This window comes from Nomascus leucogenys, chromosome 10, assembly GCF_006542625.1.
Source record: "Nomascus leucogenys isolate Asia chromosome 10, Asia_NLE_v1, whole genome shotgun sequence".
NCBI lineage: Eukaryota > Metazoa > Chordata > Mammalia > Primates > Hylobatidae > Nomascus > Nomascus leucogenys.
In genome coordinates, this window is record NC_044390.1 from 53,262,770 (window position 1) to 53,378,967 (window position 116,198).

The 116,198-nt window shown below is 52.9% G+C and overlaps 4 protein-coding genes and 1 non-coding gene across 12 annotated transcripts; 1 reads left to right on the forward strand and 4 right to left on the reverse strand.

Annotated features, from left to right (window-relative positions):
- Positions 1-5,106: 5,106 nt before the first annotated feature.
- SLC5A5 (solute carrier family 5 member 5) lies at positions 5,107-28,721 on the reverse strand. The gene is made up of 15 exons (XM_030820446.1): positions 28,018-28,721; positions 26,494-26,559; positions 26,154-26,205; positions 25,969-26,036; positions 24,305-24,459; positions 22,361-22,501; positions 22,131-22,260; positions 18,963-19,051; positions 17,831-17,943; positions 17,684-17,754; positions 16,159-16,245; positions 15,878-16,074; positions 11,143-11,267; positions 8,211-8,326; positions 5,107-5,505 (listed from the first exon to the last, which is right to left on the reverse strand). Exons 1-15 carry the CDS (start codon positions 28,372-28,374, stop codon positions 5,341-5,343), a joined length of 1,932 nt encoding a protein of 643 aa, XP_030676306.1. The 5' UTR covers positions 28,375-28,721; the 3' UTR covers positions 5,107-5,340.
- Positions 28,722-41,762: 13,041 nt separating this feature from the next.
- Positions 41,763-45,216, reverse strand: RPL18A (ribosomal protein L18a). The gene is made up of 5 exons (XM_030820447.1): positions 45,120-45,216; positions 43,601-43,780; positions 42,858-42,987; positions 42,052-42,161; positions 41,763-41,908 (listed from the first exon to the last, which is right to left on the reverse strand). Exons 1-5 carry the CDS (start codon positions 45,135-45,137, stop codon positions 41,816-41,818), a joined length of 531 nt encoding a protein of 176 aa, XP_030676307.1. The 5' UTR covers positions 45,138-45,216; the 3' UTR covers positions 41,763-41,815.
- On the reverse strand, positions 42,361-42,493 carry LOC115837129. Its single transcript, XR_004032161.1, has one exon. It is a non-coding gene; the product is annotated as a small nucleolar RNA SNORA68 (small nucleolar RNA).
- Positions 45,217-56,402: 11,186 nt separating the features above from the next.
- LOC100603367 (tyrosine-protein kinase JAK3) lies at positions 56,403-88,915 on the forward strand. Of its 6 annotated transcripts, XM_030820441.1 has the most exons (25): positions 56,403-56,528; positions 59,620-59,816; positions 60,150-60,273; positions 60,560-60,671; positions 60,879-61,024; positions 61,441-61,735; positions 62,280-62,402; positions 62,496-62,653; positions 63,803-63,914; positions 64,763-64,949; positions 66,017-66,144; positions 66,344-66,475; positions 67,206-67,290; positions 68,385-68,512; positions 69,220-69,352; positions 69,432-69,583; positions 69,714-69,864; positions 71,536-71,675; positions 71,757-71,946; positions 72,671-72,795; positions 73,071-73,243; positions 73,848-73,965; positions 74,226-74,336; positions 82,846-83,104; positions 88,368-88,915. In XM_030820441.1, exons 1-25 carry the CDS (start codon positions 56,413-56,415, stop codon positions 88,571-88,573), a joined length of 3,801 nt encoding a protein of 1,266 aa, XP_030676301.1. In that variant the 5' UTR covers positions 56,403-56,412; the 3' UTR covers positions 88,574-88,915. The 6 variants fall into 6 exon arrangements, with proteins under 6 accessions (XP_030676301.1, XP_030676300.1, XP_030676304.1 ...); XM_030820440.1 differs by having other exon boundaries at positions 71,536-71,946; XM_030820444.1 differs by lacking the exons at positions 82,846-83,104; positions 88,368-88,915 and adding an exon at positions 77,327-79,450.
- Positions 88,916-92,309: 3,394 nt separating this feature from the next.
- On the reverse strand, positions 92,310-110,513 carry B3GNT3 (UDP-GlcNAc:betaGal beta-1,3-N-acetylglucosaminyltransferase 3). 3 transcript variants are annotated; one of them, XM_030820448.1, is made up of 3 exons: positions 110,450-110,513; positions 96,996-97,612; positions 92,310-93,807 (listed from the first exon to the last, which is right to left on the reverse strand). In XM_030820448.1, the coding sequence occupies exons 2-3, from the start codon at positions 97,560-97,562 to the stop codon at positions 93,256-93,258; spliced, it is 1,119 nt and encodes a 372-aa protein (XP_030676308.1). In that variant the 5' UTR covers positions 97,563-97,612; positions 110,450-110,513; the 3' UTR covers positions 92,310-93,255. The 3 variants fall into 3 exon arrangements, with proteins under 3 accessions (XP_030676308.1, XP_030676309.1, XP_030676310.1); XM_030820449.1 differs by having other exon boundaries at positions 93,145-93,807; positions 96,996-97,631; positions 110,450-110,499; XM_030820450.1 differs by having other exon boundaries at positions 93,245-93,807; positions 96,996-97,609.
- Between the last annotated feature and the right edge of the window lie 5,685 nt (positions 110,514-116,198).

Below are 116,198 nucleotides of genomic sequence, written 5' to 3' on the forward strand. Positions count from 1 at the left end.
TCCTGACCTCAAGTGATCCTCCCTCCTCTGCCTCCCAAAGCACTGGGATTTCAGGTGTGAGCCACCACTGCTGGCCTGGGGTGGAAACTTTAGCACGGTAAAAATTAGAGTTCACCAGTTCATCTATAAGTTGCTGAGATCTGTCATAAACTTGTTCCAGCCAACCAGGTGACCGCATTCTACATGGGGTTTGGAAAAAAACAAGCTATGGGGCAGGGGGCTATAAAACAGGCTCATATGCTCAAGCTGGTTAAATTTCTGTAGTCCAGGCTGAGTGCGGTGGCTCATGCCTGTAACCCCAGCACTTTGTGAGGCCGAGGCTGGTGGATCACTTGAGGTCGACAGTTTGAGACCAGCCTAGCCAACATGGCAAAACCCTGTCTCTACTAAAAATGCAAAAACTAGCTGGGTGTGGTGGTGCATGCCTGTAATCCCAGCTACTAGGGAGGCTGAGGCAGGAAAATCACTTGAGTCTGGGAGGCGGAGGCTGCAGTGAGCTGAGATCATGCCACTGCACTCCAGCCTGGGTGACAGAGCAAGACTCCTGCCTCAAAAAAGAAAGAAAGAAAAAAAAACATTAAAAAAAGAATTCCTGTGGCCGGACGCGGTGGCTCACGCCTGTAATCCCAGCACTTTGGGAGGCCGAGGCGGGTGGATCACCTGAGGTCGGGAGTTCGAGGCCAGCCTGACCAATATGGAGAAACCCTGTCTCTACTACAAATACAAAAAATTAGCCGGGCATGGTGATGCATGCCTGTAATCCCAGCTACTCGGGAGGCTGAGGCAGGAGAAGTGCTTGAACCCGGGAGGCAGAGGTTGCGGTGAGCTGAGATCACGCCATTGCACTCCAGCCTGGGCAACAAGAGTGAACTCCGTCTCAAAAAAAGAATTCCTGAATCCCTGGCCAGACGCAGTGGCTCACTGTAATCCCAGCACTTTGGGAGGCCAAGGTGGGCAGATGAGTGGAGGTTAGGAGTTTGAGACCAGCCTGGTCAACATGGTGAAACGCTGTCTCTACTAAAAATACAAAATTAGCTGGGCGCGGTGGCACAATTTATTACAAAATAGGTGCAATTTATTACAAAATAGGCTTTGTGTGAGATAATATTGCCCAACTGTAGGCTAAGGCAAGTGTGGTTTTTTCTTTTGTTTTTTGAGATGGGGTCTCACTGTCACCTAGGCTGGAGTGCAGTGGCGAGGTCTCGGCTCACTGCAACCTCTGCCCTCGTAGGCCCAAGCAATCCTCCCACCTCAGCCTCCCAAGTAGCTGGGACAACTGACGCATACCTCCACGCCTGGCTATATATTTTTTGTATTTTTGTATTTTTTGTAGAGCCAGTGTCTCACCATGTTGCCAAGGCTGGTGTCAAACTCCTGGGCTCAAGCAATCTGTGAGCCTCAGCCTCCCAAAGTGCTGGGATACAGGTGTGAGCCACTGCACTGGGCCAAAGGTAAGTGTTCCTGGCACGTTTAAGGTAGGTTAGGCTGAGCTATCATGTTCTGTAGGTTAGGTGTGTTAAATACTTTTCTGGTGTGAGATATTTTCACCTCATGATGGGTTTACTTGGACATAACCACCTCGAGGAGCATCTGTATATATCCCCACAAATACTTTAAAAAAATAGTGACAGGATCTTGCTGTCACCCAGGCTGGAGTGCAGTGGTGCGATCACAGCTTCGACCTCTTGGGCTCAAGCAATCCTCCTACCTCAGCCTAGCAAGTAGCTGGGACTACAGGCATGCGCCACCTCACCTGGCTAATTTTGAAATTTTTCAGCCAGGCGCGGTGGCTCACGCCTGTAATCCCAGTACTTTGGGAGGCCGAGGCGGGCAGACTACGAGGTCAGGAGATCGAGACCATCCTGGCTAACACGGTGACACCCCATCTCTACTAAAAATACAAAAAATTAGCCAGGTGTGGTGGCAGGTGCCTGTAGTCCCAGCTACTCGGGAGGCTGAGGCAGGAGAATGGCGTGAACCCGGGAGGTGGAGCTTGCAGTGAGCCGAGATCGCACCGCTGCACTCCAGCCTGGTGGACAGAGTGAGACTCCGTCTCAAAAAAAAAAAAAAGGAAATTTTTCTATAGAGATGGGGTCTCGCTATATTGCCCAGGCTGTTCTCAAACTCCTGGTCTTGAGCAATCCTCCTACCTTGGTCTCCCAAAATGTTGGGATTACAGGCGTGAGACACTGTGCCCAGCCTCCATACAAAGACTCGTATATGAATGTTCATAGCAACTTGATTTCTCATAGCCAAAAGCTGCAAACAACCCATACATCAACTGGTGTATAGATAACAAACTATGGTCCTTTTGCACAATGGAATACTACTCCGCAGTACACGGAATGAATAACGCCGTGGATGGATCTCTACACTGCAGCCAGATCAGCTTCTTCTGCTCACTTGGGGGAACATTAGCCATCCCTACCCCAGGTGCCTCCTCCCATCTCAGATTTGGGCTCTGTTTTGAGTTAGGACTACATAGAGGTGGAAAATCTGCCTACCACGTTGCTCAGTCATTGATTTGATTTTATATATATATATATATATTTTTTTTTTTTTAGACAAGAGTCTTGCTCTGTTGCTCAGGCTGGAATGCAGTGGCGTGATCTCACTGCAACCTCTGCCTCCCAGGTTCAAGGGATTCTCCTGCCTCAGCCTCCCGAGTACCTGGGACTACAGGCGCCGGCCACCACACCCGGCTAATTTTTGTATTTTTAGTAGAGATGGGGTTTCACCATATTGGCCAGTCTGGTTTTGAACTCTTGACCTCGAGTGATCTGCCCGCCTCAGCCTCCCGAAGTGCTGGGATTACGGGCATGAGACACCACACCCGTCCAGTCATTGATTTTAAAGTTGTAATGGCCAGTTTTAAGTCCAAATCTAAAGGTGTCCAATCCCAACAGCAGGCACAGAGGACCAGGTCTCCAAGGGGTGGAGAGAAGTGGGATCAGAAGGTGTGTATGAGGCCGGGCACGGTTGCTTACGCCTGTAATCCCAGCACTTTGGGAGGCTGAGGCAGGCAGATCACTTGAGGTCAAGAGTTTGAGATCAGCCTGCCAACATGGTGAAACCCCGTCTCTACTAAAAATACAAAAGTCAGCCGGGAATGGTGGCACATGCCTGTAATCCCAGCTCCTCGGGAGGCTGAGGAAGGAGAACCTGGGAGGCAGAGGTTTCAGTGAGCCGAGATCGCGCCACTGCACTCCAGTCTGGGTGACAGAGTGAGACTCTGTCTTAAAAAAAAAAAAAAAAAAAAGTGTGTATGAGCTCCTGTGGCTGCTGTCACAAACCACTATAGGCCCGGTGGCATCAAACAACAGAAATTTATTCTCTGACAGTTCTGGCAGCCAGAAGTCTGACATCAAGGTGTCAGTAGGGCCATGTTCCCTCTAAAGGCTCTAAGAAACAATGCATCTCATGCCCCCTCTCCTGATTTCTGGTTGTTGCTGGCAATCCTTGGGTCCTCTGACTCGTAGACTCATTGATCCAACCTCTGCCTCTGTCTCCACATGGCATCTTCCCCATGTGTTTCTCTGCATCTCTTCTCTACTTCATATGAGGAACCAGTCACTGGATTCATCCATCCTCCTCTAGTAATACCTCTTTTAATTTAACCAGTTACACCTGCAAAGACCCTATTTCCAAGTAAGCTCATGTTCTGAGGCTCTGGGTGGACATAAGTTTTGGAGGGACACAACCCAATTCAAGAGCCTCTGTTGTCAGGTGAGGAGGGGACGCTAGCAGGCTCAAGGTGATGGGAGACATGGCAGGTGTGTGGGCCAAGGTTGGAGGCCATGTGGGGTCTGAATCACCCCCTCCCCAATGCCAGGAAGAAAATAAAGAAGAAAGAGGCAGGGCGCGGTGGCTCACCCCTGTAATCCCAGCCCTTTGGGAGGCCAAGGCAGGAGGATCACCTGAGATCAGGAGTTCAAGACCAGCCTGGCCAACATGGCAAAACCCCATCTCTACAAAAATACAAAATTACAAAAATTACCCAGGCGTGGTGGCACTCACTGTAATCCCAGGTACTCAGGTTGCTGAGGCAGGAGAATCACTTGAACCCACGAGGCGGAGGTTGCAGTGAGCTGAGATTGTGCCACTGCACCCAGCCTGGGTGACAGAGTGAGACTCTGTCTCAAAAACAGAAAAGAAAAGAAAGAACAAAGAAAGAAGAAAGAGTTGGTGTTCAACTCTTGGTAAATGCCTGGATTGCTATTGTGTCCTTGGCCAAGCCATTGCCCTCCTCTCTGGGCCTCAGTTTCTCTGCCTGTGAAATGAGGCACAGGAAGTTGGGCCTGAAGACCTCCAAAACGCTTGCTAAGGTTAAACACAGGCCAGGCACAGTGGCTCTGGCTGGGCATGGTGGCTCACACCTGTACTCCCAGCACTTTGGGAGGCCAAAGCGGGTGGATCACCTGAGGTCAGGAGTTCGAGACCAGCCTGACTCATATGATGAAACCCCGTCTCTACTAAAAATATAAAAATTAGGTGGGTGTGGTGGCGGGTGCCTACAATCCCAACTACTTGGGAGGCTGAGGCAAGAGAATTGCTTAAATCCGGGAGGCAGAGGTTGCAGTGAGTCAAGATCACACCATTTTACTCCAGCCTGGGCGACAAGAGCTAAACTCTGTCTCAAAAATGATAAGGTTAAACACGTTTCAGGTAAGAGCTGGGGTCTTTCTCAGATCCTGATGTTAGATCTGGGAGTTTCCTATGTTGTCCAGAAGGGATTCCAACATCTTTCTATTATAGATTGAGAAAAACGGCAGGCTGGGCATGGTGTCTCACGCCTGTAATCCCAGCACTTTGGGAGGCCGAGGTGGGTGGATCACTTGAGGTCAGGAGTTCGAGACCAGCCTGACCAACATGGCAAAACCCTGTCTCTACTAAAAATACAAAAAGTTAGCTGGGCATGGTGGTGGGCACCTATAATCCCAGCTACTCAAGAGGCTGAGGCAGGAGAATGGCTTGAGCCTGGGAGGCAGAGGTTGCAGTGAGCCGAGATCATACCACTGCACTCCAGCCTGGGCGACAGAGCACGACTCTGTCTCAACAAAAAAAAAAAAAAAAAAAGAGGGAGAAAAACCCAGCCTTATTTTGGGGGAGCCGTTGGAGCTGCAGTATCTAATACTAGGGACAGTTGAAGCAAGGGGCTGGATTTAAAAAATGACCTCCCGGAGGCAGGGCCTCCCCATAGGGTAGGGTCTTGTAGTCCTGAACTCATTTGCATACAAGGCAATCCAGCCAATCGGAGCCCAAGGCCATGGGCCCGTTGCCTGGGTTTGGCCCATTTTGAGGTTCCATCCCAGGGTGTCAGTCCCGCAGCTGGCCCTGTCCTCAGAGGTTTGTCTCCCGCTGGTCTCGACCACCATCATGTCCACCACAGGGGGTCCAGGAGCCAGCCCCCTCCAGCTCCTTCTGCCCCAAGAAAAACAGACGGTCCTCATTGGTGGGCAGGAAGCCAGGGGGCTTCTTGCTTCCAGCGGGGAGTTCTTCAGGACCCTGGAGAAAAGTGGGAAAAAGAGACCCCATCAGAGACCCTGTCCCCACCCTGTTCTGTGTCAGCTCATCTCCCAGATGGGCCACTGATGACCTGGCGGGACGAGGCGTGCACAGAATTGCACACTATCCCCTTGCTCAGTGCACGGGCCGTCCTGCCCCCTCTACCTCCAAAATTTCCATGTGCTTCTCTTCCCCACTCACATGTCACCTACAGCCCAGGCCATCAACACTTTCTTAGATGCCTGCTATAGTTCCTCCCTCCTCTCTCTGCTTCTCTGCCCGTTCACCTTCAAGAAAATAAATATTTCTGGCTAGGCACGGTGGCTCACCCCTGTAATCCTAGCACTTTGGGGGGCCGAGGTGGGCAGATCACTTGAGTCCAGGAGTTTAAGACCAGCCTGGCCCACAGGGTGAAACCCCATCTCTACCAAAAATAAAAAATTAACCAGACTTGGTGGTGCATGTCTATAATCCCAGCTACTCAGGAGGTTGAAAGATGGGAGAATTTCTCGGGCCATGGAGGTTGGTGCTGCAGTGAGCCATGGTCATGCCACTACACTCCAGCCTGGGCAATAGAGTGAGACCCTATCTCAAAAAAATAAAAAGAAAAAAAAAACACAAATAAAACAAAGACAACAAAAAAAGAAAAATAAAATAATAAAGAACAAAAAAAAAAAAGAAAAAGAGAGAGAAAGAAAAAAAGAAAAGAAGAGGAAGGAAACGTAAAGAGGAAAGAAAGAAAAGATAAATACTTCTCTAGGGCAGCTGGAGGGAGCTTTAAACACCTTCAGGCAAACCCCTCCCCTCCCAATCCCCTTCTCAGTCAAAGCTGTTCCTGTCTGTGGCTGGTTCCTCTTCTGCTAACTCAGGGTCAATCAATGTCACCTCTCCCAAGAGGCCACCCCTGACTTCCCTGGCTAAAGTTGCTCCCCATCACAGCATCCGGTTTTATTATCCTTTGAATGTTTATCATGCTGAGACCCTACATGTTTTTCTTTTTAGCTTGCTTGCTTGCTCTCTCGCTCTCTCACTCTCTCTCTCTCTCTCTGTCTTTTCTTTCTTTCTGACAGTGTCTCGCTCTTGTTGCCCAGGCTGGAGTGCAATGGCACAATCTCTGCTCACTGCAACCTCCGCCTCCCAGGTTCAATTGATTCTCCTGCCTCAGCCTTCCAAATAGCTGGAATTATAGGCACGCACCACCACACCCGGGTAATTTTTTGTATTTTTAGTAGAGATGGGGTTTCACCATGTTGGCCAGGGTGGTCTCGAACTCCTGACCTCAGGTGATCCACCTGCCTCGGTCTCCCAAACTGCTGGGATTACAGGGGTGCGCCACCACGCCCGGCTCTTTCCTTCCTTTCCTTCCTTCTTTTCCCTCCCTCCCTCCCTTCCTGCTTTCCTTCCTTTTTGACGAAGTCTTGCTCTGTCACCCAGGCTGGAATGCAGTGGCACGATCTCAGCTCACTACAACCTCTACCTCCCGGGTTCAGGTGTTCAATTCTCCTGCCTCATTCTCCCGAGTAGCTGGGATTACAGGCACATGCCACCATGCCCGGCTAATTTTTGTATTTTTAGTAGAGACGGGGTTTCGCCATATTCGACAGGCTGGTCTTGAACTCCTGGCCTCAAGCGATCTGCCCGCCTCAACCTCCCAAAGTGCTGGGATTACAGGCATGAGCTACCGTGCCCGGCCTGACAGCATCTGGTTGTATTATCTTTTGAATGCCTATCATATACTGAGACAGACCCTACATATTTCTCTTTTTAGTTTTCACCTGCCCCTGCCAGATGAGGGTGGGGTGGGGGTCTCAGACCATAGCCCAGAGCAGGACTGGGTACACAGCAGGTGCTCAATAAATGAGAGAATGGAACAGGGATTCCAAAACAGGGGTAGGCATTGGATCAGGTCCCCCAGGGACAGCATTTTCCAAACTCTGGGAATTCACAAAGCAACCACGCGGTTTTAGCCAAAATCGGTTTACCATCTGTTGTGTTTCTTATGTAAGATTTTTTCCCCAAGTTGACTCACTTTTGAATTAAGTAATTTTATTTTAAGAAGAGACTTTACATCAATACCCTAACGGCACACCAGTTTCACCTGCCAAAGATTGGAAGTCACTGTGAAAACAGATAACGACAAAAAGGAATAGTATTCAACTTTGTTCAGTTCTTATGAAGGGAGATAATAAAAACTTGAAGATGAGGCCGGGTTCGGTGGCTCATGCCTGTCATCCCAGCACTTTGGGGTTCTGAGGTGGGTGGATCATCTGAGGTCAGGAGTTCGAGACCAGCCGGAGCAACATGGTGAAACCCCATCTCTACTAAAAACACAAAAATTAGCTGGGTGCGGTGGCATGCACCTGTAGTAGCAACTACTCAGGAGGCTGAGGCAGGAGAATCACTTGAACTCGGGATGTGGAGGTTGCAGCGAGCCGAGGTTGCACCACTGCACTCCAGCCTGGGCAACAGAGAGAGACTCTGTCTCAAAAAACAAACAAACAAAAAGGAAGAGTATTAAACTCTGTTCAGTCCTTGTGAAGGGAGATAAAAACTGTTGAGGATGAATCAGCTCCCAATAGTCTTTTGACTGGAGATAATGAGAGATGGAGAAAGGTGCTGATGTACCATGTCCCTCCCCTGAGCTATGGTCATGCCCCAAAGCCACTTGGCTGCCTCTAGCTCTGGGAATCCAGCCTAAGACTGACCTTGACCAAGTTGTCATCCAGGATGGCCACTTCTTCCTTGGGGGCCACTGATGCTGTCTGCCGTGCAAGGTCCCACCACAACAATCCCGGGGCCAGGGTGCTGCGCTTGGTGGGGCCTGAAAGGCGGGGAGAAATGGAGAAATCCAGGCATTTAGTGGAGGGGTCATGGGGGTTGGAGACCAGGCCCTGGGAAGGAGAAAGGAGATCCCTGGTCTATGAAGTCTAACAGGCTCCAGTCCCACTGAGGGACCTGGCAAGCCTCTGAGCCTCAGTTTCCTCATCTACACAGTGAAGTTGTAATAAAACATCAGTGAGGCCAGGCATGGTGGCTCATAATCGCACTTTGGGAGTCTAAGGCAATAGGATTGCTTAGAGTTGCCCAGTAGTTGGAGACCAGCCCAGGCAACACAGCGAGACCCCATCTCTACAAAATATTAAAACATTAGCCAGGCATGGTGGTGCGTGCCTCTAGTCTCAGCTACTTGGGAGGCTGAGGCAGGGGGATTGCTTGAGCCCAAGAGGTCGAGGCTGCAGTGAGCCGTCATTGTGCCACTGCACTCCAGCTTGGTGACAGAGTGAGACCCTGTTTCTAAAACAAAACAAAACAAAACAAAACAAAAACATCAATGGAGGTTGGGCACGGTGGCTCACGCCTGTAATCCCAGCACTTTGGAAGACCGAGGGAGGGGATCACTTGATGTCAGGAGGTCGAGACTAGCCTGGCCAACATGGCAAAACCCCATTTCTACTAAAAATACAAAAATTAGCCAGGCATGGGGGTAAGCGCCTGTAATCCCAGCTACTCGGGAGGCTGAGGTAAGAGAATTGCTTGAACCCAGAAGTCAGAGGTTGCAGTGGGCCAATATCACACCATTGCACTCCAGCCTGGGAGACCAGAGTGAAACTCCATCTCAAAAAAACAAAACAAAACAAAACAAAAGACATTAATGGATGGCTGGGAGGGTCCAGCACACGGTTCCATTCACTGCTGCATCCCCAGTGCCTAAAATAGCGCCCAGCACAGAGGAGGACTCGATAAAGGCCTGATGAATGTGAAGTATGAGACTCAAGAAGTGTAAGCAGGTACTGTTATCACTACTGATTTTCCCCTCTTCGTCTGCTTCTACTTTTCCGTGGAATTTAGAATTCCCTAACAAGTGCGGAGTCACCGGCAGCTTTAGAAGATATTTCAGCACCAGGGATAGCGCCACCCGCCCCATCCCATATCCTCTACTGAGGACTTAATCTTGTGGGGGAGAGGAGTTGCAGGCGATGCCTCCGTTTCTGCCTCTGCAAAATAGGGCAAGCTCTGAGAGGTGCAGGGTTGTCAAGAAAACGACATAGCTTTAAAGGGTGTAAATGTGAGCCGGGCACATTGTCACGCGCCTGTAGTCTCAGCTACTCGGGAGGATGAGGTGGGAGGATTGCTTTCAGCTCAGGAGTTCAAGGTTGCAGTAAGCCATGATCGTGCCACTGCACTCCAGTCTGGGTAACAGTGAGACTCGTCTCTTTTCTTTCTTTCTCTCTTTCTCTCTCTTTCTTTCTCTTTCCTTCCTTCCTTCCCTTCCTTCCTTCCTTCCTTCCTTCCTTCCCTTCCTTCCCTTCCATTCCTCCCTCCCTCCCTCCCTCCCTCCCTCCCTTCCTTCCTTCCTTCCTTCCTTCCTTCCTTCCTTCCTTCTTTTAGATGGAGTCTCACTCTTTCGCCCAGGCTGGAGTGCAGTGACACGATCTTGGCTCACTGCAACCTCCATCTCCCAGGATCAAGAGATTCCCTTACCTCAGCCTCCCAAGTAGCTGGGATTACAGGCCCCTGCCACTATGCCCAGCTAGTTTTTTTGTATTTTTAGTAGAGACGGGGTTTCACCATGTTGGCTGGGCTGGTCTCAAACTCCTGACCTCAGGTGATCCACCCGCCTCAGCCTCCCAAGGTGCTGGGATTACAGGCGTGAGCCACCGCACCCAGTCGACCCCGTCCCTTTAAAAGAAACTATAGCCGGGTGCGGTGGCTCACACCTGTAATCCCAGCACTTTGGGAGGCTAAGGCGGGTGGATCATGAGGTCAGGAGATCGAGACCATCCTGGCTAACACGGTGAAACCCTGACTCTACTAAAAATACCAAAAAAAATTAGCTGGGCATGGTGGCGGGTGCCTGTAGTCTCAGCTACTTGGGAGGCTGAGGCAGGAGAATGGCGTGAACCTGGGAGTCAGGGCTTGCCGTGAGCTGAGATCACGCCACTGCACTCCAGCCTGGACAGAGCGAGACTCCGTCTCAAAAAAAAAAAAGAAAGAAACTATATGTATATATACACACACACACACACACACATATATGTATATATATACACTTTCTTTTATATATATTCATAATTTTTAATATCTATTCATAATTTCTTTTATGTATATATATACATAAAAGTGTGTATGTATGTATATATATACACACACACTTCTTTTTTCCTCACAAACTTTTTTTTCCTTTTAAAAAAATAGGTACAGCCCAGGTGCAGTGGTTCACACCTAAAATCCCAGAACTTTGGGAGGCCGAGGTGGGTGGATCACTTGAGTCCAGGAGTTCGAGACACATGGCGAAACTCTGTCTCTATTAAAAATGCAAAATTAGCCAGGCATGGTGGCACACACTTCTAATCCCAGCTACTCGGGAGGCTGTGACATGAGAATCGCTTGAATCTGGGAGGTGGAGGTTGCAGTGAACTGAGATCACACCACTGCACTCCAGCCTGGGTGACAGAGTGAGACTCTATCTCAAAAATGATGATGATGATGATAATAATAATAATAAGGTGTAAGTAAACAGCACACAGTGGCAGTTCGGCCAATGGGAGCGTCCTTTCTCTCCTCCCTGCTGGGTGGAGCCTTAAGGCAGAGAGATGAATGGGGTGACCTCTGAGGCCACATGCTCTGTTTACCTACCTGTCAGGCAGCTGATGAGGGCTCCGCACAGCACAGTGGTCAGCGTGCCCAGGGCACCGTAATAGAGATAGGAGATGGCATAGAAGCTGTCAGCTAAGGCGGGTCGGCTGGCGTCCATTCCTGAGCTGCAGGTTGGGAGAGACAGACTTGAACCTCCCCTTTTATCCCCTGCCTGCACTCAAAAGCTGTTCCCACCTCACTCCCTGCTTCCTTCCCCCAGCTGCCATGGCCTAGCACAGACCTCCATTACTGTCTGTCCAGATCTGTGCAGTAGCCAATGTTCCTTCCCTCCAGGTATCCCATCCCCACCCTAGATGTCCTCCACACACAGCCAGAGGGCACATTACTAAAATGTAACTCAGATCACCTGCTGCTGCCCATCACCCTCTGTGGCTGCCTGTCACCCTCAAAATCAAACCAAATTAAACTCTCAGAAGAAAACATAGGTGGGAATCTTCATGACTGCAATTGTTTCTTAGATATGACACCAAAAGCAAAAGCCACCAAAGAAAAAAATAAATCAATTGGACTTCATCAAAAATTAAAAACTGGCTGGGCGTGGTGGCTCATGCCTCTAATCCCAGCACTTTGGGAGGCCGAGGCAGGTGGATCACCAGGTCAGGAGATTGAGACCATCCTGGCTAACACAGTGAAACCCTGTCTCTACTAAAAATAAAAAAATAAAAAAAAATTAGCCAGGCCTGATGGCAGGTGCCTGTAGTCCCAGCTACTCGGGAGGCTGAGGCAGGAGAATGGCATGAACCCGGGAGGCGGAGCTTGCAGTGAGCTGAGATCACACCATTGCACTCCAGCCTGGGCAATGGAGTGAGACTCCGTCTCAAAAATAAAAAATAAATAAATAAATAAAAACTTCTGGCTAGGCATGGTGGCTCATGCCTGTAATCCTAGCACTTTGGGAGGCTGAGGCAGGCTGAGGTCAGGAGTTTGAAACCAGGCTGGCTAACATTGTGAAACCCCATCTCTACTAAAAATACAAAAATTAGCCTGGCATGGTGGTATGCATCTGTAGTCACAGCTACTCAGAAGGCTGAGGTGGGAGAATCCCTTGAACCTGGGAGGTGCAGGTTGCAGTGAGCTGAAATCGCACCACTGCACTCCAGCCTGGGTGACAGAGTGAGACTCCATCCCCCCACCAAAAAAGAGAATTAAAAACTTCTGTGCATCAAAGGATTCTATCGAGAGAATGAAGACAACCTACAGAATGGGAGAAAATATCACATGCAAATTATACATCTGATCAGGGGCTTGTACCCAGAATATATAAAGATATAGAAATATGTAAATTATAACTCTCAACAATAAAAAGACAAATCACCCAATTTAAAAATGGGCGAAGCGTGTTTTGTTTTGTTTTGTTTTTTTAATTTGAGACAGGGTCTTGCTCTGTTGCCCAGGATGGATTGCAGTGGTGGGATCATGCCTCACTGCAGCCTTGGCTCCCCAGGCTCAAGCGATCCTCTTTGCCTCAGCCTCCCAAGGAGCTGGGACTACAAGTGTGCACCACCATGCCCAGCTAATTTTTTCATTTTTATTTTTATAGAGATGGGGTCTTTCTATGTTACTCAGGCTGGATGGGCAAAGGGTTTGAATAGACATTTCTCCAAAGAAGATGCACAAATGGCCAATGAAAAGATGCTCAACACATGAAAAGATGCTCAACATCATTATTCATCAGGGAAATGCAAATCAAAACCACAGTGAGGTATCACTTCACACCCACTAGGATGGAGAATAATGAGTATTGGCGAGGACGTGGAGAAGTTAGAATCCTCATATGTTGCTGGTGGGAATGTAAAATGATGTGGCCGCTGTGGAAAAAGTCTGGTAGTTCCTCAAAAAATTAAACATAGGCCAGGCGTGGTGGCTCAGGCCTGTAATCCTAACACTCTGGGAGGCCGAGGCAGGCGGGTCATCTGGGGTCAGGGGTTTGAGACCACCCTGACCAACATGGTGAAACCGCTTCTTTACTAAAAATATAAAAATTAGCCAGGCGTGGTTGCATGCGCCTGTAGTCCCAGCTACTAGGGACGCTGAAGCAGGAGAATCGCTTGAACTCAGGAGGCGGAGGTTGCAGTGAGCGGAGATCACACCACTGCACTCCAGACTGGGCGACAGAGCAAGACTCCATTAAAAAAAAAAAAAAGTTAAAGAATTACCATATGATCCAGCAATTCCACTCATAGGTACATACCGAGAGAAATTAAAACATATGTCCATACCAAAACTTGTTCACAAATGTTTTTGGTTTTGTTTGTTTGTTTTTGGTGGAGTCTCACTCTGTTACCCAGACTGGAGTGCAGTGGCTCCACTGTACTCTGCTGTAATCCCAATACTTTGAAAGGCCAAGGTGTGTGGATCTCCTGAGGTCAGGAGTTCAAGACCAGCCTGATCAATATGGTGAAACCCCATCACTACTAAAAATACAAAAATTACCCAAGCGTGGTGGCATATGCCTGTGACCCTAGCTACTCAGGAGGCTGAGACAGGAGAATTGCTTGAACCTGGGAGGCAGAGGTTGCAGTGAGCTGAGATCACGCCACTGCACTCCAGCCTGGGCGACGAAGTGAAACCCCGTCTCAAAAACTATATATGTATTATGCTAAGACACAAAAGATCACATATTTTATGATTCCATTTACATGAAATGCCCAGAACAGGCAAATTCATTGAAACAGAAAGTGGATTCGTGCTTGCTAGGAGCTGGGGAGAAGGGGGAAGTGGGAAGTGACTGCTGATGGGGACAGGGCTTCTTTCTGGGGTGATAAAAATGTTCTTATGGCCAGGAACAGTGCCTCGCACCTGTAACCCCAGCACTTTGGGAGGCAGAGGCAGGCAGATCACTTGAGCCCAGTACTTCGAGACCAGCCTGGGCAACATGGCAAAAACTCATCTCTATAAAAAATACAAAAAATTTAGCCCAGCATGGTGGTGCACGCCTATAGTCCCAGCTACTTGGGAGGCTGAGGCAGGAGGATCATCGGAGTCTGGAGGTCAAGGTGCAGTGAGCTGCGATTGTGCCATTGCACTCCAGCCTGGGTGTTAGAGTGAGACCCTGTCTCCGAAAAACCAGAAAAACAAAAAGCAAAAAAACCCACCCAAAAACCAAAAAAAAAAAAAACAGAAAATATTCTTGGTTGGCTGGGTGCTCACACCTGTAATCCCAGCACTTTGCAAGGCTGAGGAGGGCAGATTGCTTGAGCTCAGGAATTCCAGACCAGCGGCAACATAGCCAGACCCTGTCTCTATAAAAAATAAAAATAAAAACTAGCAGGACATGACGGTGTGAGCCTGTGGTCCCAGCAACTAGGGGGGCTGAGGTAGGAAGATTCGTCGAGCCCAGGAGGTTGAGGCAGCAGTGAGCTATGATCGTGCCACTGGACTCCGGCCTGGGCAACAGAGCAAGACCCTGTCTCAAAAAAAAAAAAAAAAAGAAAAGAAAAGAAAATGTTTTTGGGGCCAGGCACGGTGGCTCACACCTGTAATCCCAGCATTTTGGGAGGCTGAGGTGAGCAGATCACCTGAGGTCAGGAGTTCGAGACCAGCCTGGCCAACATGGTGAAACCCCGTCTCTACTAAAAATACAAAATTAGAAAAAAAAAAAAAGGAAACGTTCTTTTTTTTTTTTTTTTTTTTTTGAGACGGAGTCTCGCTCTGTCACCCAGGCTGGAGTGCAGTGGCACAATCTCGGCTCACTGCAAGCTCCGCCTCCCAGGTTCACGCCATTCTCCTGCCTCAGCCTCTCCGTGTAGCTGGGACTACAGGCGCCCGCCACCACGCCCGGCTAATTTTTTGTATTTTTAGTAGAGACGGGGTTTCACCGTGGTCTCGATCTCCTGACCTCGTGATCCGCCCGCCTCGGCCTCCCAAAGTGCTGGGATTACAAGCGTGAGCCACCGCGCCCGGCCAGGAAACGTTCTTGAGTTAGATAGTGGTGATGGTTGCACAAATATACTAAATGCCACTTTTATTTATTTATTTATTTGGGATGGAGTTTCATTTTTGTTGCCCAGGCTGGAATACAGTGGTGCAATCTCAGCTCACTGCAACCTCCACCTCCTGGGTTCAAGCGATTCTCCTGCCTCAGCCTCCCAAGTAGCTGGGATTACAGGCGCCTGCCACCACGCTTGGCTAAGTATTGTATTTTTAGTAGAGACAGGGGTTTCCCCATGTTGATCAAGCTGTTCTTGAACTCCTGACCTCAGGTGATCCACCTGCCTCAGCCTCCCAAAGTGCTGGGATTACAGGTGTGAGCCACTGTGTCTGCCTGGCCTAAATGCCACTTTTAAATGGCTAGTTTATCTCAATAAAAAATAGAACCAAACCAAATTCTGGGCCTCCCTCAAACTGGGAGGATCACTTGAGCCTGAGAGGTTGAAGCTGCAGTAAGCTGAGACTGCACCACTGCACTCCAGCCTGGACAACAGAGCGAGGCTCTGTCTCAGAAAAACAAAACAAAAAAAGTACTACCTTCCTCTGGCTGCACCATATCTCCCACCCATCTCTCCTCCCATTAAATGCACCCTAACCTCAGTGCAGTTGGACTGGGACTAACCTGATTGTGGCCTCAGGGCCTTTGCACCTACTGTTCCCTCCACCAGGAACGCATTTTACTAGTCAGGCTTACTTATACCGAGTGCAGGGCAAGTAAGTTTCCCTTCAAGATCACACCATCCCGGGCTCGGGTCCTCCCCCCACCACCCTCAAGTCGGCTCACCTGGGGGCCCTGCTGGAGTCGTTAGCAGGGAGGAGAGCCGGGTCCAGGAGGCCAGAGGCGTTGACTGAGAGAGCCACGCAGCCGGCAGCTGACGACGGCAGGACCCTCATGGTCTGCTCGCTGGGTGGGTACAGCGTGGCGCCCAAGGCCACCCACAGCGACAGCGCCAAGCCCGCGCCCAGTCCCGAAAGGACGCCCTGGGGGCAGAGCCGGCTTCAGGGAAGAGGAGGGGCCTGTCCGGCCCCGCTCCCGCCCCGCCCCTCGCCCCCGCCCCCACTCACCGGGGTGTTGCAGGCCGGCAGGAACATTCCCAAGATGAAGGCTCCCAGCAGGGGGCCGCTGATGACTCCCATGACGGTGAAGGAGCCCTGGGACAGTAGGTGGAAGTGGGGCTGAGGGCGGAGCCCTCCCACCCCTCTGAGCCTCAGTTTACCCGCTGGGAAAGCGAGACCTCAGAAACTCCACTGTGGGTCTCAAGGACTCCTCTGTGTCTCAGTTTCCCTAAAGGGGAGAGGACCCCCTCACTCGTTCCTGCCTATCTCCCTTGGGTTGGAGGCAAAGATACTGATTCTCTCTTGGGGGTGGCAGTCCCACCCTCAAGCCAGGGAGGCCCTTTCTTCTTCTTCTTTTTTTAATTTGCTGCCCAGGTTGGAGTGCAGTGGCGCGATCTCGGCTCATTGCAACCTCCGTAGGGAGGCCCTTTCTGTCGCCACCCCCCACTTCCCAGTTCCCCCGCCCCAAGCCAGCCAGCTGCAAAAAAGTCCCCTGATGGCCTCTGGCATCAAATAGAACCTAGTTCTTAATCTCAGCGATTTGGGAATGCTGAGGCGGATGGTTGCTTGAGGTCAGGAGTTCAAGACAAGCCTAGGTATGAAGCGAGACCCTGTCTCTAAAAAAAGTTTTAAAATTAGCCAGGCCAGGTGTGGTGGCTCACACCTGTAATCCCAACATTTTGGGAGGCAGAGGCGGGTGGATCACTTGAGGTCAGGAGTTCGAGACCAGACTGGCCAACATGGTGAAATCGCATCTCTAATAAAAATACAAAAATATAAGCCAGATTTGGTGGCTCACGCCTGTAATCCCAGCACTTTGGGAGGCCAAGGCAGGTGGATCACGAGGTCAGGAGATTGAGACCATCCTGGCTAACACGGTGAAACCCTGTCTCTACTAAAAATACAAAAAATTAGTCAGGCATGGTGGCAGGCGCCTGTAGTCCCAGCTACTCGGGAGTCTGAGGCAGGAGAATGGCGTGAACCCAGGAGGCAGAGCTTACAGTGAGCCGAGATCACACCACTGCACCCCAGCCTGGGCAACAGAGCAAGACTCCATCTCAAGAAAAAAAAGAATACAAAAATATTAGACAGGCATGGTGGTGTGCACCTGTAATCCCAGCTACTCCGGAGGCTGAGGCAGAATTGCTTGAACCCAGAGGGTGGAGGTTGCAGTGAGCTGAGATCATGCCACTGCACTCCAGCCTGGGCAACACAGCGATACTCCATCTCAAAAAAAAAATAAAAAAGAAAAAAAAAATTAGCCAGGCATGGTGGCACACACCTGTAACTCCAGCTACTTGGGAGGTTGAGGTGGAAGGATGGCTTGAACCCAGGAGTTGGAGGTTGCAGTGAGCTATGATCGGGCCTCTGCACTCCAACCTGGGACAATACAGTGAGACCCCATCTCAAAAAAAAAAAAAAAAAGTAGTAAGTTCTGCCACTGACACATGTGACCTCTCTGAGCCTCAATTTAATGGCAAAGATGCCCCCACCTCTCAGGGAGACCAGGGCAGGGGGCAGGTGGGGGTCTCACCTGGAGGACACCTCCTCCGAGCAGTGAGGACAGAGCTGCCACAGTGAGACAGGCCGATCCGTAGATGAGTGCTGTAGTGGATGGGGGTGGCACGGTCAATGGGGAGGGACTGCCCTGGCCTCCCACCCAGGTCTCCCTGAAACTCACAGAGCCCCTTGGAGATAATCACGAGTTTCCTGGGTGCCAGGCTCTGCAGCCGAGGTTTGATGAGGTCTTCTACAGTGACTGCAGCCATGGCATTGATGCTGGTGGATGCTGTGCTGTGTGAGGAAGACAGTGGGGGGTCCTCAGGCCATATGGAGAGACCGTCCACACCATCTGGCCTGCCAGACCTCACCCAGCCTGAGGGCAGAGGTGGGGGTAATCCAGTCCTGCAAAGGTGAAGGAGATATCCACCCCTCCCCTCCCCAAAGACCTGAGACATCCCCACAGGAACAAGGACACCTGTGACCAAGGGCAGGCGGGACAGACAGGCAGGTTCTGGTTCCAGAGGGACTGCAGTCACATGTGGGAGATTTGCAAAAGGGACAGTGAGGGCATGTGACCAGAAGTCCCGGAAGAGTGGAAACCACCTGAGTGTGTGGCCTTGGAGGGCAGAAGCAGGGGACTGCTTGGTCGTGGCTGTGCCCCAGGGTTTAGAACAACAGTACTTGGGCTGGGCATGCTGGCTTACGCCTGCAATCTCAGCACTTTGCGAGGCTGAAGCATGCAGATCACCTGAGGTCAGGAGTTCAAGACCAGCCTGGCCAACATGGCGAAACCCCGTCTCTACTAAAAATACAAAAATTAGCCGGCCGTGGTGGCGTGCACCTGTAATCCCAGCTACTTGGGAGGCTGAGGCAGGAGAATCGCTTGAACCCAGGAGGCGGAGGTTGCAGTGAGCTGAGATGGCACCATGGCACTACTGCACTCCAGCCTGGGTGACAGAGCAAGACTCCGTCTGGAAAAAAAAAAAAAAAAAAAAGAACAACAGTACCTGCCACATGGTAGATGTTCAATAAATATTTGTCTGGGGAGGAAGGAAGGAAAGAAGGAAGAAGAGAGGAGAGTCAGGTGTGGCCCTGACAGGGGATAAGAAGGTAAACCCCTGCAGTTGGGGTCCCTGTGCCCAGGGCATGCTCTCTGCCAGCGCCTATCTGGGCTGTCTTCTAGGGATCAAGCAGGAACTGGGACTGATGGACAGGTCCAGAACATTCCATGCCCCAGGGGGATGGCAGGCCGGGATGAGGAGGCTCCCAGGGGCTGAAATAATGCTCCATGAACAAGCACGGGTGCTCACCTGAGGGTGCCACTGTAAGCACAGGCCAGGAAAAGACCGGGGACTCCAGGCAGATCTTCGAAGATGTCCAGCACCAGCAGAGGCATGTACTGGGGAGAACTGGGGGTCAGCCTCCCAGAAAGCGGCACCCCAAGGGCAGGTGCATCTATCTGTCCTGACCCTGCACGTCCCCAGCACCCAGGACAGACAGGACTTAGAGTCGGCATTTAATATGCATTTAGTTTTTGTTTGTGGTTTTTGTTTTGTTTTGTTTTGAGAGAAGATCCTGCTCTGTTGCCCAGGCTGGAGTGCAGTGCCACGATTGTGGCTCCCTGCAGCCTAAAACTCCTGGGCTCAAGCGATCTTCTTGCCTCAGCCCCCCAGTAGCTGAGACCACAGGGGTGCGCCACCATGCCTGGCTAATTTTTTAAAATTTTTGTGTAAAGATAGGGGTCTGGCCAGGCATGGTGATTCATGCCTGTAATCCCAACACTTTGGGAGGCTGAGGCGGGTGGATCACTTGAGCTCAGGAGTTCAAGACCAGCCTGGCCAACATGGTGAAACCTCATTTCTACCCAAAATACAGAAATTAGCTGGTTGTGGTGGTTGGCACCTGTAGTCCCAGCTACTTGGGAGGCTGAGGCAGAGGAATCGCCTGAATCTGAGAGGCAGAGGTTGCAGTGAGAGGAGATCGCGCCACTGCACTCCAGCCTGAACAACAGAGCCAAACTCTGTCTCAAAAAAAAAAAAAAAAAAGAAAAGAAAAGAAAGAAAGGCCGGGCGCGGTGGCTCACGCTTGTAATCCCAGCACTTTGGGAGGCCGAGGCGGGCGGATCACGAGGTCAGGAGATCGAGACCACGGTGAAACCCTGTCTCTACTAAAAATACAAAAAAAAATTAGCCGGGCGTGGTGGCGGGCGCCTGTAGTCCCAGCTACTTGGAGAGGCTGAGGCAGGAGAATGGCGTGAACCCGGGAGGCGGAGCTTGCAGTGAGCTGAGATCGCGCCACTGCACTCCAGCCTGGGCGACAGAGCGAGACTCCGTCTCAAAAAAAAAAAAAAAAAAAGAAAGAAAGGCCGGGCACAGTGGCTCACGCCTGTAATCCCAGCACTTTCAGAGGCTGAGGCAGGTGGATCACCTGAGGTCACGAGTTTGAGACCAGCCTGACCAACATGGCAAAACCCCACCTCTACAAAAAATACAAAAAAATTAGCTGGGCATGGTGGCGCATGCCTGTAATCCCAGCTACTCGGGGGCTGAGGCAAGAAAATGGCTTGATCCTGGGAGGCACAGGTTGCAGTGAGCTGAGGTTGCACACTGCACTCCAGCCTGGGCAACAGAGTGAGACTCTGTCTCAAAAAAATAATAACAATAACAATAATTGTGTAAAGATGGGGTCTCCCTATGTTCCTCAGGCTGTAATGTTCATTTGTTGATCAACTGCATGAATCTGAGAACTGTCACTGAGCCCCATTGTGTGCTGAGCCCTGGTATCCCTGTGAAGCAGGGACCTGTGTCATCCCCACTTTACTGATGAAGACTGTGAGGCAGAGAGGTACAGTCTCTCCCTAAAGTTACACAGTCCAGCAGTCCCGGATCTGACCTCCAGGGAGGACTGCAGATGGGGTGGTCCTGCGTACCCTCTGCTAACTCTGAACCCCATGGTCAGAACTCTACTTGGGGTGTGACCTAGGCATGGGTCCTGGCACCGCCCCCCCCCCGACTTGCCCATTGACCTCAGGTAGTTACTTCCCCCCGAGCCTCAGTTTCCTCATCTGTAAAGTGGGAGCTGTGATCGCCCTGCCTTTCTCAGAAGAAAGATTAGATGGGGAACTAACTGCTGGTGAAGGGAACAGCATGAGGCACAGAGTAGACACTTGGGACATGGGAGACCGGAGCTGGTCATTATTATCACCAACATGATTAGTTCCTGCTGGATTACAGTTTTTGTTTTTGTTTTTGTGGGCTTGTTTTGTTTTGTTTTTATTTTTGTTTGAGACGGAGTTTCTCTCTCGTCGCCCAGGCTGAAGTGCAATGGCACCATCTCGGCTCACCGCAACCTCCGCCTCCTGGGTTCAAGCGATTCTCCTGCCTCAGCCTCCCGAGTAGCTGGGATTACAGGCATGCGCCACCACATGTGGCTAATTTTGTATTTTTCAGTAGGGATGGGGTTTTTCCATGTTGGTCAGGATGGTCTCCAACTCCCGACCTCAGGTGATCCCTCCACCTCAGGCTCCCAAAGTGCTGAGATTACAGGCGTGAGCCACCGCGCCTGGCCCTGTTTTTGATTTTTGTTTTGTTTTGTTTTGTTTTGAGATGGTCTCTGTCACCCAGGCTGGAGTGCAATGGTGCGATCTCTGCTCACTGCAACCTCCACCTCCCGGGTTCAAGCTATTCTCCTGCCTCAGCCTCCCGGGTAGCTGGGATTATAGGCATGCATCACCAGGCCTTGCTAATTTTTGTATTTTTAGTGGAAAGGAGGTTTCATCATGTTGGCCAGGTTGGTTTTGAACTTCTAACTTCAAGTGATCTGCCTGTCTCGGCCTCCAAAAGTGCTGGGATTATAGGCCTGAGCCAGCATGCCCGGCCTGGGTCATGGTTTCATCTCCTCTTGAGCATCTCCCAGGGAATCTTTGGAACTCTCTGGAACTCTAGAACTGAAAATGGCCCTTGTCTGCTCACAACTACTGAGGGCAGTCCATTGCCTCCCAGACTCACCTTCCCCATTCCTTGCAGATCCTCCTCTGAGCTCTTTTTTTTTTTTTTTTTTTTTTTTGAGACAGAGTCTCACTCTGTCATCCAAGCTGGAGTGTAGTGGCACGATCTCCCCTCATCGCAACCTCCGCCTCCCAGGTTCAAGCAATTCTCCTGCCTCAGCCTCCCGATTAGCTGGGACTATAGGTGCGTGCCACCACGCCTGGCTAATTTTTATATTTTTAGTAGAGACGGGGTTTCACCATGTTAGCCAGACTGGTCTCAAACTCCTGACCTCAGGTGATCCACCTACCTCAGCCTCCTAAAGTGCTGGGATTATGGGCATGAGCTGCCGCACCTGGCCTCCTCTCAGTTCTTTTCCTGCTTCTTGGCCTTTGTACAGGCCATTCCCTCTGCTAGGAATGTTCTTCGACCTCAATCCCACCAAGGTAGTGAGGGAGTGCAGAACCAACCAAGAGCCTGGGTGGGACTCACCTGGTCTGGGGCAGAGATGCGCCCCAGGAGGAGAGGGTCGCAGTCAGTGTAGAACACAAACATGACGATGCCACAGCAGGCAGCGCTGGACACGATCAGGAACAGGCCCACCTGGTTGATGAGCAGGGCCCTGGGGGAAGAGGCGGCCTCAGGCTCAGGGGACAGCCTCAGGCTGGTGGAGGGGGGCAGCATGTCCCAGAAACCCCCACCTTGCTCCCCCAAACACTCACAGCTTGGCCTGCTTCTCTGTGCGGCAAGCCACGTAGCGCTGCACCTGCGCCTGGTTCACGCCATACATGGAGAGCCACACCAGTGTGCCACCCACCACAAAAGTCCAGAATGTATAGCGGCTCCTCGGGTCAGGGTTAAAGCTGGGTGGGGACAGGGCAAGTTAGCCACTTGGAGATGGCACGTTGACTTCACCCTCCCAAGGGCCCCAGACAGCGTTTCTGGACCTTATAGGGGATATTTGGAGTGGGTTTTGTTGGCCGGGCGCAGTGGCTCATGCCTGTAATCCCAGCACTTTGGGGCCCAAGGCAGATGGATCACCTGAGGTCACAGTTCAAGGCCAGCCTGGCCAACATGGTGAAACCCCGTCTCTATAAAAATACAAAAATTAGCTGGGAATAATGGCAGGTGCCTGTAATCCCAGCTACTTGGGAGGCTGAGGCAGGAGAATCACTTCAACCCAGGAGGCGGAGGTTGCAGTGAGCTGAGATCGTGCCATTGCACTCCAGCCTGGGTGACAGAGCGAGACTCCATCTCAAAAAAAAAAAAAAAAAAAAATGAATTAAATTAAAAAATAAAAAATAAATGGAGTGGGTTTGACGTATGCATAGGCATTTGCCAGATTGAAAATTCACATTTGTTTACTGAGTCATCTATCCATGCATTTAAAAACCATTCTTTCTTTGCCCAGCTGAGAGTTCAGAGTGGCTTTAGCCCCCAGTCTGGTCTGAAGGGAGGAGCAGAGAGCAGCGAGGGCCTCCTGGAGCAGGAGGCATTGGCTGATTTCTACCATCCCAGGGCACAAAGGCAGCCCAGCCCCATCCTCTTTTTTTTTTAAAGACGGAGTTTCGCTCTTGTTGCCCAGGCTGGAGTGCAATGGTGTGATCTCGGCTCACTGCAACCTCCGCCTCCTGGGTTCAAGTGATTCTCCTGCCTCAGCCTCCCCGAGTAGCTGGAATTACAGGCATGCGCCACCACGCCCTGCTAATTCTTATTTTTTTTGAGGGGGGAGGGGAGGACGGAGTCTGTCTCTAGGCTGGAGTGCAGTGGCGCCATCTCGGCTCACTGCAACCTCTGCCTCCTGGGTTCAAGCAATTCTCCTGCCTCAGCCCCCTGAGTAGCTGGGATTACAGGCGCCCGCCAGCACACCTGGCTAATTTTTGTATTTTTAGTAAAGACAGACTTTCACCAAGTTGGCCAGGATGGTCTCGATCTCTTGACCTCGTGATCCGCCCGCCTTGGCCTCCCAAAGTGCTGGGATTACAGGCGTGAGCCACCGCACCCGGCCTAATTCTTATTCTTTAGTAGAGACGGGGTTTCTCGATGTCAGTCATGCTGGTCGCAAACTCCCGACCTCAGGTGATCCCCCCGCCTTGGCCTCCCAAAGTGCTGGAATTACAGGCATGAGCCACCGTGCCCAGCCTTTTTTTTTTTTTTTTTTTTTTTTTTTTGAGACAGGGTCTAGCTCTGTCATCCAGGCTGGAGTGCAGTAGTGTGATCTCAGCTTGCTGCAGCCTCCACCTACCGGGCTCAAGCAATCCTCCAGCCTCAGCCTCTCGACTACCTGGGACCACAGGTGCACACCACCACGCCCAGCTAATTTTTTTTTTTTTTTTTTTTTTTTTTTTTTTTTTTGAGACAGAGTCTCACTCTGTCGCCCAGGCTGGAGTGCAGTGGCGCGATCTCGGCTCACTGCAAGCTCCGCCTCCCGGGTTCACGCCATTCTCCTGCCTCAGCCTCTCCGAGTAGCTGGGACTACAGGCGCCCGCCACCACGCCCGGCTAGTTTTTTGTATTTTTAGTAGAGACGGGGTTTCACCGTGGTCTCGATCTCCTGACCTCGTGATCCGCCCGCCTCGGCCTCCCAAAGTGCTGGGATTACACGCGTGAGCCACCGCACCGGTCCCAGCCCCATCCTGCTGGAGTATCCTCTGCATTTTCACTCACTCCATCAGGTTGATCCGGGAGTGGTTCTGGGCCAGCGTGAGCACCTGGCGGGGCCCGCCCACAAGCATGACACTGCGTGCCAGGACAACCCAGAAGCCACTTAGCATCACCACGACCTGGAACACATCAGTCCAGACCACAGCCTTCATGCCACCCTGCAGCATGGGACAGAGAGAGGGAGAGGGGCGGTTAGATGGGGGACCTGGTCTTCAGTGGTGCCTGGGACTGATGCCCTTCTATGCCTCAGTTTCCTCCTCTCTAAAGTGGGATTAATAATAATACCTTCTTACTGTGTTGTTGTAAGAATTAAGTTAGTTATTTTATTTTTAAAGAAAAGGTTTCGGTCTGTTGCCCAGGCTGGAGTGCAGTGGTGTGATCACAGCTCACTGCAGCCTGGAACTCTTAGGCTCAAGTGATCCTCATGCCTCAGCCTCTGGAGTAGATGGAACTACAGCAGGTGCCACCATGCCCGACTAATTAAAAAATTTTTTTTTGTAGAGATGCGGGGGCGGGGGTCTCGCTATGTTGCCTAGGCTGGCCTCGAACCCCTGGCCTCAAGTGATCCTCCCACCTTGGCCTCTCAAAGTGCTGGGATTACAGGTATGAGCCACTCTGCCCAGTAGAATTAAACAAGTTAATAAGTGAAAAAGGGCCGGGCGCGGTGGCTCACGCTTGTAATCCCAGCACTTTGGGAGGCCGAGGCGGGCGGATCACGAGGTCAGGAGATCGAGACCACGGTGAAACCCCGTCTCTACTGAAAAATACAAAAAACTAGCCGGGCGTGGTGGCGGGCGCCTGTAGTCCCAGCTACACGGAGAGGCTGAGGCAGGAGAATGGCGTGAACCCGGGAGGCGGAGCTTGCAGTGAGCCGAGATTGCGCCACTGCACTCCAGCCTGGGCGACAGAGTGAGACTCCGTCTCAAAAAAAAAAAAAAAAAAAAAAAGTGAAAAAGATTTGGAACATGACTTGACATATACGAGTGTCAGTGAGTGATTGCTGCCATTACTATTATTATTACATTTTTTTGAGATGGAGTCTTGCTCTGTCGCCCAGGCTGGAGTGCAATGGTGCAATCTCCACGCACTGCAACCTCCACCGTCCGGGTTCAAGCGATTCTCTTGCCTCAGCCTCCCGAGAGGCTAGGATTACAGGCGCGTGCCACTGTGCCCAGATAATTTTTGTATTCTTAGTAGAGACGGGGTTTCACCATGTTGGCCAGGCTGGTCTCGAACTCCTGACCTCAGGTGATCCGCCTGCCTCTGCCTCCCAAAGTGCTGGGATTACAGACGTGAGCCACCGCGCCCGGCCGCCATTACTATTATTATCACTATGATGATAATATCGCATCAAGGTCAGACCTCAGCCAGCCAAAGGTAGCCTTCCCTGGGACCTCAGCCAGCCCCAGGATGAAGCAGGAGCTCACTTCCTGCTGGACAGGAAGCCAGAAGAGGTGGAAACCTGGATCCAGCCATGCCTGAAGCTACCATACCTCTAGATTCTCAGCAATAAGCTTTTCAGATCACTTTTCACTATAAAGATGAGGACTCTGGGTCCCAGCTGGGACAGAGCCTTCCTCGGGAGAAAGGGGCAAGCCCAGAGTCTCCCCACAAGAGACACAGTGGGCCCGATCCCCAGTATGGAGTGGGTTCCCAGGGCCACTTACCACAGCCGTGTAGAAGGTGCAGATAATTCCGGTGGACAGGAGCGACGCCCAGATGTCCAGCCCGGTCACTATGCAAAAAGAGGTCCCCCTGTTAGGCCCCGGGCGTGGCGCAAACTTAGTCTGGGGTTCTCCTCTCCCTCCCTTTCTCTTCCCAGACACGCTTCCCTAATCTCCCAGAGTCACACCTTGGTTCAGGATGAGGGCCGGTGCGTAGATTACGATGCCGGTGTACAGCATCTGTAGACAGAGTGTGGGGCGGGTGAGCAGGGAGGGCGTCTGGGCGAGTTGGGGATGGGGAGAGGAGGGAGAAGGGTGGTCCCAGCATATGGGCGGGGCAGATAGGCCGGGTCTTGCAGAGTGCAGGCGGGGTCAGGCCGGCTGTGGTGTGGGAGGGGACTGGTGGGGGCGGGGTCAGAACGGGAGCATGGGGCGGGGTCTGGTCGGGGTCTCGCCTGGTGGGGGCGGGGCCAGTGAAGGCTGATGCTCGCGGGGCCCTGAGCTGAGGGCGGGGCCGAGGCCACTCACCGTGGCTACAATGTACTGCAAAGTCCCGCAGAGCCGCACTGCGCGGCTGAAGCGCATCTCCAGGTACTGCAAGGAGGGACTCGAGGTCACCTGGACAGTCCTTACCCGGGAGCCGAGGCCTCTGGGGTCCCTCGCCTGCTCTCTAGGTGGTCCCCTCCCTCCGGAAGCCAACCGGGCTCGCCAGATTCTTGCACGTGGAAGCCCCGCCGCACGCACACGTCCGTGCACAGGTGCCATCCCGTGCCTGTGCGTACCCCGTGGACCTGGAGGACTGGTCCATGCGTGTGCACGCGCCCTCCCACTTGCGCCTGATGGGCGCGGGCTCCTGGTCAGCCACCGCTCAACTGACACCGACGTGGCCCGCAAGCGCACAGTGTAGACAGTGCCCGGAGCCAATGGTGTTGGCTGCCTAGGATATACCTGTCACGATTTTTTTTTGGTGGGGGGAACGGAGTCTCGCTCTGTCGCCCAGGCTGGGGTGCAGTGGCACGACCTTGGCTCACTGCAACCTCCGCCTCCCAGGTTCAAGCAATTCTCCGGCCTCAGCCTCCTGAGTAGCTGGGATTACAGGCGCGCGAGACCATGCCCGGCTAATTTTTGTATTTTTAGTAGAGACGGGGTTTCACCATGTTAGCCAGGCTGGTCTTGAACTCCTGACATCGTGATCCACCCACCTCGGCCTCCCAAAGTACTGGGATTACAGGCGTGAGCAACCGCGCCCTGCCACAATATTTTTTTTTCCTTTGAGACAGGAGTCTCGCTCTGTCGCCCAGGCTGGAGTGCAGTGACGCGATATCGGCTCACTGCAACCTCCCGGGTTCAAGCAATTCTCCTGTCTCAGCCTCCCAAGTAGCTGGGATTACAGGTGCCCACTACCACATCCGGCTAATTTTTGCATTTTTAGTAGAGACGGGGTTTCACCATGTTGGCCAGGCTAGTCTCTAACTCCTGACCTCAAATGGTCCGCGCGCCTCGGCCTCCCAAAGTGCTGGGATTACAGGAATGAGCCACCGCGCCCGGCCCCGGTCACGATTTTAATCGCTTTACCCTCTCCCCTGGAGGGAGGTCCTGTAATTCGTCCATTGGACAGCTGGGAAACCCAAACAGAGAGGCACGCCCCTTGCCCAAGATAGAAGAAAGCAGTGAAGCCGGGTTTCGAACCCCGGAGCCGTCAGCAGTCCCCTCTAGCGCGCACACGTGGGTCTGCATGCCCGGGCAGGTGGGGGGCAGGTGTGTGTCCACCCGTGAGTACACACCTGTTCGAGCCGGGCCCCGCCCCGCAAGCGCTTCCACCTAAGAAGCAGGACGCCAGGCTCTCTCTTCCTCCTTCCTGCCCCTCTCCGGGCGCCTGGGGCCTCTTCCTAGAACCCTCCCCACGTGTCTGCCTAGGGGCCCCCTCCGTTAAAGCACCGAGGTGCCGTCCGCGTCCTCCTGTGCAGCGGCTCAAAGCCCCAGGGCCTCCCCCACACGGGGTCCCAGCACTGCCAGTGGGGCGGGTCCTACCCCCAGGCCTCTGTCCGGTACCTCGTAGGTGCTGGTGAGGCCCAGGCGGTAGAAGACGGGCATGAAGAGCAGGGCGGTGAGGACCGAGTTCAGAAGCTGGCCCAGGCACATCCAGAGGAACTTGAGGCCATAGCGATAGGCCTCCGACGGCACGCCCAGCACCTGCACGGCCGACATGAAGCTGGCAGACAGCGACAGGCCCACCGGCAGGGCCGCCAGGCGCCGGCCCCCGGTGAAGAAGTCCTCAGCGCTGCGCTGCCCGCCCCGAGCCAGCCCGACCCACAACCCGATGCCAGTGGACACCAGGAGCATGAGGGCAAAGACCCCGTAGTCCCAGGCTCCGAAGGTGGGCCGTTCCGCGGTCTCCACGGCCTCCATGAGGGCGGGTGCGGAGGCCCAGCGCGTCCTCGGACGCCCTGCGTGCTCAAGCGGGGGAAGCTGGCAGGGGCCGAGGAGGCAGGACGGGGCGGGCGGGTGGGAGGATGCTCGGCAGCCTGTCCCCGCTCCGTCTGGGATGGGAAGCGGCGAGAGGGGCCGGGGCTCCCTGGGTTAGGAATCTATGGGTTGTCGATGTCCGTGTCGGCCTCCCTGTCCCCGCTCTCTGTCTCTGCGTCTGCCCCTGCTGTCTGTCTGTCCTGCCACCTCGCCTCTCACTCTGGGTTCCGCTGTCCCATGTAGTCGGCTGTCTGTCCCTCTCCCTGGGTGCTGTGCTCAGCGCTGACAGCTGGAGGTCGCCTTGGGGCTTACGGGAGCAGCTCGTGATTGTGGGTTGCAGATTTATTGGGCTCCCAGGTCACCGCGACTCCGCCTCCAGACCTGGGGCGGGCAGGACCCGCACCCTTTCAGCCCTGGACTGGGACAGACAGGCCCGGACAGGCTACCTGGGTGGCTGCAGGGGGTGGTATCGGGGAGGCCTCCCAAATGCCCCTCCATCCCCATGCACCCACCCATCCCCATGCACTGTGATCCGCTGGTCACAACTGTCACTGTCTGCTGTTGACAGGTGGGGAAATTGAGGCTCAGAGAGGGCATGTCACTTATCCAAGGCCGCACAGCCTGCTTCAGCACTCAAAGCCGCATTGTGCTTGAATACCTTGAGCTATGGGGAGCTCACTTTCATGCAGAACTGGGGTTCACTTTCATGGTTTCAGGGGACCCATAAAGAAAACTTACCTGGCTTTACCACCCCCAAACTGGCATGTGGGCCTACCCCCTTTCTCTAGAGCCTTAGGGAGTGGGCATCACTGAACCCTGCTCTTGGGCTAAGCTGGGTGGGAGACATTCAGAGCTCAAGTCCTGAGTGGTACATACTTGGGGAAGACTTTGCTCTTCTCTGGGCCTTAGTTTCCCCATCTGTAACAAGGATAAAATAGACCCTGCCTCAGAGGAATAAATGGGACGTGGTAACAAAAGCCTGGTACATGATAAGTGCCCCATTCATTTATTCCTTTATTCATTTCTCCATTCATTCATTCATTGGTTCCTTTGCAGATATGCCCTGAGAGTTGGCCCTGTGCCAGGCATAAATGGACCACTGAGGTGGTGCAGGGGGCTTTTAAGGTTATGAACCCGAATAAGTGGAGACCATGACCACCAGGGAGGTAGGGTCTGGCTTGTCCCTATCATATAGATGAGGAAACCAAGGTTGGGCGTGGGAGAAAGTCTACTGCGGGGGGTCACGCTATCATGAGAACCAAGGAGCTGTCATCTCAGGGCCCTTCTCTGGGGGACCCAGAAGGACTTTGACCTCTGGAGGTTCTGGTCTCTGGGTTCAAGTCTCAGCTCAGCCTCCAACTTTCTGGGTGACCACGCATCTCAAACTTGCTTCCCTTCTCCATAAGCTGGTGGAATCTGAAATCCTGGGGGTTGAATGAAACAGCGTCAGAGGCCAGGCGTGATGGCTTATGCCTGTAATCCCAGCACTTTGGGAGGCTGAAGTGGGAGGATCATTTGAGTCCCAGAATTTGAGACTACCCTGAGCAACATAGTGAGACCCTGTCTGTACGAAAAATACAAAAATTAGTGAGGCGTGGTGGCACATGCCTGTAATCCCAGCTACTCAGGAGGCTGAAGTGGGAGGATCGCTTGAGCGTGGAAGGTCGAGGCTGCAACGAGCTGTGGTCGAGAACTGCAGGGCACTCCAGCCTGGGCTGGGCAGCACAGTAAGACCCCGTCTCCAAAAAAAAAAAAAAAAAAAAAAAAAGGTGCTTTCGAGTGCTTCTCGCCAGCCTCTGCTGCCCCCTGGTGGCCCCATCTGGCCTACCCTGCACTGGCCGCTCCTGCTGGGTCCAGCGTTTCTCCACCCGTCCCCATGTAACCCCCGGACAGTCCTCTCGCTCCCTCTCCGCTGTGCAGGCTGGGCCTGTCCCTCCCCATGGGGCTGTGATACTGCGGCGGCTACACAGGCACCTGTTGCCTGCTGGCGCGTACCTCCTGCCCTCGCCAGGAGAGTGGGTTGGGCACCAAGTTCTTTCTCCTTCCACCCTGGTCAGGCATCCTCCTGGAAACCCGGTTGGAAAAGGGGAGATCCGGGGGGGGGCGCGGTGTCTCACGCCTGTAATCCCAGCACTTTGGGGGGCCGAGGTGGATGGGTCTCTTGAGATCCATTCAAGACCAGTCTGGCCAACATGGTGAAACCCCATCTCTACTAAAAATACAAAAATTAGCTGGGTGTAGTGGCGGGCGCCTGTAATCCCAGCTACTTGGGAGGCTGAGGGGGAAAATCGCTTGAGCCCGGGAGGAGAAGGTTGCAGTGAGCCGAGATCGCGCCACTTCACTCCAGCCTGGGCGACAGAGAGAGATTCCGTCTCAAAAAACAGATAAATAAACAAATAAATAAATAAAAATCAAGGCCGGGCGCGGTGGCTCAAGCCTGTAATCCTAGCACTTTGCGGGGCCGAGGCGGGCAGATCATGAGGTCAGGAAATCGAGACCATCCAGGCCAACATGGTGAAACCCTGAAAGCCAAGCCATCGCATCCCCTGTGACTTGCACATATATGCCCAGGTGGCCTGAAGTAACCAAAGCATCACAAAAGAATTGAAAATGCCCTGCCCTGCCTTAACTGATGACATTCCACCACAAAAGAAGTGAAAATAGCCTTAACTGTTGACATTCCACCATTGTGATTTGTTTCTGCCCCACCCTCACTGATCAATGTACTTTGTGATCTCCTCCACCCTTAAGAAGGTTCTTTATAATTTTCCCCACCCTTAAGAAGGTTCTTTGTTGGCCAGGCGCGGTGGCTCACGCTTGTAATCCCAGCACTTTGGGAGGCCGAGGCGGGCGGATCACGAGGTCAGGAGATCGAGACCACGGTGAAACCCCGTCTCTACTAAAAATACAAAAAAATTAGCCGGGCGTGGTGGCGGGCGCCTGTAGTCCCAGCTACTCGGAGAGGCTGAGGCAGGAGAATGGCGTGAACCCGGGAGGCGGAGCTTGCAGTGAGCCGAGATTGCGCCACTGCACTCCAGCCTGGGTGACACAGCGAGACTCCGTCTCAAAAAAAAAAAAAAAAAAAAAAAAAAAAAGAAGGTTCTTTGTAACTCTCCCCACCCTTGAGAATGTACTTTGTGAGATCCACCCGCTGCCCACAAAACATTGCTCCTAACTCCACCACCTATCCTCAAACCTATAAGAACTAATGATAATCCCACCACCCTTTGCTGACTCTCTTTTCGGACTCAGCCTGCCTGCCCCAGGTGAAATAAACAGCCTTGTTGCTCGCACAAAGCCTGTTTGGTGGTCTCTTCACACGGTCGCGCATGAAATTTGGTGCCATGACTTGGATCGGGGGACCTCCCTTGGGAGATCCCCTGTCCTCCTGTTCTTTGCTCCGTGAGAAAGATCCACCTACAACCTCAGGTCCTCAGACGGACCAGCCCAAGAAACTCTCACCAATTTCAAATCCGGTAAGCGGCCTCTTTTTACTCTCTTCTCCAACCTCCCTCACTATCCCTCAACCTCTTTCTCCTTTCAATCTTGGTGCCACACTTCAATCTCTCCCTTCTCTTAATTTCAATTCCTTTCATTTTCTGGTAGAGACAAAGGAGACACGTTTTATCCGTGGACCCAAAACTCCAGCGCCAGTCACAGACTGGGAAAGCAGCCTTCCCTTGGTGTTTAATCATTGCAGGGATGCCTCTCTGATTATTCAACCACATTTCAGAGGTGTCAGACCACACATGGACGCCTGCCTTGGTCCTTCACCCTTAGTGGCAAGTCCCGCTTTTCTGGGGGAGAGGCAAGTACCCCAACCCCTTCTCTCCATGTCTCTACCCCTTCTCCACCTTTCTGGGGGGCAAGAAACCCCCAACCCCTTCTCCTTCACCCTTAGTGGCAAGTCCCGCTTTTCTAGGGAAGGGGCAAGTACCCTGACCTCTTATCTCTGCACCCCAATCCCTTATTTCCATGCCCTGACCTCATCTCTGCACCCCAATCCCTTATTGCCACACCCCAACCTCTTATCTCTGCACCCCAACCCCTTATTTCCATGCTCCGACCCCTTTCCTGCTTTTCCGGAGGGTAAGAACCCCCGAACCCTTTCCCTCCGTGTCTCTACTCTCTCTTTTTTCTGGGCTTGCCTCCTTCACTATGGGCAACCTTCCACCCTCCATTCCTCCTTCTCCCTTAGCCTATGTTCTCAAGAACTTAAAACCTCTTCAACTCACACCTGACCTAAAACCTAAATGCCTTATTTTCTTCTGCAACACCGCTTGGCCCCAATACAAACTTGACAATGGCTCTAAATGGCCAGAAAATGGCACTTTCGATTTCTCCATCCTACAGGACTTAAATCATTTTTGTCGAAAAATGGGCAAATGGTCTGAGGTGCCTTACGTCCAGGCATTTTTCACACTTCGTTCCCTCCCTAGTCTCTGTTCTCAATGCGATTCCTCCCAAATCCTCCTTCTTTCCCTCCTGCCTGTCCCCTCAGTCCCAATCCCAAGCATCGCTGAGTCTTTCCAGTCTTCCTTTTCTACAGACCCATCTGACCTTTCCCCTCCTCCTCAGGCTGCTCGTCGCCAGGCCGAGCTAAGTCCCAATTCCTCTTCAGCCTCCATTCCTCCACCCTATAATCCTTCTACCACCTCCCCTCCTCACACCTGGTCCGGCTTACAGTTTAGTTCTGTGACTAGCTCTTCCCCACCTGCCCAACAATTTCCTCTTAGAGAGGTGGCTGGAGCTGAAGGCATAGTCAGGGTACATGTACCTTTTTCTTTATCAGACCTCTCTCAGATCAGTCAGCATTTAGGCTCTTTCTCATCAGACCCCACTAAATATATACAGGAATTCCAATATCTAACTCTGTCCTACAATTTAACCTGGAGTGACTTAAATGTCATCCTGACTTCTACCCTCTCCCCAGATGAACAGGAAAGAGTTTTTTCTCTAGCCCAATCTCACGCTGATAACCACTGGCTTCATGAGCCAGACCTCCAGGAAGGCATTAGAGCAGTTCCCCAAGAGGATCCCCAATGGAACTACCAGGCAAATTCCCCAGGTATACCTAGTTGAGATTACATGATTTCCTGCCTAGTTGAAGGGCTTAAAAAGGCAGCTTACAAAGCTGTTAATTATGACAAGCTTAAAGAAACTACCCAAGGTAAAGATGAAAACCCAGTCCAGTTCATGGCTCGCTTAGCGGCAACCCTTAGACGCTATTCCGCCCTAGACCCAGAAGGGCCAGAAGGCTGCCTTATTCTTAATATGCATTTTATCACCCAATCCACTCCTGACATTAGGAAAAACTTCAAAAATTAGAATGTGGCCCTCAAACCCCACAACAGGAATTAATCAACCTCACCTTCAAGGTACACAATAATAGAGAGGAAGCAGCCAGACGGCAACGCCTTTCTGAGTTACAATTACTTGCCTCTGCTGTGAGACAAAACCCAGCCACACCTCCAGCATACAAGAACTTCAAAATGCCTAAGCCGCACATGCCTAAGCCACAGCAGTCAAGCATTCCTACAAGACTTCCTACATCAGGATCTTGCTTCAAGTGCCAGAAATCTGGCCACTGGGCCAAGGAATGCCCGCAGCCTGGGATTACCCCCAAGTCATGTCCCATCTTTGCAGGGACCCACTGGAAGGTAGACTGCCCAGCTCGCCCAGCAGCCACTCCTAGAGCCCCTAAAGCTCTGGCCCAAGGCTCTCTGACTGACTCCTTCTCAGATCTGCTTGGCTTAGCGACTGAAGATGGACGCTGCCCGATCGCCTCGGAAGCCCCTGGACCATCACGGACGCCGAGCTTCGGGTAACTCTCACAGTGGAGGGTAAGTCCATCCCCTGTTTAATCGATACGGGGGGCTACCCACTCCACGTTGCCTTCTTTTCAAGGGCCTGTTTCCCTCGCCCCAATAACTGTTGTGGGTTTTGACGGCCAAGCTTCAAAGACCCTGAAAACTCCCCCACTCTGGTGCCAACTTGGACAACACTCTTTTATGAACTCTTTTTCAGTTATCCCCACCTGCCCAGTTCCCTTATTAGGCCGAAATATTTTAACCAAATTATCTGCTTCCCTGACTATTCCTGGACTACAGCCGCATCTCATTGCCGCCCTTCTCCCTAACCCAAAGCCTCCTTCACGTCTTCCTCTCGTATTCCCCCACCTTAACCCACAAGTGTGGGACATCTCTACTCAATTCATACAAAACCATATCCAGGCCATCACCAATAATTCTAAATGACAAATGTTTCTTCTAACAGTCCCACAACATCACCCCTTACCACAAAATCTTCCTTCAGCTTAATCTCTCCCACTCTAGGTTCCCACACCGCCCCAATCCCACTCACAGCAGCCCTGAGAAACATCGCCCATTAATCTCTCCATACCATCCCCCAAAATTTTCACCGCCCCAACACTTCAACACTATTTTGTTTTATTTTTCTTATTAATATAAGAAGGCAGGAATGTCAGGCCTCTGAGCCCAAGCCAAGCCATCGCATCCCCTGTGACTTGCACATATATGCCCAGGTGGCCTGAAGCAACTGAAGCATCACAAAAGAAGTGAAAATGCCCTGCCCTGCCTTAACTGATGACATTCCACCACAAAAGAAGTGAAAATAGCCTTAACTGATGACATTCTACCATTGTGATTTTTTTCTGCCCCACCCTCACTGATCAATGTACTTTGTAATCTCCGCCACCCTTAAACAGGTTGTTTATAATTTCCCCCACTCTTAAGAAGGTTCTTTGTAATTCTCCCCATCCTTGAGAATGTACTTTGTGAGATCCACCCCCTGCCCACAAAACATTGCTCCTAACTCCACCACCTATCCTCAAACCTATAAGAACTAATGATAATCCCACCACCCTTTGCTGACTCTCTTTTTGGACTCGGCCCACCTGCACCCAGGTGAAAATAAGCAGCCATGTTGCTCACAGAAAGCCTGTTTGGTGGTCTCTTCACACGGACTCGCATGAAACCCGTCTCTACTAAAAATGCAAAAATTAGCCGGGTGTGATGGCAGGCGCCTGTAGTCCCAGCTACTCGGGAGGCTGAGGCAGGAGAATCGCTTGAACCCGGGAGGCGGAGGTTGCAGTGAGCAGAGATCGTGTCACTGCACTCCAGCCTGGTGACAGAGCGAGACTGTACTTGCAAAGCCCTGCAGACCAATGTAAACATATGCAAATTGTGCAAATACATGTAAATGGACCCCTTCTCCCCAGGGAAGTTCTGGGAAGGCATAGCTTCTCTTCTTCCCACCGTGGGGGTCCAGGCTGCAGCCAGAGGCCTGGGCTGAGGCCGGTTCATTGAGTGCATACTGTGTGCAGGGCCCTCCACCAGGTGCTGGGGACACAGCATGATCCAGGTGGACCCACCCCAGGGTGGTGATGGCCCTGACCTCACCAGCAAATAAACACGCATTTCAGCTGGGCGCTGTGGCTCACACCTGTAATCCCAATACTTTGGGAGGCTGAGGTGGGAGGATCGCCAGAGCCCGGAAGGTCGAGGCTGCAGTAAGCAGTGATCACACCACTGAATTCCAGCCTGGATATGGGGCGAGCGGAGACAGACAATCACGGGGTATCTTCTGGGCCTCCGGAAGGGGTGTGGATTTTGTTCTGAGGGTGCTGGGGAACTCTAGGAGAGTTTGGAGCAGGTGAGGAGTCTGATGAGATTTCTAGATTCTGAAAAATTGGTCATATCCAAGTGGCGGGAGTGGGGTGGCTGCCGAGTAGGGAGAGGAGGGTGGATTTGGAATGCACTTTGGAATTCCTAAGGAGGCCTGGAGTGAAGGCCCCTGTAGAGTGGGCAGAACCATCTCCTGCCCTAGGGGAGGGAATTGTGAGCCTGGAGAGGAAAAGCAGCAGAGTGGGGAGAATTAGGTCACACCTTCCTTGACTGATTCCAATCATAGGAGCGGGAAGCATGACCCCAAGATGTGAGTTAGGAAGGGCCCAAGGCCGCGGCAGACAATGTGAGCAGAATGTGTAGGAATGGGAGAGTGGCAGCAGTGTCGGGGCACTGTCCCCTGCCCCTTGGTTCCCTGGGAGATGCAGCAGGGGTTGGGGTGAGAAGTTGTGAGCTGCTGTGACTGCAGCATGACCTGCTGGGTGGCCCTGGACATCAATTCCCCTTCTGTGAGCTAGGAGCAACAGTGGGATTTGAACCCACGCCGTGGGAAGCCAGAATCTGTCCTTGAACTTCAACTCTGCACTCAATAAGTGCAAAAAGGCCAGTTTAGGTGGCTCATGCCTATAATCTCAGCACTTTGGGAGGCCAAGCCAGGAAGATGGCTGGAGGCTAGGAGTTGGTGACCAGCCTGAACAATATAGTGAGACCCCAACTCTACAATTTTGTTTGTTTGTTTTTTGTATTTTTAGTAGAGAAGGGGTTTCACCATGTTGGCCAGGCTGGTCTCGAACTCCTGACCTCACGTGATCCACCTACCTCTGCTTCCCAAAGTGCTGGGATTACAGGTGTGAGCCACCGTGCCCAGCCAAAAGTTTTTAAAAATTAGCCGAGTTTGGTGGTGTGCACCTGTGGTCCCAGCTACTTAGGAGGCTGAAGCAGAAGGATTGCTTGAGCTGGGGAGGTTGAGGCTGCAGTGAACAGTGATTGCGCCACTGTACTTCAGCCTGGGCGACAGAAGGAGACCCTGTCTCTAAAAAAATAAATAAATGCAAACTATTCTTCCTTGTTGCTGCTGCTGTCTGTAAGATTCCATAATTCGACCGGGCACAGTGGCTCACGCTTGTAATCCCAACACTTTTGGAGGCCCAGGCAGGTGGATCATCTGAGATCAGGAGTTCAAGCCCACCCTGGCCAACATGATGAAACCCCGTGTCTACCAAAAATACAAAAAACTAGCCAGGCATGGTGGCGGGCACATGTAATCCCAGCTACTGCGGATGCCGAAGTAGGAGAATCGCTTGAACCTGAGAGACAGAGGTTGCAGTAAGCCGAGATCGTGCCATTGCACTCCAACCTGGGCAGCAAGAGTGAAACTCCATCTCAAAAAAAAAAAAAAAAAAAAAAAAGATTCCATAATTCTAAGTCCTGAGACTCAACTGTGAGTCTCAGATTCTGTGATTCTCATACAGTCTCTCTTGGTTGCAGGAACTAGGGCTGGGGTCTCTTGGGGTCCCTACTCGTCTGTCCTGCGTTGGCACTGCCCTTGTCCCCATTGGTTCTGACTCAGGAGCAGAGGTGCAGGGTGGGTCAGGGAGGGGAGGCTTTGAAAGTCGCTTCCCCAGGGATCACAGCCCTACCGAGGTGACACCTGGCACTTGACAAGCCCAGGAACGAGACCCAGGAGCGCCTCGGCACCTGAGGAGGTGGGAGGAGTTCCTGGATTCCTGCCCTTGTTTATCCTTGGGTTAACTGGGTGAGCCCGGATAGGACCTGTCCCGCTCCAGACCCCAGCAGACATCCAGGCTCTCCCTGGCCAGCCTCTGCCGCATCAGCCCCACTCACAGCCACGTGAAAGGACCTATTTCTGCCCAGCCCCAGGGCTCCGCTCTGGTTGGTCTTGTACCTCCTCTCCTCAACAGCCAGGGGTGGTTCTTTTTTGTTTGCTTATTTTTTGTATTTGTTTTTCTGAGACAGGGGCTCGCTCTGTTGCCCAGGCTGGAGTGCAGTGGAGAGGTTACGGCTCACTGCAACCTCAACCTTCTGGGCTCAAGTGATCCTCCTGCCTCAGACTCCCAAGTAGCTGGGACTACGGGCACACCCCCACCACGCCCAGCCTCTGCATGGGGTTGTGACTGTTCCTCTCCCTCCTGAGAAAGAACCAGGGTCTGTCTATTCCTTCAAGCACCCACACCGGAATTAACACAGGCCCCTGCACAAAGTAGGGGCTCAAGGACGATTAAGTCTGCAACAAAGGGATGGCGTGTGGGGTGGGGGCAGGTGTGTGGAGTTTAGGTAGAGGATTGGATATGACAGATGGGTGGATGGGCAAATAGATGGATGTTTGGGTGTATAGATGGATGAATGGATGGATAAATGGATGTATGTATGGACTGGTGGGTGATTGGATGGGTGAATGGATGGACGGATGGATGGATGGATGGGTGGGTGGGTTGATGGACGGGTGGGTGGGTGGATGGATGGATGGGTGGATGGGTTGATGGGTGGGTGGGTGGATGGATGGAATGGGTAGGTGGATGAGTTGATGGATGGGTGGATGAATGGATGGGGTGGGTGGATTGAGTGGACGAATGGATGGACAGGTAGCCAGTTGGATGGTGGAGGAACCTGTGACTGAATGGAAGGATGGGGATTGGCAGGGGGTGGGGGAATTCGGTGGTAGAGGGGCTTCTGGGCACATTTATGAGAGGCTGAGTAGATGGCAAGGTGGGTGAATAGGTGCAGGCTAGTGATTTGGGAGCACATTCATCCTCTGTCAATGGCCCCTCAATAATGGGATTGGCCTCTATGTCTCAGCTGGTTGGGGCAGAGCTCCCTCAACTGGTTCCCAGGCTGCTGCCACGTGGGTGAAGCCCTGGAGGGGCTCCAAGGCACAGGGAGGTGACTGAGGTGGAGACGAGGGTATGCAGTGGGCTTTGGTGGGACCCTGAGCCTTCTGTGCCTTCCACTCTCCTGATATCTCATCCTCCAACTCACCTAGTATCACCTCGCCTGCCCCACAGCCTGGAGGGATCACCACCCTCACTTTATACAGGAAGAAATGGCTCAGAGTGGGCAGGGACTTCCAGGCAGTTATCATGGCCTGAGTCCACAGTGCCACGCCTTGCTTCAGGCCCAGCTCAAGGTAAGGTCACATCTAGCAGAGCAGCTCCATTACAGCCTAAGCAGGACTCATGTCTCCTCCCCATGTTCTAATCAAGAAGGTAGAAGGGTCAAGCCTCAGGGAGGGGGGCAGCACTGCACAGGGTCAAGTACCAGAGATCCTTCTCCCTTGCTGCTCCTGTGTGTTGCTTCTTCATGGTCCAAAATGACTGCTGGAGCACTGGCCATCATGCCCACATACCAGCCAGATGCGTTCTTTCTTGGAAATGGCACATCACTAGCATATTTTTGTTTTGTTTGGTCTCGCCCTGTTGCCAGGCTGGAGTACAGTGGCACGATCGTGGTTCACTGCAGCCCCAACCTCCAGGCTCAAGTGATTCTCACACTTCAGGCCCCCAAGTAGCTGGGACTACAGGTGTGCACAACACCCAGCTAATGTTACTTGGTAAAGACAGGGTCTCACTATGTCTACCAGTCTGGTCTCAAACTCCTGGCCTCAAGTGATCCTCCTACCTCAGCCTCCCAAAGTGCTGAGATGACAGCCATGAGCCACACCTGGCCATCACTACGGAGGTTAGGAAATGTATTTTCTTTTCTGGGTGGCACTTAAGTATGAAGATTCCCTTATGGAGAAAGGAGAGTTTGTACCAGAAACCACAAAAGATGAATGAAATTCAGGCAAAATTTTAAAATTTCCAGCTAGCACCACCCCCCTCCAACATACTCTAAGGAACATCAAAAGATATCCCAGGCCAGGCGGGGTGGCTCACACCTGTAACCCCAGCACTTCGGGAGGCCAAGGCAGGTGGCATGAGGTCAGGAGTTTGAGACTAGCCCAGCCCACATGGTGAAACCCCATCTGTACTAAAAATACAAAAAATTAGCCAGGCATGGTGGCGGGCACCTGTAATTCTAGCTACTCTGGTGGCTGAGGCAGAAGAATCCCTTGAACCTGGGAGGCGGAGGTTGCAGTGAGCTGGGACTGTGCCACTGCACTCCAACGTGGGCAACAGAGCGAGACTCCGTCTCAAAAAAAAAAAAAAAAGGTATCCTGGAAAAATGTATGACTTTTCCCAAGCTTTTGCCCCACATATGCAAAGAGCTTTCACAAAACAAAAAGGATACCATGGGAAAGTTGAGCCCCTCCTGGATATACTGGGTGACACACATGGCCCCTGCCCTCTCAGAACTAGTGGGGGATAGAAATCAAACATAGCTCCGGGAACCTATGTGCAGTTTGTAACTCGAGTGAGGCCAGCCTGGGGAAATCCGTGGTATTCCAGGCAAGTGTGAAGGCCCTAGGGTGGGAAGGAGCCAGCTGTTGGGGACCCGTGGGGTTCTGTGGTCTACAGGCCTGTCCCCAGGCCTGGGTCTTACCCAGAATGCGTGTTTGTGTGCTGACCCTGCCCAGGCTCTGGGCACCTCTCCAAGTTCCTGGGTGTCGCAACACCCGCCAGGTGAGGCTGGAAGGGGCCTGGTTTCCTGGAAGCCACACAGCTCCTCCACAGGTGGAGGAAAGGCTGTGTCCTTGCCCTGAGTGTGGTGGTGCCCCTGTAGTCCCAGCTACTTGGGAGGCTGAGGCAGGAGGACCACTTGAGCCCAGGAGGTCGAGGTTACAGTGAGCCATGATCTCTCCACTGCACTCCAGCCAGGGAGACAGAGCAAGACCCTCTTTCAAAAAGTTGTAACTACTACCTAGTCCTGGCTTCCTCCTGATCCTGGGTTCTCTGGGACAAAAGAGGGCCCCATAGGCTGCCCCCAGCACCTGCACGGCGTCACTTCCCACATCAATGTGGAACCCCATGTTGAGATCAAGACAGCAAGCCCCAGAAGGGCCGCTGGCCCAGAACAGAGCTGCCCAAGGTCATGCAACAAAGGATGGGAGGCTCCCAGAGCCTGAGCTCTTGGCTGTGTCTCAAGCTTCTTCAATGCCAGCTTAGCCTCCACCTGACAGAAGGACTCAGCCAGGGTGGGATTAGTGTCATGCCTGGAATTTTCCAGGCCTGAAGCAGTTTCCTGGAGACAAGTACCTACGGTGAGTCCTTGACCTCCTTGGGCAAGATGAGGGCGTCATCTAAGAGGCCCCCAACCAGTGAAAGGGAAACAGCCCTCAAGCAGCAGAGTGCCCCTCAGGTGCCCTCTTGTGTCTACTCTGAGAACTTTGGGAACCAGAGACTTAGGGGAATCCCCAGGGAGTGAACCCCCAACCCCACTATCTAGGGAGATTCTCCCTGGTCCAGACCCAGCAGGGGAGCCTGGGAGGCCTGTGTCTCACAAGGCAGTTGGGACAGATTTAGGGGCCCAGGACACAGTACCCCTGCAGCTCATAGCCCAGGGCTGCCAGCAGGGCTGAGAACTGACCAAGCAAGAGGGAGCTCGGGGTGGGGGCTCCTGGAGGGCCCACTCCAGGACAGGAGGATGTGAGGGTTGGTTTGTTTGCACTGAAGACCCCTCCTCCAGGACAGAGAAATGGCAGCTCAGCTGCACCCCAGGAGGTGACTGGGCTGGCCTCTCATAGCACCCCTTTGAGCTCTGCAGTGTGCAAAGAAAACACGCGGTGAGCACCGGGGCGTTCCTGAGTTTATTTGGGGCACACCCGGGTGAGGGCCCTGCACCTAGAAGAAGGTGTTGGGCCTCTTGGTGGTGAAGCGTGGCTTGTGCTGACGGCGCAGGACCCGGTGGGGCAACGGGAACTTGATCTTGGAGTCCTGTGAGGAGGGGAGGTATGTTGAGGGGGTTGGAAGCCTCTTAACACCCCATCCTGTGGGGCCACCGAGGTGTAGCCGCCCCCCACTGGGCTCCTGCGTCAGAGCAGGCGTTTCTCTCCAGGGAAGTCCCCCAGGGCACTCACGTGGAACTGCTTGACAGCCGGCCGGCGGCACTTGCTGGCTGCGATCTCTTCCACCTTCATGATTTGAATGGAGTGGGCCCGGGCGCGGTGCCGGGCACCCATGTCTCGGTCTGTGGAAAGGAGTGGGGCCAGGGTGACGGTGTTGCCTGGGCTCTGGGCATTCAGCGAACCTCCTGAGTGCCTGCCCAATGACCTGACACATCCTGTTGGTCACAGCAACTGCCTGAGGGCTCGGGGCTCACGGGAAGGTGGTGGTGGGGGGAAGCGAGACAGCCCAAGGCCTGGGTCCCAGCAGGCACTGGCCACTAGAGTTGTGGAACCTCCAAATTCACTTTGAGGGGCACGGCCACAGCCCCCCAAAGGCGACGAGATCCACTTGCTGTTTGCACCTCTGTTTAAACCACTGCTATAAGAAACAGTGATTCTTGGGTTTAGGTGCAATCAGGGAGGTGTGGGGGTCGCACAGACCCTGGCAGGTGAGCCAGGGAAAAGGTGCCAGCTCCCAACACCGGGCAGGGGTTCAATTCGGTTCTAAGTGGGTCCCAGAAAACAGTGGTGATGTGGATCCCAGTCTAAACAAGGTGCAGACCCAAAAAGGGAGTTTCCAGATGCGATGTGATTTACAACCGAGCCTGGCAGGGCTCTCAGAAAAGTGCCATCTGGGGCCTGGGGCATCCTCTCATCTTCCTGTGCCCCACCACCAGCTCTGAGACTCTCCTGTGCTGGGAACCTCTGGCATTTGCCCTGCCTCAGTGTGAGGGAGTCAAGGAGGGTCTAAAAAGCTGGAGGCAGGACAGGCAGCTTACAGCACTGGGTGACAGCGCCTGCGGTGGTCAGGTCCCGGTATTCCCGGTACATGTTGTGGGTGCCGCTCCGGGAGTCATAGCGCAGCCAGATCCCAAAGTTCTTCACCCGCAGGGGGGACTTCTCAAACACCTGCCAAGGAGAGGCCACAGGGAGATGTGAGAGCAGCAAGCCGGATCTGCCCTAGCCCCATCTTCACTGAACCCTCGGCCTCTAAAGCACACCCCAGGCTCCAGGCCTCTCTACGGCCAGACTCTTGTGCCTCAGTTTCCCAGCCCCACCTACCTTCAGGCACCCTCTGGGAGCCTGAGGTAAGGGAACTTCCCATGGCAACAGCCTGAAGTCCAGGCTTCTGCCACGACACCAACCCAGCCCCAGATGCAGTTCCTGAACTCAAGTCTCCGGGGACCTGTCTGGGCCAACCTAGCTACCACCCACTGACCAGACAGCCATCGCCTCTCCTCACTTGACAGACAGGGTCCAGGGAAGACAGCACCAACCAAGGTGTCCCACCATGCCACCCACCCGCTCCCTGGCTTTCTAATCAGGGAAATGGCACATAAGCTCTGCTCCAGTCCCGTGACCCAGGCAGAAACACAACCTGAGGCTCTGATTTCCGATGTGCTGGGATTACAGGCGTGAGCTACCGCGCCCGGTCGATGTCTGATTAATTCTTGAGACGCGCGATGTCCCCCATGAGGCGCAAATCCACTCCAGACCCCACGTAGCCCCGGCCTCTCCATACCTGACCACAGTAGACAATCTCCCCTGAAGACTTCTTCATTTTCTTTAACTGAGATACGAAGTACCAGAAGCGGGACTTGGCGACGACATGATTAGGTGCAAAGATTCGCATGCGGTAGAGGGGCGGTGTGTGGCATTTGGGGGTGGGCAGGCAGCGACCCACTACCTTGTACTCTCGTAGCTGAAAGAAAACGGGTGAGGTTAAGGCCAGCACCCAGAGGCAACTGTGGAGATCCACCTCACTCCCTTTCCTGCACCTAGTGACCACAGATTCGGGAAGCAGGAGACAGGGCCACCCCAGGTACTCCATGTGGATTCCTGGTGACTGTGAGTCACACTCCCGACCACAACTTTATCCACAAAATGAACCGAGGAGAGGGAGGTCTCCAGGGAGGATTAATTGAGTTGCCTGTCTCTCCTCTGCTAAGGGTTTCAGACCAGGAAAGCTGAGGCTTAGACCCACAGCCTCCTTTCTTCATGCTGCAGTCCCGAATTGCTTTGCAGTCCCCGTGAAAGCCACTCTGCACCTCAAAACATCCAGCCAACATCTTTTTTCACCCTGAGGCCTACAGACAGTGACCAGCATGGGATCTCACAGCCCATTCCAGACAGAACTAGGAGAAGACCTCAGGTCTCTCCCCAGCCCTGGGATCCCTGCACTGTCGCCACGCGAGCTGCGGCTGCCTCCGTTTTCCCAACTGCAATCCAAACATTTGGCCCAGGGAAGGCTCCCGGTTTACAGATGCAGGGGTGAGAATCTTTGGTCAAGTCCAGGCTCTGTAATATGACACAAAGAAACCACCTCTGAAACTGACTCGCCAGCTTTTCGCTAGTATCAATGAAAAACAGTCACAAATTATCGCAGTTCCTACTTTTACTGTGACTCAGTTCCTACTTTTACTGTGAACCTGACCCATTGGCCTCGGCACCACACGTTCAGAAAAGGGAACGACGGGGCCCGCCCCTTTGACAGCAAGGAAACTGAGGCTGGAGATCTGGACATAATACACCCACTCCATGGGAGTCCAGATTCTCCTATCTCTGCGCCATAGCGCCGTTTGATTCTATCCAGTATGTGTCACAGCGTTAACCCTCGCGCTCCCCATTTCGGCTCATTGTTAGCAATTTCCATCTGCTTCTCACAGCCATTCCGGGAGAAAGAAAATACTATTGCTCCACCATCACGTGACACATTGCAAACACGAAAACAGAAACTTGGCGGCTCGGCGAGGTGCTGGGGTTAGGGCCTCCAAGCTGCGCGACTTATTCCTTCCCCTGGGAAGAAGACCCGGAGTCCTTGGGCCCCCGCGATCCCTGAGCTGGCCCAGGCCACGCATTGCTCTCTCCACGCGGCGCCCACGATGGCCGCCATGTTGGGTGCAACAAGAGAAGGCGGCGCGCGGCCAAGGAGGACCCAAACAAGAGCGCGCGGCACCAACCCGACCCACGCCACCTCTGCAGGCCCCCGATGGGGCCTGGGCCCCATTCCTTGGCCCCCTGCCGCGCCGCGCCCGCCTTACTGTGCCCGAGGCCTTCATAGCGTCCTCTCCACGCTCGCCGCCACCCGCAAAAGGAAGTATCCTCTTTCGCGCAGTCGTTCACCAGGCCTTCACTACCGGAAGACCCGCCCTCTCAATGCCGCACGCCCATTGGCTTCTCTGCTCCGCACTCAAAGCGACCCGCGTCTTCATTGGCTACCGATCCACCTGCTACTCAAAGCTCGGCCTCTCTTCAGCGAGACTTCGTTTCCCAGAAGGCAACGAGGCAAGCTCCACCTGTTCCACTACGACCGTAACGGAGCGTCGGCGCGCGCGGCACGTCGGGAGTTGTAGGCACTCCGACAGTCCCGGCTGCAACTGGGGGCGGCGGCGCGCGCCGCCTGCAGGATACCTAAGCATTGAACGGGACTTCGGGTGGCTGCGGTGTTTACGATGAGATCCCGATGCTTCACCCCGGGGCCTCATCCTCCGGGGAGGTGTGTTACGGAGATCTCCACCAGATACCTGAGGGTATCTGTAAAATGAGAATACAAATTATATATTTTTCTCCTAGCGATGTTGCAGCACGAATATTGAGTAAGCACTGGAATGCCGTTTTTGTTATTTGGGGTCCGATTTGTGTTTCGTAGTAGCTGGGATTCAAACTCTGTCTGCCCGCCTCCAGTTCATAAGAACCTGGGGGAGCGGGGGTTGGGGGAGAGCGCGCGGAGAGCCCGAGAATGGATCAAGATCATCCAGCCGCCCACTTTGAGGGGCTTGGACTTTGCAGTTTGCTCGGGCAGAAAGAAGCCCTCCTGGGGATGAGGACGGAGACCAGATATGAAAAAAGAAACAGCCGCAAACAACTCCCTGATGACAAAGCTATGAAGTAAAATTCAGAGGAAAGAGGCAGGAGGCTGAGGCATGAGAATCGTTTGAATCCAGGAGCCAGAGGTTGCAGTGAGCCGAGATCGCGCCACTGCACTCCAGCCTGGGCAACAGAGTGACTGTCTCAAAAAAAAAAAAAAAAAAAAAAAAAGCCAGGCACGGTGGCTCACACCTGTAATCTCAGCACTTTGGGAGGCCGAGGTGGGTGGATCACGAGGTCAGGAGTTCAAGACCAGCCTGGCCAACATGGCGAAACCCCGTCTCTAGTAAAAATACAAAAATTAGCGGGCGTGGTGGCAGGCGCCTGTAATCCCAGCTACTCGGGAGGCTGAGGCAGGAGACTCGCTGGAACCTGGGAGACGGAGGTTGCAGTGAGCCGAGATCATGCCATTGCACTCCAGCCTGGGAGACAGGGTGAGACTCCAACTCGAAAAAAAAAAAAAAAAAGAAAGAAAATAAAGGGCAGCAAGTATGCAATTTTTTATTTTCATTTTCTTATTTTGCATTTCTGGTTCTCTTAATCTGGTTTTGTGGATTCAAGTCACTACTGGGTGTGATTTTCTTTTCTTTCTTTTCTTTTTTTTTTTTCTTTGAGACGGAGTCTTACTCTGTTCCCCAGGCTGGAGTGCAGTGGCGCTATCTCGGCTCACTGCAACCTCTGCCTCCTGGGTTCAAGCAATTCTCCCGTCTCAGCCTCCAGAGTAGCTGGGATTACAGGCGCCTGCCACCATGCCCAGGTAATTTTTGTATTTTTAGTAAAGACGGGGTTTTACCATGTTGCTTAGGCTGGTCTCGATCTCCTGACCTCGTGATCCGCCCGCCTCGGCCTTCCAAAGTGCTGGGATTACAGGCGTGAGCCATTGTGCCCGGCCTTATTTTTTTGATACAGGATCTCACTCTGTTGTCCAGGCTGGAGTGCAGTGGCAAGATCTCCGTTCACTGCAGCCTCGAACTCCCAGGCTCAAGAGATTCTCCCACCTCAGACTTCCCGAGTAGTTAGGACGCATGCCATGAAACCCAGCTAAGTTTTGTATTTTTTTTTCTTAAACTCCTGACCTCGTGATCCACCCACCTCAGCCTCCCAAAATGCTGGGATTACAGGCGTGAGCCACCGTGCCCGGCCAAGTTTTGTATTTTTTGTAGAGACAAGGTCTCTCTATGTTGCCCAGGCTGGTCTTGAACTCCTGGGCTCAATTGATCCACCCACCTCAGCCTCCTGAAGTGTTGGGATTACAGGCGTGAGCCAAAGCACCCGGCCTTATGCAGTCTTTTAAAATTACATACATTACCTTTATATGTGTTCTTCAGATATTCACTTGGATTGGAATACATGTCTGGGGTCCCTTGTTTTCAGCCTGAAGAATTTCTTTTGGGTGGGTGCGGTGGCTCTCGCCTGTAATCCCAGCACTTTGCGAGGCCCAGGTGGGTGGATCACCTGAGGTCAGGAGCTCGAGACCAGCCTGGCCAACATCGTGAAACCCTGCTTCTATTAAAAAATACAAGAATTAGCTGGGTATTGTGGCGGGTGCCTGTAGACCCAGCTTCTTGAGAGGCTGAGGCATGAGAATCGCTTGAGCCTGGGAGTCGGAGGTTGCAGTGAGCCGAGATCGTGCCACTGTACTCCAGCCTGGACAACAGAGTGAGACTCTGTCTCGAAAATATATATATATATTTTTAGTATTTCTTGTGAGGTGGGCAAATTAACTTTTGCACCAAAATCTTTAGCCCAACTGTAGCACAGGTGGTTAGTTACCCAGTCCCTTCCTGGTGGACCCTTAGACTGTGAAAATTCGGAAAATTGATGGGTGTGATGGGGGACAGGGAGGCCAGGGGAGCAGGTCAGCCCTCCTGGGGCTGGGGTTTTCTGGGCAGGACGTCAGGTGAGAGGCGACTCTATCCCAACAGCGCTGCCGCAAGCGTCCACCAGGTGGCAGCAGAACCCCGTCCCATCTGCGGTGGCCCAGCTGAGGCCAAGCACGAGACCGTGGAATGATACACAACCAGGTTCAAATCTTTTTTTTTTTTTGGAGACGGAGTTTCACTCTTGTTGCCCAGGCTGGAGTGCAATGGCGCGATCTCGGCTCACCGCAACCTCCGCCTCCCAGGTTCAAGCAATTCTCCTACCTCAGCCTCCCGAGTAGCTGGGATTACAGGCATACACCACCACGCCCGGCTAATTTTGTATTTTTAGTAGAGACAGGGTTTCTCCATGTTGAGGCTGGTCTCAAACTCCTGACCTCAGGTGATCCGCCCACCTCGGCCTCCCAAAGTGCTGGGATTACAGGCGTGAGCCACCGCGCCTGGCCAGGTTCAAATCTTACCGATGGTTCGCTGGCCGCGTCGCTGCTCTGGGCCTCAGTTTCCCCTTCCACAAAATGAGGCCAGTAATAGTCGCCAGCTCTTAGGGTTGTTGTGAGACTTAAATGGTGTCTCATTGTTTGGACTGGGGAGGTTGAGGCCCTGTCCCTCTCTCTGTGCTGGAACTCACCGCTCTGGCCTCAGTTTCCCCAAAGTGCTGAGAGGCTACAAGCAGGTGGAAAGAGATCCTGGAAAGGGCAGAGCGCAGCCTGGAGCACAAATTGGATCCTGGGACAGCAGGAGAGGGGCAGGAAAAGGAATTTAGGGAGGACAGCGGAGGAGGAAGAAGAGGAGAGGGAGATCCCTGAGACCCAGCCCTGGCCTTGGGACCTCGTGCTTCTGCCTTCAAGGCCTGGGTTGGAGCGGAGGGAGGGGCATGCCCGGGTGGGGAAGGGCACGGGTTGTGATGTTTGTTTCAAAGCTTTATTATTTTTCTTTAGTTTTTTTGTTTTGTTTTGTTTTTTGAGATGGAGTCTCACTCTGTTCCCCAGGCTGGAATGCAATGGCGTGATCTCAGCTCACCATAGCCTCTGCCTCCCAGGTTCAAGCGATTCTCCTGCCTCACCCTGCAGAGTAGCTGGGATTACAGGCACCCATCATGATGCCTGGCTAATTTTTGTAGAGACAGGGTTTCTTTTTCTTTTTTCTTTTTTTTTTTTTTTGAGACGGAGTCTCACTCCATTGCCAAGGCTAGAATGCAGTGGCACAATCTCAGCTCACTGCAGCCTCCGCCTCCCAGGTTCAAGCCATTCTCTCCTGCCTCAGCCTCCTGAGTAGCTGGGATTACAGGCATCTGCCTCCACGCCTGGCTAATTTTTGTATATTTAGCAGAGACAGGGTTTTACCATGTTGGCCAGGCTGGTCTTGAACTCCTGACCTCAGGTGATCCACCCACCTCGGCCTCCTGAAGTGCTAAGATTACAGGCATGAGCCACTGCGCTCGGACTGTTTTTTTTTTGTTTGTTTGTTTTTTGTTTTTTTTTAGACAGAGTTTTGCTCTTGTTGCCCAGGCTGGAGTGCAATGGTGCAATCTCGGCTTACCGCAGCATCCACCTCCTGGGTTCAAGCGATTCTCCTGCCTTAGCCTCCCGAGTAGCTGGGATTACAGGCACACACCACCACATCCGGCTAATTTTGTTTTTTCAGTAGAGATGGGATTTCTCCATGTTGGTCAGGCTGGCCTCAAACTCCCGACCTCAGGTAATCCGCCCACCTGGGCCTCCCAAAGTGCTGGGATTACAGGAGTGAGCCACAGTGCCTGGCCTTTTTTTTTTTTTTTTTTTTAATATAGAGTCTCACTGTCACCCAGGCTGGAGTGCAGTGGCACGATCTTGGCTCACTGCAACCTCTGCCTCCCCGGTTCCAGTAATTTTCGTGTCTCAGCCTCCCGAGTCGTTGGGATTACAGACACCCATCACCACACCAGGCTAGTTTTTGTATTTTTAGTAGAGATTGGGTTTCCCTACGTTGGCCAGTCTGGTCTGGAACCCCTGACCTCAAGTGATCCACCTGCCTCAACCTCCCAAAGTGCTGGAATTACAGGAATGAGCCACTGTGCCCGGCCCAGGCCCTGGCCTTCCACCCCGTCCTCTTCTGCCTCCAATTGTCCCTGATCCCTGCTCCCATCTCTCCCAAGAGTCCTTCTCTGAATTCATTTCATTCATTCATACATTCATTCATGGAGTACCTACTGTGTGGACACATGACACAGGGGACACAGTTGTGACTGGGACAAACAAAAACCCCAGACCTGGGAGAGTTGAAAGGGAAAAGGATGGGGGAAATGGAAAAAACAAGATACATAAGAAAAATCAGCCAGGCGTGGTGGCTCTCACTTGTCATCCCAGTGACTTGGAAGGCTGAAACGGGAAGATCATTTCAGGCCAGGAGTTCAAGACTAGCCTGGGCGACATAGTGAGATCCCTTCTCTAAAAAAAAAAAAAGTTTCGGCCAGGTCTGGCGAGATGGGTGGATCACCCGAGGTCAGGAGTTCAAGACTGGCCTGACCAACAAGGTGAAACCCCATCTCTACTAAAAATACAAAAAATTAGGCCGGGCGCGGTGGCTCAAGCCTGTAATCCCAGCACTTTGGGAGGCCGAGGCGGGCGGATCACGAGGTCAGGAGATCAAGACCATCCTGGCTAACACAGTGAAACCCCGTCTCTACTAAAAATACAAAAAATTAGCCGGGTGTGTTGGCGGGCGCCTGTAGTCCCAGCTACTGGGGAGGCTGAGGCAGGAGAATGGCGTGAACCCGGGAGGCGGAGCTTGCAGTGAGCTGAGATCGCGCCACTGCACTCCAGCCTGGGGCACAGAGCAAGACTCCGTCTCAAAAAATAAAATAAAATAAAATAAAATAAAATAAAAATACAAAAAATTAGCCAGGTGTGGTGGTGGGCGCCTGTAGTCCCAGCTACTCAGGAGTCTGAGACAGGAGAATTGCTGGAACCTGGGAGGTGGAGGTTGCAGTGAGCTGAGATTGAGCCACTGCACTTCAGCCTGGGCAACGGAGTGAGACTCTGTCTCAAAAAAAAAAAAAAAAAAAAAAAAAAAAAAAAAAAAAACAGAAAAGAAAAAAGAAATTTACAAACAACAGAAATTTATTTCTCACAGTTCTGGAGTCTGGGAAGTCCAAGATCAAAGCACATTCAGTGTCTGCTAAGGGCCCACATTCCGGTTCATAGATGGTGGCTTCTCACTGTGCCCTCACATGGTAGAAGGGTCGAGGCATCTCTTTGGGGCCTCTTTCTTTCTTTCTTTCTTTCTTTCTTTCTTTCTTTCTTTCTTTCTTTCTTTCTTTCTTTTCTTTCTTTCTTTCCTTTCTTTCTTTCTTTCTTCTTTCTTTCTTTCTTTCTTTCTTTCTTTCTTTCTTTCTTTCTTTCTTTCCTTTTTTGAGATGGTCTCACTCTGTTGCCTGTGCTGAAGTGCAGGGGCATGATTTTGGTTCACTGCAGCCTCGACCTCCTGGGCTCAGGTGATCCTCCTGCCTCAGCCTTCCAAGTGCCTGGGACTACAGGTGTGCACCACCATGTCCAGCTAATTTTTGTGTGTTTTTTTTTGGTAGAGGTGGTGTTTCGCCATGTTGCCCAGGCTGGTCTCAAACAAAAGTTCTTTGTCAGAGACCAGCCTGCAATTCTCCCAGGGTGCTGGGATTACAGGCGTGAGCTACCATGCCCAGCCTAGGGGCCTCTTTTATAAGGGCATTAATTCCATTCATGAGAGCTCAACCCTCATGATCTAATCACCTCTTAAAAGGTTCCGCTTCTGAATACCATAGCCTTCGAGGTTAGGATTTCAATGTATTAATTTTGGGGAGACGCTAGCCGGGCGCGGTGGCTCACGCTTGTGATCCCAGCACTTTGGGAGGCTGAGGCGGGTGGATCACGAGTTCAGGAGATCGAGACCACGGTGAAACCCCGTACTAAAAATACAAAAAAATTAGCCGGGCGTGGTGGTGGGCGCCTGTAGTCCCAGCTACTCGGAGAGGCTGAGGCAGGAGAATGGGGTGAACCCGGGAGGCGGAGCTTGCAGTGAGCCGAGATTGCGCCACTGCACTCCAGCCTGGGCGACAGAGCGAGACTCCGTCTCAAAAAAAAAAAAAAAAAATAATAATAATAATTTTGGGGAGACGCAAACTCTCAGACCATCACAGTATTTTATCTTTCTCAGTGCTGCTGCAAAGGAAATTTTTCAGAATTTTTTTATGTTCCAGTTGTTTGCTGCTAGTGTATAAAAATTCAATTGACTTTTGTATTGAATTCAATGGACTTTTTAAACCTGGTAACTTGCTGAATTTATGTATTTCAGTAGTTGTCTTATAGATTCCCTTGGGTTTTTGACATAAACAATCATATCATCAGCAAATAGCAACAATTTTCTTTACTTTTTTATTACTTATTTTTTCTGTTTTGCTTGATACAGAATCTTGCTATGTTGCCTTTAAATTCCTGGGCTCCCATTTCAGCTTCTCCAGTAGCTGAGGCTACAAGCATGTATCACCATACCCAGCCACACCTGACTTGTTTATTTTTCTCTTTTTTTTTTTTTTTCCTCTGAGACGGAGTCTCGCTCTGTCGCCCAGACTGGAGTGCAGTGGCGCGACCTCGGCTCACTGCAAGCTCCGCCTCCCTGGTTCACACCATTCTCCTGCCTCAGCCTGCTTTTTCTTTTCTTGTTACAGTGGCTAACATCACCAGAACAATGTTGAATAGAGGTGGTGAGAATGGACATCCTTGTCTTGTTCCCAATCTCAGGAGGAAGTTATTCAGTCTTTTACCATTTTTGTTTTTGTTTTTGAGATGGAGTCTCGCTCTGTCGCCCAGGCTGGAGTACAGTGGCACAATCTTGGCTCCCTGCAACCTCTGCCTCCTGGACTCAAGCCATCCTCCCACTTCAGTCTTCCAAGTAGCTGAGACTACAGGTGCACACCACCATGCCTGGCTAATTTTTGTATGTTTTGTAGAGACGGATCTCACCATGTCGCCCAGGGTAATCTCCAACTCGAGCTCAAATGATCCTCCCACGTTGACTTCCCAAAGTGCTCAGATTACAGGCATGAGCCACCGCGCCCGGCCCTGCCTCACTGTACTCTTAATTTTCATTTGGCAAGTGAAGCTGAGGAACTTTTTCTGGGTTTAAGAGCTATTTGTCCTTCATTTTCTGTGACTTCTGGATTCATATCCGCCTAAGTGGTTGGCATTTTCTTACTGCTTTCTAGATGTTCCTTATATAACGAGGATATTTTATCCATGAATTCAATTTTGTTTCCAGTTACACTTTGATTGTATTCTTTGATTGTATTTATGGACTTCTTGTCAGCAGAAAAATGTGGGTGTTTGCATCACTGACATGCCCCATTTTTCTTGGGCAAGTTCTGGGTTCTATCCCCAGAACTTCCTTTTTTAAAAAAATTATTTATTTATTTATTTTTTTTTGAGATGGAGTCTCGCTCTGTTGCCCAGGCTGGAGTGCAGTGGCGCGATCTCAGCTCACTGCAACCTCCGCCTCTCAGGTTCAAGTGATTCTGCCGCCTCAGCCTCCTGAGTAGCTGGGACTACAGGCGCCCGCCACCACACCCGGCTGAGTTTTGTATTTTTAGTAGAGATGCGGTTTCACCAGGTTAGCAAGGCTGGTCTCGAACTCCTAACATCAGGTGATCCGCCCACCTCGGCCTCCCAAAGTGCTGGGATTACAGGCGTGAGCCACTGCGCCCGGCCAGAACTTCCTTTTAGAGCTTTCACATGCCCTTCTCTGGGGCTGAAGTTACCGCTTTGGTCTTCACCCCAATCTCCTCTTACGTATTCTCAAAATATTGCAGAAACCATCACACTGGAGGTAGCAGAGACCCAGAAACTCACTGTACTTCCAGAAAGCAGAGGCTTCAGTCTCAGGCCAAGGATGAGAACATAAGGTTGCATTCCTGTCTGCTGAAGCCACCCAGGAAGTGAAAGAAAACACTACAGCTAAGCTTCTGCTTGGCACTTCCTGCCACAGGTCAGCTGTGGCTCCACTAAGCTCCACTAAGCTGAGGACATAATCTATATCTCTATAGATATAGATATATCTATATCTCTTTCCCTTGACCCATGCGGCCCTACCCACGCCATCAAATGAGTCTCAGCCCCCCGTGTCCCTGACATCCTGCTCTTCCCAGGAACACTGTGAATTCGTGAAGCCTCCCGGCCTTTGCCTGGGCTGTTCTGCCTGCCAGAACTGCCCACACTCCCACACTCTCAGGTCACTCTCTGGCTAGTCCCACTTGTTGTTGGATTTCAGTATCAAAGCCACCTCCTCCAGGAAGCCCTCCCAGATCCAGTCATTTCTCTTAGCAGCCTGGACCCAGGGGCAGCTGACATAATTATTGGGCAATAGCTTGTTTATTGCCATCTCCCCTGCTGGACTGTCAGCTCCACTGGACAGGGATTGGGTCTGCATTTTCCCTGATTCCCTGCACACAGGCTGGGCCCAATAAACATCTCTGGCTGATTGAACAGTGAAGATCAACAAAATACTTACCAAACCATTTTGTGTTAAGACTTGTGATGGTGATACAGAGATGAGAAGTCTTTTTTTTTTTTCTGTTTTTGAGACAGGGTCTCACTCCCATTGCCTAGGCTGAAGTGCAGTGGCATGACCACAGCTAACTGCAGCCTCAACTTCCTGGGCTCAGGTGATCCTCGCACCTCAGCCTCCCTAGTCTAGTAGCTGGGTCTACAGGCACATGCCACCACACCCAGGTTATTATTTTTTGTTGTTGTATTTTTCGTAAGACAGGGTTTCACCATGTTGCCCAGGCTGGTCTCGAAGCCATCCTCCTGCCTCAGCCTCCCAAAGTGCTGGGATTACAGGTGTGAGCCACTGCTCTCGGCCACAACTTCTTAATTCCCTTTTTTTTTTTTTTTTTTTTTGAGACAGTTTCGCTCTGTCGCCCAGGCTAGAGTGCAGTGGCATGATCTCAGCTCACTACAACCTCCACCCGCCTCCTGGGTTCCAGTGATTCTTCTGCCTCAGCCTCCCAAGTAGCTGGGATTACAGGCGCATGCCACCGGGCCCAGCTAATTTTTATATTTTTAGTAGAGATGGGGTTTCACCATGTTGGCCAGGCTGGTCTCGAACTCCTGGGCTCAAGCAATCTTCCCACCTGGGCCTTCCAAAGTGCTGGAATTACAGATGTGAGTCACTGCACCCGGTCACCACTTCGTCAGTCTATTCCTGAAGCTCTACTTCCAGGGCTGTGATCCTATTATCCTAAGAACACTGGCCCAAGTCTCTTTGCATTTGGATGCTGCCCCGGCCTTCTGCCTCTTCCATTTATAACAGCCCCTACTTCCAACACTCCTATGGCTCCAGATTATGCTCTGGGCAAAACCCACCCTTCTCCCAAAGACCCTGATCCCCTGTCCCCCCACGATCTTGCCCCTGTTGACCGCCCTGCAGTCCCCTTCCCCCTCATCTCACCCCTGCCCCTGGCCTCCTGACTGCTCTTCAAGCTGCTAAGATCATTGCCCTCTCAAGGTCTTTGCCCATCCTGTGCCCTCCTCCTGGAGCGCCCTTTCCCTGGCCAGCTCCCTGTCCTGCCTCGGGTCCAAGTTCCAGTCTGTGCCTGTCCTGACACCCTGGCTTTCTTTGTTGTCTGCAATGATTTGGCTCCTTCATTTCCTCATTGTCTCGGTGCCAGATCACAAGTTCCAAGAGGCCAGGCCGGATCCACCTGGTTTTTTAGGGCTGGGGCCAGGGCACCCCAGGCAGAAGTGGGTCATTATCTCTCCCTGAGTCTTTTCTTTTTTTCTGAAACAAAGTCCCGCTCTGTTGCCAGGCTGGAGTGCAGTGGTGCCATCTCGTCTCACTGCAACCTCCGCCTCCTAGATTCAAGCAATCCTCCCACCTCAGCCTCCCGAGTAGCTGGGATTACAGGCATCACCAGGCCTGGCTAATTTTCCTATTTTTAGTAGAGACAGGGTTTCATCACGTTGGCCAGGCTGGTCTCAAACTCCTGACTTCAAGTGATCCGCCCGCCTCAGCCTCCCAAAGTGCTGCGATTACGGGCCACCACGCCTGGCTAATTTTTGTATTTTTAGTAGAGACGGAGTCGGAGTTTCGCCATGTTGGCTAGGCTGGTCTCAAACTCCTGACCTCAAGTGATCGCCTGCCTCAGCCCCCCAAAGTGCTGGGATGACAGGCGTTAGCCACTGCGCCCAGCGTCTCCCTGAGTCTTAACGGAGAAATACCTCAAAGAAGAACTTGACCTTCCTCTGGGGCAACTTCCCTGCATCCCTCCTGGGCAAATTCAGCCAGGCTTCCTTCCCTGGGTGCAAAATTAATTCTACTGGGTGCCCAACTCACACGTTACAGATGGGTAAACTGAGGCAACAAGGGCCGGGCCAGAGCCCCACTTAACAAGTGGGTCTAGAGTCAGCTGAGCCCCTGGTGTGACCCAGACCCTTCTCTGTGCTATCATCAGTTCCTTTGGCTTAGGGATCTCCAGCAGCCTGTCTGAGCGGGGCGGCTGATGCAGAGGCTTCCGGAACTTTCTGCCCCTCCTTGCCCGCCTCTCCGCCCCCGTCTCCCACAGGGCCCTGACTTTCGGTAAATGACAGTGGCTCAGGAAACCAAGGGGCCCACACAGGAAGGAGCCGAGTGGGACTTTCCTCTCGCTGCCTCCCGGCTCTGCCCTCCCTTCGAAGGCCCAGGGTCCCTGCCCGTTAGGTAAGAGCTGGCGATGCCGCAGGGCTCTGCCCAGACACTGGGGGAGGACGGTGGTGGCTGGGGATGGCTGGGCTGGGGCAGGGTGCTGCCAGGGCAAAGGCGAGCTCGCCTTCCAGGCCTCGGAGGAAAGCTGCGACAGAGACGTGAGCCCAGACACGCATCCTCCGATAGCCCGCTTCTCTGGGCTTCGGCTTTGACTAAGGGCCGGAGTTGCCTACCTTGCGGACCTGGAGGAGTCACTGCGCATGCGCGATGGGGGCTGCGGGGTTGCGGGGTGGGGAGGTGGGATTGGGGGCGGGGAGGAGGGATTGGGGGGCGGAGTTCCCAGCCGCGACCCTCCAAGCCTTCCCGGTCCAGACACAGGGTGCCCGACCATGCCAGGATGCAGAACGTTGGGGATTATAAACAGGGGATGCCGAGGCGGGAGGAGAGCTTGAGGCCAGGAGTTCAAGACCAGCCTGGGCAACATAGCCAGACCTCCATTTTCTACAAACATTTTTAAAAAACCAAAAAAAACCATGGCGTTTTCGGGGACCAAACATCACCTCTGACTTTTCTTTTTTTTGTTCAATATTACAAAATAATAATATTTTGTTAAGTTTTTTTGTTGTTTTGGTGATGGGGGTCTTGCTATGTTGTTCGGGCAGGTCTCTAACCCCTGGCCTCAAGCTATCCTGCTGCCTCAGTCCCCTGAGTAGCTGGGATTGCAGTGGAGTGCCACTGCCACCGAAGCTTTATTTTAAACTCGATTGGGGCTGAGCACAATGGCTCATGCCTTTAATCCCAACACTTGGGGAGGCTAAGGCCAGCGGATCACTGGAGGTCAGGAGTTCGAGATCAGCCTGGTCAACATGGTGAAACCCTATCTCTACTAAAAACACAAAAATTAGCCAGGCTTGGTGGCGGGTGCCTGTAATTCCAGCTACTCGGGAGGCTGAGGCAGGAGAATCGCTTGAACCTGGGAGGTGAAGTTGGCAGTGAGCCGAGATCATGCCACTGCACTCCAGCCTGGGAGACAGAACGAGAATCTGTCCTCCCCCACCCCCCCGGAAAAAAAAAAAAAAAAAAAAGGCTGAGCAATGTGGCTCACGTGTGTAATCCCAGCACTTTGGGAGGCCAAGGCGGGCGAATCACCTGAGGCCAGGAGTTTGAGACCAGCCTGGCTAACATGGTGAAACTCCGTCTCTACTAAAAATACAAAAATTAGCTGGGCGCTGTGGCGTGCGCCTGTAATCCCAGCCACTCGGGAAGCTGAGGCATGAGAATCGCTTGAACCCAGGAGGCAGAGGCTACAGTGAGCCAAGATCGTGCGACTGCACTCCAGCCTGGGTGACAGTGCGAGACTCCGTCTCAAAAAAAAAACAAAAACAAACTTGATTGGCTGATGTTGAGAGGACGAGAGATAGGACATGCTGTGTGATTTTATTTCTATAAAGGGCGAAGCTAGGCATCATCTCTCTGTAGGAGAGGTGGGGCTCCTCCAAGGTTCCTGGGACTAGGAATGTGCTCATTCTTGGTCTGGGCATCAGTGACATCAAAGTGTCCCTTTGGTAAGGTTCTTTCCCCCACAAGACTTCCCTTCCCACAGTAACCACCACGCCGCTGTGCCAATTGCCCTTCCTGTTTGGTTTAACAGGCGTTTGTTGATCACTTACCGGCACATCATCAAGAAATATACAAATTAATGCAGATTAATTGAGTTGACACTAGGCCTGGATTGGGCTCAGCAAACCACCTCAATGAGGATGCTGAGGAGTCAGCCCATTTCACAGCTGCAAAAGCTGAGTCCTAGGGGTCCTAGTCCTCTGATTGTCTTAAATCTCATTAGGCCGGGCGCAGTTTCTCACGCCGGTAATCCCAGCACTTTGGGAGTCCAAGGCGGGAGGATCACTCGAGGTCAGGGGTTCCAGACCAGCCTCGCCAACATGGTGAAACCCCGTCTCTACCCAAAATACAAAAATTAGCCGGGCATGGTGGCGTGCCCCTGTAATCCCAGCTACTCGGGAGGCTGAGGCAGGAGAGTTACTTGAACCCAGGATGCAGAGTAAGCCGAGATTGTGCCACTGCACTCCAGCCTGGGCGACAGAGCTAGACTCTGTCTCAAAAAAAACAAAAACAAAAACAAAAAAACCCTCATTAATGCGGCCCCACCCCAGCCCCGGGGCATTATTTTGGATCATAGTTTTGTATTGTGTTTTTTTTCTAGAGATAAGGTCTTGCTCTGTCGCCCAGGCTGGAGTGCAGTGGTGTGAGCATAGCTCAATGCAGCCTCAACCTGCAGAGCTGAAGACATCCTCCCGCCTCAGCCTCCCAAGTAGCTGGGACTATGGGGGTGTGCCACCATGCCCTGCTAATTTTTTAGAGATGAAGTCTCAAAATCCTAGCCTCAAGTGATTCACCCGCCTCGGCCTGTCAAAGTGCTGGGATTACAACGCTTTTTTTTCTTTTTGAGAGGAGGTCCCATTATATTGTCCAGTCTGGTTTCAAACTCCTGGTCTCGGCCAGGTGCGGTGGCTCACACATGTAATCCAGCATTTTGGGAGGCTGAGGCAGGCAGATCACTTGAGGCCAGGAGTTTGAGGCCAGCCTGGACAACACAGTGAAACCCCATCTCTACTAAAAATACAAAAAAATTAGCTGGGCGTGGTAGTGCCCACCTGTAATCCCAGCTACTGGGGTGGCTGAGGCACGAGAATCTCTTGAACTTGGGAGGCGGAGGTTGCAGTGAGCTGAGATTGTGCCACTGCACTCCAGCCTGGGTGACAGCGTGAGACTCTGTCTCAAAAAAGCAAAAAACATAAAACAAACTCCGGGTCTCAAGTTATCCTCCCTCCTTGGCCTCCGGAAGTGATGGGATTACAGGCACTCTAAAAAGTTTTGCACTTTTTAGAGGCAGGGTTTCGCCATATTGGCCAGGCTGGTCTCAAACTCCTGACCTCAAGTGATCCCCCCACCTCGGCCTCTCAAAATGCTGTGATTACAGGCATGAGCCACTGCGCCTGGCCTCCAGCACTCCTTTCCATGCCCTCCCTGCTCAGAAGTCCAATCCCCTCTGACCAGGACTGAGGGGCTTTTTCTCTCTGTGCCCCAGGCAAGTTGCACTCATGGCACCTCCAAGTGAAGAGACGCCCCTGATCCCTCAGCGTTCATGCAGCCTCTTGTCCACGGAGGCTGGTGCCCTGCATGTGCTGCTGCCCGCTCGGGGCCCCGGGCCCCCCCAGCGCCTATCTTTCTCCTTTGGGGACCACTTGGCTGAGGACCTGTGCGTGCAGGCTGCCAAGGCCAGCGGTGAGTGCATCCCTAGTGGATCGGGCCAGAGGGAAGGATAGGGTTGTGTGGGGCCAAGATTAGAAGCTGGAATAGTTGCCTGCAGAAGTCAGCATTGGAGCTGGGGCTTTGGGGGATGAGTAGAAGTTTGGTAATGGAGAAGGGTGTGCAGGGTGGGCTTCTGAGGCAGAGGGAGTGGCCTATGCAGACTGAGAAGTATGATGGCACATGAAGGGAACAGCTGGTCATCCCTTGAGGTATGGAAGAATCTGGACGGTTGGGTATGATGCTGGCACTCCTGAAGGGCACAGATGGGGTGACTCAGGAGGGAGCTGATGGGACTGTCCCCTGTAGGCATCCTGCCTGTGTACCACTCCCTCTTTGCTCTGGCCACGGAGGACCTGTCCTGCTGGTTCCCCCCAAGCCACATCTTCTCCGTGGACGATGCCAGCACCCAAGTCCTGCTCTACAGGATTCGGTAGGAAGTGCCCCCCCATCCCCCAGGGATTGTACAATTTTATCATCTCCTTGCATTTCGAGGTGCCCACACCCCTACCCCAGGGAGATATGATCACTACCCATTTCTCAGATGAGGAAACAGACCAGAGAGGGTGGGTCACTTGCCCAAGGTCACACAGCAAGTTAAAGGTACAAGCTGGGCTCTGTGAGGCCTCTGCGGAATCTGTCCCTCGCCCCCACCATACTGTCACTCCTACTGAGGCTGGGTTGCACTTTCATCCCAGGGTTCTCTCCTCTCTTCACAGCTTTTACTTCCCCAATTGGTTTGGGCTGGAGAAGTGCCACCGCTTCGGGCTACGCAAGGATTTGGCCAGCGCTATCCTTGACCTGCCAGTCCTGGAGCACCTCTTTGCCCAGGTGGGGTTCTGCCTGGGGTTTGACCCAGGGGGTTGGGGGCCCGAGGGGCAACACCAGGGCTGGCTTGCAATCAGGTGGGGCCTCGTCTGACCCTCCCTGTGGCAGTCCAGGGCTGGGGGTCAGCCCAGGATTGGGGAGGTCTGCAGGTTAACATCAGGGCTTGAAGTTGGGTGGCCTCAGCTGATGCTCCCTGTGGCGGCCCCCCAGCACCGCAGTGACCTGGTGAGTGGGCGCCTTCCCGTGGGCCTGAGTCTCAAGGAGCAGGGTGAATGTCTCAGCCTGGCCGTGCTGGACCTGGCCCGGATGGCGCGAGAGCAGGCCCAGCGGCCGGGAGAGCTGCTGAAGACTGTCAGGTGAGAGCCACCAGGCTGTGGGGATGGCCTCTGCTTGGGAGTGAGCAACGTGGGCTCCATCGGGGCTTTGCCGGGCTCCCACCATGGCGTTCTCCTGCAAGCTTTCAGGGTGTTCCTATGACCCAGGGCCTCCCACGAACCCAGCCCTCTCCACCCCCAGGCTCCAGCTGGACAGACACCTGACCTCCCCCAGCTAAAAGGCCTGTGGGGTCCCTGTCCGACCTGTGGGCGCCAATGGCCCTCCCCTACTCTGAGGTCCGGTCCTCATACCTGACCCTGAATGAGAGTCTGTGTGTGCCTCGTGCCCCAACTGGGGCCGCACCCCAGCCCCTGGGCTAAAGCCTGGGTTTGTGTGTGTCCCCGCGGGGACCCGTCCAGACGCTGAGGGCCGGCTCCCTCCCCTCCAACCCCTGCAGCTACAAGGCCTGCCTACCCCCAAGCCTGCGCGACCTGATCCAGGGCCTGAGCTTCGTGACGCGGAGGCGTATTCGGAGGACGGTGCGCAGGGCCCTGCGCCGCGTGGCCGCCTGCCAGGCAGACCGGCACTCGCTCATGGCCAAGTACATCATGGACCTGGAGCGGCTGGATCCAGCCGGGGCCGCCGAGACCTTCCACGTGGGCCTCCCTGGGGCCCTTGGTGGCCAAGACGGGCTGGGGCTGCTCCGCGTGGCTGGTGACGGCGGCATCGCCTGGACCCAGGGAGAACAGGAGGTGAGGGCGGCCCCCCGCTGGGCGGGGCCGATGTGGGGGCGGGGCTCGGGGAGGGGCCGGAGAGTGGTAGGGGATGTGGGGCGGAGCCAAAGCGAAAGAGTTGGGGAAGTGGGCGAGGCTTAATGAGGAGCGGGCCTTAGGAAGGGAGGAGACTACGGGAGTGGGAGGGGCAAGAGGGTTGGGCTGAGCGACCCGGGAATGAAGATGGGAGGGGCTGAGGAGTGGGTGGGTGGGCGCTGGAACGAGGCAAGACTAAAAGACAGAGTGAGGCTCTGAGAGCTGGGAGGCTGCGAAGCGGGGCAGGGATCAAGGGGCGGGGTCCGGCCGAGAGAGGGAGACGGGGATTGGCAGAGGGGGTGGGAGATGTTTGGGGATGGGTAGGGGAGGTGTTGAGAGGGTTGGGGTTGATAGGAGGGGGCGCGGCTTGGAAGGGTTGAGTGGGAAAGGGGTAGGGAGTGGATGGTGTGGCTTGGGGGTGGGTTCATGGGCGTGGTTTGGCGGGGTCCAGCAGGGCCCCTACTTCGGTACTCCCCCTCTTTCCCAGGTCCTCCAGCCCTTCTGCGACTTTCCAGAAATCGTAGACATTAGCATCAAGCAGGCCCCGCGCGTTGGCCCGGCCGGGGAGCATCGCCTGGTCACTGTTACCAGGACAGACAACCAGATTTTGGTGGGTGCAGGATTCCCCTCCCCTCCAGCCTTACCCCGAGGGCAGGGCCGGCACCCTCGGGTTTCACTGGGCCCTGACGCTTGTCCCTCGCAGGAGGCCGAGTTCCCAGGGCTGCCCGAGGCTCTGTCTTTCGTGGCGCTCGTGGACGGCTACTTCCGGCTGACCACGGACTCCCAGCACTTCTTCTGCAAGGAGGTGGCACCGCCGAGGCTGCTGGAGGAAGTGGCCGAGCAGTGCCATGGCCCCATCACGTAAGGACCTGCCCCTCCCCTTCTCTATGCCTCAGTGTCCTCACCTTCCAGGAGCCCTGGACAGGGGTCTAGTTTTCAAACCACACCTGCCGCACAGTCAGCGCTCAGTGAAGCTGAAGTATTCCTTCTGCTGCACAGGGCGACCGCTACTCTCTCTCTCTCTGACCCCAGGGCCATTTCCTGGAGATGGACAAGTCGCCCACCTTCACCTACAGCCTCTTGTTTAATCTCCCAGGAAGGGCCAGGCATAGTGGTGCACACCTGCAATCCCAGCGCTTTGAGGGGCCAAGGCAGGAGGATTGTTTGAACTCAGGAGTTGGAGACCAGTCTAGGCAACAAGAGAGGCCCCATCTCTACAAAAAAAGAAAAAAAAAATAGCTGGGTTTGGTGGTTGACCTGTAGTCCCAGCGACTCCGGAGGCTGAGGCGGGAGGATCACTTGAGCCCAGGAGTTGGAGGCTGCAGTGAGCTGAGACTGCACTCCAGCCTGGGCAACCAAGCAAGACCCTGTCTCTATTAAAACAAACAAACAAACAAACAATCTCCCAGGAACAGGCCAAGACTTATGGCTGATTTTTTTTTTTTTTTTTTTTGAGACGGAGTCTTGCTGTAGCCCAGGCTGGAGTGCAGTGGCGCGATCTTGGCTCACTGCAGGCTCTGCCCCGCGGGGTTCATGCCATTCTCCTGCCTCAGCCTTCCGAGTAGCTGGGACTACAGGCGCCCGCCACCTCACCCGGCTAATTTTTTTTGTATTTTTAGTAGAGACGGGGTTTCACCATGTTAGCCAGGATGGTCTCGATCTCCTGACCTCATGATCCGCCCGCCTCGGCCTCCCAAACTGCTGGGATTACAGGCGTGAGCCACCGCGCCTGGCCTGATTTTTTGGATTTTCAGTAGAGACGGGGTTTCACCATGTTAGTCAGGATGGTGTTGATCTCCTGACCTCGTGATCCACCTGCCTCGGCCTCCCAAAGTGCTGGGATTACAGGCGTGAGCCACCGCACCCGGCCCATGGCTGATTTTATAAATGGGGGGAGGGTGTCACCTGGCAAGGATCCCAGGGCTACAGAGGTACCTGAATTTGAGCCCAGGTCTCTCTGTCTTCTTCTGTCTCTGACTCCTCCCCATTCCCTCTCACCTTCCCCCACAGTCTGGACTTTGCCATCAACAAGCTTAAGACTGGGGGCTCACGTCCTGGCTCCTATGTTCTCCGCCGCAGCCCCCAGGATTTTGACAGCTTCCTCCTCACTGTGTGTGTCCAGGTCGGTCTACTGCTAGGGTGGGTAGTGGAGGGCTTCCTGGAGGAGGTGACATTTGAGTTGAGATTTAAAAGATCAGTCAGCATTTGGTTCCTGAAGAATAGGAGGGAAAAGACACCCCCAGTGAACAGAACAGCATATTCAAAGATCTAGAGACTGGAATGAGTTCATGGTGCTTTAGGAGGAAGGACTGAGGCTGGGCACGGTGGCTCATGCCTGTAATCCCAGCCTTCGGGAGGCCAAGGCGGGCAGATCACTTGAGGTCAGGAGTTCGAGACCAGCCTGGCCAACATAGTGAAACCCCGTCTCTACTAAAAATACAAATATTAGCTGGGTGTAGTGGCGCAAGCCTGTAATCCCAGCTACTTGGGAGGCTGAGGCAGGAGAATCCCTCGAACCTGGGAGATAGAGATTACAATGAACAGAGATCGCGCCATTGCACTCCAGCCTGGGGCAACAGAGCGAGACTCTGTCTCAAAAAAAAAAAAAAAGGCCGGGTGCGGTGGCTCACGCCTGTAATCCCAGCACTTTGGGAGGCCGAGGTGGGCAGATCATGAGATCAAGAGATCGAAGCCATCCTGGCCAAAATGGTGAAACCCTGTCTCTACTAAAAATATAAAACTTAGCTGGGCATGGTGGTGGGCACCTGTATCCCAGATACTTGGGAGGCTGAGGCAGGAGAATCGCTTGAACCCGGGAGGCGGAGGTTGCAGTGAGCCAAGATCATGCCATTGCACTCCAGCCTGGGTGACACAGCCAGACTCCGTCTCCAAAAAAAGAGAAAAAAAAGGAAGAAGGACTGAGAGGGAGAGTGTCACTCACTCCCACTCAGGGGCCACTCTTCTTTGCAGACCCCCCTTGGTCCTGATTATAAGGGCTGCCTCATCCGGCGCAGCCCCACAGGAACCTTCCTTCTGGTTGGCCTCAGCCGACCCCACAGCAGTCTTCGAGAGCTCCTGGCAACCTGCTGGGATGGGGGGCTGCACGTAGATGGGGTGGCAGCGACCCTCACCTCCTGCTGTATCCCCAGACCCAAAGGTGAGCCCCTTCCTCCCCTGAAATGAGTGGCTGATCTGGGACCCTGGCTTTCTATGTCTGTGACAGCTCCTGTGTGGGTGGCAAGTGGCAGAAACTGCAGGTCAAGGTGGGTTAGGGAAGAAAAGGTGATTTGTTGGCTCAGGAAGTTAGAGATATATAACCTTTAGGTCTGGCTTGATCTAGGCACAGCTAGATGTGAGCCATGTCATCTGCACCTAGTCTCTCTCCAGCTCTTCCTCTGGGTGAATTTCACTCCTGGACAAACCCCTCTGATGGGACAATTCTGAGATGTGAGTTCTTCTGAGTCTCCCAGAATCCCTAGTAGAACCGATCCCTGGTTGTCCACAGCGCCACTTGGCTCATTAAAGCCGCCTGCAGAGCTCCTTCCTTCCTTGTTGCTCATCCCAAATCCCTATGGGGGCTTTCTGGATCTCCTTTCAAATAAACCATGTGCCAGCCAGGCACAGTGGCTCACGTCTGTAATACCAGCACTTTGGGAGGCTGAGGCAGATGGATCACTTGAGGTCAGGAGTTCGAGACCAGCGTGGCCAACATGGTGAAACTCCATCTCTACTAAAAATACAAAAATTAGCCAGGTATGCTGGCACACTCCTGTAGTCCCAGCTACTCAGGAGGCTGAGGCAGGAGAATCACTTGAATCCGGGAGGCAGAGGTTGCAGTGAGCCGAGATCGCACCACTGCACTCCAGCCTGGGTGACAGAGCGAGACTCTGTCTCAAAAAAAAAAAAAAAAAAAATTAGCTGGGCATGGTGGCACACACCTGTAGTCCCAGCTATCCGGGAGGCTGAGGCAGGAGAATCGCTTGAACCTGGGAGGTGGAGTTTGCAGTGAGCTGAGATCGTGCTACTGCCCCCCCAGCCTGGGTGACAGAGTGAGACTCTGTCTCAACAACAAAACAAAAACAACAACAAAAAACCATGTGCCCTGGAGTCTTCATCTCAGGGCCGGCTTCTAGAGGGTACCTCAAACCAAGGCATGAGTTAGCTAACCCTTGGGGACTTTTCACCTCTGATTTTTGGTTTTTCTCCCTCATCCTCTCCCCATAGAAAAGTCCAACCTGATCGTGGTGCAGAGAGGTCACAGCCCACCCACATCATCCTTGGTTCAGCCCCAATCCCAATGCCAGCTGAGTCAGATGACATTTCACAAGATCCCTGCTGACAGCCTGGAGTGGGTAAGAGGCCCTGGGAAATGAGGCGATACCTCAGCCTGGGGTCCAGAGACTCAGATTTGTGGCCTCAGGCATATGCTATAATTTTACCTTACCTTGGTTTTCCCATCTGTAAAATGGGGCCAGCAGCTATGTCTCGCTTGGGCTGGGATACTGCAGGAACCCCCTCACTGGCCTCTTCTGCTGTCCCCTCACCATTCAGCATGAGAACCTGGGCCATGGGTCCTTCACCAAGATTTACCGGGGCTGTCGCCATGAGGTGGTGGATGGGGAGGCCCGAAAGACAGAGGTGCTGCTGAAGGTGATGGATGCTAAGCACAAGAACTGCATGGAGGTGAGAGCGATGGGAACCAGACTTTTGGAGTCGGGGCTGGCTGGAGAGGGGGTCGTGGATGCAGAGAAATTTAAAAACACACAGGGACCTGGGCGTGGTGGCTCATGCCTGTAATCCCAGCACTTTGGGAGGCTGAGGCAGGAGGATGGTTTGAAGCCAGGAGTTCAAGAACAGCCTAGGCAACATAGCAAGACCTCGTCTTTACAAAAAAATTTTAGGCCGGGCGCGGTGGCTCATGCCTGTAATCCCAGCACTTTGGGAGGCTGAGGCGGGCAGATCATCTGAGGTCGGGAGTTCGAGACCAGCCTAACATGGAGAAACCCCGTCTCTACTAAAAATACAAAATTAGCCAGGCATGGTGGTACATGCCTGTAATCCCAGCTACTCGGCAGGCTGAGGCAGGAGAATCACTTGAACGTGGGAAGCGGAGGTTGCAGTGAGCCAAGATCGTGCCACTGCACTCCAGCCTGGGTGACAGAGGGAAACTCTGTCTCAAAAAAAACCAAAAACCAAAAAACAAAAAAAAACCCACAAAAAACATAGATGATAGTGGGAACTTCTGTCCCGTATCAGAAAATCATGCTAGTGCTGTGTGCACTAATGGCAGACTCCAGGGCCAAAGGTGACCTGTGGCCAGGTGTTCCCCTAAGGCAGGTTTGTGAGCACAAAATTTGGGATTATTGGAGTGGAAGAAACCCACGCATCTTCTCTCCCTTCCCACCTTCCCCAGTCATTCCTGGAAGCAGCGAGCTTGATGAGCCAAGTGTCGTACCGGCATCTCGTGCTGCTCCACGGCGTGTGCATGGCTGGAGACAGTGAGAGCCCCCCACCCACCCACCCCACCTCTGCCTCACCCAAGTCCAGACTGTTCTTCCCACCTCTGTTCTGAGCCTCTATATGACAGCACCAGCAACACACTGGGCCACCCTGGATGGGAGCCGTGTTCATTACCCTTTATTTATGTCTCTCCATAATCACTCCTTGGAAAGTGGCTCCAGGTTCCCACCCATACCCAGCCCCAGAATGATCTGAAGTCAGACAAACCTGGCTTTCTAATCTCCGCAGCTTTGTACGGGTCACGTAACCTTTCTGAGCCTTGGTTTCATTGGTTGGGAGTCCAAGATGGGCCAGGAGCTGGGGACAGAGCCTAGAATGTGACAGGCAGGGTGTGAGGAGGTGGGAGGAGGGCAGCAAGGGGAACTGTGGATGGTCAGAGAGGCTGCTGGGCCAGCCTGGGGGTTGGGCAATGCTTGTGGGTAGACAGAGATGCATTCTAACCTGGAAAGATAAGGACAAGTGTGGATTAGGAAAGGAAGAGAGGTGTTCTAGGCAGAGGACACAGAACATGCAAAGGGTTAGAAGTGAGATACAGAGGCTGGGCATGGTGGCTCATGCCTGTAATTGAAAAGCCAAGGCGAGTGGATCACCTCAGATCAGGAGTTCAAGACCAGCCTGGCCAACATGGCAAGACCCCGTCTCTACTAAAAATACAAAATCAGCTGGGTGTGGTGGCATGCACCTGTAGTTCCAGCTACTTAGGAGGCTGAGGCAGGAGAATCGCTTGAACCCGGGAGGCAGAGGTTGCAGTAAGCCGAGATCGCACCAATGCACTCCAGCCTGGGCAACAGAGTAAGACTCTGTCTCCAAAAAAAAAAAAAGAAAGAAAGAAAGAAAAAAAAGTGAGATACAGATACAGAGAGGGCTTAGCACCTTCCAGGCATTCCAGGCAAATCATTCAGAGATGGAGGTGGGAGGAGAGGGTGAGTACGGTATGAACAGAGGCAGCAGGGGAGGGAACAGACAGAGATGAGAGAGTGTGAGAGACCCTGAGAGCCAGGGTGTTCGCAGAACCTGCTCAACACAAATGCAGTTCAGTCTCCCAACCCGACCTCTCCCTGCTGCCAACCAGGCACCATGGTGCAGGAATTTGTACACCTGGGGGCGATAGACATGTATCTACGAAAACGTGGCCACCTGGTGCCAGCCAGCTGGAAGCTACAGGTGGTCAAACAGCTGGCCTATGCCCTCAACTATCTGGTGAGTGCTCCTCTACCCGCTCCACCCTCCATTCCCAGGGAAGGTTTTCTCTGGGTGGAAAAAGGAATTGGGAGTGGGCTCTGTAGTATGCGTAGGAGTTTGGTAAGGGTTCGAGGGGAGGGCATTTTGGGTTGAGGTTGTGAGAACACTAGAAGAGAACAAGTCATTCTTGGATGTCAGGGGGTGTAGTGAATGATGAGGCTGGGCAGGGAGAAAGGCTTCCTAGAAGAAGGAACATTGGAGATAGGGCCTTGAAGGTTGAGTAGAAGTTCATCAAGAGAAGAAAGGAAGGAAGGAATGTCAGGCTGAGGGAACAGCCTAGGCAAAGGCCTGCAGGCTAGATAGTGTGTTGCATCCCCTGGGGCCTATCAGGCAGTTCTGTTGGCAGGAGACCAGGGTGCAAGTGTGGAAGGGAAGTCATTGGAAGCTTGAGCAAGGGTCTTGAATGCCAGGCTGAGGAGCTTTCACTTTGTGTCAAAGGCACTGGGGAGTCACGGGATGGGGTGGTGTTTGAGGAGGGGAGGGACATAGCCAGGTCAGTGTAGGGGGTGAACTAGAGGGGCAAGACAGGATGCCAGGAGTCAGGGAGGATGCTGGACCATGTCTGAGAAGTACCAAGTGGGTTTTGAAGGATGTATAGGAGTTTGCCAAACAGACTCTTCATTCATCAAACCCTCCGGGCATTTCCCTATGCCTGGCCCCCTTAGGAGGACAAAGGCCTCCCCCACGGCAATGTCTCTGCCCGGAAGGTGCTCCTGGCTCGGGAGGGGGCTGATGGGAGCCCACCCTTCATCAAGCTGAGTGACCCTGGGGTCAGCCCCGCTGTGTTAAGCCTGGAGAGTAAGTTCCTGGAGGTGGAGGAGGGAGGGGCTGAGCAGGGCAAGGAAGTGGATCCCTGATCCCACTTCCATTCCCTCAGTGCTCACCGACAGGATCCCCTGGGTGGCCCCCGAGTGTCTCCGGGAGGCCCAGACACTTAGCTTGGAAGCTGACAAGTGGGGCTTCGGCGCCACGGTCTGGGAAGTGTTTAGTGGCGTCACCATGCCCATCAGCGCCCTGGATCCTGCTGAGGTCAGAGCCCCTCACCTGGCATCGGTCTCCGAGCCCCCACTTTGACAGATGGGCAGACTGACATCCAGTCTGGGGAGATTGGGGTGGGTCTGGTGGGTTGGGGATTACCGACTTCTCCTCTCACCCTCAGAAACTCCAATTTTATGAGGACCGGCAGCAGCTGCCAGCCCCCAAGTGGACAGAGCTGGCCCTGCTGATTCAACAGTGCATGGCCTATGAGCCGGTCCAGAGGCCCTCCTTCCGAGCCGTCATTCGTGACCTCAATAGCCTCATCTCTTCAGGTGCCCACTGGGCTGGGTTGGGTGGGAAGGGCTGTGATGTCATATTGGGCCCAGTGGAAGGAGCGTGGTTTGCAGCAGCCACGCCCTGTGTGTCTGGCAAGGTTGGAGGGGTTGGTGACTGTGACAGTCAGTGTGAGCTTCAACAGCTACTGTAACGAACAGTCCCCTCAGTTCAAGGTTCAACATGATGATATTTTATTTGTTTGTTTGTTTGTTTATTTATTTATTTTTGAGACAGAGTCTTGCTCTGTTGCCTAGGCTGGAGTGCAGTGGCACAGTCTCGGCTCACCGCAACCTCTGCCTCCTTGAACCTCTAGTTCAAGAGATTCTCCTGCCTCAGCCTCCTGAGTAGCTGGGATTACAGGTGTGTGCCACCACGCCCAGCTAATTTTTGTATTTTTGGCAGATATGGGGTTTCACCATATTGGCCAGGCTGGTCTCGAACTCCTGACCTCAGGTGATCCGCTTGCCTCTACCTCCTAAAGTGCTGGGATTACAGGCGTGAGCCACCGTGCATGGCCTATTTCATTCTTTTAAAAAAATGTTTGGCTGGGCACAGTGGCTCATGCCTATAGTTCCAGCTATAGGTAGGTGGATCGCTTGAGCCCAGGAGCTCAAGACCAGCCTGGGCAACATGGCAAAACTCCATCTCTACAAACAAACAAACAAATAAACAAACAAACAAACTAACAAAATTAGCCAGGCATGGTGATGCATGCCTGTATGCATTTTTATTTTATTTTATTTTATATTTTTGAGACACTATCTCCTTCTGTCACCTAGGCTGGAGTGCAGTGGCATGATCATGGCTCACTGCAACCTCCGCCTCCCTGGTTCAAGCAATTCTCGTGCCTCAGACTCCCAAGTAGCTAGGATTACAAGGGTGTGCCACCAAACATGGCTAAATTTTTGTATTTTGTAGTAAAGACAGGGTTTTGTCATGTTGGCTGGGCTAGTCTTGAATTCCCGGTCTCAAAGAGATCCGTCCACCTCAGCCTCCCAGTGCTGGGATTACAGGCATGAGCCACCACGCCTGGCTGGATTTTTTTTTTTTTTTTCTGTGTTGGGGTTTTGCTGTGTTCCCCAGGCTGGTCTTGAATTACTGGCTCAAGCAATCCTCCTGCCTTAGTCTTCCAAATAGCTGGGATTACAGGCACACACAACCATGCCCAGTGTGATATTTAGTCTTCATTCAGTGAGGGTGTCCAGGCCCACAGGAACCTCTCACTTAGTGGCTGCACTCACCTCAGGCGTTGGGTCCCCGTTGGATCCTCTGCAGATAAAAGAGAGAGTGTGGAGGGCCCCATATTAGGTTTCCATGGGCCAGGACTGGAGGGGCACCCAGCATATCTTGTCCATCAGCCTGAGCTCAGTCATGTGGCCACATTTCATAGCAGTGGAACTGGGAAAATGAGTTCTCATTATGTCCTCCATCTTTGTAGCCATGTGGAGTTGCACAGGGTGTGCACTGCACAAGGAGGCTTCCTTTGCCTGGGATGGAGTGGGAGACACCTTTTTCCAGTCTCCACAAGGTACCCTTTGGCTTGCAATGGCCCTGCCATAATGCACAGAGAGGGTCAATATGCAGATGGAGGTTGCACAGCAAGTCAACTCAGGAGTGGGGCCCAGGATGAGAGGCACTGCTTACCACTGCCCATGCCCCCACCCCAGACTATGAGCTCCTCTCAGACCCCACACCTGGTGCCCTGGCACCTCGTGATGGGCTGTGGAATGGTGCCCAGCTCTATGCCTGCCAAGATCCCACGATCTTCGAGGAGAGACACCTCAAGTACATCTCACAGCTGGGCAAGGTAAGGTGGGCAGGGCCAGGGTGGGTTGGAGAGGGCAGGGCAGCATCCAGGTGCCTGGACATCAGTCCCGCTATCCCCCAGGGCAACTTTGGCAGCGTGGAGCTGTGCCGCTATGACCCGCTAGGCGACAATACAGGTGCCCTGGTGGCTGTGAAACAGCTGCAGCACAGTGGCCCAGACCAGCAGAGGGACTTTCAGCGGGAGATTCAGATCCTCAAAGCACTGCACAGTGATTTCATTGTCAAGTATCGTGGTGTCAGCTACGGCCCGGGTGAGCCAGCTCCCGGATGAGTGAACCAAGACGTATGGGTACTTTTCAAAGTGCACATTCTTACCCTCCTGCCAGGCCACTTGAGGTAGGCTGGGAACGTGATTATTGATCCAGATTCACATGGGTTACATGTTTGAATCCTGACTCTACCCCTTACCAGTTGTGTAACCTTAACTTTTCTGAGCCTCAGTTTCTCCAGCTGAAAAATGGGTCATTGTGATATTTACTTTGTTATTGTTGTTGTTGTTTGTTTGTTTTTTTGAGACGGAGTCTCCCTCTGTCACTCAGGCTGGAGTGCAGTGGCTCGATCTCGGCTCACTGCAACCTCTGCCTCCCAAGTTCAAGTGATTCTCCTACCTCAGCCTCCCGAGTAGCTGGGATTACAGGAGCGTGCCACCACACCCGCCTAATTTTTGTGTTTTTAGTGGAGATGGGTTTTCACCATGTTGGCCAGGCTGGTCTTGAACTCCTGACCTCAAGTGAGGCTTCCAAAGTGCTGGGATTACAGGCGTGAGCCACTACGCCTGGCCGTGATATATAAACATATCAATGTATGTTGTAGAAAGTACTCAAGAGATATTAGCAATGTGTCATTGTCGCGGTTCCCATATTACAGTCAGCAAAACTGAGGTCGAGAGGGACACAAGGTCCCGCTATGAAAGGGGGGAAGAATGGGGGGAGGAGCAGGGCTGGGCCCTGCTGTGACAGTTCCTGCCTTCTCCAGGCCGCCAGAGCCTGCGGCTAGTCATGGAGTACCTGCCCAGCGGCTGCTTGCGCGACTTCCTGCAGCGGCACCGTGCGCGCCTCGATGCCAACCGCCTCCTTCTCTACTCCTCGCAGATCTGCAAGGTGCGAGGGGGCGCCCCGGGGCTTGTGGGGATTCAGCTGGCTCGGCCTGGGCAGGGGTCTGCTTGGAGGTCGCGGTGAAGGCTGAGGAGTGGAGTTTGGGGTCCAGGTCTCGGGGGTGGTGGAGTTGGCTTAGGGCTCAGGATTAGAACTTCAGTGGAGGATGGCTCGGGGGTAGGGCTAGAGTTGGGGTCTGGGTTGGGGTGCCAGGTCAGGCTTGGGGTGCCTGCCGGATTATCCTGGGATCCTCTCTGCACGCTCACACCGCCCGCCCGCAGGGCATGGAGTACCTGGGCTCCCGCCGCTGCGTGCACCGCGACCTGGCCGCTAGGAACATCCTTGTGGAGAGCGAGGCACACGTCAAGATCGCTGACTTCGGCCTAGCTAAGCTGCTCCCGCTTGACAAAGACTACTACGTGGTCCGCGAGCCGGGCCAGAGCCCCATTTTCTGGTGGGGAACCCGCGCCCAGGCTCCGCCCCTACTCCCCACGGCTCTGGCTCCGCCCCCAGCCATGCCCCCGCCCCCTCCCGCTGCTTTGCTCCCCAGCCTTAGCCCCGCCCTTCCTCTGCTGCAGCTTTGGCTCCTCCCACTCCCCAGAGCCCCGCCCCCTCAAGAGCACTGGCTCCCTCCATCTCCCGCTGCCCGGCTGTCAGCGGCCCCCAGCCTTAGCCCCGCCCTTCTCTAAGCTCTCGCCCCGCCCAAGCTTCAGAGCCCCACCCCTCCAACACCCTGGCTCCGCCCCTCAGGGCTGGCCCCATCTTAGTTCCGCCCTTCCCCCAGTTCTGGCCCCTCCCCCTCCCGCGGCCCCGGCCCCGCCCCATCTCCGCCCCTCTGTGCTGGCCCCGCCCCCGCCCCACAGCCTTAGCTCTTCCCAGGCACCTCCCAGGGCTGGAGAATCCACCTATCCCACAGCCAGGGAAACCGAGACCCTGGAGACGGGACCGACCTGTTCACAGTCCCCACCTACCCTGACCAGTTCCCCATCCCAAGGCTACCCTCTCTTCCTGTCCTTTCCCCACCCTCGCATCTCAAGACCTCCCTGTCCCCTCTCCAGGTATGCCCCCGAATCACTCTCGGACAACATCTTCTCTCGCCAGTCAGACGTCTGGAGCTTCGGGGTCGTCCTGTACGAGCTCTTCACCTACTGCGACAAAAGCTGCAGCCCCTCGGCCGTGAGTCGGCTCCCCTGGGCCCCCAGCCTCCTTCTCCCTCCACGCCCCTCGTGGCCAATCTCCATCCTGTCTGCGCCTGCGTCCCTCTTTAGCATGGGGTCACCTGGTCCCAGCATCATAGGCCCCAGTGGGGAGGACCCTTCCTCACCTTTCTGACCCCTTCACGGTGCAGGCAGCCCCTCCCCGCTCCATCACAGATGGCCCCTCCCCTCACCACGGGTGGCCCCTCCCCCACCACCTACGCTCCTCCCTGGCTCCAGGAGTTCCTGCTAATGATGGGATGTGAGCGGGATGTCCCCGCCCTCTGCCGCCTCCTGGAACTGCTGGAGGAGGGCCAGAGGCTGCCGGCGCCTCCTGCCTGCCCTGCTGAGGTGAGTGCCTCAGGGCTAGCCTCAGTTTCCCAGTCTGTAGATTGGGCTGGGGTCTCGGGCAAGCCAGCTGGCGCCTGAGTCTCTGTACTGAGAATAAAGGCTAGAGTGTGAGGCTGATGAGGATCCTGGCCCCCACTTGGCTACTCTCTCACTGTGTGGCAAGTCAGAGCACTTTCAGAGCCTCAGTTTACCCTTTTCCAAAATGAGAATAGTAATGCCTTATAGGGTGAGGGAAGATCAGACTCCTGAACACCTGTGCCTATGAGGGCTCAGCTCAAAGCCGAGCACACAGTCGATGCTCCATAAATGGTGGTGACGTTCATGGTTTTTTTTTTTTTTCTTTTTTTTTTTTTAGAGATGGGGGCTCACTCTGTTGCCCAGGCTGGGCGCAATTCTAGCTCACTGCAGCCTCCAACTCCTGAGCTCAAGTGATCCCCCTAGTTCAGCGTCTGTAGTGGCAGGGGCTACAGGTGTACACCACCACGCCTGGCTAATTGAAAAGTAATTTTTTAGAGATGGGAGCCTCACTATATTGCCCAGGCTGGTCTTGAACTCGTGGGCTCAAGCGATTCTCCTGCCTCAGCCTCCCGAAGTGCTAGGACTATAGGTGTATACCACCATGCCTGGCTAATTTAAAAATAATTTTGGCCAGGTGCAGTGGCTCACACCTGTAATCCCAGCACTTTTGAAGGCTGAGGCGGTCAGATCACCTGAGGTCAGGAGTTCGAAACTAGCCTGGCCAACATGGTGACACCCTGTCTCTACTAAAAATACAAAAATTACCTGTGTGTGGTGGTGGGTGTCTGTGATCCCAGCTACTTGGGAGGCTGAGGCAGGAAAATTGCTTGAACCTGGGAGGGGAAGGTTGCAGTAAGCCAAGATCATGCCACTGCACTCCAGCCTGGGCGACAGAGCGAGACTCCATCTCGAAATAAATAAATAAAATAAAAATAATTATTTTAAGAGACAGGGTCTCCCTGTGTTGCCCAGGCTGGTCCTGAACTCCTGGGCTCAAGCGATCCTCCTGCCTTGGCCTCCCAAAGTGCTGGGATTTATAGGCATGAGCCACTGTGCCTGGCTAATTAAAAAAAAAAATTTTTTTTAAGAGATGGGGTCTCTGTGTTGCCCAGGCTGGTCTTGAGCTCCTGGGGTCAAGTGATCTTCCTGCCTCGGCCTCCCAAAGTGCTGGGATTACAGACGTGAGCCACCACATCCCACCCTGTCATGGTTTATAATCATATAATCATAACCTTTGTGGAAGTGTCTGACATGCAGTTGGTCATTGATAAATTAATTCGCTCAAGCCAAAAACATTTATTGAGTGCCAACTATGTGCCAGGACTTGTTGGGTGCTGAAGACCTCGTCCTCCCAGTAACTAGCAAAAGCTGATAAGAACATTCTAGGCTGGGCACAATGGCTCATGCCTATAATCCCAACACTTTGGGAGGCTGAGGCAGAAGGATCACTGGAGCCCAGGAGTTCAAGACCAGCCTGGGCAACATAGTGAGACCCTGTCTCTACAAACAATACAAGCATGAGCCGGTGTGGTGACATGCACCTGTGGTTTCAGCTACTAGGGAGGCTGAGGCAGGAAGATTGCTTGAGCCCAGGAGGTCAAGGCTGCAGTGAGCCATTATTGTGCCACTGCACTCCAGCCTGGACAACAGAGTGACACCCTGTCTCAAAACAAAACAAAACAAAACAAAATTGTGGTAGTGATAAGTGCCTTGAAAGAGATGAACAGAGGGAAATGGTGGGGTGGGGGTGGTCAAAGAGGGCCTCTTACGGGGCTGATGCTGGAAGGAGGAGGAGCCTATGCATGAGTAAAGCCAGGAGAAGAAATTTCCAGTGGAGGACACGGAAGGGACAAAGGCCTTGGGGAGGTAATGAGCTAGGTGCTTTTAAGCACCAGTGCGATGGAGGCAGGTGTGACTGCCTGGAATAAATGAGGGAGGGAGGGATGGAGATGAGCGAAGGAGGGCATCAGGGAGAGGTGGTTTTTTTTTTTTTTGAGACGGGGTTTCGCTCTTGTTGCCCAGGCTGGAGTGCAATGGCACAGTCTCGGCTCACCGCAACTTCCACCTCCCAGGTTCAAGCAATTCTCCTGCCTTAGACTCCCGAGTAGCTAGGATTACAGGCTCACGCCATCATGCCCAGATAATTTTTTTTTTTTATAAGTTAAGATAGGGTTTCTCCATGTTGGTCAGGGTGGTCTCGAAAGGAGAAGAATGTTCTAAAATCCATAGGGGCTGGGCGCAGTGGCTCACACCTGTAATCCCAGCACTTTGGGAGGACGAGGCGGGTGGATTACATGAGGTCAGGAGTTCAAGACCAGCCTGACCAACATGGTGAAACCCCGTCTGTACTAAAAATACAAACTTAGCCAGGTGTGGTGGTGTGTGCATGTAATCCCAGCTACTTGGGAGGCTGAGGCAGGAGAATCGCTCGAACCCAGGAGGCAGAAGTTGCAGTGAGCCGAGATCGCACCACTGCATTCCAGCCTGGGCAACAAGAGTGAAACTTTATCTCAAATAAATAAATAAGTAAGATCCATAGGGAGCCATGGGAGGTTTTGGAGCAGAGATGGGATGGAATTTAATTTGTATTTTAAAACTGAATGGGGCAAGGTGCGGTGGCTTATGCCTATAATCCCAGCACTTTGGGAGGCCGAGACAGGTGGATCACCTGAGGTCAGGAATTTGAGACCAACCTGGCCAACATGGTGAAACCCCGTCTCTACTAAAAATACAAAATTAGCCAGGTGTGGTGGCACGCGCCTATAATCCCAGCTACTCGGGAGTCTAAGGCAGGATAATTGCTTGAACCCGGGAGGTGGAGGTTGCAGTGAGCCGAGATCATGCCATTGCACTCCAGCCTGGACAACAGAGCTAGACTCCATCTCAAAAAAACAAAAACGAATACACTGAATGGGAGTTGTGTCCTTCAGACTGCTCAGGCACGACCCCATTATCTGTCCCCCACCCCTCAGGTTCACGAGCTCATGAAGCTGTGCTGGGCCCCTAGCCCACAGGACCGGCCATCATTCAGCGCCCTGGGCCCCCAGCTGGACATGCTGTGGAGCGGAAGCCAGGGGTGTGAGACTCACGCCTTCACTGCTCACCCAGAGGGCAAACCCCACTCCCTGTCCTTTTTATAGCTCCTGCCTGCAGACCTCTGGATTAGGTCTCTGTTGACTGGCTGTGTAACCTTAGACAGGGAGCTGCCCCTCTCTGGGCCTCAGAGGCCTTATGAGGGTCTTCCACTTCAGGAACAACTCCATGACATTGCATTTGGGGGGCTCCCGTGGCTTGTAGAATAGCCTGTGGCTTTTGCAGTTTGTTAAGGTTCAAGACAGATGGGCAGATGTGTCAGTGGGGCTCTCTGAGTCCTGGCCCAAAGAAGCAAGGAACCAAACTTAAGACTCTTGCATCTTCCCATCTCCTCAAGCCCTGGCCCCCTGAGTTTCCTTTTCTCTCCCTCTCTTTTTATTTTTTTACTTTTATTTTTATTTTTGAGACAGACCCTCGCTCTGTTACCCAGGGTGGAGTGCAGTGGTGTGATCTCGGCTCAGTGCAACCTCTGCTTCCCAGGTTCAAGCGATTCTCCTGCCTCAGCCTCCCGAGTAGCGGGGATTACAGGTGTGCACCACCACACCCGGCTAATTTTTTTTATTTTTAGTAGAGATGAGGTTTCACCATGATGGCCAGGCTGATCTCGAACTCCTGACCTCAAGTGATCCTCCCACCTCAGCCTCCCAAAGTGTTGGAATAATAGGCATGAGCCACTGCACCTGGGCTTTTATTTTAATTTATTATTATTATTTTTAAGAGACAGGATCTTGCTGTGTTGCCCAGGCTGGTCTTGAACTCCTGGGCTACAGTGATCCTCCTGCCTCATCCTCCCAAATAGCTGGGATTACAGGCACCTAGTTTTGAGTTTCCTGTCTTATTTCCAGTGGGGACATTCATATAGCTTTTTTTTTTTTTTTTTGAGACGGAGTCTCGCTCTGTCACCCAGGCTGCAGTGCAGTGGTGCAATCTCAGCTCACTGCAAGCTCCGCCTCCCGGGTTCAAGCCATTCTCTCGCCTCAGCCTCCCGAGTAGCTGGGACTACAGGTGCCCGCCACCACACCCGGCTAAGTTTTTGTATTTTTAGTAGAGACGGGGTTTCACCGTGTTAGCCAGGATGGTTTCGATCTCCTGACCTTGTGATCCGCCCGTCTCAGCCTCCCAAAGTGCTGGGATTACAGGTGTGAGCCACCGCGCCTGGCCCTCATGTAGCTTTAAATGTATGGTCTGACTTCTACTCCCCAATCTCTGTTTCTCTGGAGGAAGCCAAGGACAAGAGCAGTTGCTGTGGCTGGGACTCTGCCTTTTAGGGGAGCCTGTGTATCTCTTTGGGATCCTGAAAGGGGGCAGGAGAGGCTGGGGTCCCAGTCCACCCTAATGGTACCTGAGTGTCCTAGGGCTTCAGTTTTCCCACCTGTCCAATGGGACCCCTTCTGTCCTCACCCTACAAGGGGCACAAAGGGATGACACCAAACCTGGCAGGAACTTTTCCCGCAATCAAGGGAAGGAAAAGCATTGCTGGCAGAGGGAACAGCATGCCAAGCGTGAGAAGGCTCAGAGTAAGGAGGTTAAGAGCCCCAGTATTGGAGCCTATGGTTTTGCCCCTTCCACGCAGTGTGACAGTGGGCAAGTTCCTTTCCCTCTCTGGGTCTCAGTTCTGTCCTCTGCAAAATGGTCAGAGCTTACCTGTTCGCTGTGCAGCGTCAACTTTCTGACTGGTGAGAGGGATTCTCATGCAGGTTAAGCTTCTGCTGCTCCTCCTCACCTACCTGCAAAGCTTTTCTGCCACTTTTGCCTCCTTGGAAAGCTCTTATCCATCTCTCAAAACTCCAGCTACCACATCCTTGCAGCCTTCCCTCATATGCCACCACCACTATTGCAGCCCTGTCCTTCCCTCTAGCCCCACTGTGACCCTGGGGCTGGGGAAGTGTCTGTGTCCAGCTGTCTCCCCTGACCTCAGGGTTCCTTGGGGGCTGGGCCGAGGCCTCCACACAGAGGGGGCTCTGGGAATGTTTGTTGACTCAATAAAGGAATTCAGTGGAAAAGATGGTTTGTGCTGGACTTGGGGCGATGGGGAGCCTCAGAGGGTGTGTGAGCTGGGAGGGATGCGGTTAGAGCTGTGAGCCAGAGACCTCTCAGGGAGCCACTGTGGGGGCCCCAGGGCAGGCTAGTGGAGGAGGACCACTGGGTGGGGCTTGGCTGGAGCCCTCGGACAGAGCCCCCTCACTCCCAGCCCCAGCTGTTGGCCTTGGCTGCAGCCTGGGGGAGCTGATTACAGGCTCTCTGTGGGTGGGGAAGGAACAGGCTGCTCTCCCGGTGGTCAGAGGACAAGGCCAGGTTGGGGGAGCGAGGCTGTGGGGAGGGCCCAAAATCACTGGGGCCAGATCACCTCCCCCGCACCGGCCCCCGTCATGTGCACCTCATAACTGCTAGAAATATGTGGAGAGTGGCCAGGCTCAGTGGCTCACGTCTGTAATCCCAGCACTTTGGGAGGCCAAGGCAGGAGGATCACTTGAGGTCAGGAGTATGAGACCAGCCTGGCCAACATGGTGAAACTGTCTCTACTAAAATTACAAAAATTAGCCTGGTGTGCTGGCACATGCCTGTAATCCCAGCTACTCAGGAGGCTGAGGCAGAAGAATTGCTTGAAACTGGGATGTGGAGGTTGCAGTGAGCTGAGATCATGCCATCGCACTCCAGCCTGGGCGACAGAGCAACTCCGTTTCAAAAAAAAGAAAGATGCAGAGAGAGACGGACAGACAGAAGGAAACTGAGAGATGAAGGCCGAGAGAGACTCAGAGAGAGAGAGAGAGAGAGATCTCTGTCCCTGCTCTCTTAGTCCCAGAGAGCCCCCTAATTTGGTAGAAATGAGGAGGGAGCTGCTCTGGGGTCAAGCAAGACCCGAGTTCCAGCCCAGGTTCTCTCCTGCCTCGGGTCAAGCATCCTTCCCTCTCTCAGCCTCAGATTCCCTCCTTTGTAAAACAAAGCTATAAGACCCCCTAGGCACGAAGCTGGGGCTAAGCATCTGCTGAACAAATAAATCCTGCTCTATTCTGGGTCCCCTAGCCCCTGCTCACTTAGAGGGGACCACCGTGTCGGGGAGACAGAGCTTCAGATGGGACACCCCCAGCCCTGTGTGTCAGGTGCCTTGAGAAGACCTGGGCTCTGCTCAGGTCTCCTGTGACCTTGGGCAAGTTTGGGGTCCTTTGTCTGTGCCTCAGTTTTCTTTTCTTCTTTTATTTTCTTTCTTTTTTTTTTCTGGCAAGGGGACGGAGTCTCTGTCCCCCAGGCTGGTGTGCAGCGGCACCATCTCTGCTCACTGCAATCTCCGCCTCCTGGGTTCCAGCGATTCTCCTGGCTCAGCCTCCCGAGTAGCTGGGATTATAGGCATGCACCACCACATCTGGCTAATTTTTTTTTTTTTTTTTTTTTTTTTTTTTTTTTGAGACGGAGTCGCTCTCTGTCGCCCAGGCTGGAGTGCAGTGACGCAATCTCGGCTCACTGCAAGCTCCGCCTCCCAGGTTCACGCCACTCTCCTGCCTCAGCCTCTCCGAGTAGCTGGGACTACAGGCACCTGCCACAATGCCTGGCTAATTTTTTGTATTTTTAGTAGAGACAGAGTTTCACCATATTGGGCAGGCTGGTCTCGAACTCTTGACCTCAACTGATCCACCTGCCCCATCTTCCCAAAGTGCTTGCATTACAGGCATGAGACACTGTGCCCGGCCTGTGTGCCTCAGTTTTCTTATTTGTACAGTAATAGAAACAACAAAATTCTGAACATTGCTGGTCTTGGAAGATGCCCGCTGTCTTCCTCCCTGCCCCCCAGAAAATGCAGCATTATTACTTTTCAGTTGATCTGTTTCATCTCTTTAAAATGGTTAAGACAATAGCGAAGACTTGGCCGTGTGTGGTGCCTCACACCTGTAATCTCAGCATTTTGGAAGGCTGAGTAGGGAGAACCACTTGAGTTCTAGATGAGCCTGGGCAACTTAGCAAGACCCCCGCCTCTACAATTAAAAAATTAAAAATGGACGGGCGAGGTGGTTCACGCCTGTAATCCCAGCACTTTGGGAGGCCGAGGCGGGTGGATCACTTGAGGTCAGGAGTTTGAAATTAGCCTGGCCAACATGGTGAAACCCTGTCTCTGTTAAAAATACAAAAATTAGCCGGGCGTGGTGATGGGCACCTGTAATCCCAGCTACTCAGGAGGCTGAGGCAGGAGAATCGCTTGAACCCAGGAGGCAAAGGTTGCAGTGAGTCGAGATTGCACCACTGCACTCCAGCCTGGGTGACAGAGTGAGACTCTGTCTAAAAAGATAAAAATAAAAATAAAAAAATTAAAAATTAGCCAGGCATTGTATTGCAGGCCTGTAGTCCCAGCTACTCAGGAGGCAGAGGCTGAAGGATCCCTTGAGCCCAGGGGAACGAGGTTACAGTGAGCTATGATCCTGCCGTTACAGTCCCACCCAGAGAGATCCTATGTCAAAAATGAATAAATAGCCTGGTGTGGTCGCTCTCACCTGTAATCCCAGGACTTTGGGACGCTGAGGCGGGAAGATGACTTGAGTCCAGGAGTTTGAGACCAGCCTAGGCAACATGGCGAAACCCCATCTCTACAAAAAAATACAAAAAATTAGCCGGGTGTGGTGGCGTGGGCCTGTAGTCTCAGCTACTCAGGAGGCTGAGGTGGGAGAATTGCTTGAGTCAGGGACAGGGAGGTGGCAGTGGGCCCATATCGTGCCACTGCACTCCAGCCAGGGTGACAGAGCAAGACCTCATCTCAAAAATAAAAAATAAAAATAGGCGGCTGGGTGTGGTGGCTCACACCTGTAATCTCAGCTACTTGGGAGGCTGAGGTGGGAGAATCACTTGAACTCAGGAGATGGAGGTTGCAGTGAGCCAAGATCACGTCACTGCACTCCAGCCTGGGCGACAGAGCAAGACTTTGTCTCAGTAATAATAATAAAAATAATAATAGTCCAGGCACAGCTCATGCGTGTAATCCCAGCACTTTGGGAGGCCGAGGCAGATGGATCGCTTGAGGTCAGGAGTTGGAGACCAGCCTGGCCAACGTGGTAAACCCCCATCTCTACTAAAAAAAAAAATGCAAAAAAAAAATTAGCCAGGCATAGTGGTGCACACCTGTAATCCCTGCTACTCAGGAGGCTGAGGCAGGAGAATCGCTTGAACCCGGGTGTCAGAAGTTGCAGTGAGCCGAGATCAAGTCACTGCACTCCAACCTGGGCGACAGAGCGAGACTCCATCTCAAAAAAAAAAAAAAAAAAGAAAAAAAGAAAAAAGAAAGACTCCTTGCCCAGTGCTCCCTGTGGGAGAAGTACATCCAAGGCCCTGGCCCTGGGAGAAAGGCCCTGGCACTAACCCCACCCTTGACCTTCTTCCTGGGCGGTCCTGAAGAGTGTTCTGTCCCTTCTCCAAGGTCCCCAGCTGGGGCGGCCCAGGCGCCTATAAAGGGGGTCCCCTCTTGGCCCAGGCGCCACCCACTGCCATGGACCCCCGTCTGCCTGCCTGGGCGCTGGTGCTGCTGGGCCCTGCCCTGGTGTTCGCGTTGGGCCCCGCGCCCACCCCAGAGATGCGTGAGAAGTTGTGCGGCCACCGCTTCGTGCGCGCGCTGGTGCGCGTGTGCGGGGGCCCCCGCTGGTCCATGGAGGCCAGGAGGCCTGCGGCTGGAGGCGACCGTGAGTGGGGACGGGCAGGGGCAGCGCTCTGGGAAGCCGAGGTGGGGCAGGTGCACCCAAGCGCAGATGCACATGTGCAGGGAGGTGGGCAGGCTTGCATGCGTGTGCCCAGGGCTCACCTGCTGGCTGCGTGCACACATCGTGGGTCCGCACTGGAGTGTGTGTGAGCGCGCATGTGAAAGTCCCCAGAGCCATTAGCCAGGCGCGGTGGCTCACGCCTGTAATCCCAGCACTTTGGGAGGCTGAGGCGGGCGGATCCCCAGAGGTCAGGAGTTCGAGACCAGCCTGGCCAAAATGGTGATAGCCAATCTCTACTAAAAATAATTTTTAAAAAATTAGCTGGGGGTAATGATGCACATCTGTAATCCCAGCTTCTTGGGAGGCAAAGGCAGGAGTATCACTTGAACCCGGAAGGCAGAGGTTGCAGTGGGCCGAGATCATGCCATTGCACTCCAGCCTGGGCGACAGAGCAAAGCTCCGTCTCAAAAAAAAAAAGAAGTCCCCAGAGCATGAGTCCCCTGAGGGGCCAGAAACAGAATGAGGCAGGAGAGGTAGGTACATGGTGAGATCCTGTCTTAAAATTTCAATATTTTGATCTTCATGAATTTTTGCCTTAATTTTGCTTTGTTTGTTTGTTTGTTTGTTTGTTTGAGACAGGGTCTCACTCTGACGCCCAGGCTGGAGTGCAGTGATGCGATCTCGGCTCACTGCAGGCTCAGCCTCCTGGGCTCAAACCATCCTCCTGCCTCAGCCTCTGGAGTAGCTGGGATACAGGTGCTGCCACCACACCTAGCTAATTTCTTTCTTTCTTTTTCGTAGAGAGGGAGTCTCACTCTGTTTCCCAGGCTGGTCTCAAACTCCTGAGCTCAAGTAATCCTCCCACCTTGACCTTCCAAAGTGTTGGGATTAGGGACGTGAGTCACTGTGTCCAGCCTTAAAAGTATTTGAAAGTATTGCTTTTGAAAAGTATTGCTTTTTACAATTATTTTACTTTATTTTATTATTTTTGTTTATTTATTTATTTATTTTGAGACATAGCCTCGCTCTGTCACCCAAGCCAGACTGCTGTGACGTGATCTCATCTCACTGCAACCTCTGCCTCCCGGGTTCGAGCAATTTTCCTGCCTCAGCCTCCAGAGTAGCTGGGACTGTGGGCACGCACCACCACACCTGGCTAATTTTTTTTTTTTTTTTTTTTTTTTTTTTTGAGACGGAGTCTTGCTCTATCACCCAGGCTGGAGTGCAGTGGCCCGATCTCGGCTCACTGCAAGCTCCGCCTCCCGGGTTCACGCCATTCTCCTGCCTCAGCCTCTCCGAGTAGCTGGGACTACAGGCGCCCGCCACCACGCCCGGCTAATTTTTTTGTATTTTTAGTAGAGACAGGGTTTCACTGTGGTCTCGATCTCCTGACCTCGTGATCCGCCCACCTCGGCCTCCCAAAGTGCTGGGATTACAAGCATGAGCCACCGCGCCCGGCCACACCTGGCTAATTTTTGTATTTTGTTTGTTTGTTTGAGATGGAGTCTCGCTCTCTCACCCGGGCTGGAGTGCAGTGGCACGATCTCAGCTCACTGCAACCTCTGCCTCCTGAGTCCAAGCAATTCTCTTGCCTCAGCCTCCCAAGTAGCTGGGACTACAGGCCACTGCCCAGACCACCCACTACCATACACAGCTGATTTTTTTTGTATTTTTAGTAGAGACAGGTGAACAGGTGAAACAACAGGTTTCACCATGTTGGCCAGGCTGGTCTTGTTTTGTTTTGTTTTGTTTTGACATGGAGTCTCGCTCTGTCCCCCAGGCTGGATTGCAGTGGTGTGATCTCGGCTCACTGCAAGCTCCCCCTCCTGGGTTCACGCCATTCTCCTGCCTCAGCCTCCCAAGTAGCTGGGACTACAGGCGCCCGCCACCATGCCCAGCTAATTTTTTTGTATTTTTAGTAGAGACGGGGTTTCACTGTGTTAGCAAGGATGGTCTCAATCTCTTGATCTTGTTATCCACCCGCCTTGGCCTCCCAAAGTGCTGGGATTACAGGCGTGAGCCACCATGCCCAGGCCAGGCTGGTCTTGAACTCCTGATCTCAGGTGATCTGCCCGCCTTGACCTCCCCAAGTGCTGGGATTACAGGCATGAGCCACTGCACCCGGCCTAATTTTTGTATTTTTAGTAGAGACAGGGTTTCACTATCATGGCCAGGCTGGTCTTGAACTCCTGACCCTAAGGGATCTGCCCCACCTTGGTCTCCCAAAGTGTTGGGATTACAAGTGTGAGCCACCGTGCCTGGACTTTTTACAAATACTTTAAATTTGATTTTAAAAGTATTGCATTAAAACACTTATCTTGCTCATGCCTGTAATCCCTCTACTCAGGAGGCTGAGGAGAGAGGATCACTTGAGGCCAGGAGTTTGAGACCAACCTGGGCAATATGAGACTCAGCCTGAGACAGAGAGAGACCCTTGTCTCATAAAAAGGAAAAATATTAGTATTTTATATATATATATATATATATATATTTTTTTTTTTTTTTTTGAGACAGGGTCTCACTCTGTCACCCATGCTGGAGTGCAGTAGCATGATCTCAGCTCACTGCAACCTCTGCCTCCCAGGCTCAAGCAATCTGCCCACCTCTGCCTCCTGAGTAGCTGGGACTATAGGCACATGTCACTATGTTTGGCTAATTTTTATATTGTTAGTAGCGATGGGGGTTTCACCATGTTGCCTAGGCTGGTCTCAAATTCCTGAGCTCAGGCAGTCTGCCTGCCTTAGCCTCCAAAAGGCTTGGGATTTCAAGGCCCAGCCACCAAGTTTTCTTTTTTTAGGTGGAGTTTCAATCTTGTTGCCCAGGCTGGAGTGCAATGGCGCAATCTCGGCTCACCACAAACTCTGCCTCCCGGGTTCAAACAATTCTTCTGCTTCAGCCTCCCCTACTAGTAGCAGGGATTATAGGCATGCGCCACCACGCCTGGCTAATTTTGTATTTTTAGTAGAGAAGGGGTTTCTCCATGTTGGTCAGGCTGGTCTTGAACTCCTGACCTCATGCCTGTAATCCCAACACTTTGGAAGGCTGAGGCAGGGGGGTCACTTGAACCCAGGAGTTCAAAAGCAGCCTGGCCAACATAGGGAGACCCCATCTCTATTTTATTTAAAAAAGCTAATGCTGGCTGGGTGCGGTGGCTCACGCCTGTAATGCCAGCACTTTGGGAGGCCGAGGCAGGCGGATCTGAGGTCAAGAGATTGAGACCATCCTGGTCAACATGGTGAAACCCTGTCTCTACTAAAAATACAAAAATTAGCCGGGTGTCGTGGTGCACGCCTGTAGTCTCAGCTACTTGGGAGGCTGAGGCAGGAGAATCACTTGAACCCGGGAGGCGGAGGTTGCAGTGAGCCGAGATCATGACACTGCACTCCAGCTTGGTGACAGAGCGAGACTCCATCTCAAAAAAAAAAAGCTGATGCTGACATTTGGGGATGTATATGGTAGTGGGGGCTGTCCTGTATATTGTAGGGTGTTAGATAACACCTCTGTCTCCTGCCCCCTAATGCCATGAATAGCCTCACACCCCACCCAAGTTGTGACATCTAAAACTGTCCCCAGACAAGTATCCCCTGGAAACAAAATCACCCTGGTTTGAGAACCACTGGTGCCAATTGTAAACCGCAGACTGGGTAGAGGGTAAACGACCCTCTAAATTTTCATAAGTCTTTTTCTTTTTCTTTTGAGACAGTCTTGCTCTGTCACTCAGGCTGGAGTGCAGTGGCACGATCTCGGGTCACTGCAGCCTTGCCTTCCCAGGCTCAAGCGATCCTCCCACCTCAGCCTCCCAAGTAGATGGGACTACAGGCATGCAGAATCATGCCCAGCTAAATTTTGTATTTTCTGCAGAGATGAGGTTTTGCTGTGTTGCCCAGGCTGGTCATGAACTCCTGGGCTCAAGCAACGCACCCACCTAGGCTTCCCAAAATGCTGGGATGACAGGTGTGAGCCACGGTGCCTGGCCTCAAAAAAATATCCTGATGGCTTCGTGCCTCCCTGTCCGTACCCTAGTCCTGGCCCTGGTGCAGGTATATAAGACAAGTTTGTGCAGATGTGTTAACATGTGTCCACATGTCTGTGTGCCACTCCACTTGCGGTGTTAGGGATCCAGGGGAGGCGGTCTGCAAGGGCGCGTCCACGTAGGGGTGTGTGTGTGTCTGTGGGTCCACCACACATACGTGGGTGACCAGGAAGTGGACCCACAGACGCATGTACACCCCTGCATGTCTCTGTGCCACGAGGAGTCTGTGGGTGGGTCTCTGACCTGCTCTGGGTGTCTCATGGACCCTTGGACCTGTTGGGGAAACTGACACCATCTGTAGCTCCAAGACCCCTGACACTCCCTGGGCAGGGCATGGGGCACTCAGGTGGCATATGGGGACCCATGCAGCTGGGGATGTGAGTGTGGACATGAGTTGAGTGAACTGAGAGGATTAACCGGGTGCCTGGCATACAGTAGGTGCTTAATAAGTGCTCACTTTTTTTTTCGAGATGGAGTTTCATTCTTGTCACCTTGGCTGGAGTGCAATGGCACGATCCCAGCTCCCTGCAACCTCCACCTCCTGGGTTCAAGTGATTCTCCCACCTCAGCCTCCCCAGTAGCTGGGATTACAGGTGCCTGCCACCACGCCTGACTAATTTTTGTATTTTTTAGTAGAGACAGGTTTTCACCATGTTGGGCAGGCTGGTCTCAAACTCCTGACCTCAAGTGATCCGCCCACCTTGGCCTCCCAAAGTGCTGGGAGTACAGGCGTGAGCCACTGAGCCCGGCCAGTACTCACTTTTTTTTTTTTTTTTTTTTGAAACAGAGTCTCACTCTGTTGCCCAGGCTGGAGTGCAGTGGCGTGATCTCAGCTCACTGCAAGCTCCACCTGCTGGGTTCATGCCATTCTCCTGCCTCGGCCTCCCGAGTTGCTGGGACTACAGGCACCCGCCACCACGCCCGGCTACTTTTTTGTATTTTTTTTTTTTTTTTTAGTAGAGACGGGGTTTCCCTCTGTTAGCCAGGATGGTCTCGAACTCCTGACCTCGTGATCTGCCCAGCTCGGCTTCCCAAAGTGCTGGGATTACAGGCATAAGTCGCTTCACCCGGCCAGTACTCACTTTTTATTTGCATGCATGATGAGTGTTTGGTGGGTCACTCAGTGGGATGTGTGTGGATTCGTGCACATGCAGCATGGGGTAGCATGTCCTCTGTCGTTTCTGTTCCAGCTGAGTTTCACTCTGTCCCCAGGTGAGTTGCTACAGTGGCTGGAGAGACGACATCTGCTCCATGGGCTGGTGGCCGACAGTAATCCCACGCTGGGACCTGGCCTGCAGCCCCTGCCCCAGACCTCTCACCATCACCGCCACCACCGTGCAGCTGCCACCAACCCTGCACGCTACTGCTGCCTCAGTGGCTGTACCCAACAAGACCTGCTGACCCTCTGTCCCTACTGATTCCTCCTTGGGTGCAGCCTCAGAGTGGCCTGAGGCCCAGAGGGTCTGGTCTGGTGAGCTCCTGAGGCCACACAGCACCATAAAGTCTCGCGTCTGCAGGCCTTTGATTACCTCCTGGGATGGGGTGCTCACTATCTACCCCAGACCAATGCCACCTGCAGCCTGTGGAGTCAACTGCAGAATAAATCATACCCTAGCCCTGGCTTGGAGGATCCCCGCTTTCACAGATGCTGGACACTGACAGCCAAATGTCCTCACTCCAGAGGAGCCCCAGACACTCCGCTCCCTGCATGTGTAACACCCCTTCTTGCTGTCTCTTAGTAAATAAACGACCCAAAGCAGCTTCCTGCATTTTCTCTAGAAAAAGGGACAAGCCTCAGTCAGTTCCTGTGTGGGCTTGTCCCCCAGCAGCCATGGACCCACTGGCACTTCCAGGAGCTTGATAACTAGAGAGGCATTGCAATGCAAAGTGGGGAAACAGGCCCAGGGAGAGGGCTGCTTGCCAAGGTCAGACAGGGAGGGAAGGGTTAAGTGCAGGACTTGAGCCGAGGTCTCTACCAAGGCCCATGGGAGTCCTTAGCATTGAGGACTTAGAATGGTAGATATTAGACACAAAACTAATGTCTGAAAATGATCAACACAAAACACATTGGTCTTTTTTTTTTTTTTTTTCTGAGACAGGGTCTCACTCTGTCGCCCAGGCTGGAGTGCAGTGGCACAATCATAGCTCACTGCAGCCTCCAACTCCTGGGCTCAAGTGATCCTCCCACTTCAGCCTCCTAAGTAGCTGGAATTACAGGCGCCTGCCACCACACCCAGCTAATTTTTGCATTTTTAGTAGAGATAGGATTTCACCATGTTGGCCAGGCTGGTCTTGAACTCCTGAACTCAGGTGATCTGCCCACCTCGGCCTCCCAAAGTGTTGAGATTACAGGCATGAGCCACCATGCCTGGCCCAGTCATCGGATTTAGGGTCCACCCTAATCCATGATAACCTCATCTCTGTCTACAAAGACCCTATTTCCAAATAAGCCCATATTCTGAGGTTCCAGGTGGACGTGAATTCTTGCCAGACACTACTCAATCCAGTGGAGCAGGGGAGCTGGGACTCTCCCCTGATGGCAATAGGGAGCCACAGAGGGTGTGTGAGCAGGGGCAGAATGAGGTCAGATGTGCCTGTGTGCCTGTTAGAAAGCCCTGCAGCCCCATCTCATCCAGGCCTGATTTGCAGGATGATGTCTCAGCCTCCCAGCTCCCTCTAGTCCCCAGAGCAGCCATTTTTAACCATCTTTTTTTTTTTTTTTTTTTTGGAGACTGAGTCTCGCTCTGTTGCCCAGGCTGGAGTGCAGTGGCATGATCTCGGCTCACTGCAACCTCTGCCTCCTGGGTTCAAGCGAATCTTTTGCCCTCAGCCTCCTGAGTAGCTGGGACTACAAGTGCACACCACCACGCCAGGCTAATTTTCATATTTTTAGTAGAGACGAGGTTTCACCATGTTGGCCAGAATGATCTCAATCTCCTGACCTCGTGATCCACCCACCTCGGCCTCCCAAAGTGCTGGGATTACAGGTGTGAGCCACCACGGCTGGCCTATTTTTTTTTTTTTTTTGAGATAGATTCTCACTCTGTCGCCCAGGCTAGAGTGCAGTGGCTCAATCTCAGCTCACTGCAACCTCTGTCTCCCGGGTTCAGGTGATTCTCCTGCCTCAGCCTCCCAAGTAGCTGAGATTACAGGCATGTGCCACCACACTCTGCTAATTTTTGTATTTTTAGTAGAGACGGGGTTTCGCCGTGTTGTCTAGGCTGGTCTTGGACTCCTGACTTCAGGTGATCCGCCCGCCTTGGCCTCCCAAACTACTGGGATTACAGGCATGAGCCACCATGCCCAGCCTCATTTTATTTCTGAAACAAGGTCTCCCTCTCACCCAGGCTGGAGTGCAGTGGCATGGTCCTGGCTCACTGCAACCTCAACCTCCCAGGCTCAAGTGATCCTCCCGCCTCAGCTTTCCGAGTAGCTGGGACCATAAATGGGCACTACCACACAGGGCTAATTTTTTTTTCTGTACAGACAGGGTCTCACTATGTTGCCCAGGCTGGTCTCGAACTCCTGGGCTCAGGTGATCCTCCCACCTCGGCCTCCCAAAGCCCTGTAATTATAGGCATGAGTCACTGTGTTTGGTCCTGTCACCCCATTTAAATTCTGCTCAGGCTGGTGCAGTGGCTTATGCCTGTAATCCCAAGACTTTGGGAGGCTGAGGAAGGTGGATCTCTTGAGGCCAGGAGTTCCAGACCAGACTGGACAACATGGTGAAACCCTGTCTGTACTACAAATACAAAAATTAGCCAGGCGTGGTGGCGCATGCCTGTAATCCCAGTAACTTGGGAGGCTGAGGCATGAGAATCGCTTGAACTCAGGAGGCGGAGGTTGCAGTGAGATGAGATCGCGCCACCACACTCCAGCCTGGGCAACAGAGTGAGACTTGGTCTCAAAAATAAATAAAATTAAAGTAAAATAAAAAAAGTATTCTGCTCAAAGCTCTTATTGCTCCCGGGAACTTCCCATTTGATCATTTTCAGGTTTGTTTCCTTGCCATAAGGTGGGTCCGTATCAGCTGACCCTTCCCACGGGAGGGAGGAGGAGTACAGGGCAAGGCGTGTAGCACACGGCAGGTGCACAATAAATACTTGAAGAGGGGAGGAAAGGATGAGCTAGAGAGAGCAGCAGATCTGAGGTTCCAACCAGGGAAGGCAAGCTGGTAAGGAGAGGGAGACTGCTGGTGGCTGGGATGAGATTCAGAGGGGGCCTTGCTGGAAGCAGGAGGCCAAGGTGGGCCCAGCGCCCAATCCAGCTAAGAGCATTTCACCCTGTACCTCCCACTCCTGAGTCTGCTGACAAGCTGGAAACAAGAATCTATCTTTGGCTGGCCAGGCCCTGTGGCTCACGCCTGTAATCCCAGCATCTTTGGGAGGCCAGCGGGTGGATCACTTCAGGCCAGGAGTTTGAGACCATCCTGGGCAACATGGTGAAACCCCATCTCTATCAAAAATACAAAAAGTAGCTGGACATGGTGGCACATGCCTGTAACCTGTAATCCCAGCTACTTGGGAGGCTGAGGCAGGAGAATTGTTTGAATCTGGGAGGCGGAGGTTGCAATGAGCCGAGATCACGCCACTACACTCCAGCCTGGGCAACAGAACAAGAATCCATCTTTAAAAAAAAAAATCTGTCTGGGGATATGTGGGGATATGAGCTGAAAGCAACAAGGAGCTATGAAGGGTATCTGAGCAGGGGGTGGGTGGGATGAGGTCAGATCTGCCTGATAGAAATTCCTGCAGCTTTTGCCTCACCTACATCCTGTTTTATGTTTTTGTTTTCTTATTGCTGCCCAGATTGGAGTACAGTGGCTCAATCATTGTTCACTGCAGCCTCCAACTCCTGGGCTCAAGGGATCCTCTCACCTCAGCCTCCCGAGTATAGCTGGGACTACAGGCATGTGAGCACCACCACACCCGAGTAATTTTTTATTTTGTGCAGAGACAGGATCCAGAACTCCTGGGCTCAGGTGATCCTCCCACTTTGGTTTCCCAGTGTCCTAGAATTACAGCCCTGAGCCACAGCCCCATGCCCTGTTTTTACTAGTGTATATTTTCTACTGGAAAATGAGACTTTTAGGGATGAATGTGGACTTGTCTGTTGAGACTTGTAAATTTGCTTAAAAAAAAAAAGATCTCCAAGTCTTCACAAAACTTTTATTCCCCAAGGCTGCCCCATCGCAATGCCTGTGAAGCTTGAGCGATAGACACTGAGGCCTGAGGCTGGTGGCTGCAGGGGGTCACTGGCTCACTCGGTCCCCCCGTAATGTGTAAAACATACTGGGTGGGGGGGCCGCTGGAGGATCTGAATCTCTCCCTTCTCCAGGCAGTAGTGGGACATATGCCTGTTGGCCTTGGGCCCATTAAAGATCATTCCAGCCCCAGTGCTGTTCTCTGAATTCTTGGGGAACACAGGGATGGGGGCTCCCAATGAGGACCCCAGAAACTCTGAGCTCTCACAACTTTTGAAGGACGCTTGCCTCCCTCCTCTGCCCACACCTCCACCATTACAGCATTTGATCCCACAATTATGGAGGGGGCGGTCCTATTCCACCACCTCTCTGGTATCCCTCCAACCTTCTGAGTTGTCTGAGACCCAAGAAAGGGTTAAGATCAGGACCCCTCTCTCCTGGGCTGAAAGATATTTCTTATGTCAGCTCTATGTGGACACAGGAGTTTCTGGCTGGCCTGGAACTGCAGACGGAGCTTATCTGCCATGAAACCACTGCCAGGTGCACTGCTTAGCATCCTGTCTGTGAGTAGGTCAGAGCAGGGAAGTAGGACTTTGACTCAAACGGGATGGATGCATCCACAGTTGGAACTCTAGCAGAGGCACTTCTGCCATTAGCTGCCACAAAAAGAAGATGCATATTTTCTGGAGTTCCTCCAGCCATCCAGGGAAGATGCTGGAACAGTACCAGGTGGGTTTTGAAGGATGTGTAGGAGTTCACCAGCCAGAATATTAACTGATCAAACCTTCCCTGGCACTCCCCTATGCTCAGACCACAAAGGTCTCAGCTTCCTAGGAGGAGGGTGTTGCCCCTTCCTATGGAAACAGGAGCCCAGAGGCTGGGGACTCTGATGCTGACTCAGTAGATCCGTGTCTGATTGCTGCAGGTGAGGTTGGGCTGGTTCAGTGCATCCCACATGAGCAGCATCTCATAAGGCAGGAAGCGGTGCACCAGCAGCAGGTCCCGGTAGAAGCAGGGGTCAAAGGAGGACAGGCGTTGCGATGGAACATGCATGCCAGCCGTGCGGATGCCCCTGTGGGAGGCAGGCTTCAGTCCCTCATGCTCCAGACACATACCCAGGAAGACATCATCAATGGGGAAGATGTCCAAGACATGGGCAGCACGGCGCAGGGCAGCGGCCGTGAAGCGGGACAGCAGGAAGCCACCACCTGCACAATAGGGTGGGTACCGCTCGTTCTGAGTCACCACCTTCGGCACATAGTACTTGCTCCACGAAGCCCGGATAGGGCCCACGTTTTGGATCAGTTGCCCCACGAAGAGGTGGCGGCCAGGGTCATGGTCCTGCAGGTAGGAGACCATGTTGTCTGTGTGTGCAAAGACGTCATCATCCCCGTTGAGCATGAAGCTGGCGTTGGCGCACCTCGTCTCCTGCCACTGTAAGAACAGCACCTGCAGGCAGGGTGGACAGGGCATGCTTGCTTGAGGGCTGGAGAAACTGGCCTTGGGTCTCTGTTAGCCACTCCAGCCCAGTGAGCCCAGGAAAGGAAGTGTCCACAATCCAGCCCGGGATTGAGCCCCTGCCGGGTTACTTGGGAAACCCTCTCTGTGCCTTGGTTTCAACTCTCCAAACAGGCCTTATCATGTGCCTCTAGGAGTGTTGGGGAATCCATGGAGACCATGCTCCATGAAGCACCAAGAAATGCTGGAAAATTGTTACATTTACATTTATTGCTATTCCTTCCAACTCTGCCTGGCCAAGCCCTGTTGTTAAATAATCATTTGTATGAATTTTGTTTCTGAGACAGGGTCTTGCTCTATTGCCCAGGCTAGAGTGTAGTGGTACGATCACAGTTCATTGCAGCCTCAAATTCCTGGGCTCAAGTGATCCTCCCACCTCAGCCTCCCAAGTAGCTGGTACTACAGACACATGCTGCTACTTACTCCTGGCTAATACATTTTTTTTTTAAGAGATGGGATCTTGCTATGCTACCTAGGCTGGTCTCAGACTCCAGACCTCAAAGGATCCTCCCACCTCAGCCTCCCAAAATGCTGACATTACAAGCATGAGCCACGACTCCTGGCCTTTGTGTGATTTTTATTTTATTTTTTATTTTTTATCTTTTTGGAGATGGAGTTTTCGCTTTTGTTGCCCAGGCTGGAGTGGAGTGGTGCAATCTCGGCTCACTGCAACCTCCGCCTTCCAGGTTCAAGCAATTCTTCTGTCTCAGCCTCCCAAGTAGCTGGGATTACAGGCATGCACCACCACAGCTGGCTAATTTTTTGTATTTAGTAGAGACAGGGTTTCACCATGTTGGTCAGGCTGGTCTTGAACTCCTGACCTCAGGTGATCCACGTGCCTCAACCTCCCAAAGTGCTGGGATTACAGGTGTGAGCCACTGTGCCCGGCCTATGTGATTAACATCCACCTCTCCCACCAAACACTGGGCTTCCCTCCTTGGGCCTGTGTCTCTCTCTTTCCTATTCATGCCATCTCCCTCAGCACCCAGCATAGTGCCAGTGCTTCATGGGTGCTAGGTTCATATTTGTCAAGTTAATGTTTATCACATACTTTAAAAGGCTTTTTTGTTTTTATTTTTGAGACAGAGTCTCACTCTGTCACCCAGGCTGGAGTGCAGTGGCACGATCTTGACTCACTGCAACCTCCGCCTCCAGGGTTCAAGCGATCCGGCTGCCTCAGCCTCCCAAGAAGCTGGTCTCGAACTCCTGGTCTCAAGTGATCTGCCCACCTCGGCCTCCCAAAGTGCTGGGATTATAGGCATGAGCCACTGTGCCTGGCCACTTTTGTGTTTTCAGAACACAGCACATTAAGAGGCCATGGCCCCTACCTGCCTCAGCCTCAGTTTCCCCTATGGTAACCTACGCAGGCTGGGTATCTGTTTGTTGCTGGGCGCCGTGCTTGGTGCTTACCCTACCTTGAATCCTGAATGCACCCTTAGGAGGCAGAAGTGGTCCTCAATCTTGTTTACAGACGAGGGAACAGAGGCTCCCCAGAGAAAACTGCAGTGAGGTCATCCGCAGAGAAACGGCTAACAGAGGCCTTGAACCCAGGCCTGTCTGTACCTCCTATGGGCAGGAACCTGCAGAGTTCCCTGTTCCTCCTTGAAAATGTTGTCTCTACTTGTCTTGCTCTACTCGAGGACCTAGGAGGGGTTCTTAGAGCCCCTCCATTTCCTCATCTGCAGATGGGCAGGATTTTCTCACCTCTCATGGCTTCTTTTTTTAAAAAATAGAGAGGAGGCTGTGCGTGGTGGCTCATGCCTGTAATCCCAGCACTTTGGGAGGCCAAGGCAGGAGGATCACTTGAGGTCAGGAGTTTGAGACCAGCCTGGCCAACATGGTGAAACCCCATCTCTGCTAAAAGTACAAAAAAATTAGCTGGGCATAGTGGCGTGCGCCTGTATTCCCAGCTACTCAGGAGGCTGATGCAGGAGAATCACTTGAACCTGGGAGGTGGAGGTTGCAGCGAGCCGAGATTGTACCACTGTACTCCAGCCTGGGGGACAGAGCCAGACTCCATCTGAAAAAAAAATTAATTAAAAAACCATAAACATTAATTAATTAAATGTTTTTTTAAAAAAGATGAGGTCTCGCTATGTACTCAGGCTGGCCTCAAACTCTTGGGCTCAAGTGATCCTCCCTCCTCAGCTTCCCAACGTGCTGGGATTATAGGCATGAGCCACCATGCCTAGCTACCTCTCATGGGTTCTTGTCCATCAAAAAGGTCTTAACTGAGCACCTGCTGTGCACCTGAATCTATTCTAGGCATTAGGGACACAGCAGTGAGTGAAATAGACATGGCCCCCAGCCTCATGGGGAGACAGAACCAGAACAAATAAACAAGGAGGTGTTGGCCAGGTGCAGTGGCTCATGCCTGTAATCCCAGCACTTTGGGAAGCCGAGGCGGGAAAATCACCTGAGGTCAGGAGTTCAAGATTACCCTGGCCAACATGGTGAAACCCCGTCTCTACTAAAAATACAAAAATTAGCTGGGTGTGGTGGTGAGTCCCTGTAATCCCAGCTACTTGGGAGGCTGAGGCAGTAGGATCGCTTGAAACCAGGAGGCAGAGGTTGCAGGGAGCCCAGATAGCACCACTGCACGCCAGCCTGGGCAACAGAGCAAGACTCCATTAAAAAAATAAATAAATAAACATAAAAATAAACAAGGAGATGTGTCCCCTGTCATTGCCAAGTTGAGTTGGACATCCAGCACTGGTCTGGGTGCCTTATAAACACCATCTCCTGTAAACCTCACACCAGCCCTCAGAAGTGGGTGGGACTCATTCACATCCCATTTTCCAGGTGAGAAAACTGAGGTACAGAGAGTTGAATGAACTTCTCCAAGGTCGAACGCCAAGTAAGAGGCAGAGCTTGGATTCGAACCCGCATCATCAGGCTTGAGCTGTGTGCTAGTAACCTACCTCCTCTGCCCTTCCCCATAGCCTCCCCTAGAAGAAGACGATTTGGGGTCACCACGAGGCTGGTGAGGACAGCAGAAGGGCAGAATGGGCTGTGATGGACTGAGGAGGGTTTCTGGTCCCCTGGGTTCCTCAGGAGTGGGTGGTAATTTTGACAAGAAGGACAGGTGGCCCCGATCAGGTGACCCCAGTCCAGCGCACCTGCTTGAGCGTGAGGTTGAAGAAGGAGTCGTGGAAGTCCCATTGCAGGATGTCTCCGTGAGTCTGTGCCTCCAGCTCCAGCAGCCGGTTGACCTTGCGGGCCTCGTGCGGGTTGGAGGCTGTGCCCACCAGGAAGAGGAGGCGCAGCTGCAAACCCCGCACCTTGCGCTCGCGGCCCCACGTGCGCCGCAGCATCTCGCGGCGCACATAGTTGCTAGGGGAAGACTTGATCGCCAGCAGCAGGAAGACCGGCTGCGCGCACTTAGACGGGGGCACGTCCTGCAGCAGGGGAAAGTCGCGGCAGTGTTTGTACAGGAGGAAGTTCCGAACGTGCTGCGGCTGCGTGGCGAAGCCCGGGTGGGCGACTATAGAGGTGTTGGCATGGCACCGGGCCGGGGCTGGGTGGGTGGGTGGAGTGGGCCAGGCCAGGGCCTCGGGGATCGCCGGTGGCTGCTCCCGGACCTTGCAGGTGGGTGGTGACACTTGCAGACCGAAGAGGAGGAGGGTGAAAGCGCCGATGGCCAGAATGAGGGTGGCATTGGGCCGCAGGTGCCGGAGATACCTCATCCTGGCCAGCCCGGGTCTGGGGTTGGCCTGAGGAGCCCCCTGGGCGGCTCCTGTGGAAAACAAAACTCACTGAACACTCACCATGAGCAAAGCGCTTTTCCTGTGGCCCCCAACACCTGGTTGCACCTGTACAGTTGCTCAGGTTGGCAAAATATTGAAATTCACCCCCCACTTAACTCCTCCACCTCTTGCAAGACTCATTTCAAAGCACTACAACCCCTATTGGCTCTGACAGGTGCCCTGGCCCTCCCTGCTGGGGATTAATTTTTTTAATTTTTTTTTTTTTTTTGAGACAGCGTCTCTCTCTCCCTCGTTCTGTTGCCCAGGCTGGAGTGCAGTGGTGTAATTTCAGCTTACTGCAGCCTCCACCTCATGGGTTCAAGCGATCCTCCTGCCTCAGCCTCCTGAGTAGCTGGGATTACAGGTGTGAGCCACAGTGCCTGGCTAATTTTTGTATTTTTAGTAGAGACGGGGTTTCACCATGTTGGCCAGGCTGGTCTTGAACTCCTGACCTCAAGTGATCCACCTGCCTTGGCCTCCCAAAGGGCTGAGATGACAGGCATGAGCCACCGTGCCCTGCCTTTCCGTGTGAAGTCTTAGTTTCCTTATTAGGACATGGGGGTGCCGAGGTTCCCTGCTCCACCTGCTCCAACACACACACACACACACACACACACACACACACACACACGACACTGGGGCCACTGCTCCCTGACTGCAAAAGGGCTTGATGCATATTAGCTGTGTGGTGACTGCTTCAGTGACTGTCAGTATACCATCCTGGCTACCTTGATTCCCCAGCTATTCCCCACTTACAGACAGGGACATTGAAGCTTAGCATGCAGCAGTATCAGAACCCAGGACTTTTTTTTTTTTTTTTTTTTTTTGAGATGGAGTTGCCCAGGCTGGAGTACAGTGGCGCAATCTCAACCTCTGCCTCCTGCATTTGAGTGATTCTCCTGCCTCACCCTCCAGAGTAGCTGGGACTGCAGGCACGCGCCACCACACCCAGTTAATTTTCATATTTTTAGGAGAGACAAGGTTTCACCATTTTGGCCAGGATGGTCTCGATCTCCTGACCTCATGATCTGCCTACCTTAGCCTTCCAAAGTGCTGGGATTACAGGCATGAGCCACCATGCCCAGCCGGAACCCAGAACTTTGATGGGTGCAGTATGCCCACCTCATACATCCCTCAACTCGGGGTCACTGCGAGACTCCCTTCCCAGACCTCAGGGCCTCCCAGAATCTATCACAAGGGACTGCGTCATGGATGGCACCAAACATCCCTCAAAGAGAACCTGGCCAACTCTCGGCCACCTGGGGCACAGACAGGTGAATATCCGTGAACGTGCATGAGTCCAGTCCTGTTAACTGTCACAGTGACTCATCAGCCCCAGAGTGTTAACTGAGCACCTACTGTATGCTAGATGCTGGTGATGCAGCCATGACCAAGCCAGCCCTGCCCTCAATATAATAATAAGTAGAAAAGCTTGGGCAGCATGGTGAAACCCCGTCTCTACAAAAAGCACAAAAATTAGGCTGGGCGCAGTGGCTCACACCCATAATCCCAACACTTTAAGAAGCCAAGGCAGGTGGATTACTTGAGGTCAGGAGTTCGAGACCAGCCTGGCCAACATGGGGAACCTCACTCTCTACAAAAAAAAAAAATACAAAAATTAGCCAGGCATGGTGATGGGTGCCTGTAGTCCCAACTACTCCAGAGGCTGAGGCAGGAAAATCACTTGAACCCAGGAGGTGGAGGCTGCAGTGAGCTATGATCACACCACTGCACTCCAGCCTGGATGACAGAGCAAGACTCTGTCTCAAAACAAAACAAAACAAAAAAATTAGCAGGCTGTGGTAGCATGTGCTTGTGGTCTCAGTTACTTGGGAGGCTGAGGTGGGAGGATCACCTGAGCCCAGGAGTTCAAGGCTGCAGTAAGCTATGATCACACCACTGCACTCCAGCCTGGGCAACAGAGCAAGACGCTGTCTCAAAAAAAAAATTGTAAATGATATTAACAATTAGTGACAGCCATACTAATTGCTACTGAGGCAGGTCCACAGGGGACCTGAGCAACCTAGGATCAGGGAAGTCCTGAAGGATGATGGGAATTCACTTGGGCAGACTGCGGGGAAGGGCATTCCAGACAGAGTGGAGCACGTGCAAAGGCCCTGAGATGGATACAAAGTTAGGGTGTTGGTGGCAGAGCGAGGAGGCTGATGTGGTTGGGACAGGGGGAGAGAAAGGAGGTGATGATGGAATTCTGGGACCCTGCTAGCGTACAAGAATAGAATGAGCAGGCCAGGAAGAATGTCTTATGTTTCCTGTGAGAAGCAATGGGGAGCCATGGAGGGTCTATGGGCAGGGGAGGAATCAGATTGATTTATACCTTTAAGAAGTCCCCTGTGGGCTGGGCAAGGTCGCTCAGGCCTATAATCCCAGCACTCTGGGAGGCTGAGGTAGAAGGATCGTTCGAGCTTAGGAGTTCGAGACCAGCCTGGGCAACATGGTGAAACCCCGTCTCTACCCAAAATACAAAAGTTAGCCGGCGTGGTGATGCATGCTTGTAGTCCTAGCTATTCGAGAGGTTGAGGTGGGAGGATTGCCTGATCCCAGGAGTTTGAGGCTGCAGTGAGCTATAATCACACCACTCCAGCCTGGGCAACAGAGAGAGACTGTCATTTCAAAAAAAAAAAAATTCCCTGTGGTCACTAAGGGATTAGGGACATTTCAATCAGGGCAGGGCAACAAAGGGAGACCCTGTCTCTGCTAAAAATAAAAAAATGAAACAAAATTAGCTGAGTGTGGTGGTGTACACCCGTAGTCCCAGCTACTCGGGAGGCTGAGGTGGGGGGAAATTGGGTAACATGTAGGTGGAAGAGTTTGGTGGCCTAGACAGAGGCTGGCTGCTGGGGTATAGGAGAGTAGGCAGGTTTAGAAAATAAGGTGAAGGGCTGGGCGCAGTGGTTCACAGCTGTCATCCCAGCACTTTGGGAGGCCAAAGTGGGTGGATCACCTGAGGTCAGGAGTTCCAGACCAGCCTGGCCAACGTGGTGAAACCCCCGTCTCTACTAAATACAAAAAATTAGATACAAAAATTAGCAGGGCGTGGTGGCTCATGCCTGTAATCCCAGCTACTCCGGAGGCTGAGGCAGGAAAATCGCTTGAACCCAGGAGGCGGAGGTTGCAGTGAGCCAAGATCATACCACTGCACTCCAGCCTGGGCAACAGAGCAAGACTATGTCTCAAAAAAAAAAAAAAAAAAAAAAAGACTGGGCATGGTGGCTCACACCTGTAATCTCAGCACTTTGGGAGGCCGAGGCGGGTGGATCACTTGAGCTCAGGAGTTCGAGATCAGCCCGGCCAAGATGGCAAAACCTCGTCTCTACTAAAAATACAAAAATCACCCGGTGTGGTGGTGCGTGTCTGTAATCCCAGCTACTCAGGAGGCTGAGACAGCAGAATCGCTTGAATCTGGGAGGCGGAGGTTGCAGTGAGCCAAGATCGCGCCATTGTACTCCAGCCTGGGCAATAGAACAAGACTGTTTCAAAAAAAAAAAAATAAATAAAATAAAATAAAAAATAAGAGAAAGAAAAAAAAAAGAAAATAAGATGAAGAAAGTCATCAATGTTTCGATTACAGCCCAGATGTTAGGGGGTAGAAAAAGAAGGACCAGAAGGAACAGAATGTGAGGAACCTCTGGGCAGTGGGAGGCTCAGTCTGGTATCCAGGTGAGAGCTGTTGGCCCACCATGGCCTATGAGCCAGGAAGGCCCAACAGGTATTGATTGTGTGTGCTGTGTTTTAAGAGACAGGGTCTCACTATGTTGTCCAGGCTGGTCTTGAATTCCTGGCCTCAAGCAATACTCTTGCCTTGGCTTCCCAAAGTGCTGGGATTACAGACATGAGCCACCTTGCCAGCTAATTTTTAAAATTTTTTTTTTTTTTTTTTTTTTTTTTTTTTTTTTTTTTTTAGTGATAGGATCTCACTTGCTCTGTTGCCCAGGCTGGAGTGCAGTGGCAATCATAGCTCACTGCAGCCTCCAGCTCCTGGGCTCAAGTGATGCTCCTGCCTTAGCCTCCTAAGTAGCTGGGACCACAGGCACCAGTCACCAAGCCTGGCGCCAACAGGCAATTGTCATATGTTCCCTGCACGTTACAGTGCCTCCCCTGCACTCCTGTTCAAGGTGGGTGAAGAAACCACCCCAAGCCAGACACGGTGCCACCAGTGTCCAGCAGTGACATCCAGGCTGACTCTTGGGGACCCTCACCTGGCCGCATGCTGCCAGACCAGCCGGTCCTGCCTGGAGCTGTTTGCACTTCACATGCCAGTGTGATTTTGCCATCCTCCAGAACCCACTTCCTCAAATGCACAGAAAAGCCATTTATTTCCTCTGCCAAGACCCAGAAGCCTCCGCCTGGGGTGTGGCTGCAGGATGTGGGTCCTCTCTGCTGCCATCTTTCCCACACAATCTCTGCCCTCACTCATCTGCTCCAGCTGCACCAGCCTCCTTAAACATGGTCGGGCGCGGTGGCTCACGTCTGTAATCCCGGCACTTTGGGAGGTCGAGGTAGGCGGATCACCTGAGGTCAGGAGTTCGAGACCAGCCTGCCCAACATGGTGAAATCCTGTCTCACTAAAAATACAAAAATTAGCCAGGCATGGTGGCACGCACCTGTAATCCCAGCTACTCAGGAGGCTGAGGCAGGAGAATCTCTTGAATCCAGGAGGTGGAGGTTGCAGTGAGCCGAGATCGTGCCACTGCATGCCAGCCTGGGCAATATAGCCAGACTCTGTCTCAAAAAAAAAAAAATCCCTTAACACCCAGGCTCAGGCTGGATGCAGTAGCTCATGCCTATAATCCTTGCACTTTGGGAGGCTGAGGCTAGAGGATTGCTTGAGCCCAGGAGTTCAAGACCAGCCTGGGCAAAAAAGAGAGACCCTGTCTGTGCTAAAAATAAACAAAAATGTAAAAAAATTAGCTGAGTATGGTGGTGTATGCCTGTAGTCCCAGCTACTCGGGAGGCTGAGGTGGGAGGATCACTTGAGCCCTGGAAGTGGAGGCTACAGGGAGCTGTGATCGCACTTCCAGCCTGGCAACAAAGCGAGACCCTGTCTCAAAACAAACAAAAACCACCCAAGCTCAGCCCTGCCTCAGGGCCTTTGCACCTGCCACTGCCTCCACCTAGGACCCCCTTCCTTTCCAGCTCTTACCCTAGTCTTCATATTTAGGCTTCCCCTGAAATGTCACCTCCGAGAGGCTTAACCTCCCGGCTAAAACACCCAGCCCCAGCACTGCTGATGTCTGTAGCATTTACCACCATCAGACACGAGAAATCTCTTCGCTTCTCTCCTGTCCGTCTGCCCACCCAGCCTGAAGCCCCAGGGCTGGGCATCTTATCTCCTGCAACTGTGCCCCCACAGGATGCTACCTAGTTTGTTGCAGAAGGGAAAAAAATACGATAACCATCACCTCCTATCTCACTGCAGCCTCACTCCCACTCCACGAGGCAGCAGCCACAGTCCCCTGCCGCACAGGTTCTGCCTCAGGAGACAAACAGATTTATAGCTTGGGAGACTAGTAAGCCTTGGGCACCCGTGATTCAGTCAAGATAAGTCACCTGTAATCTCAGTGATTTAGGAGGCCGAGGCAAGAGGATTACTTGAGCTTAGGTGCTCAAGACCAGCCTGGGTAACACAGCAAGACCCTGTCTCTACAATAAATTTTTTTTTTTTGGAGACAGAGTCTTGCTAGTTCACCCAGGCTGGAGTGCAATGGCATGATCTCAGCTCACTGCAACCCCCGCTTCCCGGGTTCAAGCGATTATCCTGCCTCAGCCTCCCGAATAGCTGGGACTACAGGCACGTGCCACCACGCCTGGCTACTTTTGGTATTTTTAGTAGAGACGGGGTTTCACCATGTTGGGCAGGCTGGTCTCAAACTCCTGACCTCAAGTGATCCACCCAACTCGGCCTCCCAAAGTGCTGGGATTACAGGCATGAGCCACCATGCCTGGCCAGAAAAATTTTTTTTTTAATTAGCCTGGTGTGGTGGTGGTGAGTGCCTATAGTCCCAGCTACTCAGGAGGCTGAGGTGGGAGGATCACTTGAGCCCAAGAGTTCAAGACCAGCCTGGGCCACATGGTGAGACTCCGTCTTTACAAAAAGTTTAAAAATTAGCCAGGTGTGATGGCTAATTAATTAGCCAGGTGTGGGCCAAGTAGTCCCAGCTACTTGGGAAGCTGAGGCAGGAGAATCGCTTGAGCCCAGGAGTTCGAGGCTGCAGTGAGCTATGATAGCACCACTGCACTCCAGCCTGGGCAACAAAGCAAGATCCTGTTTCAAAACAAAAAAACAAAAAACAGCTGGGTGTGGTGGCTTGTATCTGTAATCCCAGCTGTTTGAGAGGCTGAGATGGAAGGATCACTTGAGCCCAAGAGTTTGGGCAAGATGGCAAAACCCCGTCTCTACAAAAAATACAAAAATTAGCCAGGCATGGTGGTGTGCGCCTGAAGTCCTGGCTACTTGGGAGGCTGAGGTGGGAGGATCACTTGAGCCCAGGAGGTCAAGGCTGCAGTGAGCCATGATCTCGCCACAGTACTCCAGCCTGGGGAACAGAGCAAGACCCTGTCTCAAAAAAAAAGTGCTGCCTGTTAGTGAAGTACTGAACATTAACAATCCATTAACTACAGAGGAGGTGCCTAGTATTTGTAATATACAAAATAGTTGCAAAGCAATAATGAAAAGTTGCAAGTTGTGTCCAAATATACTTTCTGAATTTTTTTAAAGTTGCAAGTCACATACATGATACATGAATATTAATAGTATCATGAGGAATATAAATATATATATTTTTAGATAGAGCCTCTGTCACCCAGGCTGGAGTGCAGTGGCGTGATCTCGGCTCACTGCAACCTCCGCCTCCTGGGTTCAAGTGATTCTCCTGCCTCAGCCTCCTGGGTAGCAGGGATTACAGGCATGTACCACCACACCCGGCTAATTTTTGTATTTTTAGGAGAGACGGAGTTTCGCCGTGTTGGCCAGGCTGGTCACAAACTCCTGATCTCAGGTGATCCACCCGCCTCAACCTCCCAAAATTCTGGGATTACAGGCATGAGCCACCTCGCCTGGCCTAATAGTATCATGAGTAATATTAACAAGCCACAAACAGTCTTCAGATACCAAATATTCATGGTCACTGAATATTCATGCTCCAATGCACAGATGATACTAAGTATTAATGACTCATTAAAAATTAATGACCACTAAATATGCAGAAGGGTTTTCTGCTCAGCAGAATCGTAGGCATTGGCAGCTGCACCCTGGCCCCATGTCCTCTGCCACTCCCAGGGGGCAGTCAAGGCTGGGCCCTTGCTCCAGGTGCGAGTGGTTCCAGGCACCTCTGTCGCCCTCAGCCCTGTTTTTTTGGTTTTATTTTGGAGACAGAGTCTCGCTCGCTGTGTTCCCCAGGCTGAAGTGTGGTGGTGTGATCTTGGCTCACTGCAACTTCCACCTCCTGGTTTCAAGCCATCTTTCTGCCTCAGCCTCCCAAGTAGCTGAGATTACAAGTGTGCGCCACCACACCCGGCTAATTTTTGTATGTTTAGTAGAGACAGCATTTCACCGCATTGGCCAGGCTGGTCTCAAACTCCTGACCTCAAGTGATCTGCCTGCCTCGGCCTCCCAAAGTGCTGGGATTACAGGCGTGAGCCACTGCGCCCGGTCTCAACCCTGTTCTTTTCACTGTCTGCAAGAGATGTGGGGCATGTGAAAGTCATCAAGGACCCTGCTGGCACCACCCGGGGCTAGATCTGCCCCCCTCACTCCCAGGACTATTTGGAGACCACGGGTGATGGGGAGTGGCACAGGGGGGCGGGGGATGTCCTGCCTGACACTGACTCAGAGGTCTCCATAGCATTAAGGTAATTCTCCCTGTGAAACTCCCACTTTCCAGATGAGGAAACTGAGGCCCAGATAGGGCTACTTCTGGATCCCTCTTCAGGGACTCCCAGGCCCGGATACCCCTAACCAGCCTGGTCGCTGGCTCTCAGTCTCTGCCTTGCCTGCAGCTGGGAGGACTGGTCTGTCAGCTGATGCCTTTGAAGCAGCCATGGGGACCCCCAACAGCCCTTGAGGAAGGGCCTTCTGACCCAGCTACTGACCATCCATGGGACCTGGGCCAAGTAGCTGGGGCCACCCAGACCTTAGCATCCTCCTCTGCAAAGCTGGGATGGTCAGCCGGGCTCGGTGGCTCACACCTGTAATCCCAGCACTTTGGGAGGCAGAGGCGGGCGAATCATGAAGTTAGGAGTTCGAGACCAGTCTGGCCAACATGGTGAAACCCCATTTCTACTAAAAATACAAAAAATTAGCTAGGTGTAGTGGCGGGCACCTGTAATCCCAGCTACTCAGGAGCCTGAGGCAGGAGAATCGCTTGAACCCAGGAGGCGGAGGTTGCAGTGAGCCGAGATCGTGTCACTGCATTTCAGCCCGGGTGAATGAGACTCCGTCTCAAAAAGAAAAAAAAAAAGCTGGGATGGTGGCAGAGCCACCAACTATCAGCATTGTTGTGGCCGCTGTTTTTCCAATTCTCACCAATCCTAAACTGGGATTTGGATGGAGGTGTGGATCATTCTGAGGCTGCCAAAAGGCAAAGCAACTTCCTGTTGCTTCTGGAAGAATCCTGTTTGAATACATTAAGGACTTGAGTCCTGGGAAAGGCTAGAGGGTCAAGTGGTAGCTCCAAGCAGTGGCCTTTTCTCCAAGTGGCACATATGTGAAGCGCCAACAATGAGATTTTTTTTTTCTTTTCTTGAGACAGGATCTTGCTCTGTCGCCCAGGCTGGAGCGGTGCAGTGGCATGATCATAGCTCACAGCAGCCTCCAACTCCGGGGCTCAACTGATCCTCTTGCCTCAGCCTCCTGAGTAGCTGGCTCACCACAGGTGTGCATCACCACCCGTGGCTAATTTCATTTTTGTAGAGATGTGTCTCGCTATGTTGCCCAGGCTGGTCTCCAACTCCTGGGCTCAAGTGATCCTCCCACCTCAGCCTCCCAAAATGCAGGGATTACAGGTGTCAGCCACTGCACCCAGCCACAATTAGATTGTTTTTTTGTTTTTTTGTTTTTTGAGACACAGTCACTCTGTCACCCAGGCTGGAGTGCAGTGGTGCTATCTTGGCTCACTGCAATCTCTGCCTCCAGGGTTCAAGCGATTCTCCTGTCTCAGCCTCCAGAGAAGCTGGGATTACAGGTGTGCGTTACCATGCCCAGCTAATTTTTCTAATTTTTGTACTTTTAGTAGAGATGGGGTTTCACCACGTCACCCAGGCTGGTCTCAAACTCCTGACCTTAGGTGATCTGCCCTCCTCGGTCTCCCAAAGTGCTGGGAATACAGGTGTGAGCCACCATGCCCAGCCACAATGAGATTTAATAGCAGCTGCCACCACCCTTATCATCTGCATAGCTGTGACTGCTCTGAGCAAGTGCTGAGCACCTAGTGTATGCCACATCTGGGTCTAGGTTCCGAGGACACAGCCAAGATGATGGAGAGAAACACTCGTGTGCCTAGGACGCTGATACACTAACAGGGGACAGAGAAGTGGCAAACAGGACAATTTTCCAGAGGAGTGCAACCTCTGGGGGTGAAGAAACTCCAGGGTGCAGTTGGGGACACTAGCAGGAGAGGGTGTGAGCCCCTGGCCTGTGGAGGAACCCGAGGAGTTTCACTGAGCCTTGCAGAGGGGAGCCTAGAGTCCAGGTGGCGATCTGTGCAGAGAGGGTGCACCTCTGTCCAAGGTCACACAGCCGACTGAGGCCAGGGCGGGTTGGTGGGGTTTGAACCCTGATCTGCCGACCCCTGAGGGTGGTTCCTCACCAGTTCTTACCAGTTTGGGTTTCCCAGTAATGATGGGCTGGTCCCTTTTTACAAGGAGCAGGAGTTGCTTTTGCAAACAGAAGGGGAAGAAAAGAAGAAGAAATAGCCCAGTAAATCCTTTAGGTTCACAGTGGCCGGACGCTGCTTTAGTGAAACCATGTGTGCTAGTGAGTTCTATGTCAACATATACTCAATATTTGTACCGGGAAGTGCCTGGGTATAGAAAAAGGGTGGGGTTGGGCAGGGTGACATGTGCACTTTAGACCTTGGTGTCCCAGGTTTCTAGGTCCCGAGGCTCTGTCATGGATGACTCATTGTATGTCATCCATGCCAGCCCTACCCCAGTGCAGGAACTGCCTGGGGCACCTGTGTGAGACTGGAAAGGGGCCCCTGAATAAACACCAGCCCTGGCCCAGTGGAGTCTCAAAGGGCATCTCTGGGCTCACTCCATAGATGGGGAAACTGAGGCTGGGAAGCCAGGCCGTTCATCGCAGTTCAACCTCAGACCCTTCCCACAACCCAGGAGTGATGGGGGAACTGAGGTCTCCTGGGCCCCTCCTCTGGGGACTTCCTGGACCCCCATGCCCTCAGGCTGGTCAGGGCTCTTCTCCAAGCCTTGTACTTAGAGCTCAGAAATATTCATGATATTATTTCTGTGTGCAAAGATACATGTTATAAATGAGAACATAATGAGCTGCATAATTAGGACTAGAATCAATATGCCAGGTCCTGTGTGCAGCCTGGCCACCATCTGTCCATCTAAACTCCATATCTGTGCTGAGAAGTAGGGCTGCATTAGCTCCATTTTTATGGATAGGAAAATCGAGGCACAGAGAGGCCTAGAAATCCACCTAAGAAAGGTTGGGTGGCCGGGCGCGGTGGCTCACGCTTGTAATCCCAGCACTTTGGGAGGCCGAGGCGGGCGGATCACGAGGTCAGGAGATCGAGACCACGGTGAAACCCCATCTCTACTAAAAAAATACAAAAAAATTAGCTGGGTGTGGTGGCGGGCGCCTGTAGTTCCAGCTACTTGGAGAGGCTGAGGCAGGAGAATGGCGTGAACCCGGGAGGCGGAGCTTGCAGTGAGCCGAGATTGCACCACTGCACTCCAGCCTGGGCGACAGAGACAGACTCCGTCTCAAAAAAAAAAAAAAGAAAGAAAGAAAGAAAGAAAGGTTGGGTGGGAGCCTAGTTCCTGTCTTTAACTCCCAGCTGATGAGACTTCCTTTAGTTTGCCATGTTGGTAGTGAGCTCACCATCATGAGGAGCAATCAAGGCAAGCCAGATTCCCACCAGGAAGAGGGTCCACAATAGGCATCCTCCCTGGCTCATGAGGTTGGGGGAGTGAGCAAATTCCTGCTTGCTCTGGGCCTCAGAGGCTGGTGGCAGGAGGAAATGTCACTCAGTGAGCCCTTACTTGCTCCTCCTGGGCTGACCTGGCTTGTCTGGATTCCTGAACTCTGGCCTGGAACAGAGAAGCATCAAGGCCCCCTTTTAGTTCCCCCACACCCAGAGCACCTGCCAGGAACTGCCACACCCTAGGGGTGAGGGTGAGGGAGGGTGCCCAGGCTGGACTGAGCAAACACGCAACTGCTCACCTAGGCCATGTGGAGGCCCAGCTGCCTGACCTGGGGGCCACACCTCTTCCTCCTGACACCAGCTCTGCCTGGTATCACCTTGAGAACAGGCCAGTGGGAGGAAGTGATGGCCCCCAGGTCTGGCCCCAGACCTAGACAGCCAGGTGGCTTCCTCTGGGCCCTGAATCCCAGATCTGGACTGCAGGAGTCCCTGGCCCAAGTTGAGGGGGGACCTCAGTTTCCTCTTGAGAAGTGTCCATTAAAAAAAATCAGATCTGGGCATGGTGGCTTATGCCTGAAATCCCAGCACTTTCGGATGCCAAGGCAGGAGGATTGCTTGGGCCCAGGAGTTTGAGACCAGCCTGGACAACATAGTGAGACCCCGTCTCCACACACACAAAAATTTTAAAATTAGCTGCACGTGGTGTGCACCTGTAGTCCCAGCTACTCGGGAGGCTGAGGTGGGAGGATCACTTGAGCCCAGGAGGTTGAGGCTGCAGTGAGTACAGTGCATCGAGCCACTGTACTCCAGCCTGGGTGACAAAGTGAGACCCCCACCTCTACAAATAAAACAAACAAACAAAAAGTTTAAATCTGACCCAGAGGAAAAGATGGTCAGGATTCTTGGAACAAGAGTGAATCTGAACAGTGGCTACAGACATTATTATTATTAATATAATTATGATGACAGCTGACTGTCCCTGGGCACCCACTGAGTGGCCACAGCTCTTATCCACTCAACTCATCCTCGCCAAGGTCCCATGCCATGAGACCCCCCCTTGACACACAGGGAAACTGAGGCTCAGAGACCTAACGCCACTCACGCAAGGGCCCCCAGTGGCCAGCAGTACACCTCATCACAAAAATTTCCTTTGACTGAACGTTTCGGGCATATTCATCCCAGCTGGGTCATTGTTCCACCTCACGGAGGAGAAACTGAGGCCGGTTCAGAGACCAAGAGCAATGTGTCCATGCCACACAGCCAGGGCCCCTGGAATGCCTCCCAGCACCTGGCATTCCAGTCCCCAACCGGGGACTCCAGCGCTGGCTTGCCCAGATACTCCCAACCAAGGGGCCAACAATCTCAACAACACAGGTAACAGTAACGGCCAAGGCTGACTAAGCGGCATCCGCCTCGGGGGTCTGATCCTGCCCAGTCTGGGAGGGGCGCCGGGGTCCAGGGTCGCCAGCTGTGGAGGAGGCCTCCTCCCCGACCCAGGTCTGAGCTGGCCTTGGGAACGCCGGAGACAATTAGGGATGGGTGAGTGCAACGGGGTTCTCGAGGCTCGGGGCTCCTGAATGTTCCCACATCTGCAGGGGATGCGCGGTGGAGACCGGCAAGGGCTTCTCCAGAGCCCCAACTTCCCCACCCCCAAACCCCCACCACTGGGGTCCGCCAGATCCTCCGGGGCCTGCCGACACTCACCCCCAGACGACAGTCCCGCCTCTGCCCCTCTACCTGCTCCTCTCCGCTCGCGAGCCGAAGAAAGAGTTTTCACCTGAGCCAGAGCTCCCGCCCCTCTCCCGCTTCCTCCCTCCCACCGGGCCTCACGCCTTCCTGCCTCCCTCCGCCTTGGCCGCTTGCCAGTCCCCCTCTTCCCTGCGGGGCTGAGTTTCCCTGTGGCCCAGGCGAAGTTCTCCGCCGGCTCCTCCCTCCCCGGCCACGCCCTTTCCCCTCTCCGGTCCGGGCTGCCACCTCTGCCATCCCGCTCCTGCCACCCTCGCCCCTCTCGGGGCTCACGACCCCACCCTGGGTCTGGCCCGCTGCTAGGGAATGAGCTCCTCGTGGCTGGAGATGAACAAGCAGCGCCTTGCGGGTTCCTGACACAGAGACCGGTCAGCGTGGGCCCAAGTGTGTTCCGTGAAGAAATGATTAGATAAGGCCGTGGGGATAAGGACTGAGGGAGGCAGGTTAAACCTTGCTGCACCTCTGCTCTCTGCAGTGGGTTCAAAGATTCTTGAACCTGGGGCCGGCGCAGTGGCTCACTCCTGTACTTCGAGAGGCCGAGGGGGGCGGATCGCTTGAACCCAGGAGTTTGAGACCAGCCTGGGCAACATAGTGACATTCCATCTCTATATTTAAAATAATTCCAGGACCCGAAAACCTACGATGTGCCCCCAGACATCCAGATGCCGCCTGCTGGCATTTGGAAAGGTTCTGGAAGTCAAAAATCAGGCAGATTTGTAGTCTTTTTCTTTTTTTCTTCTTTTGAGAGACAGGATCTCGCTTTGTCACCCAGGCTAGAGTACAGTGGTGTGATCTCGGCTCGCTACAATGTCGACCTCCCCAGTTCAAGCGATCCTCCCACCTCAGCCTCCTGAGTAGCTGGGACTACAGGCACCCGCCAGCATGCCTGGCTAATTTTTGTCATTTTTCTAGATAACGGGGTTTTGATATGTTGCCCAGCCTGGTCTTAACTGTGGGCCTCAAGTGACCCGCCTGCCTCAGATCCCCAAGGTGCTGGATTATAGATGTGAGCCACTGCACCCGGCCTCAGATTTGTAGATTTTTAGGGTTGGGGTTGGCTAGGATTTGAACCCTGCCCTGTGCTGCCTCTGAATCTCTAGGAGATTCTAGCCTGGACCCAGCGTTGGGAGCTCTGGGGTTGGGGAAGTCCAGGTGTGTGAGCTGGGCTATGGTTTCAGGAAACCCCTCCTTCCTCCTTCATCCCTGTTTCTTCCCGAGGAGGAAGCCGAGGTGTATACGTGCCCTGGCTGTGCCTCAGTTTCCTCTCCTGTAAAATGTAAGAAATAGCTCCTGGGTCCTCTAGATGGGAGAGGTCTGGGGAATGAACCCTCAGAGCAAATGCATGATTAAAACTGTATGGAGGGCAATTACCAGAAATCTCATAGTGTCAAATGTGGCACTACTGTCCTCGGTTCTGGGTGCACACACTTTCTTACTGTGATAAATCCTTGGATTTTGATTCAGAGTCCATGCTCACCCTATTGGGTCCCTGGGTTCCCCAAGTCATTGCCCCAGGAAGGGATTTGTCGGCCAGGAAGGAGCAGGAACCAAAAGTCCCATCCTGGGCGGGCTGGGTGGCTCACCCCTATAATCTCAGCACTTTGGAAGCACGAGGTGGGCGGATCATGCCAGTAATTCCAGCACCTTCCAAAGGCCAAAGTGAGTGGATCACCTGAGGTCAGGACTTCGAGACCAGCCTGGCCAACATGACGAAATCCCGTCTCCACTAAGACATACAAAAATTAGCCAGGCATACTGGCGGGCGCCTGTAATCCCAGCTACTCGGGAGGCTGAGGCAGGAGAATCACTTGAACCCAGGAGGTAGAGGTTGCAGTGAGCAGAGATCATGCCACTGCACTCCAGTCTGGGAGATAGAGTGAGACTCCGCCTCAAAAAATACCAAAAAACAAAAAAATTAGCCAGGCGTGGTGGCGGGCACCTGTAATCCCAGCTACTCAGGAGGCTGAGGCAGGAGAATCGCTTGAACCTGGGAGGCGGAGGTTGCAGTGAGCCAAGATCGTACCACTGCACTCCAGCCTGGGCGACAGAGCGAGACTCCATTTCAAAAAAAAAAAAAAAAGTACCATCCTATGACAGGGTCCCCGCCCATCCCCTCCTCCACCAGGTACCTGGCCCTCCAGAATTCAGGGTGCTGGGAGGATGTGAGCTCTAGCCCCGCCCCACTCACCCGGGGAAACTGAACCCTCCCACCCTTTTCCCATGTGTAAGACATACAGACACCCTGAGCCCCCAATCCTTTTAAACCGGGTGCTTCCGGGGTTCACTGGACGCAATAGAGTGAATTCTGGTGCTGGAGGGCCTGGGTTCAAATCCGGACTAGAATGACCCTATGATCCCACCATTGCCCTCTTAGGTATCTACCCAAAGGAGTTGAAAACAGGTGTTGAAACAAATGCTTGCATAGGGATGTTCATAGCAGCATGATTCACAGTGTTCTTTTCAGCTGCTTGGGTGGAGATAACCCACCCAAGTGTCCAATGGATGAATGGATAAACAACATTCCATCAGTGAAATCTTGAGGGTTTTTTTTTTTTTTTGAGACAGAGTCTCGCTCTGTTGCCCAGGCTGGAGTGCAGTGGCAGGATCTTGGCTCACTGCAAGCTCCACCTCCCAGGTTCAAGCAACTCTCTTGTCTCAGCCTCCCGAGTAGCTGGGATTACAGGCACCTGCCACCACGCCTGGCTACTTTTTGTATTTTAAGTAGAGACGGGGGGGGTTTCACCATGTTGGCCAGGCTGGTCTTGAACCCCTGACCTCAAGCAATCCACCTGCCTTGGCCTCCCAAAGTGCTGGGGTTACAGGTGTGAGCCACTGTGCCCTGCCTGGAGTCTTATTCAGCCATCAGAAAGACTGAAGTCCTGGCCAGGCGCAGTAGCTCACGCCTGTAATCCCAGCACTTTGGGAGGCTGAGGCAGGCAGATCACTTGAGGTCAAGAGTTCTAGACCAGCCTGGCCAACATGGCAAAATCCCGTCTCTGCTAAAAATACAAAAATTAGCTGGGTGTGGTGGTGCATGCTTGTAATCCCAGCTACTCGGGGAGCTGAGGCAGGAGAACTGCTCAAATCCAGGAGGTGGAGGTTGCAGTGAGCCGAGATCATGCCACTGCACTCCAGCCTGGATGACAGAGCGAGACTGTCTCAAAAAAAAAAAAAAGAGAGATTGAAGTCCTGATAAGAGATTGAAGTCCTGATCCATGCTACAACAGGGATGAAATAAAAAACACGATGCTGAGTGAAAGAAGCCAGACACAAAAGGCAACGTGTTGTATGATTCCATTTATATGAAATGCCCAGAACAGGCAAATCCACAGAGACAGGAAGCAAATTAGTGGTTGCCGGGGGCTGTGGGAAGGGAAACGGGGCATGACTGCTGAAGGCGACGGGGTTTCCTTTCGGAGGGGATGAAAATGTGCTCAAATTAGATAAAGGGTGTGGTTGCACAATATTATGAATATACTGAAACTCACTAAATCGTTCACCTTAAAGTAGGTCATTTTTTGTTTTGTGAATTTCAGCTCAAAAGAAAATCCAATTAGGCCACTTATCAGCTGGGAGTGGCCTCTGACACGTGACCCAATTGATGGCGCTGTGCCAATGTATCACTCTGCGCCACAGCTGAGGTTTTAAGGCCACCTGGGTGGAAGAGACCAGGACATGTAAACTGCATAATGGCATCACACCTGCCCGGGGTTGGCAGGTTTAACGAGTTCTGCGCCCTCTCTCTTGGAATTCACTCTTCTGAGATAGGTCACGTCCACCTGCTCTGGAAGGCCGGGCAGTTAGGAGGCCACGCCTGGGAAAAGTGCCTTCTGTGCTTTTTTGTTTGCTTGTTTTTTTTTGTTTTTTTTTTTTTTTTTTTTTTTTTGCTTGGTTGTTTTTGCTTGGTCCCCCCCCCCGCTTTTTTGTTTTTTTGAGACGGGAGTCCTCTTGCTCCTGTCCACCCAAGGCTGGAAGGTTGGCCCAGTGGGGCGGCCCATCTTGGCTCACTGAAACCTCCACCTGCCGAGTTCAAGCAATTCTCCTACCTCAGCCTGCCGAGTAGCTGAGATTACAAACACCTGCCACCATGCCCAGCTAATTTCTGTTTTCTTAGTAGATATGGGGTTTCACCATGTTGGCCAGGCTGGTCTCGAACTCCTGGCCTCAAGTGATCCCCTGCCTGGGCCTCCCAAAGTGCTGGGATTACAGGCGTGAGCCAACGCGCCCAGCCCTATTTGTTTGTTTTTTTTTTGAGATGGAGTCTCTGTCTTCCAGGCTGGAGTGCAGTGGCGTGTTCTCAGCTCACTGCAACCTCCTCCTCCTGGGCTCCAGTGATTCTCCTGCCTCAACCTCCCGAATAGCTGGGATTACAGGCGCCCACCACCACGCCTGGCTTATTTTTGTATTTTTAGTAGAGATGGGAGTTTTACCATGTTGGCCAGGCTGATCTCGAATTCCTGATCTCAAGTGATCCGCCTGCCTTGGCCTCCCAGAGTGCTGGAATTACAGGCATGAGTCACCATGCCCAGATGCCTTCTTCATTTTAAAAGGTGCCCAGCCTCATTTGTGTCCCGAGGAAGGCAAGCTAAAGCTACTAGGAGGTGCCACATATCTGCCACTTATCAGACAGGCAAGAACCCACGCCCAGATTAGGCTACATTATGAGGAGGTGGTGGCAAACAGATTTTGATTTTGGCACCTCTATACAGCTCAGCTCTCTCCGACACCCAGGGCCCTACTGGGCAGGTGTGGTCTCTCAATTTACAGCCTAGGTGCTAAGACCTGCAAGGGAGAAGACATGAAGGGCTGGGAAGTCCCTGGGCTGTTTGTAGCCAGACAGGGCAGGTGCTGCAGCCACCTCTGCCCCCATTTGATGCCCCAACTCCTATAATCATCCTTCCTTCCTACAGCTGACTTTTTTGTTGTTTTTGTTTCGTTTTGTTTTGAAACAGGGTCTCACTCTGTCACCCAGACTGGAATGCAGTGGTGCAATCTGGGCTCATCACAACCTCTGCCTCCCAGGCTCAAGCGATTCACCTGCATCAGCCTCCCAAGTAGCAGGGATTACACATGCACACCACTACCACCTGGCTACTTTTTGTATTTTTAGTGGAGACGGGGTTTCACCATGTTGGCCAGGCTGGTCTTGAACTCCTGATCTCAAATGATCCACCTGCCTCGGCCTCCCAAAGTGCTGGGATTATAGGCATGAGCCACCCTACCCAGCCTATTTAAGAGACAGTGTCTCTCGGCTGGGCGCGGTGGCTCACGCTTGTAATCCCAGCACTTTGGGAGGCCGAGGCGGGCGAATCACAAGGTCAGGAGATTGAGACCACAGTGAAACTCCGTCTCTACTAAAAAAATACAAAAAATTAGCCGGGCATGGTGGCGGGCGCCTGTAGTCCCAGCTACTCGGAGAGGCTGAGGCAGGAGAATGGCGTGAACCCGGGAGGCGGAGCTTACAGTGAGCCGAGATCGCGCCACTGCACTCCAGCCTGGGCGGCAGAGCGAGACTCCGTCTCAAAAAAAAAAAAAAAAAAAGAGACAGTGTCTCACTCTGTGGCTGCCCAGAGCCTTGGAGAGCACCAGTGTGATCTTAGCTTACTGTAGCCTCAACCTCCTGGGTTCAATTGATCCTCCTGCCTCAGCCTCCCAAGTAGCTGGGACCATAGGCGTGTGCCACCATGCTTGGTCAATTTTCCTATTT

Bases quoted from the DNA above. Each gene is read 5' to 3' on its own strand.
- SLC5A5 (XM_030820446.1), bottom strand. From the start codon at position 28,374: ATGGAGGCCGTGGAGACCGCGGAACGGCCCACCTTCGGAGCCTGGGAC. The intron at 26,206-26,493 runs GTGAGTGGCCTC...CTCTGTCTACAG, and splicing joins TGCAGTACATTGTAGCCACG to ATGCTGTACACCGGCATCGT. The intron at 17,944-18,962 runs GTGAGCACCCGT...TTCCTCACACAG, and splicing joins GCTTACAGTGGCACCCTCAG to CACAGCATCCACCAGCATCA.
- RPL18A (XM_030820447.1), bottom strand. The intron at 42,988-43,600 runs GTATGGAGAGGC...TCTCCTTGGCAG, and splicing joins AGATTGTCTACTGTGGTCAG to GTGTTTGAGAAGTCCCCCCT. The intron at 42,162-42,857 runs GTAAGCTGCCTG...TCCTTTCCACAG, and splicing joins AGGCGCTGTCACCCAGTGCT to ACCGAGACATGGGTGCCCGG.
- LOC100603367 (XM_030820440.1), top strand. From the start codon at position 56,413: ATGACAGTGGCTCAGGAAACCAAGGGGCCCACACAGGAAGGAGCCGAG. The intron at 56,529-59,619 runs GTAAGAGCTGGC...TCTGTGCCCCAG, and splicing joins CCAGGGTCCCTGCCCGTTAG to GCAAGTTGCACTCATGGCAC. The intron at 61,736-62,279 runs GTGAGGGCGGCC...CCTCTTTCCCAG, and splicing joins GGACCCAGGGAGAACAGGAG to GTCCTCCAGCCCTTCTGCGA.
- B3GNT3 (XM_030820448.1), bottom strand. From the start codon at position 97,562: ATGAGGTATCTCCGGCACCTGCGGCCCAATGCCACCCTCATTCTGGCC. The intron at 93,808-96,995 runs GTGCGCTGGACT...CCCTGCCTGCAG, and splicing joins TCAACCTCACGCTCAAGCAG to GTGCTGTTCTTACAGTGGCA.